This window comes from Notolepis coatsorum (genome assembly GCF_963971535.1).
Source record: "Notolepis coatsorum genome assembly, chromosome: 12".
NCBI lineage: Eukaryota > Metazoa > Chordata > Actinopteri > Aulopiformes > Paralepididae > Notolepis > Notolepis coatsorum.
The window spans coordinates 29,110,612-29,221,433 of record NC_140176.1 but is presented as its reverse complement, the minus strand read 5'-3'; the positions used below and the strand labels follow the sequence as shown (position 1 = coordinate 29,221,433).

Here is a 110,822-nt window from a genome sequence, read left to right as displayed (position 1 = left end):
ATGCACCACAGGCAATGTGGAGGAGAGAAACCTTAGAAGGGCCATTCAAGGGGGGGATCTCCCTTCTTAGATGTCAGTGATAGTAGTGTTGCAGTAAAAACAGGCGAACAGTTGGTAAGCATGCACTCATGTGTGTAGTGAAACAGATAAGTGCATGCGATAGCAACTGAACATTTTGAAAGATTAAAGATAGAGCTAATAGCGATAGCAACTGAACATTTTGAAAGATTAAAGATAGAGCTGATAGCGGATCTATTTGAGGCAAAGGGGCGGCGCAAAGAGGGTTGCGTCATCACTACGAGACAGCCGGAGACGGGGGTGGTGCAGAGAGGGTCTAATCCTCCCGGTCTTCATCACGGGACCTCCAACACTCCGGTCATCACTCCGGGACAGCCACTCACAGGGAGACGGGACATTGAAGGGCTTCGTTCTACAACGGAGGAACGGCCGCTGCTGCTGGAGCTGGACCGAGTAGAGCCGGCGGCGGTGCACGTTAGCCGGGGACAAACCACCGCATCGCCCCGCTGACGTTAAAAACGCGAAATAACGTTACTGATGTACAGTGACACCCAGAGTTTCTAGTTACAGTAGTGACGCGTGACTCGAGATAGTCCTAACACTGTAACAGTGTTTATTATTAAGAGTCAGATAGTCCTAACAGTGTTTATAGTCCTAACAGTAACACAGTGTTTATTAGTAAGAGTCAGATAGTCCTAACAGTGTTTATACATGTACAGTGACGAGTGAATCTACCGTTGGTTGTTAAAAACGCGAAACATAATAATCAGTCAGCAGGCTCCACTGCTACCGCAGCCCAACACAAGTGCGTTGGAACAGCAGCCCAAGTTGGTTGCCCACGCTGCCGCGCTGCCGCGCTTGCTCTTTGGATTTCATTTGGGACGTGAGACGGCTGCGCTTGCCTGCGCGTGGGGGCGGGGCCAATCAGAGAAAAGCCGAACACAAGTTGGTTGCCTTTAATATTCACGCAGACGGGACAGGCGTTAGACAGCTCATGTGATTGTGATGGGCGGACATAGCAATAGATACAAGTGGTAAGCATATGTGAATAGAATAATGAGGTATGAATGTAGTACAAATCTCTTTAATAAATAGATAAATATAATGTGTTAAAGTGAGTGTTAAGGTGAGTGTTTGTTTAAAATGAGTGTGCATGTGGATGTGTGTGCAATGAGTATAGATGGATGGGTTGATGTTACATAGGCATTGAGCATCCTGATGGCCTGGGGATAGAAGCTCCTTCTGAGTCTCTGTACTGGCCATGAGACTCTGGTAGCGCTTGCCTGACCGCAGCAGTGCAAAGAGGCAGTTGTTTGGGTGACTAGAGTCTTTGGTTATTCTCTTAGTATGAGGGCCGACGGTCCACTGTACAGGTTAAAGTTGCTTACTCGTGAGTAGTACGTTCATTGATAAAGAAAAATAATGTCCACAGCCGCTCCGGTGTAAAACAAAGATATCCAAATGGTTTATTTCTCTTCCACAGCGAAGTCTTTCTTTACAGAAGTGATCCTAAATCTATTTTCCTAAACTAAAACTTGTTTGGCTGTTTACTGCCACGAAATATTCACGTCACTACTACAAGGTAAGAAAACTGTATTTTCCCAGTCTCCAAAATCACAGCCGACTCGACGCGTGACAAAATTCCTCCACACCTGAAAGCCGTAAAAATCAACTTGCCGGCTCTAAAGGGAAAGTGACACAAATTTCCTATAAACAGTTCTGAGCTAAATAAGACGGTTCAATGACTTTATCTAAATCCAATCAATATTCCTAATGCCGTTTCAATGTAAGGTTATAAAAATAAACATATAAACATTCTCACTAAATATAATACAATAACCTAAATATACAGCTAAGCCCCATTGTATTCTGAAATGTAGACTTTAACAGTGTAGGCAACTAAGCCAATAAAAATAAGGTATAACTCATGAGTGCTATGGCTCCTATACTTAGCCTTGTTATCTCCACTAGTTATCTCTCTACCTCGTGGTCTTTTCCCATCCCCCAGCTCTCTGCTCGATGTCAGTCTGTCTCGCTATCCAAAACTCTTCTGGTCCCTACCGGAAGAACTAACAGCTTAAAGTCTCTCTCTCTCTCGCGCGCGATGTTTCTCTAACTCTCGTGTTGTTTTGGCCAGGGGTGCAGTCGTAATATCAGAACTGCCTGGACGCCACGTGCACGCGCACTCCCGCGCATACATGTTCCCTCGCGTGTGCACAGACCAGCTCAAGCAAACCGCCCACAGGGCTTGTATTTTGGTCTTGCACTTCTCTTTCTTTGTTATGCTATGCAAAGACTAGGTGATAAGTGCCGGGTACTTGGCGCACGGCGTGACAGTAGAGTGAAAGTTGTGAACGCATTTTTGTGTATGCGCGCGTGCACATCCGTGCGCGCACTTCTGCTCAGCGAACTGCTAGGACGGCGTGGTACCAAGTGGTACCACCACTACATCACTGGTTTTGGCCATCTCGTCACCCCTAGCAACGGCTTGGCAGTCTGGCGAGGGGACATCCCAGGGTTAGACCCTGAGTTTGACTGGGACGACGTTTGGACACATGCTATATTAGCCTCCCGCAACCCTAATCACCAACAAATTCATTTTAATTATATTCTTATAGGACGTATCTCACACCTAGGAAACTCTTTGCTATGGGACTGGTGGCCGACTCCCGGTGCACTTTATGCTCTTTGAGGGCCACCGGCACATATATGCATTGGTCTGGGATTGCCCACCAGTAGCCCATTTTTGGAAATCTATAGCAACTAAACTCTCAAGCATCTATAATATATCAATTCCACTCACGGCAGCAACATTACTTCTAAACGATATATCTCTACTACCAACATCCATAGAACAGAAAATAATTATTCTGGCAGGCATTACAGCAGCCAAAAATCTTATCGCTATGAGATGGAAAGAACCTGAGAAACTCACAGTAATTAACTGGTCCCTGACATTGCTGGATGTTATTTATTTGGAGATCTCAACTGCTCGTGTGGTTGGGGTGGGACAGGCAGGTATTGAATTGTGGACTGCGGCGGGCGGCGGCCAAGGTGGTCAAACGCACAATGTAGAGGTGGAGTGGGGGTGGGGTGTTGGTCCTGGGGGATCCGGCGGTCTTGGGGGAGGAAATGTCTATTGTTTAATGTCTTTTGTGGTGTTTTTATTTTCTACTTGGTATCTTGTATTTTGTATTTATTAGTTAAGTTTTGTTCTGTATTTATTATTTATTATCTTGTCATTATTATTATTATTATTGTTGGTTTCGTGTTGTCAAAAGAAAATTGAAAATAAAAAAGATTGATTAAAAAAAAAATGTGTACTGTACTTACTGTACATACTACTATAGCCAGGGCAGATCATATAGTATCTACTATCTCTATGAAACAAGTAATTAGAATAATATAAGCCTACTGTTCATTCATTACACATGTAGGCTATACAGTGTGTGTGTGTGTGTGTGTGTGTGTGTGCGCTGAACAGGTGGCCAGGAGTGCGCAACAAGACGGTATAAATATGGAATATTAATAGTCTATTCCACTATAGATATATGCACGCGATTCGCTTTATTCCTTATTTATTTATCCACTGTCATTTGCAGTGTGTTAGGATAGGGGTTGGCGGAGCCCAATAGCAGAACACAGGAGGAGAGAGAATGGAGCGTTTTAGGTTGGTTTTAATGATTACCCCCAAGCAGACAGGTTTACAGGGCTGAATGTGCGACAGGTACAAGAATGTGCAAATAGATGTGAGCAGGTGCACTCCTTGTGCAGCACGGGCGTCCAGGTGGGTGGTGTCTTGGAGCGGAGGTCCTGGGCAGAGAGAGAACAATATTATGACAAGGTCATTCAACAAGGATAGAGTAGCAAGGCTAGGGTTCGTTGTCGTATCTAGGAAGTTAGGTTAACACTCCGACGAGGGTAGAGCAGGGTCCGTGGGCTGAAGTATGATCTCGCTGACGAGGGAATCCCTCACAGCCGTGTCAATTAGAGTTCCACTGGCAGCGTGGGAATCCGGGGATCGGATGCTGCCCATATAAGGGTGTGAGAGGATGAGGGGTGAGGAAGGCTTCCGTCGTGAAGGTGTGGAAGGAGGAGGGGTGAGGAAGGCTCTCGCCGTGACTATGACACAGTGTTGGTGTAGTGTTTTTATTTATTTTCGGCTCTTGAGGCATGACTGTAAATGGGAAACTGAATTTTTTATCATACAAATATTGTCATTTATTATTATTATGATTAATTCATTCCAAGGATGCCTGTAGAGTTGACATGAACAAAATCACCATGATTCCTCCCAAATAAAGTCCTTATGAACACGGCGCACACCAGTCTGTCCGGTTTACGACTGCTTTTCAGCGCTCCTAAATCCTGCTCTTAGTTCAGACCGAATCCAGGAGAAGGAATCCAAAATAACCTGTCTCAATGACTACAGACCCATAGCCCTTACACCATTAGCGATGAAATTATTTGAACATCTGGTCCTGCACTACCTCAAAACCGCCACAGAACCCAACATGGACCCACACCATGGTCAGTAGAGGACGCCATCAACCTGGCACTCCACCACACTCTACAGCACCTGGAAACCCCTAACACCTGCACCTGCATCCTCTTTATTGACTTCAGCTCAGCTTTCATCACCATCTCCCCCAATAATCTGTTCCATAAGCTACAGGACATGGACATCAACCCAGCCATCAACCTGGATCCTCAATTTCCTCAGCAATAGAACCCAAACAGTCAAGGTAAACAATAATCATCCTGCCTTCTGACCCTCAGCACTGGGCCCCCCCAGGGCTGTGTCCTTTCCCCCTGGCTCTTCAATTTCATTATGAATTGAAAATGGGGGACCCTGATGTAAACAAGACAAACGTCTTTCTCTGGTCTGCATCCCCTTAACAATTGTGTGTATTGAGCCGTACTGTATTGTAAATAAAGTTTTCATTCATTCATTCTCCCTCTACACCAACCAGTTCACCCCCCTGTACAGTTCAGTCAAGGCCTTCAAATATGCTGACGACACCACCATCCTGGGCCTCATCTCCAACAACGACGAGTCCATTTACCGGCAGGAGGTGGACAGAGCAGTGAGGTGGTGCTCAACCAACAACCTCCTGCTCAACACCTCTAAAACCATGGACATTTCCATAGACTTCAGGACTTAAAAAAAAAACACCCATACTCCCAATAACCATCTCAGACAAACCCATAACCCTAACGGAATCATTCAAGTTCCTCGGCACCGACATCAGCAATAAACTCAAATGGGACATTAACACCACTGCCATCATCAAGAAGGCCCAGCAGCGCCTGTACGCAACTGAGGAAGTACAGAGTCCAACAACGCCTGCTGGTCCAATTCTACACCGCCATAATCCAAAGCATCCTTACCTCATCCCTCACAGTCTGGTACGGTTCCACTGACAAACACACTAAACACAAACTCCAACGCATCACCAAGACAGCCTCCAAAATAATTGGCTGCCCCCTCCCCTCTCTGGACTCCATCTACACCTCACGCACAGTCACCCGCTCTGGTAAAATAGTCAACGATCCCTTCCACCCAGCACACCACATAGTCCAGCGCATGCCCTCAGGTCGCTACAGGTCAATTTGAACCAGACACACACGCTTCACAAACAGTTTTTTCCGCACAGCAGTCCGAACATTAAACACCCTGGCCCGCCCCCCTTGCACAGATGTGCAAGCATCCAACACTGACTGACACTGTTATATGTGACTGTCCTGTATGTATTTATGTATTTATTGTGGGGATTGGGAGGTGGGTGTTTGATGTTTGATGTTTCATGTTGATGTCCCAGTGCTATTTAACATGCTGTACCGAAAGCAATTACCACCAACCATCATTGTGTGGCACTTTTCCCGTCAATAACGTCGTACAACGGGTTTCAAGTTCATGCGAATTCTGCCAATAACGGCGTACGACGTGAGTCTGATCATAATTTCATATTTTCGCCATGGTATTCATATTCCACTCACGGAGCCTCGTCAGATGCTGATGGACTCGGCACAACTCTGCAACGCTTCAATACTGCCACCTGGTGGCTGATCGGCGAGTTGCCAAACCGGAAATGCCCGTTGCAGCTCGGTCCGTCCCCTAATTCCGTCCGGCCACTCGTTTTAGCATCCCGGGACTCAATACACACACCGTGGATATGGATCTTTGCCATAACTCAATAATCTACATTATTTGGGCGTGTATTAGTAATATACAAACCGGAAATGGATCGCCTAGATCCCCACCACATAACTGGGATCTGTTTGCTCCACTCTCATCGCCCAACGGTACGAGGAGACTGACGTGAGTTTCAGCGTTTTTGTTTATCATTTTCGATACAAACTGCTCTGATCAATATATCACCCATACTACATGAAGCATCTAACGACTATCACGGAATTATAAACGCCCCCCCCCCCCCCTCCGTTCACCCGCGCATGATCAGTCATAACCCTTAGGACCATGTACAGTTGAAATTTTTAATATAGCGTCGATCGGTATCAAACTGCATTTGATGATCTAATATATGCATTTGTGCCTATATCTCACGTTCTGGGAAATACTGCAGAAAACAATAAAAAATATTTATACTCTAGACGGTATTTTCGTATGAATGTGTGAATGAAAAAGTAAAACGTTCCTACATCCTGAACGATAGGTAATCGATGTTGAATGGGCCATAGTAATGTCAATTTAGCAATACAATTAAAAAAGTTATAGCCCTGCAAAGAAGGTGAACATCTCCATAGACTTACAGTACTGGCAGAGAATGGTATAAGATGATCAAAGTGGTGGCAGGGAATGGGTTGGTATCTTGTATCTTGTAAGGGACCGTTGGTGAATCCCAAAATCGTCCCGAAAATGTCTTAAGTGGAGCTAGGACAAAAATGTGTCTGATCTTTTGTCTTAAGTCCGTTGGTCAATGAGACCCATTGTCTTTAGTTAAATGATGACAGAAGGTTTTCTTTTGTCTGAAACCACTGCGTTGTGAAGTCCCTGAGCAGAGCAATAGGAGACTGCATGCTTTGAACTGCCACGCTTGTATACTGTACATTTACGCTACAACTGCTGATACTGTGATAATGTAGTTATGGTTGTTGTAATGCGTAGGTCTTTGCATCCAAGCAGGTAGCTTGTTGGATGTTGGAGTGAGTCTGTGCTTCCCATCCTGAATGTTTCACTGGGGAAATTAGCACGGAACAATCTGGTTAGCCATCTGGAATGTTTTGGTGTGTGTGCAAACATGTGCTCGCTGGCATCCACTTTGATCACAGGTCAGTGATTTACCCCCCCAGCCAAACAGCTTTGATCAGAGATGGAGCTCTGTTGTGTTTTGAGCTGAGATAGAGCTCTGTGATGGTTTGAGCTGAGATAGAGCTCTGTGATGGTTTGAGCTGAGATAGAGCTCTGTGATGTTTTTTTTTGCTGAGATATTAAACCTATATACCAAGCTGTTATTAAACCTATAATACCAAGCTGTTAACCTATATATCAAGCTGTGTAATGATGTTTGCATGTATATATATATATATAAGAGGCTCTTTTGTCTGTTCAATAATAATAATAATGTTCTTCAGATCAACCTACAGGAGGCTTTCTCCTCCACAGTTTCTCTTGTAGAAGAAAAAGACATGTTACATAACTGTAATAGAACATTTCTGACAGTCAGAGGCCCTCTAGACCTGCCCTTCACACACACATACTCAAGTACACAAAAGTGAATACCCAATTACTGCAGTATCACTGTTGTGTGTCTGTTATGTGTGTGTGTGTATGTCTGTTATGTGTGTGTGTCTTCAGGGTGTCTCCAGTGTCTTCTTCCTACAGAACAGAGGCAGGTGACTCTGCTCTCATGGACACATGGGCCACATCTATTTTTAATACACTCAATATTACATGCTGTTTAAATGGGACATGCATTTTTAATGAGCCCACTCTCTCCTACCACCACACTGACACGGCAATCGTAACCCCCGAAGCTGTCACCATGGCGGTAGTTTTACATTATGGGATAGTTGATTGCCTGCCCCCCCCCCCCACACCACCCCGGCCTGCTGATCCGGGAACAATTGAGTATTTTCACTTTTGATGGCGGAGCGGGAGGGGTTGGTTATTAATACAGTCTATTCCACTATAGTGTGCTGTATGATGACAATACATTTTAATCTAATCTAATTTTGATCCGTCGCAAAGCGCTTCAGCTCTACCTGATGAATACGGAGCAATGCTGACCCTTGTTTTGCGCACGGCCCTCGCATTATAATGAGCTGGAGGGGCGTGTCTGTATGCAAATGAGTATACGAGAATGCACGTTCCAGTTTGTGAATGAGTGATGTACGATCATTCAGGGGTTCGCAGCTGTGATCATTTGGCAAGTTAAGACAACCTCTCCACGCGTTGGTGAATTCGGGGGTAATTGTCGTCGGCTTTCTCTTATGACCTTCCAAGGAGGTTGTCCTAAGAGAAATCTTAAGATAATGTTGGTGAATGAGGTCCAATGGGTCCATAGCCTGAAGTCCTATCTAGTAAAGTTGATAACAATACCACAGAAAATTTGTGTTTTGCACATGTTTTTCTAATGGTATGTATCTGTATGTTTATGAGATGTCGAGCCGTATATGTCGAGCGAGTCTGGAGCTTTCGTCAGAGAATTTGTTTTTATATCCTTGGAAATATTCCTCATGTAAGATATCGTAATTTCCAGAATTTCATTGGCTACAAAAAGCGTCAATCATTTTCACCGTCAGAGGTGACTGGTTCTTTCACCGGGAGGCGAAACCGGAGGTGGTAACTTTTTCTAAACTGACGCTCGTTGGCTGTTTGGTCTTATGCAAGCACGTAATAGGCCATGTAGGGTGTCAATCAAACAACAGCCATTCGCTTTCAACCCATGTGTTGGTTTATAGACAATAACACAGCGTGACGGTGACACACAAGGGCAAATGTGCTGCAATGGCTCGCAAGTGGCCGAGGACCATACCAGTCATTTAAAGAACCAATCATTCTTTTAAAGGCCAGTCTTTTAAAAGACCAAAAGGGCTTTTAAAGGACCAACCAGTCTTTTAAATGACCAACCAGTCTTTTAAAGAAGCATACCAGTCATTTAAAGGACCAACCAATATTTTAAAGGACCAAGCTGTCTTTTTGACATGTGGGTTCCAAGTCATTCTTGCCTTGATACAAAAATCAAGGTAGGCCTACTGTTTTCCTTTAAAAACTTTTTTACAACATTAAAAAAAAAAAGGGGGAAATTATGTGAGACTGTGTTGAGTGTCTTGTGATGTCATAGACTGTGTTGTGTCTTGCGATGTCATATATTGTGTTCAGTGTCTTGTGATTGTGTTCAGTGTCTTGTGATGTCATGGATTGTGTTCAGTGTCTTGTGATGTCATAGATTGTGTTCAGTGTCTTGCGATGTCATAGATTTTGTTCAGTGTCTTGTGATGTCATGGATTGTGTTCAGTGTCTTGTGATGTCATAGATTGTGTTCAGTCTCTTGCGATGTCATAGATTGTGTTCAGTGTCTTGCGATGTCATGGATTGTGTTCAGTGTCCTGTGATATTGTGTCTTGTGGTGTCATAGACTGTGTCCAGTGTCTTGTGATAGATTGTGTTGATTGATTGATTGATTGAAAACTTTATTAACAGATTGCAGAATGGGTACAATACAGTACAGCTCAATACACACAATTGTTAAGGGGATGCAGACCAGAGAAAGACTTTCGTCTTGTTTACATCAGGGTCCCCCATTTTCAATTCATCAGGACATATATGACACACATGACATACAGATAGACAGTACTGCTACATCTATACATTTATGACATACCAGATTTGCAAATACAGTACCGTTTGTGATACAAAGAGTCAAGAAAAGGGAGTATATACATTTGACGTAAAAACTGTACATTGGAGGAGGTTGTGTGGGGGGGGGGGGTTGGGTACATTGGGATATTGACAACCATACTGGGTAATTTACATTGGAGGGGGTTGGGGGGGACACTGTACAAACAAGCAAAACTGTACATTGGGGGGGGGGGGGGGGGGGGAGAGACACTGTACAAACAAGCAAAACTGTACATTGGAATATTGACAACCATACTAGGTAAATGACTGTACATTGGAGGGGGTTGGGTTAGGACATTTACAGGGGCCAGTTTCGAATTGCAGTCTCCCGTAGGTGTCCCTTGAGTGGTTTTGAAAGTGGGTAGTGATTCATATTCCTTTACAGCTTTGGGTAGGGCGTTCCACATTGATGTTTTAACATGATTAACATGATTTTAACATAATTTGTGGAGCTCCCTCTGGTGTTGTGATCGTGGTATTCACTGACCTTTGGGAAGTATTTTGACATGTACATGGGTACCTTGGTCGTGTAGTGTATCTTGTAGACCAGGCCCATTGCAAGTTGCTGTACTCTGTCGTCTACTCTAAGCCATCCTAGGTTGTCAAAGTGGGCAGGGGTGAGGTGGGTTCTAGGAGTAAGGTCAAGCAGTAGTCTGACCAGTTTGTTTTGAGATGTTTGTAATTTTGTTTTTAGCGCCTTTGAGGTGCTTTGGTACCATGAGGTGCAAGCATAGTCGTAGTACCCTTGAATGAGTGCTCCTGCCAGAGTCTTCAGGGTATTCTTGTTTACCAGAGAGGAGATCCGGTACAAGAATCGAGTTCGTTGGTTGACTTTTTTTTATTACATTGGATGCCATTTTGTCACAGGAGAGATTAGCCTCTAGGATGGAACCCAGGTAGGTAATTTCATCTTTCCTTGTGACAATATTGTCACCCACTGTAACTGAGAAGCCGTCGGTCTTGCTGAGTTTGTTATTTGAACCGAAGAGAATGGACTCTGTTTTGCCCATGTGTAATGATAGTTTATCAGCGAGCCATATGCAGATTTTGCCTAGTTCCGAGCTGAGGGTTTTTTCAACCTGTAACTTGTTCTTGTCAGAGACCAGCAGGGCTGAGTCGTCCGCAAACAGGAACAAGTTGCAGTCACAAGCTGACGACATGTCATTTGCATAAATTAGGAACAGTAGCGGTCCTAGTATGCTTCCTCGTGGAACACCACAGCTCACTGTGAGGGGGGGGATAGGGTACCGTTTACCTCCACCATCTGTTCCCTCCCCTCAAGGTAGGATTGCATCCAGCTCACTGATTGACAAGCTAAAAGCAATTGGTTTTGATAGTCTATCAGAATGGAGTGATTGACAGTGTCGAAGGCCTTTTGTAGGTCCAGCATGACCATGCCGCAGTATTTGCCCGCGTCCACCTCTTGTTTGATGTGGTCGTTCAAATAGAGAAGGCATGAGTCAGTGGAGTGGGATGTTCTGAAGCCAGATTGGAATTCGTAGATTAGATTTTTTTCCGCTAGGTACTTTTCGACCTGTTCGTAGACTATTTTTTTCCATGACTTTCGAGATGGAGGTGATGTCATAGACTGTGTTCAGTGTCTTGTGATGTCATAGACTGTGTTCAGTGTCTTGTGATGTCATAGACTGTGTTGTGTCCTGTGATGTCATAGACTGTGTTCAGTGTCCTGTGATATTGTGTTGTCTTGTGATAGATTGTGTTCAGTGTCTTGTGATGTCATAGACCAGTGGTTCTCAAACTGTGGTACGCGTACCACTGGCGGTACTGCTGGTGGTACTACTAAAAAATTAAAAAAAATTGGGCAGTCAGGCCACTGAACTTAGAAGCAGGCCAGGCCAGTGTTTCTAGTTGCAGCGGCGCGATAGTTAGATAACCTAAGTGGGGAACAACCAGGAGATCACTGACAGAGAGTAATGCAGTCTAAACAGTCATAAATCTTTTATTCAACGTCAGCCCTGATCATAACCATTTTTATTTTTAGATTTTTTGTAATGTCAGATAAAAAATGAAATACTCTCACTTTTCTGAAGTTGTTAAATCTGACATTACAAAAAATCCATCAAAATCTGTGTTGTTGCTAATCATTGACACATGCCTAGCCTGTAATAATCCCCCCAGAAAAATGTACTTTGCATTTGATATATTGAAAATATTTTACTTTTTTTTTTAACAATAATTTCTGATGCCATCACACAAACTGGCATTTAAAGGGTTACAATTAGAAAATGATTTTTTTTTTTTTTTTTTTTACAATAAATGTGTGGTGCCCATCACAAACACTGGAATTTAAAGGGTAAAAATTCAATAATTCCTGCACCAGAATGCAGGAAATTAAGTATTTGTAACAAAATAATTCCTGGTGGGGGACCCCCACTTAGAAAGTGGCCTGACTGGGGCTATATTTCACACTATATTTCCCAGCCTGAATTATTTCCCCAGTCCAGCCCTGCTTATGCGAGTTGTCAATGCCAACAACATGCTGTGTGTGTGTGTGTGTGTGTGTGAGAGAGAGACAATGAAGGACAATTGCTTGCAGTGTGTGAGAGAGAGAGAATTAATTAATTATTTGCTGAAATAGTTGTTCTTAATTTTCTCACTTGCTATGTGAGAATGTTAGTTATTATGTTCTCAATGCCCCTTGCATTGTATGAGTTGTGTGAAAGAGTTTGCTAGTTCTAGTGCTACCCCTTTGTACATTGTGGCTGTGTCTGACAAAAGTTAACAATAAATAATGGTATTAGGAATAAATTTGCCTCCTGTGTGAACTGTGCATAGCTGAATAGACTGTATTTTAACGTTGGTCATATGGTGGTACTTGGAGAGCTAGCTATGTTCTCAGGTGGTACTTGGTGTAAAACGTTTGAGAACCATGGTCATAGACTGTGTTCCGTGTCTTGTGATGTCAGACTGTGTTCCGTGTCTTGTGATGTCATAGACTGTGTTCCGTGTCTTGTGATAGACTGTAGCAATTTATTTGTTGCTGATGGGAAGCCTTGCGAGTTGTTTTTATCTGTGATATAATCTATAACACACACAGAAATGGATGTATGGATGGACAGAGCTGGAAAATAACCAATTCAAACTGGAAACTGTGACTGAGCAGGCTTTTCTTTTGAGAGACATGTCCTGTCAAATGAGCTGAAGGGGAAATGGTGTCCGGGTTCAGAGCTGGAAGAACACTGTATTCTCTGCTTTAGTGAACTGAAATACAATGAAGAGAAGGATCTCTGGGAGAGCAGCGTGTGTGAATGAAACACGCTCTCTCAATGGAAAGCAATCTGAGAGTGCCATGGATCGCATAGAAAATACTTCCCACCTCTGGTCAGAGCAAGTCTTTTTATTTCAGTATCACACATACAGCAAAACAGTCTCCTCTCTCCCCTGCAGTCCCATCATAGTCATTCCATCAAAACAATATTAATGTCACAACACTTCAGTATTACGTGGCGAGTGATTATTTAAATTTTTCTTCCTTAAAAGCACTTGTGGTCTTTAGAAAATGTGTCGTCTTGGCCAGTGATGTTTTTATTTAATTTTAATCTCTCCAGGCCTAGAAACCTCTCATTAATCTCCATGAACAACAATAGAACTCCCTGACATTTTGACTGAGGATAAATCTGAACACTGAGCATCTTTAACTGTGCTTCATTTAAACACTTAGAATGGCATTTATTTCTTTATTATTCTTTTTACAGGAAATTACATAATGAGTCAAGAGCAGTGATTGGCTGTGTTTGAGTATCCATTCCCCTGCAGAACAGAGCCGTCCTGCATGCAGGTCAAGCAGGGGGAGGGGAAGTAAATGGATAATTAAATTGTAACATGTTCTTATTTGTTGATGACCGTCTTGAGAAAGTTAGGGTGTCTGTCTCTTACCTCTGATGTATGTACAGTATCATCCGTCTCTTACCTCTGATGCATGTATCATCTGTCTCTTACCTTAATAGGATAATTGCATGCCAATTAAAGACATCCGAACAGGTCCTGCATTATTATTATTATTATGCATGTATCATCTGTCTCTTACCTCTGTGATGTATGTGTCGTCTGTCTCTGATGTATGCATCATCAGTTTCTTACCTCTGTGATGTATGCATCATCAGTTTGACAGTTTCTTACCTCTGTGATGTATGCATCATCAGTTTCTTACCACTGATGCATCGGTCTTTTACCTCTGATGTATGTATCATCTGTCTCTTACCTCTGTGATGTGTGTATCATCTGTCTCTTACCTCTGTGATATGTGTATCATCGGTCTTCTATTTGATCTTTTTGTCCTCTTTCCCTGTTACGCCAGGCCGTCTTTGTAAATAAGAATGTGTTCTTAATTGACCTGCCTGGTTAAATAAAGGTCAAATAAAAAAGCTAGAAGACCTGCTGGCAGCCGTCTGTCAGGAGCCGCTCTGACGTCACAAACAGCAACAGGGCACAAAGGAAAACAACACTGAAAGCATCATGATGACAGAAACTTGTGTTTTTAGTTTTTTTTTCACATCCTCCTTTTTTCTGCAGTGCAAAGAATTAACAAGGAATGAACCAATAAATTAAAAGTTCATGTGTAAATACGATACAGGTCCATGTTGCCCCCCCCCCCCCCCCCCCTCTCTAGGTTGGTGGAGGGAGGGACACGCGCACACACACGGCCATCGTTCACATGAGCACACAGCTCTTGGCGCGGTCCTTCCTGACGGCGGGTGGGTGCTGGTGAATCTCAGTCCTTGGCGGCTGCTGAGAGACGCGCTTCAGGCCACGCCGCGAGACACTCCGTTTGAGCTGCTGCTGAGGACGCGGGACACGGGGTACAGAAGCCAAGGTGGTGACATGGAAGACGTCCCGCACACTGTTCTCGGAGTACCTGGACGTGCACTCAGCGTACGCTACCGCTCCCATCTGCCTCGCCAAGCTAGTACCCTGAGGGGAGAGACAGAGAGAGAGAGAGAGACACCTGTTACAGTACAAATATGCTGTTGTTGACCGATATGAAAGATATTCCAGAATTCACGTCCCTGGCCTGCTGTTAGCCTATGTGACAAGTTTCATCCACAGTGGCCTTGTGGTTGGCGAGATTAGCTCCAGACAGACGGACACAACTGATGACATGATATCCCCCTAGGCCTCGGCCTGGTGGAGATGATAAATCTGTCAGGAATCATTGACATCAGCAAGGAGGACGATGTCTGCAGCTAATTAGATAGCACCGATTCAAAACGGTGTGCTATCTATGCTATGCATGTTTAATTCAACATCAGACAAGATGATGGATACCAATTTCCTCTGTGCGTTCAGTAGAAAGCTATCCGGCTGCAAGATAGCCTAGCTTAGCACAAATTAATGGAAGCAGATACGGACCAGCTAGTCTATCTTAAAACTCTGAGGTGTTTTTGGCCAACAGTTAGGTTAGTGGTCCATATCAGGACATTTGTACTAAGCTAGGCTAGTTTTCTACTGAACAGAGAAGATGGTGTGTTCCTTTTAATAAGCAACATTCCATGCTTTCATAGTGTTACGGACGGTGTCATATATATATATATATATATATTAGAGCTGGGCCGTTAACGGCGTTAACGTGCTGCGTTAACGCTATACTAGTATCGCGCGATAATATAATTAACGCATTAATCTTAAAAAAAAAAAAAAAAAATTACATATTCATATTACCCAGGGTATGTTCGCTGAGCACAGATGCTCTTTTTCAGGAACGCCCTGCTTCACATTCACACAGTTCCATTCACACCTGGGAGCTGCCCAGTACAACCACAGTTGACACCATTGGCCACTGAGCAACTCCACTGGAGCAGTTGATTCAAACCATGTCACATAGTTCAAGTTTGAAATGATTCTTTCTGTTTTGCTCCTGAGAGTGCTAGATACTGTACTGTACTGGTAATATTATTTATTTGTGTTAACTTCTGAATAAAACAACTTATTAAACACAAGTACATCTTATTGAACATTATTTAGATATTTCATTACCAATTATCATAGCAAAACAGCTTTTTCAAACAGTCTGTAATGCATTTTGGAAACGGGAGATGGGCTCATGGTGTAATGGGCCACCTGGCCTGAGAAACATAAGGAGGAAAGAAAAAGTAAGGACTTACTTCTGGTAATTATTTGGGTAGAACACACATATTTTGAATGCCTTCGGCAGTTTTTTTTTTTTTTTTTTAGCCATTTTAATCTAGATTAATCTAGATTAAATCCAGGATTGCAGATAGATTAATCTAGATTAAAAACATTAATCTATGCCCACCTCTAATATATATATATATATGTATGTTATCTGTTATGTATATAGGCATGTTTTGGTTGTTCCGTTTCTGTCTCCCTCCTGTGTCTCAGGCCATGTCCCCACGTATCTGGATCTTTTGCCAAACGGATATTCTCAGGCTCAGTTTAAAAAGAAATCCTCATCCACACGACAGCGTTTAAAAAAAAAATTATCCTGACGCAAACACATAAACGCATATAAATTGCTCCAACAAGCATGCAGGCCAGTAGGTGGCGATAAGCTATATCCCAAATACCATAGTGGTACGAGCGGTCAGGACGACTGAGAAACGATAGGAATTGTCCATTGGTTCACCCAGCCCACTTGACCATTCCTAGCATTTCCATTGGCTATATTGACATACATAGATGATAAATAGATAGATATAGCGGAGGATTATGCAGTCCAGAGGAAACAACCAATCTAGATATGTCACGATTCAATGCTTTACTTCTGCGCACTGGGAGATACAATGTCAATGTTGAGATCACAATCTCCGGATTCTGAAACTAAATATGGCGAGTCCTTATCACAAACTATATATATATATACTAATTACAACAAGACGTTCATTAATTGCATTGTACTGTTCACGTGTGGTGCCGTCGTCGCATATATAAGTAAGGATAGTTTGAATGACATTTCAGCACCAAGGCGCTGTCGGCTGTCCACCGAAGTTATTATTACTTCAAAGCGCTACTGCCTATATGGATCAAACAAGGTGTAATAAGAATGTTTTAGGTGGTGGTAGTTTCTCTGTTAGGACATTATAGCTGAAATATATAGCCTAGCTAGCCTATAGTCGGTCTGATATATATTAGAGTAATAGTAAAGTAATATTCGCCAAACAATCTGACGGGCCAGATATTATTACGGCCCACCACAATCTGAGCATGCGTAGTGAGCTGTGGCGTCATCGTTTATCTAGAGACTATGCGTTTACAGTGGCTGCACGGATCCACTGAACGGATATTTTGGAAAATCTTCACTTTAAAATGTGTTTAAGAAAATCTCCCTTTATGTCTCTGAAAACACCCTTTACGTGTGGATGAAAGGCCCAATCGTGGAATAAAATGTGCGTTTGGCAAAAGATCCAGATACGTGGGGACATGGCCTCAGTATCTATTTATCAGGTGTTCTCCTCCCAGTTCCAGCTGGTTGCAATCAGCATCTCACTCCAGTCCAGCAGCAGCTGTGGCTAATCTACAATCAACCTCTACACCCCTCCATATATCCCAGTCTTTGTGTCAGTTCCCTAGCTCTCTGGTTCATTGTTGTGGTAACTAGCTCTGCGTCTTTGGTGGTAAATATCTCTTTGTGTCTTTGGTGGTAGAGCTCTGGCTTTTCGGTGCTTTTTGGTAGAGCTGGTGAAAGCTCTGGTTCGTTGCGCTGGTGGTTTCTAGAACCTTATATTTAGTGTGTTGCTTTTGGGGTATGTTTTGTAGAGCTGGTGAAGGCTCTGGTACTTTGCACTGTTAGTATAGGAAATATCTTTTGCGTTAGCCTTTATAGTAGAGCTGTGTCTTTTGGTGTAGAGCTGGTGACAGAGCTTTGTTTCATTGTATTGTGTTTAGGAGTCATTATAGTTTGTGTACATTTCTGTCTAACCCTAACCTGTATTTGTTTGTTAATCCCTGTTCACCCAGCCTATGGTGATTACTTTTCTGTATATTAACGTCTTGTTTCGCACACAGGGACATTGAGGACAGGAAGATACCCTGGGGTCTACATTTTGCATCACATAGGTGACCTGATGTTAGAGACACCAGCTTTAGAGTGAGCACCACCACCTGTACTTTTGGAGGAGTGGGTTCTTTTCCTTTTTGAATATTGATTTTGGTGCCACTGGTAGTCCTCCTTGCTCTGTGTTGCTGAGTTTTGTGAAATAAATACTATTATTTTGGCAAACTCTTTCATGGTTTTGTGTCACTACACCCTCACCTACCATGTCTGTGGCCTTGTGTTGCGTCCCCTTACTGGGGTGTGTAACACATAGTATGTAAATATATATAAGTATAACATTCACATAGTCAGATTGCCCTTATTTCAGCAAATCTGCACACAAACAGTATTAGTGAGAGTTCACAGGCCTTCATATTTTTCATATTAACACTCACCACATAAAACTCTTAAAACCTGTCAAGTTTGGTGTAAATCTGACATTGCGTTCACAAGTCACACCACTTCCTGTTTACAATGTGTTTACAATGTGTATGACTAACGGATCAGGAGACTTTGAAAATGTAAAGTTTGGCCTGATGGGGGCACTAGAGGAAAGGTTGTGGAGTCACCAGAATCAATAGGGTTCTTCCTCCAGGGGTCATGAATGTGCACAGCAAATTTGAAAATATTCCATGGAAAGCTATTGGAGTTGTCATGTTCACACGTAGAGGACGTAAAAACATCATCATGTCATGTCTTTGTCAAGTAATCGTTCATTCAATTCATTCCTTTATAATCCGTTTAATCAAATCTGTAATATTGCATTTCACACGTTGTCTGTAAAATGAATGCACTCATGCAAAAGGGTTAACCTTCTGTAGTGTGGCAGTGAATTTTTTTACCCACTTTCTTTTTCTGTGATTTTTCTCCCATCCAAATTTCCTCTTGTGCCAATTCTCCCTCCCCTGTCCTGATCGCCTCTATACTTTCCACAAGCAAGTTGTCCTTCCGCGTTGCTCTGATTGGCCATGCGCGTTTCTGGTCATGTGACATGTGCGCCCAATCGTGTGACGGCAAGTTTTTGGACGGTTAAGCTTAGGCGCTTTCGAAGTTGGTTAAGGTTAGAGTTTGTCTTAGAGCATGGCAATAGAACGCCAGCCCTGATTCCAAACTCTAACCTTAACCAACTGCGAAAAGAGTAGTCTAAGCTTAACCAGTGATAAACTAGGCGTTAGGTCGTTTGCAGGCTGTTCGACGCGGAAATGGGCTAAGACACTGCTCGTCATGCGATTGGGCGCACATGTCACATGACCAGAAACGTCAGTGGCCAATCAGATTCGCAAAACGCACAAACCGTAGGTGCATGGCCAATCACAGCAACGCGGAAGCTTGTGGAAAGTATAGACGCGTCCTGATCGTTGCTCGTATGTGCCCCCCACTGGCCGGTCGTAGGGAGGATAGAAGCCCATCACATGTCCCCTCCGATACATGTGGAGGCAGCCAGTCACTTCTTTTCACCTGCCAGCGTGGACTCTCATTGGCGAGGTGTAACGTGTGGGAGGCTCACACTGCCCACGCCATTTCCTGTCTTTGCTGTGCAGGCGCCCTGACCGACCTGTAGGAGTCGCTGTTTACAACGACCAGATTACCACCCATCGACTCCCCTCCCGCTGACTCTGCCAATTGAGTCAGTATGACGGCCGGCCCAAGCCGGAGGCAACGCCGACAGCCGGATTCGATACCGGTGTCTCTTGCGTTGGTGACTAGCGCAATGTCCGCTGCGCCACCCAGCCGCCTCAAAGGGTTAACCTTCTGTATTGTCGCAGTGAAAGGGTTAACCATTTGGTAGTGTGGTAGTGAAAGGGTTAAATCTAGTGTTTATTAAACAACCAGTAAAGTGATGTTAATTCAGTCAGAAACTGTTTATTGTGGAATGTTAACAAGTTCAGCGCCAGAGGTCGCTATGGCCGTTGTGTGCCAGCGCTTTGTTCAATGGGGATAAATGCTGGTGTTTGCAGTGCTAAAACTATATTAAATATTATATCTATGGATCTAATAACATAGTCGGTCATTGAGTTTCTTCTGGTCAAGATGCAAAAAACAGATTTTCATCCATACATTTCCGCTTTATACCGTGGTGAATATGAGTATAGTTTTAGAGTGATTCTGTGTCATCCCAGGAAAAGACGCCAAACAGCGTTTTACTGCATTTTCAAATCGTGCCATTTCTCACCTGGATCAATAATCAATCTGAAATCAACGCTAGATTATCGGTATTATGTTTCATCATGCATGCATGAAAGTGGGGGGGGGGGGGGGGGGGTTCTATGCTTCGATCATCACCAACGGAATACGTTACACAGTACATTACAGACACACGCTCCGATCGCGGGGAAAGAATAATCGGATCAACGCAAGATTGATAACATAGTCCGACTCCTTACCTTGTCTATGATGTACTGCAAAAAGAATAATCCAATTATCTGATCGCCATTCCAAATACTGATTGCGTGTGTCCAACGTAATCCAGCATTGAACATGAACCGGGGGGGCGGGGACCCTCGTCGATGCCATCCCTATAAGCACTTGTCTTGCCGGAGTATTTAGACCCCACCCGCATGCCGCAGCTCGGCCCAGACAACAAGCCACATAGTTTAAAATGGAGTGTAATAGCGGCTGCAAGGCGTTAGGGGCAGTATTGAACGTTTGCGATCTCGGACCCATTCCCAATGATAACATCAGGCTGGATGGATGAATTATGAATGGATATAGCGAATAAAAGAAATAACGATATAACCCGAAATATGTCGTGTCTGGCGTCCAATGTGTTAATGTCAGGAGAGTCATTGTTTCATCATTTGATTTGTTATAAGTGTTTTAGTCACCATCTCAGTATGATGAGGGGGCATGGCCTTCTGTTCATTGAAAGGAAATGTCAAGTTAGGATCATAATACATGAAGCTTTCAAATGTAAATACATCCATGGGATCAGTGTGATTGGTTGCTACGGAAGATTAACACATTGGACGCCAGACCCGAGATAAACCGGGTTAACTCGCCATCGCTTGGGCGCCAAACCTGAGAAAAGTCGGGTTTTCTATCGTTATTTCTTTTATTCGATATTCCCATTCATAATCCATCGAGGGAGCCTGTGTTATCATTGGGGATGAGTGAGATCGCAAACGTCACCGCCGCCTGCCACCTTGCGGCCGGTATTGCACATCCTTTGAAACCCTCTGGCTTGGCCTGTACGTCGATCTAAAAAGTCCGGTCCGGGTTTTCCTAGTGGGGCATTGCGAGCGGTTATAACACATGGATTGAGGATAATCAAGTACTCCGGATTCATGTTCTTTGGTTGATTATGTTGGCAACACGATCGACAATACTTGGAATGGCGATCAGACAATTGGAATATTCTTTTTGGAGCTCATCCTAGTCAAGTTAAGGGCTATATGGTATCAATCTTGCGTTGATAGAAGAATCCCTTCCCCACGATCGGAGCGTATGTGTCAGGGTTAGAAATTAACATTTTTTTTCAAGGGCTTTTTTTGCCCCCCTTAATTGATTTTCGGGGGCTTTTTTTTGTATTTCGGGGGCACTGCATTTTTATGATAAACGGTAGGGGTGGGACGGTTCACAAAATGGACGGTTTGGTTCGTATCACGATTTTGGGGTCACGGTTTTCAGTTCGATATACGTTAATCTTTATTAAAAAAAATTTAACACTCAAATCTAAACATGCTTCTCATTTATTAAAAATAAAAGGTTTACAGTGTTTACAGCCTTAAATAATGTTTGGCACACAAAGACCGAACCGACTGAAAAATATAGGCTACATTTGTCAAAGTATTAACTTAGTGCAAACAAACAATATGCTCAGCCAGCACTAGACTTTCCTTTCTTTAATTAATATAAACACACAAAAACAATGTCAACCATGTTTAAATTCCCTGATTGTCAGTTCTTAATGGAAAGATTCGTTTTCTGCTTGAAATTATTATGTTTCTGTCTACATTTATTTAGACTAACATTATTTAAATATTGAGTGCATCTGTGGTGGATTACGCAATTCGGTGAGTTGGAACTATCTATGGGTTGGCGCCGGGTCCCCACGGACATTTTAGTGTCACGCACCTTCAGCAATGTTATTATCAGCTCCGGTAACGTTAGGAGGTGATGGCATGCAGTGGGAAAGCGGCAATAGTCCCGGTTGGAGTTAATAAAACACAGTTGTATGTTAGCCTTCTTGGATGTTGAATAAACGCCTATCATTGTCTTTAAACACCCCGCCTCTCAGACTCCCATTTCCTCCTCTGCTACAGTAGCTACGGTGACATTTCATTGACTGTACAGTATTAGCTTGCGGGCTGCGTCGGGCTACCATAGTTAAAACGTGCGTTGTGTTTACGAACTGCTATGGCAAGATGTGTGTAGGCCTATGTAATGTTAATGGCTATGTTTTTAAAGTCGTAATGAAGATTGATTTATATTGTGCGTGCCATTTTTACACAAACTGACTAGCACCTGGCTGGCTACAGTGCTGCTGCTGCTGCCTGCAGCCAGTGCAGAACACCGGCTCCGCCAAATGATTTTTTTTATTTGCGCGTCATCTGAACCGTACGATACAGACGCTCCATTACCGGATAAATATATATATAATTAGTAAACTGTCGGGGGCATTAAGTGCCCCCTTTAACTGATTTTCGAGGGCATTTTGTCCATTTTCAAGGGCATTATGCCCCAAGCCCCCGTTAATTTCGAACCCTGGTATGTGTGTAATGTACTGTGTAACGTATTCCGTTGGTGACGATCGAAGCATAGAAACCCCCCCCACCCTTTCATGCATGCATGATGAAACATAATACCGATAATATAGCGTTGATTTCAGATTGATTGTTGATCCAGGCGAGGAACGCCACAGTTTCTAGTGAAATGCACTAAGAAAAATAGCTGCGTTTCCTGGGATTACACAGAATTACTCAAACTATACTCATATTCACCACAGTATAAAACGGGAATGTATGGATGACATTTTTTTTTCTTTTTCACAAATTGAACGATAGATATTCGATGTCAAATGGGCAATAGTTTTATATCCATAGCTATGATATTTAATAGTTTTAGCCCTACAAACACTGCCATGTTTCCCTATTCTTTAAAGCGCTGGCATTCTTACTACACGGCCCACAGAGACCTCTGGCGCTGAAAGTGTTAACAGGCTAACAGTGCTAGCAGGTGATGTGGATGTTTTTGAATTACTAGAATTAAATACATTGTAACTCTTCTAGGATCACTTTTATATATTTTGTTATTAACATTACATTATTATTATATTGTTATAACATTATTATATTATTATTATTATAACTAGTGCTGTCAGGTGATAATTTTTTTTAATCTAATTTATTACAGGATTTGTAATTAATTAATCACATTTTAATCTCATAACCATTTTAGGCCTGATATTCTATAATCATATTTCAAATGGCATGTGTCCGGATGGCAGAATTCAGTACTGTAGCTACAAAACCTTCTGTTTAATCATCTTCCATTTATTCATTTGCTTAGATTTTTCAGGTCTGGTCAATTTTAGCATGGTGTTATTCACAGTCAAAGATAAAAAATAATTTAATTGATATTCTAATTGGGTTCATTACAATTTACTCAAGCCTAGTAACAGACACAGTATTTCTGACACTGGGAATACTGTACATTCCCTGAGATCCATAGATGTCCCTAGAATCAGATACCAAGAACATGCAAATGGACCATATTAAAACAAAGTCTGTAAATGTGTATTCTACGTTCTTATGGAATGAATGACAAAAAAATATTTAAAGTAAAAAATAAATAAAAAATGTATTCTTTTTTTGTAAATAAAGAGTTAATTTTCATAACGCGATAATTTGCTGTGTAATTAATTAATCTAATTAACGCGATAAACTGACAGCCCTAATTATAACATAACATTACATTACATGATCGCTTGGACACAACTTTATACTTTACATTGATGAGTACATGTGTACAGGAGTATATCTTATATATTTATATCATGATGGAAAAGTATCCAAGAACACAGTATGCACTCATGTCATAGTACATACATATTATAAATACATACATGCTGTACATATATACATACATACCAGCGTTTCCGTTAGCCGGTAATTACCGGTATTTGACCGGCAAAATCTGTTGAAGTCCGACATATTTAATCTCTCCGGTCATAATGTCCGGTGAAAATAATTCCCTCTAAGCACAATTTGATTATTTGAATTGTATTCAAATAGGCTAAAATTAAATAGCCTATGCGATGAACGAAACAATCATTACTTGTTTCATCGTTGCTTCACCAAGCAGCCGGTCTAATATGACGACGCTGTGTCAGCGAGAGCTTGCTGCTAGATTTGCGAAAAGCATGCAGCTGCAGACCCACAGAACCCACCAGCTTACACAGTGCGGTCCCCAGACCGGACCTGGAAACACAGCTGCTCTGCGGGTCTGCAGCTGGATGCTTCTTGCAAATCTAGCAGCAGCAAGCTCGCGCTGACAACAGCTTTGTCATTATTAGACCGGCTGCTTGGTGAAGCAAGTGCAACGATGAAACAAATGTAATGAATCGTTCATCGCATAGGCTATTTAATTTTAGCCTATTTTAATACAATTCAAATAATCAAATTGTGCTTAGAGGGAATTATTTTCACCGGACATTATGACCAGCACCAAGTCGTTGGGAGGTGGAGATATACATCACGCAAACCCACGATAATGTTGCCGTCTCTCTCTGCCAAATTTCTCAGTTCTTCGCTTGATATAATTAATACAAATGTCCAATATAACGGAATTCGTTAGCTCATAAAAATGTGATTATAACAGACTGCTGTTTATTAATGTCGGGCAGACTGCCCACAGACACCTCAAGTCGGCAGCAGCACGAAGTCTCGAGGGACTTATTTTATTTGGAATATATTAATGACTGTATATACGCAAAAGTAGCCTAGTTTTAAGTTAAAATATTATAAATGCCTTGAGGATGTCATTCTTTATATAGGCCTATCAATTGTTTTTAAGCTCAATAAACTCTGACCGGAATTTATCCCATTTGTCCGGTAGAGTGAAATCTACCGGACACTCAGACCTGCAAAAAAAAATTCTAACGGAAACCCTGATACATACTCACACACACACTCATATTGTACTCACTCATCCATTTACCTGCCTCACAAGAATCTCCCACTTTTACATTCTGAAAGTCCAGCTAAGCCATGATGATGCAGAGATATACATGTGATTAAAGTGAGGCCATGATATGGAAAGTATCCTCCAGCGGCCAGACCATATTATTATGAATCTCCAGATCCCTGGGTTGAGCTCTGCAGCGACAGAGAGAGAGGCCATGTTACAGGAAGTCTCTACTCTGACCTGAAGCAGATGATACTGGGTATTAGGGCTGCAACGATTAGTCGACATAATCGACGACGTCGATTATAAAAAATCGTCGACGAGAAATTGTTGCGTCGATTAGTCATAAAAAAAAAAAAAAAAAAAAAAAACTTTATTTAATTTTTTTTTCTTTTTTTGTGAACTACCTATCTTTGAGAGAGTGGCTTTTCAGGGTTCCAGACAACATCATAACATGATGATCCCATAGCAAATTTTGGACATTGAAAACATTGTTCCCCTGCAGGAGATGATGATCAGACTAGACACACAATACATTACACACGCACTCCTCTCACTCACACACAGCGATCAGAGTAAGACACACACATACACACTCCTCTCACTCACACACAGCGATCAGAGTAAGACACACACACATACACACTCCTCTCACTCACACACAGCGATCAGAGTAAGACACACACACATTCACACTCCTCTCTCTCACACACAGCGATCAGAGTAAGACACACACACATTCACAATCCTCTCACTCACACACAGCGATCAGAGTAAGACACACACACATATTACACAGTACACACCTCTCACTCACACAGCGATCAGAGTAAGACACACACAAATTACACAGTACACACTCCTCTCACTCACAACGCGATCAGAGTAAGACACACACATACACACACACACGGACTCCTCTCACACACAGCAAACAAAAGTTATTTAAAGTACACTTCCACTTTAATTTGTATTATTTAATTTATTTATCTTGTTATGAGTGATTGCTGTATTGTTCTTCAAATACATTTTCATTTAAAGTGGCTTAAAGATCCAAATTCAAATGTTTCATGAGTCATTATTTTAATTTGCTATGGGATCATCATGTTATGATGTTGTTGTTGTTTGGTCCTGACAAGAGTCTCAAAGTCTGGGGTGATGGTAGACAAGCAACTCTGAGGTCATGCTCAATGTCCAATCTGTTCCTCTGCTCTGTCTTCAGCTGGACCAGAGCTGAGAAGCCACTTTCACAAAGATAGGTAATTAAAAAAAAAAAAAAAGAGCTTTTTTTTTGTTTGTTGTCGTTTACATTGGTTTTCGATTAGTCGACTAATCGAAAAAATAATCGGCAGATTAGTCGACTACCAAATTAGTCATTAGTTGCAGCCCTACTGGGTATAAGGGCCTAACTTGACTAAACAAAAACAATAAATCTATAAAGCCCTGAGGAGGCTAGATAACCGGCTAGAACATATAGTTGACACGTCTGTGGCTCGTGCTGGATACTCGTCTGGTGAAAGGATTGAATGTCCACAAGGTCCGTTCCAATAACACCCCAAATGGGTTTATTTACACAAAACAATCAATGCGCAATTTGCATGCGATATAAAGTAAACGCCAAAGGTACCTTCAAATGAACAAACAAATACTATACACTACAAACAAAACGATAACGAAACAACGTGCCGTGGCGACGTGACGCGATGGTCAAAAACTGTTGGCTCTCTGCCGGTAATCAAACACACCTGTCGTCATCAGTCCCATTACCCATTAAGTAGCTAAGTATGTCACCTACTGGTGAGCAATGGGAACTGATGCCATAAACACAATTTGGCAGGCACAATGTATACAGGCAGAAATCAACATAAATACATAAATCCAAACAAATACATAAAATATAACATATGGCAATACAACCATGTAAATTGGCTCTTACACTGGGGGTTCACAGAGTTCAGAAGTTCCTCTCCGACTGCTGGCTTCTTCCCAGAGGAGCACGTCTGTTTGGCACTTCCATGTCCCAAACTGCTGCTGCTATTTGATTTGCATTAGAGGCTAAAGGGTGGTCTTTTGAATGGAGCTCATTGAGAAGAGTTTCCTCTCCGAGCTCAGGGGACGTTTCGAGAGATGAGCCGGAAAACAAAGAGGAAATACAAGCAAGTACAAGCTTTCATTAAAGGCCTCTGCTGGCGGGGGAGGTTCAATCAAGCCATTTAGAGAGGAAACTATTTTGGGATGGAGAGAGTCGCTCTCGCTCATGTTGCTACTGACAGGAAAGTCGAGACCAACCCCCCCCCCCCTTTGAGAACAAGATGAGACGACTTTGTCTTCATCAGAGGAAATCACATTAATATGAAAATAGGGCTCCTTAAATTCAGACTGTTTGTTGCTCCAAGATACAAACAACTGACTTCCTCCTGTGTTCCTCTCCCTAGAGGCTGCTACATTTGCTTCATTTGTCAAACAATCTACCAAGTAGAAAGGTGATGCAGTCCATTTAGAAAGGAGATGCAGTCCATTTAGAAAGGAGATGCAGTCCATTTAGAAAGGAGATGCAGTCCGTTTAGAAAGGAGATGCAGTCCGTTTAGAAAGGAGATGCAGTCCATTTAGAAAGGAGATGCAGTCCATTTAGAAAGGAGATGCAGTCCATTTAGAAATGTGATGCAGTCCATTTAGAAAGGAGATGCAGTCCATTTAGAAAGGTGATGCAGTCCATTTAGAAAGGAGATGCAGTCCATTTAGAAATGAGATGCAGTCCATTTAGAAAGGTGATGCCGTCCATTTAGAAAGGAGATGCAGTCCATTTAGAAAGGAGATGCAGTCCATTTAGAAAGGTGATGCAGTCCATTTAGAAAGGAGATGCAGTCCATTTAGAAAGGTGATGCAGTCCATTTAGAAAGGTGATGCAGTCCATTTAGAAAGGTGATGCAGTCCATTTAGAAAGGAGATGCAGTCCATTTAGAAAGGAGATGCAGTCCGTTTAGAAAGGTGATGCAGTCCATTTAGAAAGGTGATGCAGTCCATTTAGAAAGGTGATGCAGTCCATTTAGAAAGGTGATGCAGTCCATTTAGAAAGGAGATGCAGTCCATTTAGAAAGGTGATGCAGTCCATTTAGAAAGGTGATGCAGTCCATTTAGAAAGGTGATGCAGTCCATTTAGAAAGGAGATGCAGTCCGTTTAGAAAGGTGATGCAGTCCATTTAGAAAGGAGATGCAGTCCATTTAGAAAGGTGATGCAGTCCATTTAGAAAGGTGCGCCCAGTAGAGCACATCTCCAGAAGGTGGCAGCCCCCCACATCTTTTCTAGTAGTATAGAATTAGGCAGGGCTTTAATAGACCAATGAAAGCAGATCTACCTGCAGTATTCCTATTCCACTACTACACACTTACACTACTAAGTTTACTACTAGTATCGCCGTCTTGCATTCAAAAGGTGTAACTTTACTTGAATATGTATTTCAATGGGAATGAGTTCAAATAAAATACTTGTTGACCAATATGAAAGATATTCCAGAATTCACATCCCTGGCCTGTTGTTAGCCTATGTGGCAAGTTTCATCCACAGTGGCCTGAAGTTGGCGAGACTAGCTTCAGATAGACGGACACAACTAATGACATGCTCTCCCCCTAGGCCTCTGCCTGGTGGAGATGATAAATCTGTCAGGAATCATTGATATCAGCAATGAGGACAATGTCTGCAGCTAATTAGATAGCACCGATTCAAAACACTTGCTGTGCATGTTTTTATTGAAAACAAGTTCAACTATTTATATACGCATCTTTCAACATTTTGAAATGACTAAAATATAAGCGACTTTGACTATACAGATTGTTACATGTGACTTTGACTATACAGATTGTTATTTGTGACTATACAGATTGTTACATGTGACTTTGACTATACAGATTGTTATATGTGACTTTGACTATACGAATTGTTATGTGTGACTTTGACTATACCAATTGTTATTTGTGACTTTGACTATACAGATCATACCATGTCATCACATACAATACAATCCATGTCATCACATATAATACTATCCAAGGTGTACACTATATTTATTGTAGAAAAAAGCAGGAAGCCAAACCAGCACTCTCAGGTTTCGACAATTTTAATCGCAACCGGATACAACAGACATGTTTCAGAACAGGTGTTCCTTCTTCAGTGTTATTGGCTAGCCATTAACACTGAAGAAGGAACACCTGTTCTGAAACATGTCTGTTGTATCCGGCTGCGATTAAAATAGTCGAAACCTGAGAGTGCTGGTCCGGCTTCCTGCTTTTTTCTACTTAAATCTTCGGGATTGCAGCACCCAGTGTCAATTATTGTGAGCGCGGTCTAACTTGACTTTCACTATATTTATTGTAAAATATAATGTAAAAAAAATAAAGAAATGAGCTGGCAACGGCTGAGCTGCCCCTTTAATGCGGGTTGGCTCTTATAACTGTCGGGGGCTGCGTCTCGGTAGCAGCGTTGGAGATATGGCTTGACGCGTTGCTGTTGACAATTTGCTTTTAAAATGTGACATTCTCTGGGCGGCTGAGTGGCTCAGTGGGCAATGCGCTCACCACTAACTAATGCTGGTATCGAGCCCAGCTCTCGGCGTTGCTACCGGCTTGGCCGGCCGTCATACTAACACAATTGGCAGTGTTAGAGGGTGGGAAAGCCGGTGGGTGGGGATTGGACGTTGTGGACAGCGACTCCTACAGGTCGGTTGGGTGACGCCGGTGCGGCGGAAACAGGAAGTATCGGGGGCAGCGTGAGCCTCCCACGCGTTACTCCTCGCCACAGAGTTCGAGCTGCTGCGGTGAAAAGATGCGACAGGCTGCCTCCTCGTGTACCGGAGGGGACACGTGATGCAAGGCTTCCATCCTCACTACAGCCGACCAGTGGGAGGCATAGTCTAGGAACGTTCAAGACAGGGGAGGGAAGAATTGGAAATACGAAATTGGGAGAAAAATAGAAAAATGGGGAGAAAAAGTGGATAAAAAAAAATTTGACATTCTCTGTCTGCAAGAGACTTTCCTCTCTAAACATGACCTGGGCCTCTTGAATTCTTTTAATGCCGACTTTCATGGTGTTGGTGAGTCAACGACTGACCCGTCCATGGGAATAGTGAGGGGGAGGATAGCTGGAGGTGTCGCTATCCTCTGGCACAAAAAAACTGGACTCAGTGATCAGTGTTATCAGACTCGAAGTCGACTGGTGTATTGCTGTACGATATAAACACAACAACAATGAGTTTATCGTCCTCAACGTATACACCCCTTATGAATGTCTACACAATGATGATTATATGGACAAACTAGCTTTTATCAACTGCTTTATACAGGATAATGTCTGTACTTTTGTATATGTGGTTGGTGATTGGAATGCTGACATCTCAGATATAAATTCTCTATTTGCTTTTTTTTTTTTTTACTTTTTCTCCCCATTTTCGATTTTTCTCCCTTCCCCAATTTCGTATTGTCCAATTCTACCCTCCCCTGTCTTGAACGCTGTTGGCCATGCCTCCCACAAGCCGGCTGCAATGTGGACGAAGCCTTGCATCACGTGTCCCCTCCGGTACTCGAGGAAGCAGCCGTTGCATCTTTTCACCTGTACAGCGCGATCTCTCAGCGGCGAGGGTCTGCGTGGGACTGGGAGGGACACGCCGCCCTCGTTGCTTCCTGATTCTACTGCACAGGCGCACCAACCGACCTGTAGTAGTCGCTGTCCACAACGTCCGATCCCCACCCATCAGCTTCCCACCCCCTAATACTGCCAATTGTATTAGTATGAACGACCAGCCAAGCTGATAGCAATGCAGAGAGCTGGGCTCAAACCCAGCGTCTCCTGCATTGGTGGTGAGCGCCTTGCCCACTACACCACCTAGCCGCCATAAATTCTCTATTTGCTAGGCATTTGATTCAATTCTGTATCGACAGTGAACTCACAATTTCCAGCCAAGTGCTTCTGCCAGCTGACAGCTTTTCTTATATTAGTGAAGCCTGGCACACAACATCCTGGCTTGATCACTGTATATGCACGGCCGATGCCCATGCCAATCTGCGCTCTATGGAGATTGTGTATGAGGCATCTTTGAGCGATCACATCCCCTTTATTTGTTTTATTGATTTAGACAGTCTCCCTGAGTTGACCAGGGAGGTTAATGACAGCTCTAGGGTCAAATTGGACTGGTCTAAACTCTCAGGTGAGGATGTCCTGTCTTATTATGGGAAAACTGAGACTCTTCTTAACACTTGAGTGCCGGCGACGTGTTATGTCATCTTTTCATGCCCCCCGTTGAGTGCCGACGACGCAAATTGTCGTTTGATTTCTTTATTAGCGATCTGAATTAATATTTCATCAACAGAGTCTCCCGTTGGTACAGCAGCCCCTCTAGGAGCTCCGATGGGAAAATACCGCCCCCTATCGTCTATCCCTGTGTAACTGCAGGCCATTCTATTATACTGGTGGATCTGTGGAGGGGGAGCCTCCTCGCTCCACTATGCTGGGAAGGGATCTGATGACCAGGGAAGTGATCGCGAGACGGAAAGCAGCCTGGAATATATATTTACAGCAGCCAATAATCAATCAATAAACACAATCGATATTTGGAATGGCGATCAGGAATTGGAATAATCTTTTTGGAGAACATCTAATCTAAGGTAAGGAGTCTATGTTAACAGTTTTAGGATAATCAGAGCTGTTTTCACTGAGATAACAGCGTGTCCCGTGTGTGTATATGTGTGTGTGTGTGTGTGATGAGGAAATGAGAGAATCGATTTCTCAGCTCGCTTCTATAGCGTGCATAAGTACACATATACTATCGATAATCTAGCGTTTATTTGAAAACTATTCATAAATAGGCCGACAAATGACAACGTGTCTAGTGTATTCGAGAATATTCCAAAAAATGCCGTTTATGAGGGAATCTTTCTATTTTCCGAAAATTTTCGAGAAAACGATAGCTTTTCGAAATGCTATAAAAAGGATATGAACCGATTAAAAAACAATCCGTTTCGACAATGTTGACTGCAAACAAGTCATTGATAAGCGACGGGCAGATTAGACACAGCATTAAAAACGCATAATCTATGTTTTTTTTTTTTATATATTTTTTCCCCTCCATTTTCCTCTGATTTTCTCCCATCCCAATGTTAGTCCTATGCCAATTCCCAATCCCCTTCCTGGTCGCTGCGCACTTACCCCCCACAGTCAGATCATCTGGGAGAGTGGAGGCTACCACGTGCTTCCTCCGACACACGTCCAGCCAATCAACCGCTTCTTTTCACCTGGCAGCGCGGATCCTCCCTGAGAGGGTGTAGCGTGTGGAAGGATCACACTATCCCACTCAGGTCCTATCCGCGCTTAGCAGGCGCCCCGACCGAACTGTAGGAGTCGCTGTTTACAACGACCCGGACCCACCCCGCCAGCTTCTCCCACCCTCTAATACAGCCAATTGTATTAGTGTGAACGGCCAGCCAAGCTGGTGACAACCCCGGAGCTGTGAGCTGGATTCGAACAGGCGAATCCAGCTCACAGCTCCGGGGTTGGTGACGAACGCAATCTCCGCTACGCCACCTAACCGCCCCTGCATAATCTATGTTTTAAATTATGGCTATCATTGAAGTGGATGATGGCACTCAAGGACATTAATCAACGTTATGGCTGGCACTGAAAGTGTTAATGAGATGTCTTTATAGTACGATGCTATTCTGTATTCAGATTTTAACTGTAAAGATATAGCTCACCACTATGACCTTTGTGCCATGTATGATGCCATTGTTAGAACATTGTGTAAAGCCAGTAGCCACTACATTACATTTTCCAATAGGAAAGCAGGTAAGGCAGGTTGGAATAAACATGTAGCTCCCCATTATGCTGCAGCTAGGGAAGATTTCAACGATTGGGTACTGGCAGGCAGGGACCTGCTCAGGACCATAGAAAGAATACACATGCCAGGTACAAAGCTGCCATTCAATATATCTCCAAACATGAACAACTCAGACTCTATGGCTGAGAAGCTTCTTAGCTGTAATGTAAAGGCAGTACGCTGCTACCGGGCATGGTTGAGGGAGTGTCTGGTGCTATCAACATAGCTTAGCTGTGGAGGCAGCATTATTCTGCTTTTTTTTTAATCTTTTTCCCCTCCTTTTTCCGATTTTTCTCCCATCCCACTGTTAGTCGTTATGCCAATTCCCAACCCCCTTCCTGGTCGTTGCGCACCCCCCCCCCTACTGTTGGTCCGGGAGGCCGGAGACTATCACATGCTTTCCTCTGACACATGTGCAGCCAGCCGGCAGCCAGCCTGGCAGTGCAGACTCTCACTGGGAGAGTGTAACGTGTGGAAGGTCTCACTACCTCCCTCCAGATCCTTCCCTTGCTGTGCAGGCGCCCCGACCGAACTGTAGGAGTCGCTGTTTACAACGACCAGGACCCACCCACCAGCTTTCCCACCCCTAACACTGGCAATTGTGTTAGTGTGAACGACCAGCCAAGCTGGTAGCAACGCCGAGAGCTGGGCTTGAACCCAGCGTCTCCAGCGTTGGTGGCGAGCGCCTTGCCCACTACACCACCTAGCCGCCCTATTCTGCTGTTTTTAACTGTGTTCAGAGTAACCCCTTTCAAGTGGGAAGCATCCCCAACAGTGAGTTAGTTGGAGTTACTGATAACGAGGTGTGTCAAGCTATAACTCAGCTTGCCGATAACAAGGCCAGTGGCCTTGATAATATTTCAGCAGAGCATCTGAAGTATGCGAGTCCCAGGGTTGCCGTTCTGCTCTCCATCTGCTTTACAGGCCTCATGACACATCACATGAGTCACTGTGGTGCCCGTTATCAAGGACAAGGCAGGAAAGGTGGGGAGTTTGGACAACTACCGACCCATTGCACTGGCCAGTGTACTTTCTAAAGTCTTAGAGATAATTTTATTAGATTGTTTAAAGTTATTTTTTAGTCACTTCTGACAATCAGTTTGGGTTCAAAGCCAAGCATGGCACTGCCCTTTGTAAGAAGTTATTAATATGTAAAAGGGAAAGAATTCCTCTGTGTTAGTGGGTTCGTTGTATTGATGTCTCTAAGTCTAAGGCATCCGACCGAGTTAACCACCAGAAACAGTTTTTAAAGCTGAGGGAGAGGGGCGTGCCTGGTAATATTATTAGAATCCTGGCATTCTGGTATGCGAACCAGGCCATGCAGGTCAGATGGGGTAATACGGTCTCTGCTCCATCTGGTGTTGGGCATGGCGTCCGGCAGGGGGGGTTACTCTCCCCTGCCATCTTAAAATGTTATATGAATGAACTTTCTATACAGCTTGGCAATTACCGAACGGGTTATGTGTGGTAAGGTAACATGGCCGTGAATCACTTCATGTATGCTGATGATTTGGCCATCCCGTTGCCAAATAGTAGTGGTTTCCAAGAGCTGCTCAATATCTGTTCTGATTATGGAGTAAGGTATGACGTGAAATACAATGCTAAGAAGAGTGCCATTCTGATTTGCAGGACTAAAAGCCATAAGGATATTTATTTTCCTTCTTTGTATCCGTCTGGGCTGGTGCTGGCCGTCTGCTGTAGTACAAAATATTTGGGTCACATTATTACTGATCAAATTAGTGATGATGATGACATGTACAGACGGCGGTGTGTACTGTATGCGCAAGCTAACATGCCGAGGAAGAAGTTCCATTTCTGCTCTGCTGGGGTGAAAGTTAACCTGTTTAGGGCATATTGCACTCCTCTCTATACTGCCCCCCTGTGGGTCAAGTTTAAGCAGGCTAGCTTTCATGAGCTCCAGGTTGCTTATTATTGTCTGAGGATTCTGCTGATGAAGCCTACAGTAGGTGCTGCAGCGCCAGCTAAATGTTTCATGCTCTGCTGAGACACCTGGTGTACAAATGTATCCATCGTCTGAATGTGTCTCAGAACAGGATCATCCTGTTGCCGTCTCAACCTAGTCTCAGTGACATCAAGTTCCAATTGACTTGAGGACCCTGTGTATGTTAATAAAGATGATTGATTGATTGATATCCAGTTAAGCACCTGTAGATTGTATATTACTATTGTACTTTACTGTTACATTTGCACTCTGGTTGGATGCCAAACTTCTTTTAGTTGTACTGTACTTGAGCTGTATGACGACAATACATTTGAATCTAAAAGTATATTTCTACCCATATGTACTTTTCTGAGAGTATCCTTGCAATGCACTGAATTTGTGGTACTTCTCATGTGCTTTCGTGAACTAAATCACATGTTTAGTATGATAGTCATTAATATAAGTGTAATCTATACATCTAAAAAAAGAAAACGAAAAGAAAACAGATGTTTACTAAATGTTTGTCAATCTATTACAAGTGTACAATTACGGTAAGTAAAAGCGACCAATAATATATCCAAAGTATAATTTCAATATATTTTAAGGTGCTATAGATAATTTTTATGTAGAGTAATCATACCGGGCACCTTTCGATTACCAGGCGACCGCTCTACCTCCTGAGCCACTGTTACCCATGCAAACTTAAAAAATGTACTTAACACACCAAGTACAGCTTAAGTGGTTTCAATTTAACACAACTTTAGTATACTTTCTGAATACATAAAAAGTATACAAAGTATACTTTCAGAAACGTGGGTGCTATCTCCTATCCTTCCTTCCTCTCTGTCTCCTCCCTCTCTCTTCTCACTCCTCTCCTCCCTCTCTCTCTCTCCTCTCCTTCTCTCTCATCACCTCCCCATTTCTCTCTCCTCTCTCCTCTCCTCCTTCTCTCCTCCCCCTCTCATCCCTCTTTCTCTCCTTCATCCCTCTCTCTCCTCACCTTGGGTTCATGTACTTGGGTGCTTATGCATTATTTGTATAATGAACTGCTCTGGTTTGAAACGGTGCTGCCCAGCCTTCTTTACCGGTCATTAATAAATCACAATCTCAGTTCAAATGCACATGGATGAGTTCAACAATTACAGCAGCGTGAGCAGCCTCTCTTCGTGGCCATGTAGGTGAGAGGTAGGAACTATGCTCAATTAAGAACTCGATCCTCTGGTCTAAGACAGTCCAGAAATATTAGTGAACACAAACAACTCTCTCCCTAATCCATAAACTATTGCTAAAACTCAAACATGTGATGTCATCAGGTATAAAGTCTGGAGCTGCTCCATATAATTAATTGGTAAATATTAGGGCTGCAACGATTAGTCGACATTGTTGTGTCGATTAGTCATTAAAAAAAGAAAAGAAAATATATATTATTATAATTTTTTTATTTTTTTTTTGCACTACCTATCTTTGTGAAAGTGGCTTCTCAGCTCTAGTCCAGCCAGCTGAAGACTTCTTAGCTTAACATAACAGACCGACAGTAAGTTTGGGGGAACTAATGGGATAACTGGGGATGTTGTTTGGTCCTGACAAGAGTCTCAAAGCAACTCTGAGGTCATGCTCAATGTCCAATCTGTTCCTCTGATCTGTCTTCAGCTGGACCAGAGCTGAGAAGCCACTTTCACAAAGATAGGTAGTTTTTTTTTTTTTTTTTTTTTTTTAATAGTTGTTTTTCGATTAGTCGACTAATCGAAAAAATAATCGACAGATTAGTCGACTACCAAAATAGTCATTAGTATAGGCAACACTGAGCAGCTCCAGACTTGAATATATTTAAGCACATCATAAGTACAACCTTTAACATACCAAGTGCACCTTAGGTGGTTTCAATTTAACACAAATTTAGTCTAGTTTCTTGTTACATCCCAATGTAATTGCTTCCCCAGTGTGTGTCTTGTCTCCATTTTGTTTCCACCCTCCAGCCAGAACCCGTCCTCCACCATTGGTCCCTGCTATGCCTGCCCCTCCCTTGGTGGACTACATAGCAGCACAGCACTGATTGGTGGATGGGTTTCAAGACTCCAAGACCCAATCAATAACCATCACCCACCACCCAATCCCGGATCACCACACCCTGTTAAAACATGGCTGCTCACTTCAGTCATTCCTCTCTCTGGCATGAGGCTAGGCCTGGCGATATTTTGTAACCTGGACTTTGATAATATTGCATTTGTTTATTGGCCTTTGTGTTTTGGAAATTGCCTTTGTGTGTGTATGGCCACAGAGAGAGCATTGATAGCTTTAGATTGTTTTGTTATATGTTTTCCATTCTTGTATACATTACTAATGTGTCTTATTTTCCTCTTTTCCAGGAAGCACGGATGGGGTGAGCTGCCATTTCATTTGGATATTGTTTTCTCCTGTTTTGGTTAGGTACCGTAAGGGTAGTTTAGGTAATGTAATTTCTTTTACCATAGATTAGGTTGGTTTATTTGAAGAATAGTGGTGTTTGTTTGTTGTTTTGGCCTTGGCTCACCCTTGAGCTACATGTGCTTCCTTTGCATTTACCAATAAATATCATTGTGTTTACAAACTTGGTCCATCATTTCTATCAACCAACATTTATGTTACAGCCCTTTACCCTTAGACCCACATGGGTCGTAACATTTCTGAATACATAAAGTATTCTAAAGTCGAATCCAAATTTCTTCAAAATGTCAACGACTCTTTTCTAAAGCTGCTCACCTGTTCGTGGGTGACGGGAAGGAGGCGGAGCCTGGACAGCTCTCTCAGCACGTTTAGGTCTGTCCTCAGGTCCAGCTTGCAGCCCACCAGCACCATCTTAGCATTGGGACAGAACTCCTGGGTCTCGCCCTGCCACTGTGGAGCCATGGAGAGAAACCACACATCAGCACACTGCCACTGTGGAAACCATGGAGAGAAACCACACATCAGCACACTGCCACTGTGGAGCCATGGAGAGAAACCACACATCAGCACACTGTGGAAACCATGGAGAGAAACCATGGAGAGAAACCACACATCAGCACACTGCCACTGTGGAGCCATGAAGAGAAACCACACATCAGCACACTGCCACTGTGGAAACCATGTAGATAAACCACACATCAGCACACTGCCACTGTGGAGCCATGGAGAGGAACCACACATCAGCACACTGCCACTGTGGAAACCATGGAGAGAAACCACACATCAGCACACTGCCACTGTGGAAACCATGGAGAGAAACCACACATCAGCACACTGCCACTGTGGAGCCATGGAGAGGAACCACACATCAGCACACTGTGGAAACCATGGAGAGAAACCATTGAGAGAAACCACACATCAGCACACTGTGGAAACCATGGAGAGAAACCACACATCAGCACACTGTGGAAACCATGGAGAGAAACCACACATCAGCAGACACCTTTTGCCTGTTGAGGTGGAGCTAAGCTGTAGGAGTCTCCACATTTCAGCATAGTGATGGATTGGTTTGGAGATCACTCAGTGTGTGGAGCGGGATGTACACAACAGAGAGAGCTACAAGTATTTAGATTAGGTTAGATTAGATTTAGATTACATTACATTAAGCTAAGTTAGGTTCGATTAGATTCAAATGTATTGTCATCATACAGCACAAGTACAGTACAACAAAAATAAGTTTGGCATCCAACCATAGTGCAAATGTAACAGTAAAGTACAATAGAAATATACAATGTACAGGTGATTAAACTGGATATAAAATATATAAATTAGTCCTACCGAGTAATAGTGCTAATCAGATGTATGTACAGAGTTGTAGTATTAATATGTACAGTGATACACGTATAAAGACACCATGGTAGTAAGTCATACTGGCCAGCAGCGTAACTAGTAAGAGTAGGTAAGGGATAAGTACAGATATAGATATAGTATCTAGTACAGATATGTAAAGAGGATTATATGCAGGTATGATGCGTGTATATATATATATATATATATATATATATATACACGGTATATACAGCATTATTGTACATGCTATCATACAGAATTATATGTGTTATATGCAAGTGTATAAGTAGGTATAGAAGGATTATGCATAGGCTACATTTGAGTCAGCAAGTGTCATGGCAATGACAATCTTGTGACCTTTATTAGAAGAAGCGGTGCAGCTCAGTGTTCTGTTGACAGAGTGGGCAACGACTGCTGCCAGCAGCTAGAGATCTACCGGCTGCAGAACTCCAGAACACCTGACCACTAAGGGATCAATAAAGGAATTATCTTATCTTATCTTATACCACAGTGTAGCCTGAGAAAAAGAGAGGAGAGGAAATACAGTCAGACGTCAGGATCATCCACCGCTGAGAGTCCCGTCTGTCTGCCTGGTTCCATCATCACTGAGCTCCGAGTCCTGACTGTCTGCCTGGTTCCATCATCACTGAGCTCCGAGTCCTGTCTGTCTGTCTGGTTCCATCATCACTGAGCTCCGAGTCCTGTCTGTCTGCCTGGTTCCATCATCACTGAGCTCCGAGTCCTGTCTGTCTGTCTGGTTCCATCATCACTGAGCTCCGAGTCCTGTCCGTCTGTCTGGTTCCATCATCACTGAGCTCCGAGTCCTGTCTGTCTGTCTGGTTCCATCATCACTGAGCTCTGAGTCCTGTCTGTCTGTCTGGTTCCATCATCACTGAGCTCTGAATCCTGTCTGTCTGCCTGATTTCATTCTCGACAACAAGTCACTCTGATCAACTGTGTCTCCGTTTGTTCTCCAAACACAAAGAGGTGCGTTCTTCACACTGCGTCGTCGTGGTAGCGCGCGCAGGGGGGGGTTCAGGGGATGGGGGCGTGTGCGTTGAGGCTTTCACAATGTGAGCTGTTGTCTGGTATCAGGAACCCCTCTGCTGCTGCTGTGAGATTACATCACAAAATACACTCCATAGAGAATTATTGTTTTGTGCCAAGATCCCAGATCCATGCGAGATCCCAGATCCAGGGGGCAGAGACGGAGCTGTTGCAACTCAATAATTGATTCATCAGATATTTATTTATTTATTTATAGGGAAGATTCACTGAACATTCATGCTCTTTTTTTTTAAATGTATGCTCTTAAAACGTATGTGCTTTTTTTTTTTAAGTGTGTATTTTAAAAACATATGCTCTTTTTTGAACATGCATTATCTTTTTTTTTTTAAACATATGCTCCTTTGAAAAACATGTATGCTCTTTTCTGAAAATGTATGCTTTTTTATTTTTTAGAACATGCTATTTAAAAAAAATTATGCTCTTTTTTAAAACTAACTTTTCTGAAAACGTATGCTCTTTTGAAAACATGCTCTTTTGAAAATGTATGCTCTTTTCTGAAAACCTATTGTTAGATTTCGATGGCTAATCAGCCAGTATCACCTCTTCATCTGTGTTCGTGTAGTTTCTACATTGTGTTTATCTCTCGACCTTCTCATACTGGCTGTACATCGTGGTCATCCCCCTTATATGCAATCCGTAATCATAAGAATTCGTTGGAAAACGTTGTTTATTCCATAAACAAAGCCTCGTAATCAGATGGAAACCAGTTCTGTATTGTCCTTGAAGTCTTTGGAAGAAACTAAATTAATTATTCTAATGATCTCTCCTTTCACCCCGCTCGGTGGTCGTCGCGGCCTAGCTGTTATCCAAAAGCCTTCTTGGTTGTCGTGCCACATCAGTCCTCCCCTCCACCCTTCCCCGCGGGGGGAAATAATTTCAAAGTCTCTGATCAAGCTTCTCCTCGTCTGTGCCTCGTATCTGAATCTAACCTACACTGCAAGAAACTCAGCTATAAACTATAGTCCTTAGCAACGGCTAACCCGCCCCTTCGTCTTGTTACTATGTGACACGCTGTCTTCTTTGACCCAAATTACTATAGCAACTAGGGGTGCACCGATGTATCGGTCGGGTATCGGTATCGGCCGATAAGTGCCTTGTTGACTGCAATCGGCCTATCGGCCGATAAGCTCGAATGTGCCGATGGCAATAGCCGATAAATATCCATCAATTTGTGTAGCGTCAAGACAAAAAAAAGTTCACTCGCGACCTACCTGCACAACGCCGCCCCCGGCCCACACACACAAGCTACTGCATCAAAGTTACTACTTATGATTAACAAGGCATTCGTTTTGTGGCATTAACATTATATAGTTAGTGTTACACGTTCATAACATCAGCATATTATTTACCCGAACGTAGCAAGCGTTCATACTAGCTCAGTTCCTTCCGTTGCTCACAGAGCCCTGAGTTTTACCCATTCTGCAATCTGTTAATAACGTTTTCAATCAGACACATGTATAGAAAGGCTTTGTTTTATTATAACATGGCAGTAGCTGATAAATATCCATCAATTTGTGTAGCGTCAAGACAAAAAAAGTTCACTCGCGACTAGGGATGTCCCGATCCGATCACGTGATCGGGGCCGATCACGTGATTTTTCGAAGATCGGGATCGGCAAAAAATAAATAAAAAATCTGCATTTTTTTTCCCTTTTAATTTCTTTTTACTTTCTTTTTTTTATTCAACAAACATGACCATGTTCACGTTTTAAACTCATACTGAGGCCTTAGTTTTGGTTTTAAATTGCATATCATCATTCATTTATTTATTGTCACACAGAGCAGAAGAATTTTGCCAAAACAAACCAATAGTATCCAGCTGCAGAACGGCAGACCAGCCACACTCTAGACCCAAATTAAAATTTTTATTTTATTTAAAAAAAAATTTAACCCCAATTTCCCACATTACATTCACCCTGAATTTTGACGTTATCCAGGTGAAAAGTTAACTTCATAAATCATTTGATGTATAATTAAATCAAAGGAAATGCGTTTGGGTCTGAGATTGTGGCTGGTCTGCCGTTCTGCAGCTGGATACTATTGGTTTGTTTTGGCAAAATTCTTCTGCTCTGTGTGACAATAAATAAATGAATGATATGCAATTTAAAACCAAAACTAAGGCCTCAGTATGAGTTTAAGACGTGAACATGGTCATGTTTGTTGAATAAAAAAAAAAAAAAAAAATTATTTATTTATTTTTTGATCGGATCGGGAAATATCGGTATCGGTAGATACTCAAAATCACATGATCGGGATCGGATCGGGAGCAAAAAAACGTGATCGGGACATCCCTACTCGCGACCTACCTGCACAACGCCGCCCCCGGCCCACACACACACACAAGCTACTGCATCAAAGTTACTACTTATGATTAACAAGGCATTCGTTTTGTGGCATAACATTATATAGTTAGTGTTACACGTTCATAACATCAGCATATTATTTACCCGAACGTAGCAAGCGTTCATACTAGCTCAGTTCCTTCCGTTGCTCACAGAGCCCTGAGTTTTACCCATTCTGCAATCTGTTAATAACGTTTTCAATCAGACACATGTATGAAAGGCTTTGTTTTATTATAACATTAGTTGCAGTAAAATCATTATGCCTCATTTAAGTCATCCTGCGGAGCTAAAAGCTAAACGTCGGCCGCGCGCCGCGCCGTGTTGTTGTTCTAGAAAACCTCTCGTCAAAATCAATGGCGGACAAAAGCAGGAGTAAAAAATGCAACACGCTTGCCGATTGGTGGTAACAGCAGAGGCGGGTGCAAGCGGTGTGTGACGTAATTGGCAGAATCGACTGTCAATCAAAATGTCATTGGTTGAGACTAGGGATGCCCCGATCGATCGGCCACCGATCGTTATCGGCCGATACTCAGTATAAATATGCAATATGCAATCTGTGAATTCCGATAATGAGTCATATTCGCCGATCGCGGAAACCGATCAAGCGAAGCTCTCACTCGTTGTCTGTCTCAGACACACACGACCTGCAAACTGCCGCTGCTCCTCCTCCCTAGCCCCGCCCGCCCCGTGTAGAGTTTGTAAACAAAGAGGACTGAGAGGCGGCTCCTCTCTCGAGTCTGTAGTGCATTCGACCTGCGCTAACGTTAGCTACCTAGCTATCGTTACTGTTTAAACAAAATTACCCAGTCAACTATTCACGTTTAGTAGGCATTGTCTAACGGTATTTAGCCGGCTAGCTACCGATAGCTCCTGATATCAACAAATGATCCAGAAAGTCTAGTAGTCCATGTTCATACCTCCGTTAGCTTGCGTTAGCTTGCGTTAGCTGACGTTAGTTTACTGTTCAAAACGAAATGTCCCATTGAACTAAAGTTCTGTCTTAACGTCATCTAGCCGGCTAGCAGTAGCTACAGATAGCTCTTGATATCAATGTCTTATAACATTGATTTAATGCGTATTCGAGCTGAGGGCTTGCTGAATGTGAAATGACCAAAGCACAGTAACGTTACCAATAGGGTCCCGCTGCAGCGCCGGAGAATCCTTTTTGGAGCTGGAGGCTACTAGAGTACACACAGACAGTGGAGCTGTTTGCAGATAGCGAGCATTTTGACTTGTTGCGTGGTGGCGATGTCTCGCAGATAATACAAGTACAAGTCTAATTATATAATATATATATTTTATAAAAAAAAAAGAAAAAAAAACTTTTTATATAAAATAATTTTTAATTTCTTTTTAATCAAAAACAATCGGTATCGGATCGGTATCGGCCGATATGGCTCACGATCGGTGATCGGTATCGGTGGCAAAAAACGTGATCGGGGCATCCCTAGTTGAGACAATAGTATCTCGCTGCAGCCCAGCAGGTAGACCATGCTGGGAGAACTAGTATCTAGCTGCAGCCCTGCAGAACATACTGGGAGAGAGATAGTGCTATTTCGTGCTATTTCTTGATGTTTCCTTTTTTTAAGTAAGTAAAGAGGCCTATGTTCATATCTGTGAGCACAATTTGTAAGACAAATATACAGTAGTTTCATAAAAAAAATATATATATTACAAAAAAAAAAGAATTATATTTAAAAAATATTTAAAAAAAAATATTTTGCCACAAGTATCGGTATTGGTATCGGTATCGGCCGATTGTGTTAGTTGAACAATCGGTATCGGTATCGGTGGCAAATTTTCATATCGGTGCATCCCTAATAGCAACGGCCCATAGCTCTCTCTCTGACAAACCCTGCCTGCTCAGTGCTTATCTAGTTGTTTATGGTACAAGCTGCCGAACGACCTCGGAGCACTGGGCTCTGCTTGCTACCGTGGAGACACATAACTGACTGCCCTACTTTTAAGACCTATAGATCAGTCTGAGTAGATGCGGTCACCCACCGATATATATACATTATATACACATTGAAAAACAGACATCCTTCACTATGCTCATTTCTGAAAACCTATGCTCTTTTCTGAAAATGTCTGCTCTTTTAAAAACATATGCTTTTTTGATACTGGTGACAGTGGGAAGATCTAGACCTTGAGGCCACAAGGAGGAACAAGAAACCTGATGCCTCCACAGGAAACAGAGAGAGGGGGAGGAGAGGAGAGAGAGAAGGAGGAGAGAAAGGAGAGGAGAGAAAGAGGGAGGAGAGGAGAGAGAGGGATGTAGGAGAGGAGAGAGAAGGAGGAAGGAGAGGAGAGGGAGGAGAGGAGAGAGAAGGAGGTGAGGAGAGAGAGGGAGGAAGGAGAGAAAGGGGAGGAAGGAGAGAAAGGGGAGGAGAGGAGAGAAGAGAGAAATAGGGAGGTGATGAGAGAGAAGGAGAGGAGAGAGAAAGAGGGAGGAGAGTGAGAAGAGAGAGGGAGGAGACAGAGAGGAAGGAAGGATAGGAGATAGAGGGATGAGAGGAGAGATGGTGGAGAGAGGAAAGGAGAGAGGGGATACAGAGAGAGAGACAGAGATGGAGAGAGTGACAGAGATTTCTTCTGATTTCTCTGTTTGATTGTTTTGATTTGGCAATGTAAACGTATGATTCCCATGTCAATAAAGCCCATTTGAATTGAATTGAATTGAGAGACACAGAGAGACCGAGAGAGGGGATACAGAGAGAGACAAAGACAGAGAGAGAGACCGAGAGAGATACAGAGAGAGGACAGAGAGAGACAAAGAGGGAGACAGAGAGATACAGAGAGGACAGAGAGAGAGACAGAGAGGTTACAGAGAGAGAGAGAGGGGATACAGAGAGACAGACAGAGAGGCAGAGAAGAGACAGAGACGGAGGATACAGAGAGACGGAGAGAGAAATAGAGAGAGAGAGAGAGACAGAGAGAGGTTACAGAGTGAGAGAGAGACACAGATAGAGACAGAGATGGACAGAGAGTAGAACATGGATGGTTACAGAGTGAGAGAGAGACACAGATAGAGAGACAGAGATGGACAGAGAGTAGAACATGGATATTTAAAGGAAGACTACAGTAGGATTAGATGGCAGAGAATAAAGAGAGCAAAGGGACAGGATGTTTCTGAGAACAAGAGACACTGAGACAAAACAGAGAGGAACAGGAGGGAAGGAGGAAAGAGGAAGGAGACTGAAATAAGAGCCACGATATCTATTTCAAAGACAACTCTTCAGAAGCGAAGCTAGTGGAAAGAAAATACGTTTTGATGTTTGCAACAAACATGTCAAAGCAAAGCAACTCGCTGACAGTCTGCCGCCACAAAGCACTCCTGTGCAACCAACTCAACACTTACTTACTTACTTACTTACGCCTGCTACCCCTTCTGGGGCATAGGCCGTCAACAAGTGATCTCCAAGCATCTCTGTCTTGAGCTGTTCTCTCCAGTTGGTTCCAGGTCATCTTCATGGTCTTGGTGTCTGCCTCCAGGTCTCTGCGCCAGGTGTTTCTCGGGCGGCCCCTTTTCCGCTTGCCCTGCGGGTTCCATGTTAGGGCTTGTCTGGTGATGGTACTTGTGGGCTTTCGCAGGGTGTGGCCTATCCAGCGCCATCTGCGTTTCTTAATTTCTTCTTCTGCTGGCAGCTGGTTTGTTCTCTGCCAGAGTTCGCAGTTGCTGATGGTGTCTGGCCATCGGATGTTGATGATCTTCCGCAGGCAGCTGTTAATGAAGACCTGCACTTTCCTGATGGTTGCAGCTGTAGTTCTCCACATCTCTGCTCCATATAATAGGACTGCCTTGACGTTGGTGTTAAAGAATCTGACTTTGGTGTTGAACTCAACACTTAGTAGTGGAAATAAAGGGTGCGAGTTGTCTGTTGTCTATTGCCTGCCTTTGTTTCACAAGGTTTGAGTAGGGCTACCAGAGCCATCCCTGGACCTTTGGGGCCCGAGGCAAAAACATTACTTGGGGACCCCTTCCGTTTTACATTTCACCTGATCTCCGCACCAGAGGGAAAAAGGTACAGAATGTATGTTATGGCCATGAGTCATATATTTACGTATTGTATCGGCAGAAGTCCAAAACAAACACCGCAGCCAGGAGTTGAACCAGCAATCATTGCAGTCATGGGCGAGTGCGCTCACCACTATCTAACTATGATTATAGTTAGTGTTCTCACCACTATCTAACTATGATTACAGTTAGTGTTCTCACCACTATCTAACTATGATTATAGTTAGTGTTCTCACCACTATCTAACTATGATTATAGTTAGTGTTCTCACCACTATCTAACTATGATTACAGTTAGTGTTCTCACCACTATCTAACTATGATTATAGTTAGTGCTCTCACCACTATCCAACTATGATTATAGTTAGTGTTCTCACCAGGCATGCGTTCGTCATGGGACGGGGTTGCACTCCGTGCAGGGTCAGATAAGTACTCGCTATAAGTACCCACCTGGGCTACTTTGCATATCAATATAGCGCCGGTCGTCAGGTGTGTTAAATACGTTCTCAGATACATTCACACCTAACTTGTTGTGAATGACATGCGTTACATTCCATTCGTAGAGGCAATTAGGCACCGTCTGTAGTCTGTGCTCAAGCGAGGGGACATTTATGCGCATTCGCGGGAGCACGCGCACGCGCCAGGAGCGTGCGTGCACGTGGCGCCATTAGGTGCGTGCAACCCCAGTTGATTTCAGGAACGCACGCCTGGTTCTCACCACTATCCAACTATGATTATAGTTATTGTTCTCACCACTATCTAACTATGATTATAGTTAGTGCTCTCACCACTATCTAACTATGATTATAGTTAGTGTTCTCACCACTATCTAACTATGATTATAGTTAGTGCTCTCACCACTATCTAACTATGATTACAGTTAGTGTTCTCACCACTATCTAACTATGATTATAGTTAGTGTTCTCACCACTATCTAACTATGATTACAGTTAGTGTTCTCACCACTATCCAACTATGATTATAGTTAGAGATAAGGTTAGTTTTAACATTCACTTAACGTTATGGTTAAGACATAAAGTTAGGGTTAAAGTTAGTTTTAACATTCACTTAACGGTTATGGTTAAGATGTAAAGTTATGGCTGTTCAATTGAAATTATGTGTGACACATTGAGGAGCCGTCTGATTGGCTGACTGACCTCCCTATATGACACATTAAATAACTAAGAGGGCCTTGATTAAATAATTCCACTACTAATTCAACAGCCATACGGAGTTTTTTTTTTTTAAATTAAATCTATCTTATAATTACTAAGAGTTCTGATTGGTTAAGTTATTAAGAAAGGAGGCCATACACAGAGTGCTTGGTCTGCCCGGTGGCCAGGACAGCCCTGAGGGTGACCTCTAACCCCTGACCCCTCTCACACTGACATGCTTGGCCCCAGAGAGTTTAGAAGGGAGTCCATTGTGAACGGGAGTCATTACTGTTACCAAGGGCTGGTCGGAGCATCTCTTAGGGGTCAAGGTTCAAGTTGGTTCTCAAGTGGAACCCCTAGAAGATTTGAGATATTTTTATTTATTCTCACTACAATGATGTCATGAGTGAGTGATGGGCGCTGATGACAGGAATGTCTGCTGCATGAGTTGAAAGAACGCGCAACCCGTTTCTTTGAACCCAAAGATGAACAATCCTTCTCCAGCATTCTTGTCATTGTGATCCGACTGAAAGCGTCGTCCAGATTCAAGCTCCCATTCCTAGCCTCCATATGTTCTGAATAGGTTCAAATATTTGCTCTGCAGCTTTAGAGGAGCCTCTAGGATCTGTCTGTCCTCACTCTTAACCATTGTGTGGTGTTTAGGTCTGTGTTCAGGTCTGTGAGAGCCATTTTCAAATGTTTACTAAAAAGAGAAATTATACAATTAATTATTTCTTCATTGGCCTCTGCAAATTTTATGTGAATAACATATTAACAAACACATTTACATTGACTGCACACTGTGTCCCCCCCTCTACACATTTATAATACATACGTGGTTTTTAATATAATGTGTGTAAATTGCAGATGAAAACAAGTTAATGATAAAAATTCAACAAAAAGTAGTTTTTTGTCTGCCTCCACCTTGTTTAATTCATATTTTTCTAGATAAACATCATTTATTCCATTCATGTCTTGATATAATAGATCACATTTTGTCATAAATAAATGTATACAGGGATTAAAGCAAAAAAAAATCTCCTGACTGAAATTTTTTTCAGGCCAAGTCATATTCTTATTTTAACCTCCACTGTATTTCTTTTTAATAGCGTTGGCGTTTTAAGGGAGCCTACTTGTTTCGGTTTCGTCGATAATCCAATGTACAGTTACCCCCCCACCCCGCCTACCCAACCCTTCCCTCCCCAACCACCTCCAATGTACAGTCCCCCCCCCCCTCCACCCAACCTCCTCCAATGTACAGTTTCTTCGTCAAATGTATATGCTCTCTTTTTTAGACTCTTATTGTATCACAAACAATACTGTGTAAATCTGGTACGTCATAAATGTATAGATGTAGCAGTATTATCTATCTGTATGTCATGTATGTCATATATGTTATGATGAATTGAAAATGGGGGACCCTGATGTAAAGAGGAAAGTCTTTCTCTGGTCTGCAACCCCTTGACAATTGTGTGTATTGAGCTGTACTGTATTGTACCCATTCTGCAATCCGTTATAACAATCAATCAATATTTAACCGATTGCAGAATGGGTACAATACAGTATGGCTCAATACACACAATTGTTAAGGGGATGCAGACCAGAGAAAGACGTTTGTCTTGTTTACATCATCAGGGTCCCCCATTTTCAATTCAGTGACATTTATGACATGCATGACATTGACATCATGACATTTATGGCATAGGGACATACTACAGGTATATAGTACTGTTACATTTGTGACATATACGATATGCAAATATACAGTAATGTTACCCATAGATCCTGACAGAGAGAATATATACGGTGGGGAGGAGACTGACTACAGATACACCTGTGTGATGTTGCTACGGAGTTAAGCTAATAAACGTATACTCACAACCACAGCAGGGGACTCACATATTGTACTGTGAAGTAACACGACAATGACAAACGTGTTGTTTCTGTTTTTCTTTTTGACATCGTTGCGGCACACGGAACAAGTTAACTCACCACTACAGCCCCCAGTAGCGCTGCCTAGCCAGTCTCTTCAAACGTCCTCTCCTCTCTAAACTTTTTGTTAGGTGGTCCCGCTGATCATTTTCATCTGAGAATCCCGCGGTGGGTTCTCTTTTTAGTGGCCGGCTTACTCCTTCCATTTAACAGACGCTATTAAGCTAACGTTAGCTAATCGGTATATAGCAGCGAGTGCAAGCAGCGTGGTGGCTGTGACGTTGGTAAACAAGCAGTTGACGCGTGAGGCTGCAAAAAAGGCGACCTGTCTCTCGAGTCGCTGAGTGATGATGACTGCTTGGCGCGATAGGAAAAAAAAGCCCTTTTCCATATTTGGCGCCTCTGATTGGCTCAATTTTGTTTCAATCTGTATGCATCTACAAATCATGCAAATACTTCCGTCAGACTGCGAATCAAATGGACGGATCTCCCCAATCAAATTGACGGAAATCCGTCTGGAGACGGAATGCTTTAATGCATGTGTATAGCACCTTTATTGATGAATGTGATCTAGCAGAATGAAGGAATCTATGTTTTTCAATGTGTATATAATGTATATATCGGTGGGTGACAGCATCTGCCATTAGATCTCAGATGAGGAGGACAGTATTTAGTGGTGTGTGTTTTCAAGTTAGACTGGGAAGCCAGTTCTAAACTCGCATAAACTATATCTTGAATGATGGCTATGTGTCTAATACGCCCGTCGCTTATCAATTACTTGTTTGCAGTCAACATTGTCGAAACGGATAGTTTTTTTTAAAATCGGTACATTTCCGTTTTATACCATTTTGAAAAAAATTCGTTTTTGGAAACTTCCAGAAAAAAGGTGATTCTGCAGGAATCGCGCTTTAGTGGAATACACAAAACAGTCATTTTTCTGCCTATTTATGAATCGTTTTTAAAAAAACGCTAGATTATCGATAGTATATGTGTACTTATGCACGCTAGAGAAGCGGGCTGAAAAATCGATTCTTATTTCCTGATCAGCACACACACACATAGGGATACACTGAGAAATTGGTAAAATAGATTCCTTACCTCAGATCAGATGTTCTCCAAAAAGATTATTCCAATTCCTGATCGCCATTCCAAATATCGATCGCGTTTATTGATCGAACGCTGGGTACTGGAAACACATATTCCACGCTGTTCTGCGGCTCGGCAATGAATGGGATCGTCTCCGGTTACATGCCTGACAAGTAAAATGTGGATTCCGGACTCTTTTTTTCCCCATCCATTTCATTCAGTCCAATCCAATGGGTGCAATACCATCCGAAGAGACGATAGGGGGCGGTATTTTCCATGTTCGAGCTCAGATAGATCCCCAATGGTAACGTGAGGCTAGATTGATGAAAAATGAATGGAAATCGCTAATAAAAAACAACAACGATTAAATAACGAGATTTCTCGTTTTTGGCACTCAACGCATGGCATGAAATAACGAGATTTCTCGTGGCTGGCACTCAATGTGTTAAAGGTGACCAGCCGTTGCCATGGTAGTGTGTCACGTAGTAACGAAAAGATGGGGCGGGGCCCGTTGCTAGGAGCAGACGTTATGAGATGAGAGTTCCTTCCGGGGTAAGTTAGATTAAGACACAACGTGGAATCGAGCAGACGCGCTAATCAGAGACTTTGAAATCCCTCCTCACCCTCGCTGGGTGGGGGAGGGGAAGTGCCACATCATCACTAGCTTCGGCTAACAGGGAATGGTTGTTGGCTACGACGAGGCCTCAGAACCATTAAACTACTCAGAGAAGCAAGGACATTACAGAATGGGTTACATCTCATACGAAGCTATGTTTATGAAAATAAACATCAGGAAAGAGATCACGTTGCAGTGTCGTTTCTTCTGACTACGGATGTACTAACAGGGGTTGATACAGTGTGAGACAGCTAATGAGATATCCAAGTAAAATGACACAATGTGGAGGCCAGTCACGGAGCAGCATGTGACGAGATTAAAGGCTAGTTATCTTACAAGAGGTACAAAAAATAACCATATATGCTAGTTTGTCTAATTGAGATAAAGTTGACATCTGTTGTGTATTTTACATGAATTATTATGGCTTTATAGTTTTAAAATCCCAATAATATTGTGGTTCCACCAGACCTTTGAACATTGGGTGAGTAACAAAAACACAAACACCACACAAGGGTTAAAGGAGAACACCACACATGGGTTAAAAGAGAACACCACACAAAGGTTAAAGGAGAACACCAAACAAGGGTTAAAGGAGAACACCACACAAGGGTTACAGGAGAACACCACACAAGGGTTAAAGGAGAACACCACACAAGGGTTAAAGGAGAACACCACACAAGGGTTAAAGGAGAACACCACACAAGGGTTAAAGGAGAACACAACACAGGGGTTAAAGGAGAACACCACAAAAGGGTTAAAGGACAACACCACACAAGGGTTAAAAGAGAACACCAAACAAGGGTTAAAAAACACCACACAAGGGTTAAAGGAGAACACCAAACAAGGGTTAAAGGAGAACACCACACAAGTGTTAAAGGAGAACACACAGGGGTTAAAGGAGAACACCACACAAGGGTTAAAGGAGAACACCAAACAAGGGTTAAAGGAGAACACCACACAAGGGTTAAAGGAGAACACCACACAAGGGTTAAAGGAGAACACCACACAAGAGTTAAAGGAGAACACCACACAGGGGTTAAAGGAGAACACCACACAAGGGTTAAAGGAGAACACCACACAAGGGTTAAAGGAGAACACCAAACAAGGGTTAAAGGAGAACACCACACAAGAGTTAAAGGAGAACACCACACAGGGGTTAAAGGAGAACACCACACAAGGGTTAAAGGAGAACACCACACAAGGGTTAAAGGAGAACACCAAACAAGGGTTAAAGGAGAACACCACACAAGGGTTAAAGGAGAACACACAGGGGTTAAAGGAGAACACCACACAAGGGTTAAAGGAGAACACCAAACAAGGGTTAAAGGAGAACACCACACAAGGGTTAAAAGAGAACACCACACAAGGGTTAAAGGAGAACACCACACAAGAGTTAAAGGAGAACACCACACAGGGGTTAAAGGAGAACACCACACAGGGGTTAAAGGAGAACACCACACAGGGGTTAAAGGAGAACACCACACACAGGTTAAAAGAGAACACCACACAAGGGTTAAAGGAGAACACCACACACGGTTAAAGGAGAACACCACACACAGGTTAAAGGAGAACACCACACACAGGTTAAAGGAGAACACCACACACGGGTTAAAGGAGAACACCACACACGGGTTAAAGGATAACACAGGGGTTAAAGGAGAACACCACACAAGGGTTAAAGGAGAACACACAGGGGTTAAAGGAGAACACCACACAAGGGTTAAAGGAGAACACCACACAAGGGTTAAAGGAGAACACCACACAAGGGTTAAAGGAGAACACCACACAAGGGTTAACAAGACCAATCTTCATCTCTGTGAATACAAGGAAGGCTGGGGGGCCAGATGGGATTCCAGGGAGAGTGATTAGAGACTGTGCCCACCAGCTTGCAGATGTATATATTTTTAATATGTCTCTGTCCCAGGCTATTGTGCCGACTAGGGCTGACCTTCAAAGCTTTTTTTGGCAATCGAAGCTTCGGGCCGAGCTTCGATTTTAATTCGAAGCTTTGATTAAAAAAAAAATATATATATATATATATATATCTTATGTTGTGGGACTTGTACAGCACTTTGGTAAACTTTGTTGTTTTTAAATGTGCTCTATAAATAAAGTGGATTGGATTAATTAATTAAGTAGCCCCTTTCGTGACTGACGCAGCCAACAAGGTTTCACTCGGCTGTGTGATTTAATTCAAGGTGGATCGCTGTTGTCATTTGAACAACTTCAGATTTCATGGGAACTACCAATCCCCCAAATCAAGAATGTTTAAGATGAATGAAGTAAGATTTTGATTATTTGAAATATGGCCTGTGTAGACTAAACTATGCACAGAATTATGTCAGTCTACAAGGTCCGGATTCTACATGGTCCGGCAATGTAGACCTTGTAGACTCCACTACAGACCAATTATCAGTGAATGTTCATGCATTTTTAAGAAGGGCTACTTCCACAAAAAAACAAAGAACTCACCAAAACATCTCAGTAGCACCTTATCTAAATGTTCTATTTCATATATGGAGATTCATATTTATTTATGTATTGCATGCATTTCTACATTTTATTTCCTATTTTGTTTATTCATCCCAGTATCTTTCTTTCTTATGTGTGGAATTCTACAAGGCATGTGGGTGTATATGTGTTTGAGGATGATATCCTTCAAACAGGCAATAGTGATGATATAATTTGGGCAGTGCTGAGCTGGGTTACTTTCCTCCAGTGTATTTGTCCCCCGGCCCCACCCAATGGCCCCATGCACACACACACACACAAATCGAAGTAAAAAAAAAAAAAAATCGAAAAGAGAGAGAATAAACCTACCGCTCTTGTTGTTGTTAGCTTACATGCTAACGTGAATGGGATCGACCATAGCATTGCGGCTAGGCTAGCTACCATAGCAGTACAGCAGCTAGTTGAATGGATAAACGTTATTTCGGGATCATCCCTATGTTCCCCGGGTTCTATGTTCCCCGCTTTGATTGATTAATAGAGTGAACATTTTATTATTTTTTATTATTTTATTAATTATTAATGTCCGCCTTGTTTCGAACGGCTAAGCTTAGGCCCTCTTTCGAACTAGTTAAGGTTAGAGTTTGGAATCAGGCCTGGTGGTCTAAAATTTTCAATCAATCAATCAAAGCGGGGAACATAGAACCCGAGGAACATAGGACCCGGGGAACATAGACATGCTCCCGTTATTTCGATGGCACAAGCTTCGAACATAAAAAAAAATCGAAGTTAATTTTTCTCTTTTTTTTTTAAACTTCGATTTTTTTTTAAATGTTCGAAGCTTGTGCCATCAAACGAAGCTTCGAAGCTTCGAAGTATTTAAGACAGCCCTAGTGCCGACCTGTCTCAAATCAGCCATAATCATCCCTGTGCCCAAACAAAGCAACATCAGCACTTTAAATTACTATAGACCTGGCTGTGGCACTACTTTTAGTTCTACTACTTAAAGGAATCTTCCTCTAATGAAGACGTTGGGACATTCAGGAGGACGACCTCCATGTTGGAGTCACACTGACCTTCTTCAACACACTGTCCAGCGTCTCTGGTCGGCTGATGTCAAAGCAGAGGAGGACAGCGTCAGAGTCTGGGTAGGCCAGCGGGCGCACGTTGTCATAGTAGGCTGAGCCTGTGGACAGAAACAGCAACAAGAGGACGTGACCAACATGTCTGAATGAAAATATATGGAACAGTATGGGACACGTAAAACAGTATGGGACACGTAAAACAGTATGATATGGGACACGTAAACAGTATGGGACACACGTAAACAGTATGGGACACGTAGTATGGGACACGTAAACAGTATGGGACACACGTAAACAGTATGGGATACACGTAAACAGTATGGGACACATGTAAACAGTATGGGACACACGTAAACAGTATGGGACACATGTAAACAGTATAGGACACATGTAAACAGTATGGGACACGTAAACAGTATGGGACACGTAAATAGTATGGGACACATGTAAACAGTATGGGACACACGTAAACAGTATGGGACACATGTAAACAGTATAGGACACATGTAAACAGTATGGGACACGTAAACAGTATGGGACACACGTAAACAGTATGGGACACATGTAAACAGTATGGGACACACGTAAACAGTATGGGACACACGTAAACAGTATGGCACACGTAAACAGTATGGGACACACGTAAACAGTATGGGACACACGTAAACAGTATGGGACACATGTAAACAGTATGGGACACATGTAAACAGTATGGGACACATGTAAACAGTATTGGACACATGTAAACAGTATGGGACACACGTAAACAGTATGGGACACATGTAAACAGTATGGGACACACGTAAACAGTATGGGACACATGTAAACAGTATTGGACACATGTAAACAGTATGGGACACGTAGTATGGGACACGTAAACAGTATGGGACACATGTAAACAGTATAGGACACATGTAAACAGTATGGGACACATGTAAACAGTATGGGACATGTAAACAGTATGAGACACATGTAAACAGTATGGGACACACGTAAACAGTATGGGACACACGTAAACAGTATGGGACACATGTAAACAGTATGGTATTTAAAAATGTGCCCCTAAAAAATATTCTTTGCCCCTAAATCTCATTTAGGGGCAAGTGTGCCCCTAGTGAAAAAGCTTAGCGTACAGCCCTGTGAGGGGTTGTCTTAACACAGCTCACAGCCCAGAGACCCATACCTCAGAGGGTGTTGTACACAGCTCACAGCCCAAAGGGTGTTGTACACAGCTCACACCTCAGAGGGTGTTGTACACAGCTCACAGCCCAGAGACCCCCACCTCAGAGGGTGTTGTACACAGCTCACAGCCCAGAGACCCCCACCTCAGAGGGTGTTGTACACAGCTCACAGCCCAGAGACCCCCACCTCAGAGGGTGTTGTACACAGCTCACAGCCCAGAGACCCCCACCTCAGAGGGTGTTGTACACAGCTCACAGCCCAGAGACCCCCACCTCAGAGGGTGTTGTACACAGATCACAGCCCAGAGACCCCCACCTCAGAGGGTGTTGTACAGCTCACAGCCCAGAGCCATATGAAATCCGCGTTCACAGAATCACGGACGGAGTCGCGGAATTGAGCAATAAAAATGGAATCAACACTGCAATTTTTTTTTCTTTTTTTATGTTGTGGGACTTGTACAGCACTTTGTTCAACTTTGTCAGTGCTGTAAAGTTTAAACCTTTTTAAATCTTAGACAAACAAAACACTTTGCTTTCAAGAAATATTGTAAGCAGTCATTTGAGGCTTTATAAAAGCAGCACAATGAACACAAATCTGTCAGTGCCGAGTCTGACCTCATCTTAAATAACAAACAGCATTGCTTGTTGTAATTAACAAAGAGAGGCAGAGTTGATTTTACAAAAAAAAAAAAAAAAAAAAATTATAAATCGCATTTTTTTTTTTTTTATTATTCGAATCCCATGCCCATCGAACAAAGCTTCGAAGCTTCGAAGTATTTAAGACAGCCCTATTAAATGGACTGTTATATCTTATTAAATTGTGGACATTTATTCATTCCCACTTATTAGACACTATTTCTGATGGTAAAATGAGCGTACAAAGCAAAATACAGAATTCTGAAATATTAAAACGTAAAAAAACTGAATTTGGAAAAAAATTTAAGGAATTTGGAAAAAATAAAACGGATTTCATATGGCTCTACCAGAGACCCACACCTCAGAGGGTGTTGTACACAGCTCACAGCCCAGAGACCCCCACCTCAGAGGGTGTTGTACACAGCTCACAGCCCAGAGACCCCCACCTCAGAGGGTGTTGTACACAGATCACAGCCCAGAGACCCCCACCTCAGAGGGTGTTGTACACAGCTCACAGCCCAGAGACCCCCACCTCAGAGGGTGTTGTACACAGCTCAGACCCCCACCCCAGAGGGTGTTGTACACACAGCTCAGAGACCCCCACCTCAGAGGGTGTTGTACACACAGCTCAGAGACCCCCACCTCAGAAGGTGTTGTACACACAGCTCAGAGACCCCCACCTCAGAGGGTGTTGTACACACAGCTCAGAGACCCCCACCTCAGAGGGTGTTGTACACACAGCTCAGAGACCCACACCTCAGAGGGTGTTGTACACAGCTCAGACCCCCACCTCAGAGGGTGTTGTACACAGCTCAGAGACCCCCACCTCAGAGGGTGTTGTACACAGCTCAGACCCACACCTCAGAGGGTGTTGTACACAGCTCAGACCCACACCTCAGAGGGTGTTGTACACAGCTCAGAGACCCCCACCTCAGAGGGTGTTGTACACAGCTCACACCCCCACCTCAGAGGGTGTTGTACACACAGCTCACACCCCCACCTCAGAGGGTGTTGTACACAGCTCAGAGACCCCCACCTCAGAGGGTGTTGTACACAGCTCAGAGACCCCCACCTCAGAGGGTGTTGTACACACAGCTCAGAGACCCCCACCTCAGAGGGTGTTGTACACACAGCTCAGAGACCCCCACCTCAGAGGGTGTTGTACACAGCTCAGAGACCCCCACCTCAGAGGGTGTTGTACACACAGCTCAGAGACCCCCACCTCAGAGGGTGTTGTACACAGCTCACAGACTCACACCAGAATAAGTGAATAGAGACACATGACAGTAGTATAATGAATGACTCACAACAATGAGTCACCTGGTATTTCAGAATGGCATTTTTCCGAGGGGCCTCTCCGAGTGCGGTGGCCTGGTGCAGGGGACACATTCCTAGCCACGAGGGGCAACAAAGCCCCCTCAACTGCCCCTCTTGTCACCAATACCACAGCCTTTTGTCACCAATACCACAGCCTTTTGTCACCAATACCACAGCCTTTTGTCGCCATACTAAAAGGCATTGGCCACTAAACAAAGAATCGAGTTGAGAGAGAATGTGCAGAGATAGACGTTAGATTATTTTAGCTACTATGAATGCACACACATACATAACACACACACACACACACAAAGTGTCGGACACCAAAACCTGCACGGACTACAACGTATGATGTATATCATGCCAGTTAGGGTACCTTGTGTATACTGCACCTTTTACTCTTCATATTCTAATTCTTTATTGCTTATATTTATTGTAACGTATAACATAACCGACCCTCATCTGCACACAGAGCATCCTGACTGGTAACATCACCTCCTGGTTTGGGAATAGCACTGCACCCAACGACAGCAGACTGCAGAGAGTGGCTCGATCAGCCGAACGCACAATTGGAGGTGGGCTTCCCACGCTCCAGGACATTTACACCAGGCGTTGCAGGGCCAAAGCTAAGAGAATAGTCAAAGACTCCAGCCACCCAAACAACTGCCTCTTTGCACTGCTGTGGTCAGGCAAACGTTACCGGAGTCTCATGGCCAGTATAGAAAGCCTCAGGAGCTTCTATCCCCAGGCCATCAGGATGCTCAATGACTCTATGCAACACTAACCCATCCATCTACATTCATTGCACACAACATCCACACACTCACTTTTTTAATGTTACTTGTCCTTTCGGACAAGTAATGTTTTTGTAGGTTTTTATTGATTTTTGCTACCGGGCAGTCCGAGCGAGAGAAAGAGAAAGAGAAAGAGAAAGAGAAAGAAGACATTCGGCAAAGAACACCGGGTCCAGGAGTCGAACCCGGGTCGGCCGTGTAGCACCGTAGTTCTGTATGCGGTGCGCCACTCTGGCGCCGCCCCTACACACTCACTTTTTAACACTACACCATATTTTATCCATTTATTACTAAAAAGATTTGCACTACATCTCTACCTCATTTTTGCATTTAGTTTGTATATTTTGTATAGTGTTTGGTCTTTATTCTTTGAACTTTTTACTGTATGAAGCACAATCTCAGGGGGCTCATACAGAACCAAACATTTCACTGTAATGTACCTTAATGTGACAAATAAAACAACTTGAAACTTGCTGGACACAGTACTGTATAATATCATGCAGTGTTCTATGTACTGTTGGACACAAGAGTACATCATAGTGTTCTATGTACTGTTGGACACAAGAGTACATCATACAGTGTTCCATGTACTGTTGGACACAAGAGTACATCATACAGTGTTCTATGTACTGTTGGACACAAGAGTACATCATACAGTGTTCTATGTACTGTTGGACACAAGAGTACATCATACAGTGTTCTATGTACTGTTGGACACAAGAGTACATCATACAGTGTTCTATGTACTGTTGGACACAAGAGTACATCATACAGTGTTCTATGTACTGTTGGACACAAGAGTACATCATACAGTGTTCCATGTACTGTTGGACACAAGAGTACATCATACAGTGTTCTATGTACTGTTGGACACAAGAGTACATCATACAGTGTTCTATGTACTGTTGGACACAAGAGTACATCATACAGTGTCCTATGTACTGTTGGACACAAGAGTACATCATACAGTGTTCTATGTACTGTTGGACACAAGAGTACATCATACAGTGTTCCATGTACTGCTGGACACAGTATATCATGTATTGTTCTACGTACTATTGGACACAGAGTGCAACATGCAGTGTTCTACATACTGTACTGCTGGACACAGAGTACTGTAGGCCCTATATCATGCATTGTTCCACCATGTACAACATGCCTCATTTAAAAAAGGTTCTGCTGCTGCTTCCTGCAGGCTCAGCTGGCTCTGGCTGAGGTGTATATTATATGATACCTTGGTGTGTCAGAGTGTCAGTGAGTCACTGCTGCTGGGATGAGTTTTGTCCACAGAGACCTGATGTTATGTCGGAGTACATAGTTGTGGAGCCCTGCGATAGTGTGCTGCTCTACCATGCTGTTCCTCATACTAGCTCTGGATAGTTGGCTACAATCCATGATGTTTCTCATACTAGCTCTGGATAGTTGGCTACAATCCATGCTGTTCCTCATACTAGCTCCAGATAGTTAGCTACAATCCATGCTGTTTCTCAAGCTCCGGATAGTTAGCTACACAATCCATGATGTTTCTCATACTAGCTCTGGATAGTTAGCTATCCATGCTGTTCCTCATACTAGCTCCAGATAGTTAGCTGAATGAATGAATGAATGAAAACTTTATTTAACAGATTGCAGAATGGGTACAATACAGTACGGCTCAATACATACAATTGTTAAGGGGATGCAGACCTGAGAAAGACGTTTGTCTTGTTTCCATCAGGGTCCCCCATTTTCAATTCATTTATGACATACACAACATACATGACATTTATGGCATAGGGACATATAGGTATTTAGTACTGATACATTTGTGACATAAACGGTATTCCAATATACAGTACTGTTACCCCTAGATCCTGACAGAGTATATACATATGATGGGGAGGGGACTGTACATTAGGAGGGGGTGGGTGGGTGGGAGAGACATATACATACGGCGGGGAGGGAATATATACATGCGGTGGGGAGGAGACTGTCTATTAGGAGGTGGTGGGGGTTTTGGGCATTTACGGTGGCCAGTTTCGAATTGCAGCCTCCCGTAGGTGCTCTTTAAGAGTGGTTTTGAATGTGGGCAGGGATTCACATTCCTTTACAGCTTTGGGTAGGGCGTTCCACATTGTTGTGGCATAATTGCGAAACGTGTTTAGTCCCTTGTTTGAGCCGAATCTGGGTTTAACATGATTTGTTGAGCTTCCTCTGGTGTAGTGGTTGTGGTATTCACTGACCTTTGGGAAGTATTTTGACATGTACATGGGCACCCCGGTCGTATAGTGTATCTTGTAGACCAGGCCCATTGCAAGTTGCTGTACTCTGTCGTCTACTCTAAGCCATCCTAGGTTGTCAAAGTGGGCAGGGGTGAGGTGGGTTCTGGGGTTCAGGTCAAGTAGTAGTCTGACCAGTTTGTTTTGTGATGTTTGTAATTTTGTTTTAAGCGCCTTTGAGGTGCTTTGGTACCATGAGGTGCACGCATAGTCATAGTACCCTTGAATGAGTGCTCCTGCCAGAGTCTTCAGGGTATTCTTGTTTACCAGAGAGGAGATCCGGTACAAGAATCTAGTTCGTTGGTTGACTTTTTTTATTACATTGGATGCCATTTTGTCACAGGAAAGATTTGCCTCTAGGATGGAACCCAGGTAGGTAATTTCGTCTTTCCTGTGACAATATTGTCACCCACTGTAACTGAGAAGCCGTCGGTCTTGCTGAGTTTGTTATTTGAACCGAAGAGAATGGACTCTGTTTTGCCCATGTGTAATGATAGTTTGTTATCAGCGAGCCATATGCAGATTTTGCCTAGTTCCGAGCTGAGGGTTTTTTCAACCTGCAACTTGTTCTTGTCAGAGACCAGCAGGGCTGAGTCGTCCGCAAACAGGAACAAGTTGCAGTCACAGGCTGACGACATGTCATTTGCATAAATTAGGAAGACTAGCGGTCCTAGTATGCTTCCTTGTGGAACACCACAGCTCACTGTGAGGGGGGGGGGATAGAGTACCGTTTACCTCTACCATCTGTTCTCTCCCCGCCAGGTAGGATTGCATCCAGCTCACTGATAAGCTATCAAAACCAATTGCTTTTAGCTTGTCTATTAGAATGGAGTGATTGACAGTGTCGAAGGCCTTTTGTAGGTCCAGCATGACCATGCCGCAGTATTTGCCCGCGTCCACCTCTTGTTTGATGTGGTCGTTCAAATAGAGGAGGCATGCGTCAGTGGAGTGGGACGTTCTGAAGCCAGATTGGAATTCGTAGATTAGATTTTTTTCCGCCAGGTACTTTTCGACCTGTTCGTAGACTATTTTCTCCATGACTTTCGAGATGGAGGTAAGAATAGAAACAGGGCGGTAGTTGCCTGGGTCTAATTTGCTGCACTTTATTAACAGATTGCAGAATGGGTACAATACAGTACGGCTCAATACACACAATTGTTAAGGGGATGCAGACCAGAGAAAGACTTTCGTCTTGTTTACATCAGGGTCCCCCATTTTCAATTCATCATAACATATGACATACATGACATACAGATAGACAGTATTCAGTATACCTTCACACTCTATTATCTTATGCAACCCATATTCACTCCACAAACTGAAATATACATACATTGTTGAATGAACAGCCTGTTTCTTGAAGTTAGACTCTGCTCTAAATTGTAACCCCCCTCTCTATAACATAATTTTTGGATGTTACCCGGGAGTGAATTGTTTCGTGCTTTAAACATGATTTGTGCAGTCTTAAATTCAGCCAGGTCCCAGAGTTTCATGGCATGTGATTTAAAAAATAGTGTGTTTGTGTGTTCCAGATATCCTACCTTATTGATAATCAAATCAAAATCAAATGTATTTGTAAGGTCCGACAACACACGTTAATGTTCCTTCAGGCCCATGTCCCTTCAGGCTATGGATTTGCGGTGTTTTCCAGCTTATACAAAAAATATATATATTATTTTGGAATATTGCAACTATAATACACAAAAATGTGAGTACACAAGTTCAACTCATGTTCAGCCCTATGTTACTCATTAGCACTAAAAGTGATTTTTCTTTATTGTGTACGAAACTTCAGAATGTCATCTTTCAAAAGAGACCAGGCTTATGCATGTGCTATAAGCATAAAGTATAAAGATAAGCTTTGCAAAAGAAGTATGCAGTCCTCAAGTTCCAAGTATAAAAAAAAAAATGCCGCTTTTCTGGGTGCATGTTTCCAAGCACATGTTAAAACAATAAAGGCATCTTTGAGTAAACTTTGAGTATAGATTCAAGAGGTTTATTCATCACATACAGTACAGTACACAAGACAGTGAAATGAAGGTGGCCATGCCCGCTTCGATTGTGCATGTCCTCTTTTTTGGAAATAAAAATATGGTCACCCTAAGTTAGCTACAACCGGGGTCATCCCTATGTTCCCCGGGTTCTATGTTCCCCGGGTTCTATGTTCGGTTCTAAGTTCCCCGCTCCCGAAATAAAGGTTCCATGTTCCCCGGTCCCGCCCGCTCCCGAACAAAAAAGGGTCCCATGTTCCCCGCTGAAATAAAGCTTCTATATTCCCCGCAGCTCGCCACCAAGGCTGCCCGTAAGAGCGCACCGGCTACCGGTGGTGCAACAGATTCGCACGTATAGGCCTATCAAAGATAATATTGTAGCGTTCTGTCACTGTCATTGAAGAATGAGGAGAGTTTTATGTTTCTTTCGTGTCGTTTAATTCCACTCAACAGTTACATACAGGTCCAAACACACTTTTTTTTATAAAAAAAAGAAAAATAATTGAAAACTTTGAATATTTTTTATTTATTTTTTAATTAAAAACGAAGGTTCGAACGTTCGTTCGTAAAACCCTGACGAAGTTCGAATACCAAAAACAGGCTTCGGGGACAGCCTTACAGAACGCTACAATATTATATATATATATATATATATTTTATTTTTTTATCTTTTTCCCCCTCCTTTTTCCGATTTCTCCCATCCCACTGTTAGTAGTTATGCCAATTCCCAACCCCCTTCCTGGTTGTTGCGCACTTTCCCCTACTGTTGGTCCGAGAGGCCGGAGACTGTCACATGCTTTCCTCCGACGCATGTGCAGCCAGCCGGCAGCCAGCCTGGCCGCGCAGAGTCTCACTGGGAGAGTGTAACGTGTGGGAGGCCGCACTACCTCTCACCAGATCCTACCTTCGCTGAGCAGGCGCCCCGACCGAACTGTAGGGGTCGCTGTCCACAACCCACCCACGGCTCCCCTCCCCCTAACGGCCCGGGCACATACAACGCGCACAAATTTCACGCGCGGGTTCCTAGCGGGATCGCGCACCTGGCCAGACACACAGAGTCCGACTTCAGAGCGCGCTGCAGCGCAAAGCCCTCCATTGAACCAGCATATCTCTCCCTCTCTCTAGAGAGAAAACGAGAAAGAAAGAAAGAGGGGGAGAAAGAGACTGGAGAGAGAGAAAGAAAGAGAGAAAGAAAGAGAGAAAGAAAGAAAGAAAGGCAGGGAGAATAAAGGGAGAGAAAAAGAGAGAGCTGTACTGTATTGTACCCATTCTGCAATCTGTTAATAAAATTTCCAATCAATCAGTCGCGTGGCGCACGCCTCCCGCGCCGCCTCGAATCCAACCAAAGCGGAAAAGATAGCTTGCCGCCCGGGAGCCGCCCACGATGCGCGCTCCCGCTTGCGGCCAGTGTGCACAGTAGCGTCTGTTAACATGGGAGCGGAAGTGAAGCGGCAGCCGCCCGTCCGTCCGTGTTCATTCGTGTGCTATATGCCCTGGGCGTGACTCAGCCAAACGAGTTAGTATAGCGATCAACCCAAGCCAAGGCAATGCTGACTCTCCGGGAGTCGAGACCGCAGCCTCTTGCATTGGTGACGAGCACAATCTCCGCTACGCCACCTGACCGCATACAATATTATCTTTGATAGGCCTACGTGATGTTGGCTCTCTTGTTAAGACCCATTTATAATACTATGGTGTATTGAACATATTATCTTTGATAGGCCTACATGCGAATCTGTTGCACCATCTATCTACACCCTCACACAACTCTGTCGCTTTTTCGGGAGTAGTCGTGACGTGTACGTTTGAGAACACTACCGTAATGACAGAGAATGAAGCAAGCTGACATGGTCGGCCCTCACACAACTCTGTCGCTTTTTCGGGAGCGGGGAACATAGGACCCTTTTTATCGCGAGCGGGGAACAATGGAACCCGGGGAACATACTAGCCAACATACATTCCTCATTCTAGCTCCGGATTGTTAGCCACAAACCAATGCAAAGTCCCGAAATAAACAAACCACAAATCAGATTTCAGTTACGTTCAGTCAGCTTGTGCAGACAGGAGCTTGGCCCCATTTGCATTAGTTCCATTCAGTGTTAATTTTGTCAACGAAATTGATGACGAAAGATCTTCGTCAACAAAGCTTTTTCCCGCGACGACAACGAGACGTGACGTCACGTTATTGAATTAATTAAATATCGTTGACCACAACTGAGGACACAAAAATGTAGTTTACAAAAACCATGACGAATTATCTTAATTTATGTTGACTAAAACAAGATGAGACAAAATAAAATATAACTTTTAGAATAAGTCACGTTATTATTTCAGCATTTCCCTTTTCCGTTTCCGGGTTAAGCTCAGCAGCGTTTATGGCTAAAAGCCAAGCTACATAACATACGTGAGGCTAAAAAACACGTCCCAGGTCTCTCGTGACTACAGCTTATACCAATAACCATGAACGGAATCTGCTACTCTCTCAACACTCCTGTGGCAGCCGAACAGTTCTACCAAAAGAACATAGCATTTAAGAAGACGGAGGCTGGGCGGCTAGGTGGTGTAGTGGGCAAGGCGCTCGCCACCAATGCAGGAGACGCTGGGTTCGAGCCCAGCTCTCCACATTGCCATCAGCTTGGGGGGTGGGAAAGCTGATGGGTGGGTCCTGGTCGTTGTAAACAGCGACTCCTACAGTTCGGTCAGGGCGCCTGCTCAGCGAGGATAGGATCTAAGGGGGGGGGGGGGTAGTGTGATCCTTCCACACGTTACACCCTCTCAGTGAGAGTCCGCTCTGCCAGGTGAAAAGAAGCGGTTGATTGGCTACACGTGTGTCGGAGGAAGCACGTGATACGTGATAGCCTCCACTCTCCCAGACCGACTGTGGGGGGGTAGGTGCGCAGCGACCAGGAAGGGGATTGGGAATTGGCATAACGACTAACATTGGGATGGGAGAAAAACGGAGGGAAAAGGAGGGGGAAAAAGATATAAAAAAAAAAAAAAAAAGACGGAGGCTGAGAGGATGGCTAGGCTAATAGCCTGGCAGTCGGGACCTATATATGCGGTAAATCCTCAAATAGAGGAGGGACCTCCGATAGAGGAGGGGCCCCTTATAATGGGGGGGGGGGAGGTTGATACATTTAGACAAACACAGGCCGGGCTCTAATACAAGGTCGCAAAAAAAAGTATTTTTATTTTATTTTTCGTGCCGTGATATAGAATGGTAGATCTGTGGTGTCAGCTGGATGACGTTAACGTTCGCTATCTATATGGCATTGGCAGACGAGGCTGGCGTTGTCCAGTTGACACATTACAGACCATGATGCTATGATAACGTTAGTAGCTAAAGCTACTGCATGTAAACAACTCGATTCAACTGAGGAAGTCGAGAAGGTACCACACGCTAAACCGTCCCCGGACCCCACAACCTAGTATAGACAGTTACAACTTCAGTGTGTGAATTACGTTAATCCCACAATTACTCAACTGCACTCAATATTTAAATACCAATGCTAGTCTAAATAAATGTAGACAGACAATGTACGTATTAAAAAATAAAAATAATAATGCAATAAAAGTCTGAAAATGAAGGGATTATGTCCATGAGTGTCATTTTTTAAATTAAGGCCTGCCTCTTATATAAGCCTCTCTAAAAAAGGCCTGGTGCTCTTTGCAGCCGAGGTAAATAGAAGACCCATCTTATATTTGAGGATTTACGGTATGCATCCCAGACAGACTTGCTCTCTTTCATCGGTGTACACCCACTACTATCAACATTACACATGGATACAACAAGGACAAGACCACGTTCACTTAAAAAGGTAATGTTTGTATGAAAAGAAAAGAAACAGACGAGTACTAACACTGAGATTGACCCTGCTATAAGTTATGAATCCCTTTAGCGCTTGAAGTGCACTAAAACATCGTAATGACTAGAGTTAGAACGCTCCCCGTCTTAGGGGCTGTGATATTTTGTTACCACACTTTATGCACATAGAAGTGCGGTGGCGGCTTCCGTAGGGAGAGGCACACGAGATGGCTGCTTGAAGTTGTAGCTCCCGACGGTCGATTGAGATAACCTCTCCAAATTCAAAAAGAAAAGCTCAAACAATAATGAAATACTCGGAAATAAGTGAGAGGACATAAACTATGAGTCGAAGGAATTGTAAAAAACAGGAGAAAGACGACGAAAACGGCGAGATGGACAAAGTAAGATCAACTAACATGGGTGAAGATGGCGGCGGTGAAAACACGACTGAAACAATTCAAGAGGGACTTGCCAACATTAGCAGAGATACGCGACCTTAAGACAGAACTGAAGAACGACTTGAAAACGACACAAGAAGAATTAAAGACAGAACTGATGACAGAACTCAAAGATTTTAAAAAGGAAATTAATCAAGAACTGAGAGCTAACGCACTACAGGCCAAAGCACAAAGCACCAGAATACACGAGGCAGAGGCGCGCATCGGAGAAACAGAAACATGGAATATGACAGTCAAGGAAACACTCCTCATGTCTTTGGAACAGCAGAGAGCCATGCAAGAAGCGCTAACGGACATGGAAGGGAGGTCCAGAAGAACAAATATGCGCATCTATAACGTACCGGAGGGAACGGAGAAATACTGTCCTCTCCCGGAGTTTATTGATAAGCTGCTAAGAGCTGAGCTCTCACTACCGACAGATACCGACCTGCAGATCCAGCGGGCCCACAGAGCATTGGCTCAAAAGCCAGGACCCGATGCACCACCTAGGTCGATTATAATAAACTTCCTCCAATTCACTACCAAAGAGATGGTCATCAGTAAAGCCTGGCAGAAGATCGAGATCGAGGGCAAACGCTTGTCGTTTGACCATGACTACGCGACGGTGGTGATGCAGAGGAGAAGAGAATATGGTGGCATCAAAAGGGCACTGAAAGTAAACGGGATTCGGTTCCAGACACCCCTCGCTAAGATCCGAATCCACTGGGACTCCGGCACACGTACATATGACAGCGCCGAGGAAGCCGCACAGGTTCTGAAGAAGAGAGGAGTCGCTGTGGAGGAGCCAGCCCCCCGCGCTGCTAGAACAGACCAGGACAAGCGACTACAGCGAGGACAACCGTGGCAGCGCGCTGGAAGGAAGGAGAGACACCCGGGAGACGCGAGCGAGAGGGAGAGAGGAATAGCCCAACGAGCAAAGAACAGACTGCAGGACTTTCAATGTACCACCAGCAAATAAATCTCAGGGTGAGAAATACATAGCATAATAAGACTGGTGAGTTAATTCAACGTGACGTGAGTGAACTGCCCGAATATGTCGCGGACTATGGGCTGTATTGTGTTGTTTTGACTCGCTTAACGTTAGACATTCCGAGTTTTTGTTGGATCTAATGCGGACTAGCTGTAAGCTATTCACGTGAATGCTGAATAGCCCCTTGACACAAATGACTGGATGACTATTAGTCTCCCTTTTTTATAGTTTAACAGACTCCACTTGATTATTGAAAGACCGACGAGAGTCACTCAGGCACGCTGTAGGTAGACTAGACACTTTTTTATAGCTCCTTTTTTTTCCGCGGGGGCCTGCACTTGAGTGGAGTCTATCCCCCCACCCCAACGGGACCCAAGCCATGGGATGGCCAGCGAACGTCTGTTTTTGGAAGCCAAGTATTGTTTTTGTTAATGTTACACCTGTTCTCTATGTGTATATGTCTAACTGTTCATGTTTAGTAATGTGTGAATTCCGGGTTGACAGTGTCAGGTTTAAGTTGTTAAAGCATAGATGAGTAGAAACTTTAAGGTGGTATCTAAATGTAAATGGTCTGGTTAACCCAGTTAAACGGAGCAAAGTCATAACCAAATTGAAACGTGAAAAAGCTCAAATTATCTTTTTGCAAGAAACTCATCTCTCTCAGATGGAGCACGAGAAACTCAAGAAATATGGATATAGGAATACGTTCTATAGCTCGTTTAGATCGGGTCATAAACGAGGTGTTTCTATACCAATTCCTAACTCATTAAATTTTGAACTTATGACAGAAACTAATGATAAGGAAGGACGCTGATGTCATGATAAAATGCAAATTAGAGGGCAACTTGGTTACGCTGCTGAATGTATATGCCCCACCGGGGAGCAACAAAGGTTTCTATAAATTCATATTTGGTCTGATAGCAGCGGAGTCTGAGGGGATACTAATCTGTGGGGGAGATTTTAATACTATTCTTAGTCGTGAGCTGGACACTACAAGCCATAGGGTGAACAGGACTCCAGACAAAAATAATGAATGCTTCACTCACAGACTTAGGAATGTTTGATGTATGGCGAGATCTCCACCCATCTGAGAGAGACTACACCCACTATTCTGTTCCTCACTCTGTTTATTCAAGAATTGACTATATTTTTATGTTTAGAGGTGATAGACATAGGATAACGGATTGTACTTTGGGAACTACTGACATATCAGACCACTCTGCAGTCTATATGACTTTACACTTGGATAGTAGGCCAAGGAACACACTATGGAGGCTTAACACAGGAATATTGAACAACAAAACAATTGTTGAAAGTATTAGGACCGAATTAAAAACATAGAGATTAATGACAATGGTGAGGTTAATCCAGTGATTGTTTGGGATGCCGCAAAAGCTGTGCTAAGGGGGAAAATGATTGCCATCACAGCAACACTGAAGACGAAAGAATGCAAATATCAGGATCTAACCCAAAAATTTACATCTATAGAGCAACAGCATAAAAATACTCCAACTAGTCAGCTGCTACAACAAATTAGGGAAACAAGAAAATTGATTGACGAAGTCTATAAAGATGACATTGAGAAAAAATCTAGATTTTTACGTCAAACATATTATTTACAATATAAAAAGCCTTTTTTTCATTAGCGAAAACTAGACAAATCATCAGTTTTCTGCTACTAAATCTAGACAAAAACAAAAAAGACAAAATCGAGACTAACACTGGCTAAGACTAAAATGCTCAGACTTTTAGTTGACTAAAACTGACTAAACGAAAAATAAATGCAGACGACTAAATATGATGAAAACGAAAAAGGAGCACTTGACACATGACTAAGACTAAAACTAAAATGAAAATAGCTGCCAAAATTAACACTGGTTCCATTAGAAGCTGCAGTATTAAGAACAACATGGATTGTGCTGATGAAGGAACTCCACAGATGGACATCATCATCAAGTAGCAGGTGGGTACATAAATCTGAACTTCATGGGAGTCGATCAAACATTAAAGGTCGAGTCTGTAATGCTGTCAAACGGAGACCTCTAGGTAAAGGAGCCCTGCTTGGTACTGCAGTCTGACATGTGGGTTGGAGACCTCTCTTGGTAGAACCTGAGGTGTGGCCAGCAGTAGCAACCGCCGCCCCTGTCCCCACTCAACTCCAACCCACACATCAGACCAAAACAAAAACATGTACACAAAGCACAGTACCAAGCAGGACTCTTTTACCTAGAGGTTGCTGTTTGACGGCATACATATTCTACCTTTAATTAAGAACTTACACACATACAACCAGAGAGAAATGTTTTACACACACAAAAAGATACTGATGGTGGTAAACATGCCTGGCGTTTGTACAGAAGCAACATCATTCCACCTTTCCAATAAAACACACGCCAACATGCAGGTCACACAAGCAAGACAGGCGGCCAGTATCACACTCATTTGACTGTAATTTGACTAATTTGCAGTGACACCAGAGAGTCTATAGAGGAGACGGGGCCCTGGGGTCGTTTTCAGTGGAGAAATCATCCTAAAGATGGTGACCACAATGAAATGATTATCTACAAAACAAACGCATTCAGAGAAAATAATGACATGTGATGTGATTTTACGTAGAATGACATTGTAATTTACTGCATTTTGAGGTGAAATGTGAGCTTTAAATATGTTTAAAATGAATAACATATCTCTGCTAAAAGGCTGGGAATGGTGCAGTAAGGAATCTGAGGCAGAAACCACCGCATGGAACACGAGTAGAAGATGAACTACAGTAAGTCTCCATTTTCCTGCCCATTCTGGATCCTAAACGTAAAGTGTTGACAATACAGAATACCAACCTGTACTACCTACTTCTACATCTGCATATAACTCTGTATGATAGCATGTACAATAATGCTGTGCCTGTATATACCATATATATATATTTATTCTTAACATATATATATATATATATATATCCACATCCGTCTGTACATACCGTAATTCCTCTAATAGTAACCCCGGCTTGTATTTGTTTCAACTGTAGCGGATACCAGGCTTGTATTAGGAGGAGGCATGTATAAGAGAGAGGCCTATATTTCAAATTTTCAAACAGATCATAATGAATAAAATCAACATTTTGTGTCAGTTTGAACCCAGTAAAATGTACTGGGTTCATTTATTGAAACCAAGTACTGTATGAAATGCGGTAGTAAACAGTGCAATTACAGGTGGTCAAAAAAAGTTAAATAAAGTAAAATAGTGCAATCACAATACTGGTATAATAATAATAATAATAATAATAATAACTTCGTTTTATACAATTCTGAGGTAGGCTTACTCTCTTGGTAAACATTAACACCATACCATTATATGGTATTTACTGCACAGCCAGGCCAGCATATAACAACAATAACAAAATATATTGCCTATGGTAAATCCGTTGAGGGAAATACCTTAATTCCTCTAATATACATGAAACCCGGCTTGTATTAGGAGGCCGGCTTATAATTGCTTAGCTCAACAGCGCACCCGGTCATTAATAGAGACCCGGTTTTTAATTGAATACCGGTTACTATTAGAGGAATTACGGTACCTGCATATAATCCTTTACATATCTTACTATATCTGTACATAGCCACTACCTACTCTTACGCTGCTGGCCAGTATGACTTACTACCAGAGTGTCTTTATACCTGTATCACTGTACATAATAATACTACAACTCTGTACATAAATCTGATATACAAGTTATATATTTTATATCCAGTTTAATCCTGTAAATAATTATTTAAATTAACAATAATTACATGAAAAAATAAAGAATAATTGTTTAAAACAGTTACTGAGTGGTTTGAAAGGTTATGAGAGTATCAATCTTTTAGGGTGTGTTGAGGATCATTCCATGTACATGTAGGGCTGAACAGTGTGTGTGTGTGTGTGATGACTGTGAGGTTGCCGTTGGCAATAGGAGGTGACCAGACTGGTATTTCCTGTTCCTCATATCAACACATGATTATTATCAGTGTGTTCTTCCTCAGTTCAGGGGATGAAAGCTGACTTGAATGCAAATGTCTTTAATACGACAGTCCATGAAATGTTCTTTCAACATGTCACAAATGTGATGAAGTCGTAGGGTTGCAGTTTCCTCACCCTTCAGGGAAATGTGATTAGAAGTAAAACATAACAGAATTCAGACTCAGAACGTACTGCACCACAAGGCTGGCTGTACATCTACAAATTAACCTACAACAAAACATGTGGATGTGGATATACAACAGAACGCCATATTGATTTGGTCCAGATTGAATCCATGCTGTTCCTCATACTAGCTCTGCATAGTTGGCCACAAACCAATGCAAAGTCAATGGGGTCAAGCTCCTGTCTGTACAAGCTGACCATCATCATTTGGAAGTAAGAACTCGATACCTTTAACGTTTTACAAATATCTCACAAAGTCACACAACAACGCTTCACTCTGGTGATCAGAAGCGTTGAGCGAAGACGTGAGTAGCGACCCAATGGGCCTGGCAGGGTACTACAGGGTACAGGGTACTACAGGGTACTGCAGGGTACTGGGTATTGCAGGATACTGTAGGGTACTACAGGGTACTGTGGTACAGGGTACTACAGAACAGGGTACTACTGGGTACTGCGTACTACAGGGTACTGTATGGTGCTGCATGGTACTGCTGCATGGTACTGTGTAGGGCACTGCAGGGTACTGAACTTGAGGACTGCATACTTTTTTTGCAAAGCTTAGCTTTACTTATAGCACATGCATGAGCCTGGTCTCTTTTGAAAGGTAACATTCTGAAGTTACTAAAGCAAAAAAGGAAAATCACTTTTAGTGCTAATGAAATAGAGTAACGGAGGTCGCAAGATTCAATATTCCAATATTCCAGCATAGAGGTATAAGCTGCTGGTCAGGTCTACCTGCAGCTAGTCAGGTCTATGTGCAGCTGGTCAAACATGTAACCGGATGTTGGGCGACGCCGACAACATGTGGGTATGATGGTCGGAGAAAGGAGCCGTGACAGAAGTATAATTCACCTTCTCAGGCCACTTCCTCGTTTAGTGTGTTTCTTCAGTCATCAGGGTCTCAGGCCGCCTCCTCGTTTAGTGCGTTTCTTCAGTCATCAGGGTCTCAGGCCGCCTCCTCGTTTAGTGCGTTTCTTCAGTCATCAGGGTCTCAGGCCGCCTCCTCGTTTAGTGCGTTTCTTCAGTCATCAGGGTCTCAAGCCGCCTCCTCGTTTAGTGCGTTTCTTCAGTCATCAGGGTCTCAGGCCGCCTCCTCGTTTAGTGCGTTTCTTCAGTCATCAGGGTCTCACGCCGCCTCCTCGTTTAGTGCGTTTCTTCAGTCATCAGGGTCTCAGGCCGCCTCCTCGTTTAGTGCGTTTCTTCAGTCATCAGGGTCTCAGGCCGCCTCCTCGTTTAGTGCGTTTCTTCAGTCATCAGGGTCTCAAGCCGCCTCCTCGTTTAGTGCGTTTCTTCAGTCATCAGGGTCTCAGGCCGCCTCCTCGTTTAGTGCGTTTCTTCAGTCATCAGGGTCTCACGCCGCCTCCTCGTTTAGTGCGTTTCTTCAGTCATCAGGGTCTCAGGCCGCCTCCTCGTTTAGTGCGTTTCTTCAGTCATCAGGGTCTCAGGCCGCCTCCTCGTTTAGTGCGTTTCTTCAGTCATCAGGGTCTCAGGCCACCTCCTCGTTTAGTGCGTTTCTTTGAATGGAACCCTGGAGCGTTTAACCCCCACCGTGCGGTCCGTTTGGGTTGGTGTTGAACACAGTGATGATGATCAGCCTCACACTGACTCCACAGTCCATGGAACATACAGTATCAAGCTAAGCTCTAGTCTATAGGGTCTAGAAGCTGCACATTGAGTAGTAAACAAATAGCTTACCGGCAAAAATGGTTATCAATAAAAAAATCTATTTGACCGACTATGGTGATGTCCAGTCTTTCCTGCTGAGGGACGTCCTGGCGCTGTGATCACATTAACCCTTTCACTGCCGCACTACCAAACGGTTAACCCTTTCACTGCGACAATACACAGAAGGTTAATCCTTGCACTGCCACACAACAGCAGGTTAACACTGTACGGTTACCGTCGGTAGTGTTAGATTCTGATCTATCGGCCAGTATCACGTCTTCTGGTGTTATCCTCTCTCCATCCAATCCCTCTGCATTGTGTACTTTTTTTTTTGATCCACTTTCTCCCATTTTCCATATTTTCTCCCATCCCAATTTCGTATCATCCAATTCAACCCTCCCCTGTCACGAACGCCGTTTCTTGCCTCCCACAAGCCGGCTGCAATGTGGACTAAGTCATACATAGCACAAGTCCCCTCCGGTACTTGAGGTAACAGCAGTCGCATCTTTTCATCTGCGCAGCTCGATCCCTCAGTGGCGAGGAGTAACGCGTGGGAGGCTCACGCTGCCCCCGACACTTCCTGATTCTACTGCGCAGGCGCACCAACCGACCTGTAGGAGTCGCTGTCCACAACGCCCGATCCCCACCCATCAGTTTCCCACCCCCTAATACGGCCAATGTGTATTAGTATGGACGGCCAGCTAAACTGAAAGCAATGTGGAGCGCTGGGCTCGAACAGGCAAGCGCAGCGTCTCAGTCATTCGTGGCGAGCGCCTTGCCCACTACGCCACGTAGCCGCCCTGCATTGTGTACTTTTAATGATCCTGACGTCTCATATACTGGCTGTACAATCCTTCTCTCCCAGTTAGTGCAAACCGCCACCATAATAATTCTCCACCTTCGTAAGAATGACAATTTGACAGCATACCTTTCTTGAAAGAGCGTTGTTTATTGATATAAACAGAAACCTCAGCCCAGATGCTATCAGATTGTATTTTCATTGCTATCGTCTCTGCTGTTATTCAGTCCAATGGTGGCTCAGGCCTCGTCTAGCCAGAACCCTTCTCCCGTTAGCCGAAGCTAATGATGATGTGTCATTCCATCCCCCCCCCCCCCCCCCCCACCGGCGAGGGTGAGAGGGATGAGAGTCTCTGATGATTTCCTCCCTCCTGTGGGATTCGTTCCCTTGGTCTGATTGTAGTCTGCCCCTACCCGGAACCACTGTTCGATTTATGGATCTTCGTCATAGCAACGACGGCCCGCCCCCCTTCTGGTTGTCATGCGACGCGCTGTAATTACAACTGCTAATAACCTTTCACACATTTCAAAACGTTTCATTACTGTTTCATTAAGGATGTCACCCCTCTCCCTCGCTCTGTGCATGCCGTTATCAATGTGTTCCAGATTGGAATGTCAACATTCGGCCCTGCTCAGTGTGGTGCTCACTAACACCCTGCTCGCTCTGAACCACAGTCTATCACCGTCTGCTAAGGCAAACACATTTCTGCCCTCTCTGACCCGGCACCGTTAGATGCTACCAATCTATACATCACATACATTGAAAAACACCCCAAAACACCCGTTTTCCCTCAGTAGTGTGATAGTAAAGGGTTAACCTTCTGTAGTGTGGCAGTGAAAGGGTTAAAGTGTAGGAAAATACTATTCAGTGTCCCTCTCTGTACCACCAGCAGACAGACACAGCATGAAGACCATTCAGTGTCCCTCTCTGTACCATGAGCAGCCAGACACAGCATGAAGACCATTCAGTGTCCCTCTCTGTACCATGAGCAGCCAGACACAGCATAAAGACCATTTCGTGTCCCTCTCTGTACCATGAGCAGCCAGACACAGCATGAAGACCATTCAGTGTCCCTCCCTGTACCATGAGCAGCCAGACACAGCATGAAGACCATTCAGTGTCCCTCTCTGTACCATGAGCAGCCAGACACAGCATAAAGACCATTTCGTGTCCCTCTCTGTACCATGAGCAGCCAGACACAGCATGAAGACCATTCAGTGTCCCTCTCTGTACCATGAGCAGCCAGACACAGCATGAAGACCATTCAGTGTCCCTCTCTGTACCATGAGCAGCCAGACACAGCATGAAGACCATTCAGTGTCCCTCTCTGTACCATGAGCAGCCAGACACAGCATGAAGACCATTCAGTGTCCCTCTCTGTACCATGAGCAGCCAGACACAGCATGAAGACCATTCAGTGTCCCTCTCTGTACCATGAGCAGCCAGACACAGCATGAAGACCATTCAGTGTCCCTCTCTGTACCACAGGAGGTGATCAGCACCACTCTTAATGGCTGTGGGGGGGGGGGGGCTGCTTTCATTCTACTGCAGTAACGAGACAGGAGGTGATCAGCAGCACTCTAATGGCTGGGTGGGGGGTTTCATTATAGATTCGTTTTAGGGTTCAAGAGTGGATGGTTGGCCCCCTTGAGTGCCCTCCCTGTGCGTATTTGTGTGTGTGTGTGTGTGTGTGTGTGTGTGTGTGCATGTGTGTAGTAGCACACATGCCTGCTTGTCTGAGCAGTATCTGACTTCTACCTGAAGTGAGCCAGTCAGTCTGGATGCAATGGATAGTTGTGTTTGTGTGCGTGTGTGTGTGTGTTCGTGTGTCTGCATCTGTGTGTGTGTGTATCTCTTGAGGATGGAGGAAACATCTAGGCCATTGATTATCAATGTTCCCGGGGCTCCTAATGGGCTCCATGAGTCAGAGTGAGTCGACAGGAGGAGGAGAAGGTGGGGGGGGGGGTCGACACTGGTTTAGTGTTCTGTTCCTTTCAGCCGCACACTCCCTTCACTCAGGAGCAGCTCTCAGCTTCACTCTGACAACTGACTGACAGCATCATCAGCATCGTTCAGCTTTAATGCCTCAAAACACCTACTAACACACAACCCTACTAACACGCAACCCTACAAACACGCAACCCTACAAACACGCGACCCTACTAACACGCAACCCTACTAACACATAACCCTACAAACACGCAACCCTACAAACACGCGACCCTACAAACACGCGACCCTACTAACACGCGACCCTACTAACACGCAACCCTACAAACACGCAACCCTACAAACACGCAACCCTACAAACACACAACACGCAACCCTACAAACGCACAACCCTACTAACGCACAACCCTACTTACGCACTCAGTGCGAGACACTGAGACGCTCTGTGAGACACAGGCGCTCTGAGACTCTTGAGACGCTCTGCGAGACACTGAGACGCTCTGTGAGACACAGGCGCTCTGTGAGACTCTGAGACGCTCTGTGAGACACTGAGACGCTCTGTGAGACAATGAGATGCTCTGTGAGACACAGGCGCTCTGTGAGACAGACGCTCTGGGAAACACTGAGACGCTCTGGGAGACACAGGGGCTCTGAGACGCTCTGCGAGACACTGAGACGCTCTGTAAGACACAGACGCTCTGAGAGACACTGAGACGCTCTGTGAGACACCGAGACGCTCTGTGAGACACCGAGACGCTCTGTGAGACACCGAGACGCTCTGTGAGACACCGAGACGCTCTGTGAGACACTGAGATGCTCTGCGAGACACTCTGACAATGTCCACTTGCTGTTGTAATGGAGCCAGGTGCCACTCAGACGTTTCCTCAGAGAACAGGCTCTCAGGAAGGGGCTGCTCATGAATGATGCTTTATTGAGCCAATCCCTGCCTCCCGAGGAGTACGTCTCCATGGAGACTGATGCAACAGGTACGGGAAAGACAGGGGGAGGTCTGTGGCCTAACGCTGTAAATCTTAGATTAAACTACATAAATAAATTACCACCAACACTGCAAAGGTGGCGGGTTGAATTAATCGTCAGTAGGGCTGGGTCATCAAGTTTAAATTACGATAATGAAAAACAAGATAATCGAGGTAAAGCGATTATTGTGCCGCATGCCGTATTTAGTCTTGTGTTGTAAACAAGACGCACCCTTCCTTCTCAGCGGTGCACTTCACTAGGGCTGACCTTCGATTTTTTTTTTGGAATTCGAAGCTTCGGGGCCGAGATTCGATTTTAATTCGAAGCTTCGAAATAAAAAAATATTTAAGAAAAAAAAGAAGAAAATTATGTTGTGAGACTTGTACAGTACTTTGTTCAACTTTGTCAGTGCTGTAAAGTTGAAACCTTTTAAAATCTTAGACAAACAAAACACTTTGCTTTCATGAAATATTGTAAGGGCCCGGGTCCACCTATCTCATTTTTATGGCCGCAAGAGTCTTTTTTCAATTGATCCAAATGGGGAGGGAGCGTATGCGGCCGCATGCTGCAGCCTATAGGAAATGCGCTGCAGTCGGCTTATTTTTTCAGCGCCTTTCAGTTTTTTTGTGCGGCAGCACCCAGCGTTTAAAGTTGAACACTTCTGAACTTTTCAGAGCGATGCGCTGAGCACATTTTCAGACAACCAATCACAGCCAGTCATATCTACCACTCTTTGTAACCCGACACCGGAGTTGCCTGCCTGTCTACCCACAAGAGACAGGAGCAGTATGAGGGCACGAATACACTAATAACTATACACGAATACACTAATAAAAAGCGAATAAAAAGCAAAGGGCGAACTGTGGTGTCGGGCAATAACTATATATATAATTAATATACAATAAAGTGTATTATTACTAGAGCTGCCGCGATAACCGCATTACCGCGGTATCGCTGTTGCATCACGCTCACCGCAGAGTTAGGCTGAATACCGCGTCACCGCTGTTTATCATAATAATAAAGTTGGCTTGCGGCTCTGCAGATATACCCTACTCGGTTCCAAGCGACCCTATTGGGTAGAAGTGGTACCAGAAAAGTCATGTGAAACATTGCAGACCACTGACTGGTCAGAAGAGAGACGCGTCACACTTTGTAGCCTCAGTCTGAACAAAAACAGAACGCCGGCGCCGCCATCTTTACTGCCTCGCTAAGGATGCATTTCGTTCAGTATTTGTTTGCGACAGAACCAAGCAATAAACAAAAAATAATGGATTCACTGTGTATTCTGCCTTATTTATTGATGAAACAAAACCGACATCAACCCAATTTACCACCGAGCGGAGAGTTTAGTGTCACAACAAGATCGCTGATGTGTTAAGTTTGTTGTTGTTAATACTACCGTCAGCCGATATACACGAGAGGTAACGTTAAACCCGGGTTTGCTTGGTAGAATACACAATGAGAGGTAACGTTAGCTTTGGCAGAATAGACGCAACGAGAGTCTGGTTAATGTTGTTATTGATTGATTGATTGATTGATTGAAACTGTGTTAAACTCTGGCTTGCTGCAAGCCCTCGGACATCTATGCCCACGGAGCTTTCAGTGTACACAAGCGAGCGGCCCCGCCTGCATCCCCATCCCCACACGGAGACAAACGGAGTAGTACCTGGCTGCAGTGGAAAAGGAACGAAGTACCAGGTGCCTAAAGCGGGTCGAGTCGAGTAGGTACTATGCAGTGGAAAAGCGCCATTAGACTAGAGGCAGGCTATAAGAGTAGACTACTAAAAAAATTAAAAATGCATTCAAAATTTTTTTTTTTTTGTGCGCACTGTGCGGTAATAACCGCGGCGGTAGGAAATATTTCGCAAATTCGTGCGGTAAGGAAAATATCAATACCGCGGCAGCTCTAATTATTACATGGCGTTTTAACATTCGCGTCGTCTCATTAAGGGATAATGTATAGCTACGAGGTCATTGTCACAAAATAATTGACCTTCACTGCATTTAGAACACCTCGGCGCGGCGCCTCTGTTCTAAACTCTGTGTTTTGCGACAATGACCTCGTAGCTATACATTATCCCTTACTTAAAATGCTATATGTGCAAAACCGCGGCAGTAAAATACGATAAAGTTATTACAAGATGGCTGTCATGTAGTTGTCGCTAGAGTTCTTTCTCTCTCGTCATCAGGTAGGTTGGTGACTGACAGCTCGTTGCCATAGCTACAAAAGGCTCACGCTGCGTTTTATTTTCTCACCGCAAGCGCTCCACCCCAGCACTACCGGCGCACTGCCAGCGTTTTTCAGCTGGAAATGTGAGCTAGGTGGACACATGCCCTAAGCAGTCATTTGAGGCTTTATAAAAGCAGCACAATGAACATAAATCTGTCAGTGCCGAGTCCGACCTCATCTTAAATAACAAACAGCAGGCAGAGTTGATTTTGCAAAAAAATAAAAGATTCATTTTTTTTTCATATTCGAATCCCATGCCTATCGAACGAAGCTTCGAAGTATTTAAGACAGCCTTACACTTCACCCCTCCTCCCCCCTCAAGCCCAAACAGTAGTTTCACCTCATATTGAGAGGGAGGAGGAGCCATGGAGTGTTTCTCCAGTCAATCTCCAGTTAGAGAGGGAGGGAGAGAGAGATGCAGACAGACCGAGAGAGATGCAAACAGAGAAAGATGCAGACAGAGAAAGTGAGAGAGAAAGCTAGAGAAAGTGAGAGAGAAAGCTAGAGAGATGCAGACAGAGAGAGCTAGAGAGAGAAAGAGAGAGCACAAGTGTCTATTCATGGGAACTGTATGTATGCGTGTCTGTGTCTATGTGTGTGTTGTTTTTGACATAATTTTCTTCCCCCGAACAGGAAGTTGCCTGGGGGACAGAGTTCAGGGGTGCGCGCCTCAGTGCTCCTTCCTGGTCTGTGCTGCTTTCAGACACGATCCTACAGGTTTAGTGAGTTCTGCTTTCATGGATTCTTACCTGCAGCGTTCACAGTGAAAGTGTTGGGGAGGCAGGCTGTTAAGCCCACAGGGCATCAAACTCCTAAATTAACTACTACAGTACTCATGTACATATACCGATATGCCCTATTGCACAATGTCATTCTATTGGATTCTTATTATTGTATTATGCACAATCGTTGCGGGCAAGACCCCCCCCCCGCATTTCACTGTATACTTGTATGCCGTGACAAATAAAACTCTTGACTTGACATAATAGGGGTGCAACGGGACACAAAAACCACAGTTTGGTACGTACCTCGGTTTTGAAGTCACGGTTCTGTGAGTTTTTGGTACAGTGGGGGAAGTTCCACTCAGGGGTGATGTTTGTAGTGTGCAAGGGGGACCCTGATGTAAACAAGACAAACGTCTTTCTCTGGTCTGCATCCCCTTTCAGTGCCAACAACGAGATTTCTCATCAGTTCATGCCAACCGTTGAGTGCCAGCCGACGAGAGATCGTTTTTAATCGTTATTTTTTTTATCATCGATTTCCATTCATTTTTCATCAATCTAGCCTCACGTTACCAGTATGGGGGATCTGTCTGAACTCTAACAGGGAAAATACCGCGCCCTATCGTCTCTCCGGATGGTACTGCACCCGGAATGAATGAAACGCATGGAGAAAAAAAATAGTCCTGCTTCCACATTTTACTTGTCAGACAAGTAACCGGAGACGATCCAAGTCATTGCCCACCACCAGAACAGCGGAGAATATGCGTTTCCTGTACCCAGCATTGGATCAATAAACGCGATCGATATTTGGAATGGCGATCAGGAATTGGAATAATCTTTATGGAGAACATCCGATCTGAGGTAAGGAATCTATTTTACCAGTCTTGGGATAATCAGAGCTATTTTCACCTATATATCAGCGTGTGCCATATGTGTGTATGCGTGTGTCTGCGATCAGGAAATAAGATAATCCAGTAAAGGGCGTTTATCACAGAATCTTTATTTTTTTCTGAAACTTTAAAAAAACTAGCGTTTTTCTAAATGGTATAAAACGGAAATGAACCGATTAAAAAACAATCCGTTTCGAAAATGTTGACTGCAAGCAAGTCATTGATAAGCGACGGCCATATTAGACACAGCCATAATTTAAGATATAGTTTATGCGTTCGCAAATATGAGAGCTCTGTCATTGAAGTGTGTGGTGGCACGCAACGGGGTTCGGGGCACCACATGGCTGGCACGGAAAGTGTTAACAATTGTGTGTATTGAGCCGTACTGTATTGTACCCATTCTGCAATCTGTTAAATAAAATGTCTCATTCATTCATTCATGCAGTTACTTTTAAGTAGGGCTGTCAACGAATATTCTATATTCAAATGAATAATAGACTTAAAAATAAATAAATTATTTTTTACATTAGATTGTGAAAAAAACGTATCCTGGTAGGCGTGGGCCTGAATGCGCTGCATGACTGATGACACTTCATTGAGCTGAAGAACGTGTAGTAACAAATGAACAGTTAGAGAGAGATGCAGACAGACGGGTCTGAAAATCGAGGTACATACCAAACCGTGGTTTGTGTACCGCTACACCCCTACTAGACAACCCTCAAAGCTCAAACCAACCATCAAATATAAATATAAAACTAGACACCGCTAGGAATCCGTTGACACCAGTCACTTCACACTCACTCATCCGCCAAGGAGGAAACTTGAAAGGGAACAAATACTGCAATATTTTATATCCACCAGTAGGCTACAATTGAAATGTTAGCAACTGCAAACCTAGCGGTCATCAGCCAGTTAAGCTAGCTAGCTAATATTCATTAACTGGCTAAGCTAGCTAGCTAATATAGCTAACATTCATCAACCGGCTAAGCTAGCTAGCTAATATAGCCAACATTCATTAACAAGCTAGGCTAGCTAGCTAATATAGCTAACATTCATCAACCAGTTAAGCTAGCTAGCTAGCTAATATTCATTAACCGGCTAAGCTGGCTAGCTAATATAGCTAACATTCATCAAGCAGCTAAGCTAGCTAACATTAGTGAACTTAAGTTCAGCATTTTTGCGTTTAATTTGTTATTATTAAATAGTTTTTTTTTCATTTGATCAGACGCCAAAAAAAAACATGATTATATCAGCCGCCCTGTGCTCTCGCTCTTCCTCGAGTCACACGTCAGAGGTGGTGCTTGTGGAACATTAATTCCCTCCGGGACAAAGGGAAGAGTCAGAACAGATCTGGCTCAGACCACAGTAAGTTACCTCCAGGGTGAATGATGAAGAGTCACATTTGTCGTATTAGCTACAGAGATGGATCCAATCTCTGATCCCAAACCAACACAGTTGCATCCCAACCCGACCGACCGTTCATTCTCTACTCATATACGACTAGTCTCTACACTCATGAGTCATGACTACAAAAACCTCACAGCTAGAAGGTCCTGGGTTCGATTCCCGCTTGGGGACCAGGTTGCCGTGTTGCCAGTTACCCATGTGGGGTATCTCCCGGGCCTTTCCGTGTGGAGTTTGCATGTTCTCCCCGTGCTTGCAAGGGTTTCCCCTCCCGATAAGATAAACCCAATGGAAGAACATGCAGAACAGATCGCTAACGCTGTCGGGGGGGGAAGGACGACGGGATGGGAAGTGCAGAGAACATTTCATCAGCGAATCAGTGCATGCGTGTGTGTGTGTGTTCCTGTGGGTCACCCATCACATGTGTGTGTGTGTGTGTGTGTGTTAAATCTGCATGAAAAATAAAGACTTCTTCTTCTCAAGTTATTCAACCTGGTTCTGAGTTCTGACTGTTTCCCTGGAGCCAAAATATTATTTCACCCATTAAAAGTGGAGATACATTAGACCACAATAATTTCAGAGGCATCTGTGTGAGCAGTAGTCTGGGGAAGGTATCTTGCAGCATTTTAAATAATTTTTTTTATCCTTCCTTAACAAACACAATACCCTGAGTAAATGTCGAATTGGTTTCCTTCCAAAATCATATTTACACCCTGCACACACACCGACTGAAAAACATGTGTACCAAACCAAAGAATTTAAATTTGCTTGTTTCGTTGACTTTAAATTCTATGTTTGATTCTATTTGACACAATGGTCTATTTTATAAACTTGTCCAAATTGGTATAAGGCGTAAAACATTGATGACAAACAGAATTCTTCAATGCAAAACAAGGTGTGACCAATGCTTCCGTCAGTCAGTCTGCAGGGGCTGGTCATGGAGATCAAATAGCTCCTCTATGCAGATGCAGATGACCTGGTGCTGCTGCTGTCAGACACAGCTGAGGGTCTACCTATTGGAGAGACTGGGCCCTGGCAGTAAACCCGGGGTAGGCAATAGGCGCAGCAATAATATCTGGCCCCTCAGATTATTTTCAAAAAAAAAAAAATTGACCAACTAGGTTAGGCTATATGTTAGCTATAACGTCCAAATAGAGAAACTACCACCACCTAAAGAATGCTTATTATACTTCATTATACTTCAGGAGGTCGGGGGTCAAGGACTACAGCCCCCTCAGCATCGACGGGGCACCGGTTGAGAGAGTCAACAGTTTTAAGTACCTCGGAGCCTACATATCCGAGGACCTGACATGGACCACACACATTGACAGTGTTGTGAAGAAGGCACGACAACGCCTCTACTTCCTCAGGCGCCTAAGGAAGTTCCAAGTCAGTCAGAAGATCCTTAAGAACTTCTATTCATGTACAATAGAGAGCATCCTGACTGGCAACATCACCTCCTGGTTTGGGAATAGCACTGCACAAGACCGAAGCAGACTCCAAAGAGTGACACGTTCAGCCGAACGCACAATTGGAGGGGGGCTCCCCACCCTCCAGAACATTTACAACAAGCGTTGCAGGGGCAAGGCTAAGAGAATCATTAAAGACTCCAGTCACCCGAACAACTGCCTCTTTGAACTGCTGCGGTCAGGCAAGCGATACCGGAGTCTCAAGGCGAGCACAGAAAGACTCAGAAGAAGCTTCTATCCCCAGGCCATCAGGCTGCTAAACGAACACTACACAACAACAACCATCAAACGCACATAGCACACACATCAGGGTTTCCGTTAGAAAAAATTGTTGCCGGTCTCCGTGACCTGCAAGATTTCAACTACCGGACAAATGAGATTAATTCCGGTCATAGTTTATTGAGCTTTAAAACAATTGAGATAGGCAGGCTATATAAAGAATGTCATCCTCAAGGCATGTAGATTTATAATATTATTACTTAAAACTAGGCTACTTTTGCGTATACAGTCATTAATATATTCCAAATAAAATAAGTCCCTCGATACTCCGTCTCCGTGCTGCTGCTGACTTGAAATAAAATAGACCGCGTATGTGGGCAGTCGGTCCGACACTATAAACAGCAGTCTGTTATAATCACATTTTTATGAGCTAACGAATTCCGTTATATTGGACATTTGTATTAATTATATCAAGCGAAGAACTGAGAAAGCAGAGACACGGCAACATTATCGTGGTTTGCGTGACTACTCTCTCCACCTCAATGTCACGCGGTCGAAAAGGGCGCTTGTCTATTGGACAGTGGAAATGTGTGTGTGGCTGCGATCCTGTGTGTGCGCGCGCGCGTGTGTGTGTGTCTGTGTGTGTACTGCGGAGCCCAGATCAGCGGAGCCGAGTTTTGACATGGCATTGATCCATTGTTCTATTGAAGCACATTATTACCACCATCCTCTCGCTAAACAACTTGTAGACCACGGTGTTTTTATGAGTGCCCACAAGTAGCCGTTTTAATAATATAATAAGCCGCGCGCCTCGGTAATAATAATAAGCCGCGTTTTTTCTTCCTTCTTCCCAAGATGCACAGACATAGATAGATAGATAGAGAGATAGATAGATAGATAGATAGATAGATAGAGAGATTAGATGCAGTGTGCTTGTTTTGCAGTGAGTGCTGCGAGCAGTGGTAATAATAATCACTTCCTATATTTGGTTCGCGTTTGGTCCGATGAAGCGAACCGAGACCTACGTTTTTAAAGCTCTCGCTGACAACGTCGTTGTCATTATTAGAAGCAACGAGGAAACAAATGTAATGATCGTTTCGTTCATCGCATAGGCTATTTAATTTTAGCCTATTTTAATACAATTCAAATAATCAAATTGTGCTTAGACTCAGGGAATTATTTTCACCGGACATTAAGACCGGAGAAATTAAATATGTCGGACTTCAAGAGATTTTGCCGGACAAATACCGGTAATTACCGGCTAACGGAAACGCTGACACACATCCACACGCACACACTCACTTTAAACAAACACACTGTAGCACCCACCCCACACACTTTATAGCACACACTCACTTTAAACAAACACACTGTAGCACCCACTCCCCACACTTTATATTTATTGATGAAGGATTGCACTACAACTCGTACACCTTACTGTAAATTGTACCTAAATTGTACCTCATCCCATTTCTGCTTTGCACTATATAGTACTGTACATTAGTACACTGCATAGTATTGTATATTATATGGTAACTCAGTTACGTCTATCCTGCATCGAACATATGTCCATACTGAACACTGTGACCTCATTTTCTACTTCTAAATTACATGCTATACTATGTTATTTGATACTATCTTGTCTAGCACAGTCTCTGGAGCGTAACAGTAAGAAGCATTTTGTATGAAAGTATTCTGTACTTCTGTATGACAACTATTAAAGAAACTTGAACTTGAACTTTGTTTTATCCATGTTGAGAGTGAATAACAGGTAGGCAGCGAGGTACAATGTAGCGCTTGCTCAACATGAAAAAAGTCGGTGGACAGCGCCTGGTGCTGAAATAACAAACAAGCAGTGTGGTGTGAAATTAAAACACCAGTTCAGTAAGTCATTCAAACTTGTGAACAGTAACAATGCAATTAAACTGAAGTCAAATCAGAGCAAAAAAAGCTGAATCTGCTTCAAGAAGATGCGCTACATTAGGTATATAAGGAATTACAACAAGACATTTATTAACTAAATAAAAAATTCAATTCGGCTTTTAACCCTCTAAAGCCGAGCGCAACACTAGACATGTTTTGTAAAACATTAAATATCTTTGGATTCGTTTGTGATAAAGACTTGCTTTATTGTATCGATTGTCATCTAAAAATTGTGCGCATCTCTCAGAGAATGCGCAGATGTAAAGCATAGAATCTAGCTACTGATAGCTCCTGATATCAACAAATGCTCCAGCAATAGTCTAGTAGTGCATGATACCTCAGTTAGCTCGGTAGCTCACGTTATCCACGTATTGGATTCCATTATATATTACTATTGTATTATGCACATCGTTGCGGGCAAGACCCCCCACATTTCATTGTATACTTGTATGCCGTGACAAATAAAACACTTGACTTGACTTGTTAGATCACGTTAGCTCACTGTTCAAAACGAAATGTCCCATTAATCTAAATAGTTCACTGAGGCGTTGTCTTAACGTTATCTAGCCGGCTAGCAGTAGCTACAGATAGCTCCTGAGGCCCTGATATCTAGGGCTGTCTTAAATACTTCGAAGCTTCGAAGGTTCGTTCGATGGCACGAGCTTCGAACATAAAAAAAAAAGTTAAAAAAATAAAATAAAAAAGAAATTATTTTTTTTGCCGCAAATCTTGCGCCTCCATTCCAATGAAACGAAAGTAAGCGGCGCCTTCCCGCCTCCATTCCAATGAAACGAAAGTAAGCGGCGCCTTCCCACCTCCATTCCAATTAAACGAAAGTAAGCGGTGCCTCGACTCCACCTCTCTACAACAAGCACGTGGAGATTATCTGTGTTGAAAACAACAAGGACATGTGCAGCAGACATGTCGACGAAGAAGTCATCAGACGTGTGGTTACACTTTAAAATATGTAAAGACAATGCCCAAAAAGCAGAGTGCCAGATATGCCAGAAGAAAATGGCATATCACAACTCTACAACAACTTTGTCAAATCACCTAAAAAACGTAAGTATCGTTGTATACGACGGCGACGCCACACAAAACATTAATAAGGCTATGCCTATGCTGCTATGACTAATGTGTTACCAAGTTGGCTAATTTAATTGGAATCATCTGCTTTTGTAGGTGCATTGTCTGATATAATTATAAATTATAAATTAAATATAATATAATATAATTGTTTGCTTGATAGACGAAGGTTGCAACATAATTATGTAATGTCATGTCGTTGGCTGTGAGAGCAGCCCCACTGCACCCAGGCAGCGCAGCCGAGTGAAACCTTGTTGGCTGCGTCACAGTCACGAAAGGGGCTACTAAATTAATTAATCCAATCCACTTTATTTATAGAGCACATTTAAAAACAACAAATTTTACCAAAGTGCTGTACAAGTCCCACAACATAAGATATGATTAATTTTTTATTTGAATTTTTTCCCCCGAAGCTTCGAATTAAAATCGAAGCTCGGCCCCGAAGCTTCGATTGCCAAAAAAAGCTTCGAAGGTCAGCCCTACTGATATAAATGTCTTTGATGCGTATTCGAGCCCCTGGCTTGCATCGCAGCCAGGGGCTAGCTGAGGGAGTAGGGTATATCTGCAGAGCCGCAGATATACCCTGCTGAGGGCATGCTGAATGTGATTTGACCAAAGCAGAGTATACACACAGACAGTGGAGATAGCGAGCATTTTGACTTGTTGCGTGGTGGCGATGTCTCGCAGATAATACAACTACAAGTATAATTATATAATATATATATTTTATAATAAAAAATAAAAGTATATATATATATATTTTTTTTTTAAACCAAAAACGACGGTATCGGCCGATATGGCTCATAGACGATCTGTGATTGGTATCGGTGGCAAAAAACGTGATCGGGGCATAAAACCTATGTTTTGTTATGATAATTCTACATTGTAATATGTTGTAAATTGCTTTGGCAATGAGAGCAGGTTTGATAAGCTCCTACATTGAGGAACATGCAGTGTAATCTAGTCCCGAGAGCAGGTTTGATAAACTCCTACATTGAGGAACATGTAATATAATACAGATCTGAGAGCAGTTTGATAGCACTAGGTTTGTTTAATGTTGTTGTGTTTGGCACGATGCTGGGTTTTCACCACCCATATTGATACAGATACCCACCCCTATTGTAAAAATGGTTTGCCCAAATGCAGGTCCAAAACAGGTTAAGTATCTCAGACACACCTATCTAGTGGTGTTGTGAGAAGAGAGGAGTGCAACATTCCTCATAACAAATAAAAGGTCACTTGGGCTAAATTAGATTAACACACAAATCCTTAAAAACACAATAATCTATTCACTGTATGTGTCTAGGTAACAATAATCTATTCACTGTATGTCTCTAGGTAACAAGGTTGCTGCTAGCTTGCTGCATTTGTAATTCCACTTCCCATGGGCGCATGACACAGCATCTAGAAAAGGGATATATTAACCTTCGAAGGGCCATACATTTTGAATACAAAATGACAAACCAATTAAAGCCATGAAGCCAGCTAAGCAGTTTTGTCCATATACTGTAGATGCATTATTTATCTGGTCAGGGAATATCCACACACTTACTAGGACTAACAAGACAAGCTGTCATCGACTACAGCTCGGCATTCAATACCATAGTCCCCTCCATACTCATAGCCAAGCTCAGGGACCTGGGCTTGAACTATGACCTCTGCCAGTGGGTCTTGGACTTCCTGACTGGCAGACCCCAGGTGGTGAGAGCAGGCAACTGCACCTCCTCATCCATCACCCTCAACATAGGGGCCCCCCAGGGCTGTGTTCTGAGTCCCCTCCTCTACTCCCTGTACACACACACGACTGTGTGGCTCAGCGGAGTAGCAATACAATCATCAAATTTGCTGACGACAGTGGTGGTGGGCCTGCGACGAGAGGGCCTACCTGGAAGAGGTCAAGGTCCTGGCGGGATGGTTCCAGGAAAACAGCCTCTCCCTGAACGTCAGCAAAACAAAGGAGATGATTGTGGACTTCAGGAGGTCGGGGGTCAAGGACTACAGCCCCCTCAGCATCGACGGGGCAGCGGTTGAGAGAGTCAACAGCTTTAAGTACCTCGGAGCCTACATATCCGAGGACTTGACATGGACCACACACATTGACAGTGTTGTGAAGAAGGCACGACAACGCCTCTACTTCCTCAGGCGCCTAAGGAAGTTCCAAGTCAGTCAGAAGATCCTTAAGAACTTCTACTCATGTACAATAGAGAGCATCTTGACCGGCAACATCACCTCCTGGTTTGGGAATAGCACTGCACAAGACCGAAGCAGACTACAAAGAGTGACACGTTCAGCCGAACGCACAATTGGAGGGGGGCTCCCCACCCTCCAGAACATTTACAACAAGCGTTGCAAGGGCAAGGCTAAGAGAATCATTAAAGACTCCAGTCACCCGAACAACTGCCTCTTTGAACTGCTGCGGTCAGGCAAGCGATACCGGAGTCTCAAGGCGAGCACAGAAAGACTCAGAAGAAGCTTCTATCCCCAGGCCATCAGGCTGCTAAACGAACAATGAATGAACACTACACAACAACAACCACCAAACGCACATAGCACACACATCCACACGCACACACTCACTTTAAACAAACACACTGTAGCACCCACTCCACACACTTTATATTTATTGATGAAGGATTGCACTACAACTCGTACACCTTACTGTAAATTGTACCTAAATTGTACCTCATCCCATTTCTGCTTTGCACTAGATAGTACTGTACATTAGTACACTGCATAGTATTGTATATTATATGGTAACTCAGAACATTGTACATATGTCTATACCGAACACTGTGACCTCATTTTCTTCTTCTAAATTACACGCTATATTATGTTATTTGATACTATCTTGTCTAGCACAGTCTCTGGAGCGTAACAGTAAGAAGCATTTTGTATGAAAGTATTCTGTACTTCTGTATGACAACTATTAAAGAACTTGAACTTGAACTGACCACAATACCTCTCTGAAGAGAAGTCTACTCTGTCCCCGACTAACCAGACCCGACCACGATACCTCTCTGAAGAGAAGTCTGTCCCCGACTAACCAGACCTGACCACGATACCTCTGTGAAGAGAAGTCTGTCCCCGACTAACCAGACCCGACCACGATACCTCTCTGAAGAGAAGTCCGTCCCCGACTAACCAGACCTGACCACGATACCTCTCTGAAGAGAAGTCTGTCCCCGACTAACCAGACCACGATACCTCTCTGAAGAGAAGTCTGTCCCCGACTAACCAGACCCGACCATGATGCCTCTTTGAAAGGATTAAGGATTCGGATTTCTGACAGGAATTTGTTGTTCAAAAATTTCCTTTTTGAACAAACAAAGGACATTTGTGTGACAGAAAAATACCTTTTTTCTACTTTTCATGTCAGAGTCCTTAGTTACCGTGACTCCCACACTCCTTTTAGCAGGGATCGTGATGAATTTAAAAACATCTTTTAAAACTCACATTTCACCTCAAACTGCAGTAAATTATAAAGTTATGCAACATCATTATTTTCTCTCAATGTTTGTTTTGAGTAATTTCATTGTTGCTGCCGCCATCTTTAGTTTCTCCATTCAGAATTACTGCAGTCTGATAGAACTACTGCAGTATCTGATAGAACTACTTCAGTCTCCGATAGAACTACTGCAGTCTCCGATAGAACTACTGCAGTCTGATATTTTTTTAATGGCTAAAAGTGATTTTGTAATTTTACAACCTTGGGTCTCACAGGGTACTTTTAACCCCGTGAGGCCCAAATAAAAAAGACATTCGCGACTTCAGAGGCCAAAGGGTGAGACCTATAAACACATGATGGGTGCCGTGACTGAAAAAAAAGTTGAGAAACGCTGGTATATGGTGTGGCTCCACAGTATTTTTTGTGACTCTTAATCTCTGACTGGTTGGCCACCCCTGCTATATATGGTGGATGTCGGTATAGTAAGAATCCATACCTTCACATACCTTGACGGTAGACTTTCTGATTACATCTCCTAGTCCTCCTGACCTTCCCAACCAGTCAGTCCCCCACTGCAACGCTCTGTGCCTCTCATAAGTAGAAGGATTTACTTTCTATTCATATCTATCCTTTATTCGTCCACATTATCTCAAGATCTAAGATCTTTTACAAGACAAACCTGCTGGAGGCGACAGCAGCGAGTTCAGCCAGACTTCCTGTTCCTGTCAAGACGCTGGACACTGATTTACCACCTTGATCTGTCAAAGTAGCAGAGCTGAGACTCTCACTGGCTGATCTGATCTGCTGTCAACACGTCTCTCTCACTCTCTCCCTCACACACACACACACACACACACACACACACACTGTACACTAAACATTACCCAGGGCCAAGACTGTCTCATAAACATGCCTGGACATGCCTACACACAAATTAACACACACACAGTCGCAAGATGCATACTAGTACACACAATTAACATTTAGCGGGGGTCATCCCCATGTTCCCCGGGTCCTATGTTCCCCGGGGTCCTATGTTCCCCGATTGATTGAACATTTTATAAATTTTTATTATTTTATTAATGTCCGCCTTGTTTCGAACTGGTTAAGCTTAGGCCCTCTTTCGAAGTTGGTTAAGGTTAGAGTTTGGAATCAGGGCTGGTGGTCTGACTATCTATCGCTACCGGGGAACATTGGACCCGGGGAACATAGGACCCGGGGAACATAGACATGCTCCCATTTAGCGGAACACTTTTATCCAAAGCGACTTACAAGTTCTGTACAACAAGTCAGCAGGAAGGGTACAACTCTGGCAGCTAAGTGTCAGTAAGATTGTTCGTATTGAACTTGAGTGCTACACAGTTTTGATTGATTGATTGAAAAGTTTATTAACAGATTGCAGAATGGGTACAGTACAGTACAGCTCAATACATACAATTGTTAAGGGGATGCAGACCAGAGAAAGACTTTCGTCTTGTTTACATCAGGGTCCCCCATTTTCAATTCATCATAACATATATGACATACAGATAGACAGTACTGCTACATCTATACATTTATGACATATCAGATTTGCAAATACAGTACTGTTTGTGATACAAAAGTGTCCAGAAAAGGAGTGTATATACATTTGGCGTAGAAACTGTACATTGGAGGAGGTTGGATGGGTGGGGTGGGGTTGGGTGGGTTGGGTGAGGGCTGTACATTGGAGGTGGGGGGGGGGGGTGCATAGTAGTATAGACATTGGGGATGTCTTAAATACTTCGAAGCTTCGTTCGATGGGCATGATGGGAACATTTAATTTGAATATATAAAAAAAAAAAAAAAGAAAAATTATTATTCTTTTTTTTGCAAAATCAACTCTGCCTCTCTTTGTTAACTAAAACAAGAAAATGAGTACGATGCTGAGGGTGAATCTAGATGTAATAAACACTCATGGGAAGTCTACCACACACACTATTTCTAATTATTAATAAAAACCAAAGGTGTAGATGGGGGGGGGGGGGGGGGGGCTGTCCCAGAGACTGGCCTCCAGCTATGCTAGGATAAGCACCGGTCTCATCTCTACCTATGGCGAGCTCCTGTAGGGGCCGAGCATGGAGGTTCAGCACCTCTAGGGGCCAAGCATGGAGGTTCAGCACCTCTAGGGGCCAAGCATGGTTCAGATCAGCACCTCTAGGGGCCAAGCATGGTTCAGATCAGCACCTCTCGGGGCCAAGCATGGTTCAGATCAGCACCTCTAGGGGCCAAGCATGGTTCAGATCAGCACCTCTCAGCAGCTGAACCTCCATGTCAGGTCCAGGTGTTGACATGAGCACAGTGGCGCTGGGCGATTAATCCAGTTCCAATTAAAACGATTATTAAAACAATTTCTGTTCACCGAAAACCACCCAAGCTGTGGGGCGACAGTGGCTCAGGAGTCTGGTAATCAGAAGGTTCCCGGTTCGATTCCCGCTCGTCCCAGGCAGTGTGTCAAAGTGTCCTTGAGCAAGACACTTAACCCCTAACTGCTCCTGATGAGCAGGTTGGCACCTTGCATCGGCGTGTGAATGTGTGAGTGAATGTGAGGAACAAATTGTAAAGCACTTTGGATAAAAAAAATATAATGTACCATTTATTTAATCTACTTCCCTCTGTATGACTGAGGAGATACAGGTGTTATAAACAGTACTGTAGCTCAATGCTGTAAATGTAATGCAAAACATCCCAAATGGAAGATAAACACAAAAACAGCTACATGCATCTGGGTGTTGGGGGGGGGGGTTAATGCTGACGTTCTGAGTGTGAATTGTTATAAAGCTTCTCTCTGGAAACACGGGGCAGCAGAGACAGCTGAGTGGCCTGAAGACAAACTCTTTAATTAATCTCTCTCTCGCTACTTTAGCTGGTCTGTCTCTGAAAGACACGTCCACCGAGCCCTGGTGTGCGAGAGCAGGTTTTAGTTACACAACAGGAAATAAAGCGTGAGAGCGCCTACAGGTAACCATCCTTCAGAGGGGAGAACGCGGGCCTACCTAAGTAGCTCCGATTTCATTCCAAACCTTTATTTCAACTCGTGAGACACTGAGGTTACCCCTGGGCCATTCACAGCGACTACGAGCTGACAAAACGAGATATAGTTCATCAGCAATTTCAGACATAATATAGACACAATAAATAAGAATAGACACTAACAAGTGGACACACAGTGGTCGGAGATCATACTTTTAAATGCAGCAAAAGGAGGAAGAACCTTCAGCTTCAGAGTCAGTTGGAGGACATTCCAACGTCCCCATCCAGCTTTACAGAAGTTGATGCATAGCAGTCTTTGAAGAGGGATATTTGTTTGAAAAGGGCATGTGATTAAGTCACACAGAATACTCACTCAGTTGATGCATAGCAGTGTCTTTGAAGAGGGATATTTGTTTTGAAAAGGGCGTGGGATTACGTCACTCGATGTCAACCCGTTTCTGGTTATTCACTTCCCTTCAGCCAAACCTGACGTGGTTCTTACCTGAAGTGTCCCACATGTTCAGCTCGATCCTCTGCTTGTCGATCTCGAAGCTGGCAGTGTAGTTTTCGAAAACCGTGGGAACATAATTCTGAAATGAGTTTGAGGGAATATCTGATTAAACAGACCATATTGAATTGTTTTCTCAGAATCGTCAGTGTTGATGATAATCGCACAGCTGTCCACAGCAGGACAGCTGTCCACAGCATGCATGACAGCTGTCCAGCAGGACAGGTGAACGTTGGGCTTGGGAACCGAGGAGCCAGCATGCCTGATTTGCATGATGTTTTCAGTCAACGTTAGTCATGCAATAACTTAAACAACGTAGTATTCCACAGCCAGGGTTGCTTTCATGCAAATAATCATTTTGCTAGTAGGCGTTGTATCATTTGATTTACCGGTACGTTGATAGACATTTTTTGACACTGAGACGCGCGCAAAAAGCGCACAGGAAGCCCAGTTCGCAGTCTCCGACGCCTTTGCGGTGACGCATGTCGGTCATAATCACTGGTTTTTATTAACATGCATAATATTATAGTATATTATATATGATCTTACCTCTGGGTAGGAGTCCTTGGCAAAGACATGGAGGAGCGCGGTCTTTCCACACTGCGTGTCTCCGACCACCACGACCTTACAGCGGCGTGCCACCTTGCTCTCCATGGCGCGCCGCGTGTGGAGGAGCGTGTGTTCCGTCGAGCCGCGTCCTGCTGCTCATTGAGCTCCTCCGCGCTCCGACAGTTCAGTGTCGATGTTCCCAAGGTGGTGGTGGGAGAGAAAACTGCTTTCTTCCGTGAGAGCTGCAGGCAGCGAGAGCTGCTGTGGTCAAACCCCGACGCGTTGAGTGACGGCAGGCGGTGCAGAGACACCGATACTGAGCGCTGCTCCGCTCGCAGGGAGTTTGTTTTCATTCTCTGCGTGGGACCCGCCCACCACTGTCCCGATGAACCAATGGAGGTCCACTCCTCACAGTGCAGACTGTCATGGTGATCACCGTGTCAATCATCAACCTTTACACCTGTGCAGTCAGTGGCGTTTTTATATGTCAAATGTTGGTGGGGCAATGCTTTTTTTCTGGCCTGGCGGTAGGCATGGGGGTGAAAGCAGATGTTTTTAGTGTCAAAAAACACCTTATTTATTGCATTCTGATGATTTATTTTGCACTTTGTGATGGATTAAATTAACTGCTATTATAGAGCTCAACGCCAATGAAGGCCACACCAAAGCACACATAGACAACTTTTTATGGATTCTATGACAACAACCTTGTCTTTAAACATGACACTACCATGTCATCAAGCAATTCAACACAACAGCATTGCCAAAGCACGGACCAGGATGATAAAATATCACTCACCAAAGCTGTGGGCTCACTTGAAGAGAAAGGCAGCACTGGCTTTCGATGCTGGCCAAATGTTTTTATCCTCTTTAAGGTGGAAAGTTCCTCTCTGACTCAGATGTCGTCATATGAGTTGTTATGATGCAAATGACATGTCGTCAGCTTGTGACTGCAACTTGTTCCTGTTTGCGGACGACTCAGCCCTGCTGGTCTCTGACAAGAACAAGTTACAGGTTGAAAAAACCCTCAGCTCGGAACTAGGCAGAATCTGCATATGGCTCGCTGATAACAAACTATCATTACACATGGGCAAAACAGAGTCCATTCTCTTCGGTTCAAATAACAAACTCAGCAAGACCGACGGCTTCTCAGTTACAGTGGGTGACAATATTGTCACAAGGAAAGATGAAATTACCTACCTGGGTTCCATCCTAGAGGCTAATCTCTCCTGTGACAAAATGGCATCCAATGTAATAAAAAAAGTCAACCAACGAACTCGATTCTTGTACCGGATCTCCTCTCTGGTAAACAAGAACACCCTGAAGACTCTGGCAGGAGCACTCATTCAGGGGTACTACGACTATGCTTGCACCTCATGGTACCAAAGCACCTCAAAGGCGCTAAAAACAAAATTACAAACATCTCAAAACAAACTGGTCAGACTACTGCTTGACCTTACTCCTAGAACCCACCTCACCCCTGCCCACTTTGACAACCTAGGATGGCTTAGAGTAGACGACAGAGTACAACAACTTGCAATGGGCCTGGTCTACAAGATACACTACACGACCAAGGTACCCATGTACATGTCAAAATACTTCCCAAAGGTCAGTGAATACCACGATCACAACACCAGAGGGAGCTCCACAAATCATGTTAAACCCAGATTCGGCTCAAATAAGGGACTAAACACGTTTCGCAATTATGCCACATCAATGTGGAACGCCCTACCCAAAGCTGTAAAGGAATGTGGATCACTACCCACTTTCAAAACCTCTCTCAAGGGACACCTACGGGAGACTGCAATTCAACACTGGCCCCTGTAAATATCCTAACCCAACCCCCTCCAATGTACAGTCATTTACCTAGTATGGTTTTGTCAATAGTTCAATGTACAATTGTGTTTGTTTGTACAGTGTCTCCTCCCCCCCCCCCCCCTCAATGTACAGTGTTACTTGTTTATACAGTGTGCCCCCCGCCCCCCCCCCCCCCCCCCAACCACCTCCAATGTAAATTACCCAGTATGGTTGTCAATATCCCAATGTACCCAACCCCCCCCACCCAACCTCCTCCAATGTACAGTTTCTACGTCAAATGTATATACTCCCTTTTCTTGACTCCTTCTGTATCACAAACAGTACTGTATTTGCAAATCTGGTATGTCATAAATGTATAGATGTAGCAGTACTGACTATCTGTATGTCATGTATGTCATATATGTCTATATGAATTGAAAATGGGGGACCCTGATGGAAACAAGACAAACGTCTTTCTCAGGTCTGCATCCCCTTAACAATTGTATGTATTGAGCCGTACTGTATTGTACCCATTCTGCAATCTGTTAAATAAAGTTTTCATTCATTCATTCATTCATTTCATTCATTCATTCATTCATGATGATTTTCAGCAGACTGACGGTCTCAGTAAAAGCCTCTTCTAGGTTGTTCTCATGGATGGATGTTAACTTTGCAAGCTGTTTGAGTTATAACGATATCCAGTGTGTAGCAGGGTGGATTATCCCTGCTTCGTGGGAACTGTGGTGCGCGGTCACTAGGTAGCGAGACACAGTAGCACTCTGGCCAGCTGCACCTCCGTCTTTTATGGTCCGGAGCGTCAACTGGAGACTGGCAGTGGGAATGTATGAGGCCCAGGATTTACAAACCTGGTCCGGTACTCTGGTCTTCCTCCCTCTCTCTGGGGCAGTCAGCAGTACTCCCCAACACACCCTCACCCTCCACAATTGTCTTCTTAGCCCTCCCACACCTAATGACTGGATGGTAAAGAAATAACTTGGTTCCCCCCGCAAACAGTACCCTCCCTTAGTAACACCAGAAACCTTACAGTGGAAATGGAAGGTAGAATAGGAAGGGGTTAATGATAAATATATTACCCACATCAAAGGGTTAGGATTAGGGTTAGATTCAATAAAAGACATGCACACAGTGCTCCCGTTCTGGATGGATGTTATTGTAACTCAGCCTAGTTACAACAATGCTACGTCTGGTGATTACTGCACCATGGGTATCCACACAATAATTACACTGGCATAAATCAATTATAGTATTACACCCAGGCACCAAGTGCTCTCAAGGTACCCAGACTAAGTGCTGCCCACGTCTGGGCGGAACACAGTATTTACCTTCTCTAAGGAATTACACTCATACTGTTCCCGGTTGATAATATGGGGAAGGAAGGGGGAGCATAGGGAAGGAGAATAAAAGGGATTCACTGAACGGGAAATATTATGAAATACACACCTTATCACGCTCAAAGAAAAGGAATGAAATAAAAGAGTGAGCCCACAAAATACCGGTAAAGTCCTATCTTAATGCCGGCATATATTGTTCGGGGTACCCCTATGAACTGGTAGTAGCAATGTTACTTTCGCCCGCGGGCTGCACCACACTGTGTATTGTATAAGGAATCGGGAGCATCAATGCTCATTTGTACTCATCCGAAATGGCCGCCTCGCCACTCCACTGTTGTCCGGGAGGCAAGATGGCGTCGAACGCTCTCGGCGAGGATGTTAGCAAGCGGAGCTAGGCAGAGAGGCAGCGCCGGCTGAGAGCATGTACTGAGTGATGACGACCCCTGCTGGATGGGCGGAACTCCCGTCGGCCGCAGGCAGCCTGGTGCAGGTCTGAGTGAAGTCCTCCGGAGCAGGCTGAATGCAGGCAGCCGGTTGCAGGTCTGGTCGAAGTCAGCCGGAGCAGAATGGTTGTTGGCCCACGCTCGTCCTGGTGCGCGCACTCTATACCGCACACTGTAACTACTATAAATCGGTAGTTAAAGACTTGGATAATTGTTTAACCGCACGTTACCTATACCGCACACTGTAACTACTATAACTCGATTGCTAGTGCCTGGCTCTGCACTTATTGTTCATATACTACCGCTGGTACTGCTAGGATATCGTGTCCACTAGCCAGTACTCGTTATCACCCGTTGTCCTCTCACGGGGCCCTCTGGCATAACGTCAGCAACAGGGCTATCCAGAGCCCCCGTTAGCTGCGACTACTCGTTGTCAAGTTCACTGCCGAAGAGAGCGGCTTCCGCTGGTCTCTTCCATATATCACCTGCCAACTCTCTCCGCCACTCTCTGCCTGCTACCGCCCCCTGCTGGTCCCGCCTGCCAGTCACAAGGGGAGACGCATTGTAGAATATGATTCAGTACTGTCATTTATAATCCATATTCCAGTGCTCTTCGGAAGGGGACGCTTGTGTCATTGTTCGTGTGAATATCAATGACACTAGTTAGAATGTCTTTGTGTACAAAGGGGATATAAAACACAGTCAGCAGTTCTGAATAATATACCATATTTTTCAGACTGCTACAAGTGGTTTGGTCTGGACTGGACCCAGACGTTTGATTTCAATTTTCTCCTCCAAATTCAGGGTTTCAAACCTGTGCTTGAGTAAATAATCCACCTTGTTCATTTTCACGTAACGTCACTAGCCAGGTAGTTTATAGTAGCTGCCGAGCCAGGCGAGCCTGCCATTAGCAAAAGGCTTCGTTGCAGATTGAAATCCGACGCCAGCCAATCAACTTTGAAATACGAAATGACGTACACTTGGGGCTAGGGGCTCCGAGCCCCACTTGCCATCAAATTGATGTGGTCTACTGTGAATGAGACAACACCCTGAGCATGCACTTGGATTTTCCCACATACAGTACACCCTGCATTGATAGAGAGGGGCTAGCTAGCCCCATCCGTGCTATTTTAGACCTAATGATCGGGAGAATGATGCAATCCGAAACAGCAAGGCAGAGAGATGACCAGGAGTGCAGTGCTCATGCCACGCGATTCGCCGTTCCACCACTTTTCTGAGCAGAAGCACACGCACGCACATGCACTCGCGTGCACACAAAAATGCATTCACAACTTTCACTCGACTCGTCGTGCCGTGCGACAAGTACCGGTACTCACCTGGCTACCAGCCTTTGCATAACAATAGCATAGCAATAGCATAACAAAGAACGAGAAGAGCAAAACCAAAATACAAGCCCTGTACCAATTGGTGGGGGTTTGCTTGAGCTGTGGAACCTCTCACTACAGTATGTGACAAATGGTCCCGACTGGAAGGATGAGACATTTCTTAAGTTGTGCTTCAGAAGGAAACTGTCCTTCTGTAAACTGTAAGTTACATTGTTAATTTAGTTTTGTATTTAGTTTCTTTATATATTGAATGCTACATCCTGCTACCTTTTTCAGCTTCTCTATTTCAAGGCAATATTTACAAAAACTAAACTAAAACTAGTAATTTCCTATACAAACATGTTTCCTACTATTTATGCATAATAATCATTCTAATCATAAATGAATGCTGGTCGGAACTGTTCTGTGCGCACGCGAGGGAACATTTATGCGCATGCTCGCGCGGGAGCGCGCGTGCATGTGACATTATTAAAACACAGTACAACCACTTATGAAATCACCACTGCACCACTGGAGATGACATTAACGAAAATACTAATAATACATTTGAGCAAATAATAGGCAAATCTTTAACTCATTCAGCGCCAGAGATTAGTTGGGTCCTTGTGGCTAATGTGACACGTTTCCATAACATATTTTCACTGTGCGTCACTATGTTTGGAGAGCTATATCTATATTCTATATTATAGCTATGGAGACAATACTATAGTCATTTGACAGTGACTTTCTTCCGTCGAACATGCAAAAAAGAGATAATTTTTTCATGCATACTGTACGTTCGCGTGTTATCCCGTGGTGAATATAAGTATAGTTTAGGAGTGATCCAGGATAATTCCTGAAACGCTGAGTTATAGGGCGCTACGTGTATTCTACTATAAGCGTTGGCGTTTCTTGCCTGGACACGCTACTATTTCCAAATCAAATGTATATAATAGGTATTATTTTTTTATGCTTTGATGGCCAGTAACGGCATTCGTGTTGAACACTACAGAAGCTGATCAGCTGGATGGATATGAAAACATTGTTGGATCAAGCTGAAATTGATGTCAGATAGTCCTTACCTGTGGTCGGGGGTATTCCAAAAAGAATATTCCAATTGTCTGATCGCAATTTCCAGTATTGGTGTCCATCTGGTCCCGGACATAATTTGGCACAACTTATGGATAGAGTGTGCCAGATGCGTTTCGAAGTGGTTGGATGAAGCGACTTACTCGGCTCTGTCTAAATATAGCGCCCGAGACTCCGTTAAGCTCCAGAGAGAGAGGCTGAAAATCCACAGTTCTTGCTCGACGGATGGGAGCCGAATCCCGGATCCGAGTTTTCTGATGATACCCCCAAAACATGGAGGTCGCAAACGCAATTTATACGCATGGAAGTATTGATTACGCCATAACGAATCATTAAAAAAATATACCGTTAACTGGAATATGTTGTGTGTGCCACTGCCTTTACACATATGTTGGATTATGTAATTGGTTTGTCATTAAAAACCAATAATAATCGCTCGCATCGCCGGCTTCGCTGACCAGAGCTCTCTCAGATTCAAAGTTTTAATTGCATAACATACATGTTTCGGAACCAATGTGTAACTAGACAGTTACAATATAATATTTATATTAATTAACCCAGTTAATGCCTTAAGAGAGAGTCTGGTGGTCAATGTCGGATTGCTACGGAAATGTTGTGTGTCTTACTAATAATAACTAATTCCTTGGTCAATAGAAGTCTATGTGATACTTTCTGAATATGATTTGGGAACATCAAATGGGCAGGGTTATAATAGAAGAAAGACAGTGTAAACAATATAATTAACTCTGAATATAATAATGAGGAAAAAGAAACAGGATACACAACAAGGTGCATGAGATGAGGTTATATGTAGAAGATGGTACAGTTACAGTAAGTGGGGAGTGCGTCATGGTACAGTTACAGTAAGTGGGGAGTGTAAACACTAAACAGTGATTCAACCCCCCTCAATGTACAGTTTCTGACAGCTGGGCTGTGTTGAACTTGTCACGTGAAATAACGTTATGTGAATAAACCGCGAAATAACATAACGTTATGTTATATTACTTATATAACGTTACAATGTACAGTTTCTGACAGCTGGCTGTGTTGTGAAATGTGCATAACGTTATGAATAAACCGCGAAGTCACGCGAAATAACGTTATACGCGAATCTGGTAGTACATTTCTTTTTATCTTCTTGATATGATAACATTACATCCGCCTTTTGCCATCAGAGAGGGGCTTCACTCAACCAATCAGAGAGGGGCTTCGCTCAACCAATCAGAGAGGGGTCTGCAGAAATGGGCTCAACTAATCAGAGAGGGGTCTGCAGAAATGGAGCTACGAAAAGTAGAGACGCATGTGAGGTATATCGTGTAAATAAGTTTTGATTGATCGCAAGACTACACTGTAAAAAAAAAGAAAAAAAAAACAAGTTACCAGAACTTAAAAATATTTAGTTCAGTTACTGTGCATTAAGGTTTTCAGTTTTCAATCCATAATAAGTTAACAGAAAAATAAGTACACAACCACATTATTTCAACCTAATAAAACTATGTTTGTTGTCATTGTTTTAAGAACACAGGTTGACTTGGTAATACTCACATTTTGAGTAAGAAAAATGGCTTTTAACATGTGCAATGTTCAATGAAATAGAAAAATAAATAATAAAATGTGTTGATTAATCCCACTGGTCACAGTGGTGACCGTAATAATGTTTTTGTTATAAGGCTCTCCAAATGTTACTGAATGATGTAGCAATGTATTTCCAGCTAAATTGAAATAATAAACAAATAAAGGGTCTCAATTAAATATGTGGTAGTAAAAAGAACCTGTGGGAGGATTTCAACAAGATAAATGCGACAACAGTGCAAAATATTTCACTATAATATTTCAAAGCAAAATGTTTTTATTTAATTTTTTTATGCTGCCCCCTGTGCCTATGAAAATGCCCCCCTAGGGTTGCCTACCCCTGCTCTATCTTATCCATCATTATTCCAAGATAAACTTCATGAACTGTCAGACAGACACCAAATTATTGACATTCACAATTGAACGCTTTACACATTCCTCATAAATGCTGGGGCGACAGTGGCTCAGGAGGTAGAGCAGTCCTCTGGCAATCCGGAGGTTCCCGGTTCGATTCCCGGGCAGCGTGTCGATGTGTCCTTGAGCAAGATACTTAACCCCTAATTGCTTCCGATGAGCAGGTTGGCACCTTGCATGGTTGCCTCCGCCGTGAATGTGTGAGAATGGGTAAAAAATATGAGTAACAAATTGTAAAGCGCTTTTGAAAAAAGCAGCCATTTACCATTTACCAAAAGAACAAGATGTGATTCTTCTTGGATGTGTCATATCTAAGTCAAACTGTCCTGGGCCTTGGCCATTGTTGTCGCCCTAGTGTCTCAGCTGTAGTTAACTATAGTCAAGTTAACTAGTTAAGGCTGTACAGAGAATATGTATTTAAACATAGCTATGAACATGCCCAGTAAGCTGTACAAATTATGTAATAGGATGAAACATATAATATTTTCTACCACAATAGTTAATTGTAAAATAGAGTGTAGATATATTAGTGTAATTATTGTCAAACCCTATAAATAGCATTTGGAATAGGTATTTCCGAATGAATGCAGCATGGTTTATCTTTCGTTATCGGAAGACTTGTCACAAGGTGCGCTCCGGGAAGCTGTTTTCAGAGTTATGGCAGTCTATTTGCCGAGAGAACATAAGTAGAGTCCGCTACTCGAGACACATTCGAGACACAAATTGGAGCGTGGAACAAAAGGGCTGACCCCTATTAGTCGAATAGTTGACTAATCGAACGAAAGGAGCCATAGTCAACTGCCAACCTCTTAGTCGAATGCAAAAAATATATATATATATATTTTATAACTTTTTTTTTAAATGATTTAAAAAAAAATTTATCATTCTTTCCAAAAGAAAATAGGCCTAGACGCATACCAGAGGCTAACTGCCTAATAAAACAGGCACAGGGGCACTGAAAGAGGATTTCACCCATCTAATGAACACACTAGACTAGACAAATATCAAGATGTATCCATCAGTGGACCAATTGCATGCTTTTACAGAGGACAAGAAGCCTTCCGTCGACTCCTTCAGACATTAAGCACCCCCACAGCCCAAATGGAATGACATTTTTTTTTTAATTAATTAATTTTATTAAAAAAATAAAATAAAAAATCATAGTCGACTAATAGTCGACTATCGGCTAATTTTGGCCAATCAAAGTCGACTATCCAAATCCTTAGTCGGGGACAGCCCTAAACAAAACACACAAATGCCATCCACATGCACATTCAAGTGCACACTTTCGTCTTGTTTACATCAGGGTCCCCCATTTTCAATTCATCATGACATTTATGACATACATGACATACAGATATACAGTACTGTTTTTTTTTTTTTTTTTTTTTTTAACCTTTATTTAACCAGGAAGTCCCATTGAGATACAAGATCTCTTTTGCAAGGGAGACCTGGCCAAGATGACAGCAATAACACCCGAAAACATCAGACAGCAATAAAATGTGCGGTACATCACACAAGAACATAATAAAAGTGCATGTACACAATACACAATACATCACACGTAAACATAAAAACACAAAACAGAACAGTCTACATAACAGTAAAAGTGTACGACAGTCAAATACAGGGCAATACAGTAACTCTGCAGTTTTGCAGCTGGGACCCGACTAGAGAAAGCAGCGACACTCTTCCTGTAGGAAGTTATGTAATACAGACCTAAACTCGCAGAGGGAGACCAGGGTATCTAAGTGGATATGGTCCTGTAGCCCATTCCATGCCCAAGGTGCGAAGCTTGAAAAAGCCGTTCTTCCTAGTTCAGTGTTTATTCTCGGTTTTTTTAAAAGTAGCCATCTTGTGGACCTGGTATGGTAGCTGCTAGAGGCAAAGCTAATTAGGTTGGAAAGATATAGGGGAAGCTTCCCTATGATGGCCTTATATATAAAAACAAACATGTGGGATTTCCTCCGTACGTACAGAGAGGTCCATCCTACCATTTGGTAAAGCACACAATGGTGAGTAAGCCCTTTGGCACTAGTGATGAAGCGCAGAGAAGCATGATACACACTGTCTAGCTTTTTTAGCATTGAAGAGGCAGCATGCATATATATTATGTCACCATAGTCAATTACAGACAGGAATGTGGCTTGAACAAGTTTCTTTCTGGCCTCAAAAGAAAAGCATCGTTTGTTGCGAAAGAAAAAAACAAGTTTTAGTTTAAGTTTCAAATATATATACATTGATTCAGGGGGAAGAAACTGTACATTGGAGGGGGTTGGGTGGGTGGGGGTTTGGACATTTACCTTGGTCAGTTTCGAATTGCAGCCACCCGTAGGTGCTCTTTGAGAGCGGTTTTGAAGGAGGGTAGGGATTCACATTATTTTACGGCTGTGGGTAGGGCGTTCCACATTGTTGTGGCATAATTGCGAAACATGTGTCCCTTTGTTTGAGCCGAATCTGGGTTGAACATGATTTGTGGAACTCCCTCTGAGCAATAGACTGGCAATAGCAAACAATAGCCACTGGAGCAATACTGTACCCATGTAGCTGTCAAAGCTCCATCAATAAACAAATGCAGTTATGTGAATAGAACATTCCACTCTGTCAATGTACAGATAATCTGCGAACGATGCACATTTGGCTGATAAACGTCGTTGCGTTGCTGGTGGCCGGGAGGACCGTACGACTCATTTGGCGGGCCTAGCCCCTATTGTATTTAATTCAATTGTAATGTTTTACTGGCGTATCTTTTTTTTATACACTTTTTCTCCCCATTTTAAATTTTTCTCCCATCCCAATTTTGTATTATCCAATTCTTCCCTCCCCTGTCTTGAACGTTGCTAGAGGATAGAAGCCTTGCATCACGTGTCCCCTCCGGTACACGAGGAGGCAGCCTGTCGCATCTTTTCACCACAGCAGCTCGAACTCTCAGTGGCGAGGAGTAACGCGTGGGAGGCTCACGCTGCCCCCGCTACTTCCTGTTTCTGTCGCACCGGCGTCACCCAACCGACCTGTAGGAGTCGCTGTCCACAACGTCCAATCTCCACCCACCGGCTTTCCCACCCTCTAACACTTGCCAATTGTGTTAGTATGAACGACCGGCCAAACCGGTAGCAACGCCGAGAGCTGGGCTTGAACCCAGCGTCTCCTGCGTTAGTGACGAGCGCCTTGCCCACTGCGCCAATCAGCCACCCCATTACTGGCGTATCTGTAATTAAAATATCACTTAAATGCAGGTGATCGGGGTTATCGACTGAAGCCATGGTTAATGACTCTGACCAATTACCCAACGGCCCAACAGGAGCGCAATTATAACGGGCTCACGCGCGCACAAGAGCCATTGTAGAGCCATTATAGAGCGCAGTTGGCCTGCTAAACGTTTGGTGGCCTGTGCTCGTTTGGCACCTCCAAACGCTGCAGCAATTCAGTCAAGAGATACAGGTAAGTTTACCCTTGCAAGGTCTTAATCTAACTTTAAAAAACCTAAACGAAAAAAGGCATTTATTTTACACAGTATATGGTTATCACCGCAAACGCAAAATAGTTTTTATTCTCCATTGGGTTGCACGGGTAGCAATTTGCTTCAGTGACTCGTTCATTTCAGTCATTACAGTGCAAATGTCAGGTCAGCTTGTCATTTATTTCTGTCAATGTGCTGGTTCTGTAGGACTGCGTCAGACAACACAGTAGCCTGTACTGTGGTGTAGTCTGTTCTGTGGTGTAGCCTGTACTGTCGTGTAGTCTGTAATGTGGTGTAGTCTGTACTGACTACTGACTATACCGTACTGACCTTAACCATGACGAGATTGAAACTGTATGGATGGAAATCTTATTTGAAAGGGCGAAATCAACTAATAGGCACAATCTATAGACCGCCAGAACACAGTGGCTTCTATGACACACTTGACTTGATGGGTGTTTAGCTGGGGTGGAGGAAGTAGAAAAAATCCTTATTGGGAACTGGAACACGGACATGCTACGTAAAGCAGCACCCGTCTTCAAGGCCTTCAGTAGGTTTTGTGATCTGCACGGCCTCAGCCAGCTAATCACCCAACCCACAAGGGTATGTGAATCAACTCAGACTACCATTGACCTCATCCTGACCTCTGACAAGTCCAAGATCTCCAATAAAGGGGTTATAGCATGCGGGTTAAGTGATAATTATATGATATTCTGTACCCGCAAAAAGCTAAAGCAAAAGGCTAGCTGTCACAAAACAGTCACATCTAGAGACCTCAAAACCTACTCTAGCGAGGCCTTTAACCTTGAACTGGAGAGCCTGGACTGGTCAGATGAGCTCAATGGTACACTGGTTGAAGAAACCTGGCTTGGCTTCAAAACCAAATTCTCAACAATACTAAACAACATGGCCCCCCTAAGAACCACCAGGGTAAAAAATCGCGCTGAGCCGTGGATGCACACTGAAATACTGACCGCTATGAAAGCCAGAGACAAAAAATGCTCTGAGTTTCGTAAAAGTCAGTCAAAGCTTACCAAAAGCACGAGCAGTGAACTCCAAACCCACGTGACTGAACTCAAACTAGAAAGAAACAGACTAAGAAATGACGTAAACTCCATGATAAAAACTGCAAAAAAAAAATTATCAATGACAAAACTGAGGAAAACAAAAATAAACCATGTGAACTTTGGAAATTACTCAATAATCAACTAGGCTGCAGTAAAAAACTTAAAACCAGGTTCTCAAACATAAACATAAAGACGGACAACACGCTCATCACAGACAAGCTGGATGTAGCCAATTACTTAAACGCTTTCTTCACAAACATAGCCACAGCACAGGTAAACAAACTACCCTCCCACTCAGTCATCACACACATAATAAACCTCTCCATAAAACAGATACACGTCCCCAAGGACTTCAAAATTGCGAGATTAACACCCCTGCACAAAAAGGGCAGCAAATTAGACCCAGGCAACTACCGCCCTGTTTCTATCCTTACATCCATCTCGAAAGTCATGGAAAAAATAGTATACGAACAGGTCGAAAAGTACCTTGCGGAAAAAAATCTAATCTACGAATTCCAATCTGGCTTCAGAACATCCCACTCCACTGACACATGCCTTCTCTATTTGAACGACCACATCAAGCAAGAGGTGGACGCGGGCAAATACTGCGGCATGGTCATGCTGGACCTACAAAAGGCCTTCGACACTGTCAATCATACCATTCTGATTGACAAGCTAAAAGCAATTGGTTTTGATAGTCTATCAGTGAGCTGGATACAATCCTACCTGGAGGGGAGAGAACAGATGGTGGAGGTAAACGGTACCCTATCCCCCCCCTCACAGTGAACTGTGGTGTTCCACAAGGAAGCATACTAGGACCGCTACTGTTCCTAATTTATGCAAATGACATGTCGTCAGCTTGTGACTGCAACTTGTTCCTGTTTGCGGACGACTCAGCCCTGCTGGTCTCTGACAAAAACAAGTTACAGGTTGAAAAAACCCTCAGCTCGGAACTAGGCAAAATCTGCATATGGCTCGCCGACAACAAACTATCATTACACATGGGCAAAACAGAGTCCATTCTCTTCGGTTCAAATAACAAACTCAGCAAGACCGACGGCTTCTCAGTTACAGTGGGTGACAATATTGTCACAAGGAAAGATGAAATTACCTACCTGGGTTCCATCCTAGAGGCTAATCTTTCCTGTGACAAAATGGCATCCAATGTAATAAAGAAAGTCAACCAACGAACTCGATTCTTGTATCGGATCTCCTCTCTGGTAAACAAGAATACCCTGAAGACTCTGGCAGGAGCACTCATTCAAGGGTACTATGACTATGCTTGCACATCATGGTACCAAAGCACCTCAAAGGCACTAAAAACCAAATTACAAACATCTCAAAACAAACTAGTCAGACTACTGCTTGACCTGACTCCTAGAACCCACCTCACCCCTGCCCACTTTGACAACCTAGGATGGCTTAGAGTAGACGACAGAGTACAGCAACTTGCAATGGGCCTGGTTTACAAGATACACTACACGACCAGGGTACCCATGTACATGTCAAAATACTTCCCAAAGGTCAGTGAATACCACGATCACAACACCAGAGGGAGCTCCACAAATCATGTTAAACCCAGATTCGGCTCAAACAAGAGACTAAACACGTTTCGCAATTATGCCACATCAATGTGGAACGCCCTAACCAAAGCTGTAAAGGAATGTGAATCACTACCCACTTTCAAAAACACTCTCAAAGAACACCTACGGGAGACTGCAATTCGAAACTGGCCCCTACAAATGTCCTAACCCAGTTGTACAGTAAATGACCAAGTATGGCTTTGTCAGTATTCCAATGTACAGTGTCGTCGTCGTCGTCCAACCCCCACCCACCCACCCAACCCCACCCCACCTACCCAACCTCCTCCAATGTACAGTTTCTACGTCAAATGTATATACACTCTTTTTCTGGACACTTTTTGTATCACAAACAGTACTGTATTTGCAAATCTGGTATGTCATAAATGTATAGATGTAGCAGTACTGTCTATCTGTATGTCGTGTGTGTCATATATGTTATGATGAATTGAAAATGGGGGACCCTGATGTAAACAAGACGAAAGTCTTTCTCTGGTCTGCATCCCCTTAACAATTGTATGTATTGAGCTGTACTGTACTGTACCCATTCTGCAATCTGTTAATAAACTTTTCAATCAATCAATCAATAGTCTGTAGTGTAGTTAGAGGCTCTATGGCGGGTTGTTGGTCTCTAGCTCCACCTACTGGTCACAACATGCTACTACTAGCCTACTTGTTATGAACCAGCTCTCCTCCTAGACCAGAGAGGGTATACACATACCTGCATATCATCCTTTTTACATATCTGTAGATACTATATCTATATCTGTACATATCCCTTACCTACTCTTACTAGTTACGCTGCTGCTATGACTAGTACGGCCATAGTGTCTTTATACCTGTATCACTGTACATATTAATACTACACCTCTGTACATACATCTGATTAGCACTATTACTCAGTAGTATTACTTTATATATTTTATATCCAGTTTAATCACCTGTACATTGTATATTACTACTTAGTACTTCACTGTTACATTTGCACTCTGGTTAGATGCCAATCTTCTTTTTGATGTACTGTACTTGTACTGTATGATGACAATACATTTAAATCCAATCAATCTAATCTAATCAAATTGAATCTAATCTAAAAGGTTTTTGTGAGATTATGGATGCACTCATCATTGTCTATCACTTGGTGAAGAACATGGTGTTGTAGACGATGATGGCAGGAACATAATTAAAATTGCAGTCAATTTAGAATACAATTAAACTGGAATAGATTATTAACTTCATATTCTATGGATTTTGGAGGCAAAGTAGCCTAATCCAAAAGTAGCTGAATGTAATCTGATTATGTTACTGAGTTTCAGTACTGGGATTATGTTAGTGATTACAGAACACTGTAACAGATTACATTTTGAAAGTAACTTTTGTAACACTTGCGACATACAGTACAGAACCACGATCTCCATCAGTGACTCACAGTGAGGAAGGTCACCTACACCCTTCTACCTACAGTAACAACACCTACACCCATAGTAACACGTTCACCTAACAACACCTACACCATTCTACCTACAGTAACAACACCTAACAACACCTTCACCCTTATACCTACAGTAACAACACCTAACAACACCTACACCATTCTACCTACAGTAACAACACCTACACCCTTCTACCTACAGTAACAACACCTACACCCTTCTACATAACAACACCGACACCCTTCGACCTACAGTAACAACACAGACACCCTTCTACCTACAGTAACAACACCTACACCCTTCTACCTACAGTAACAACACCTACACCCTTCTACCTACAGTAACAACACAGACACCCTTCGACCTACAGTAACAACACAGACACCCTTCTACCTACAGTAACAACACCTACACCCTTCTACCTACAGTAACAACACCTACACCCTTCTACCTACAGTAACAACACAGACACCCTTCTACCTACAGTAACAACACAGACACCCTTCGACCTACAGTAACAACACA

General features: G+C 43.3%; 1 protein-coding gene across 1 annotated transcript; it reads right to left on the bottom strand.

Moving 5' to 3' along the window:
- Positions 1 to 13,235: 13,235 nt before the first annotated feature.
- On the bottom strand, positions 13,236 to 95,079 carry LOC311237651 (rho-related GTP-binding protein RhoN-like). The gene is made up of 5 exons (XM_084325604.1): positions 94,766 to 95,079; positions 94,211 to 94,298; positions 54,340 to 54,449; positions 37,567 to 37,701; positions 13,236 to 14,815 (listed from the first exon to the last, which is right to left on the bottom strand). Exons 1-5 carry the CDS (start codon positions 94,868 to 94,870, stop codon positions 14,555 to 14,557), a joined length of 699 nt encoding a protein of 232 aa, XP_084181730.1. The 5' UTR covers positions 94,871 to 95,079; the 3' UTR covers positions 13,236 to 14,554.
- Between the last annotated feature and the right edge of the window lie 15,743 nt (positions 95,080 to 110,822).

Bases quoted from the DNA above. Each gene is read 5' to 3' on its own strand.
- LOC311237651 (XM_084325604.1), bottom strand. From the start codon at position 94,870: ATGGAGAGCAAGGTGGCACGCCGCTGTAAGGTCGTGGTGGTCGGAGAC. The intron at 37,702-54,339 runs GTCAGTGTGACT...ATGGCTCCACAG, and splicing joins TGGACAGTGTGTTGAAGAAG to TGGCAGGGCGAGACCCAGGA. The intron at 14,816-37,566 runs GTGAGCAGCTTT...CTCTCCCCTCAG, and splicing joins TTCCCGTCACCCACGAACAG to GGTACTAGCTTGGCGAGGCA.